The 144,179-nt window shown below is 34.7% G+C and overlaps 4 protein-coding genes and 1 long non-coding RNA gene across 5 annotated transcripts in view; 4 read left to right on the top strand and 1 right to left on the bottom strand.

The window, feature by feature from the left end:
• The first annotated feature begins 28,954 nt into the window (after positions 1-28,954).
• PRR27 (proline rich 27) lies at positions 28,955-54,200 on the top strand. Its single transcript, XM_078366072.1, has 4 exons — positions 28,955-29,011; positions 30,184-30,427; positions 30,608-30,747; positions 54,138-54,200. The coding sequence occupies exons 1-4, from the start codon at positions 28,955-28,957 to the stop codon at positions 54,198-54,200; spliced, it is 504 nt and encodes a 167-aa protein (XP_078222198.1).
• Positions 54,201-69,023: 14,823 nt separating this feature from the next.
• ODAM (odontogenic, ameloblast associated) lies at positions 69,024-75,422 on the top strand. The gene is given in 9 exon segments (XM_035292407.2): positions 69,024-69,074; positions 69,171-69,212; positions 69,754-69,801; positions 70,405-70,645; positions 71,078-71,118; positions 72,980-73,084; positions 73,920-73,967; positions 74,753-74,824; positions 75,249-75,422. Coding segments are annotated over 9 exon segments (822 nt in total).
• A 13,065-nt stretch (positions 75,423-88,487) lies between these two features.
• On the top strand, positions 88,488-96,699 carry LOC128931511 (follicular dendritic cell secreted peptide). The gene is made up of 5 exons (XM_078367779.1): positions 88,488-88,623; positions 92,765-92,821; positions 94,524-94,556; positions 95,544-95,749; positions 96,563-96,699. The coding sequence occupies exons 2-4, from the start codon at positions 92,765-92,767 to the stop codon at positions 95,727-95,729; spliced, it is 276 nt and encodes a 91-aa protein (XP_078223905.1). The 5' UTR covers positions 88,488-88,623; the 3' UTR covers positions 95,730-95,749; positions 96,563-96,699.
• Positions 96,700-105,115: 8,416 nt separating this feature from the next.
• On the top strand, positions 105,116-109,980 carry CSN3 (casein kappa). Its single transcript, XM_017970503.5, has 3 exons — positions 105,116-105,169; positions 108,317-108,349; positions 109,496-109,980. The coding sequence occupies exons 1-3, from the start codon at positions 105,116-105,118 to the stop codon at positions 109,949-109,951; spliced, it is 543 nt and encodes a 180-aa protein (XP_017825992.3). The 3' UTR covers positions 109,952-109,980.
• Positions 109,981-141,787: 31,807 nt separating this feature from the next.
• The window catches only part of LOC118152283 (uncharacterized), a 15,256-nt gene continuing 12,864 nt past the window's right edge, over positions 141,788-144,179 (bottom strand). The window contains exon 4 of the long non-coding RNA XR_013533450.1: positions 141,788-142,349. This is a non-coding gene — a long non-coding RNA (uncharacterized LOC118152283). The remainder of the gene's footprint in view (positions 142,350-144,179) is intronic.

Here is a 144,179-nt window from a genome sequence, read left to right as displayed (position 1 = left end):
AAAATGGCTATTTTAAGAAAGGTCAACAAACTTTAAGAAATACAGAGAAAAAATTCAACAAATGAGGAAAACAATAAGTGACCACATAAAAATTAACATATAGATTGAAATCATCAAAAAATAGAAATTTTGAAGCTAAAAGTTACAAAGAATTAAATGAGAAATACAGTAACAATAGAATCAGTCAAGAAAAAGAAAAAATACATGTACTTGAAGGCAGGGTATTTTTAATTATATAAGCAGAAAAACAAAAAAATAGAATAAATAAAGCTAATGGGATTTATGAAACAGCCAGAAAGGGCAAATTTTTTAGTCAATGTTATTCAAAAGAGAGTAGAGAAAGATAAAGGGATTAAGAGAGCATTTTCTAAAATAATAGCAAAAATCTTTTCTGGTGAACGATCTAAATATTCAGATACATGGAGGCCAAAAATCTCCAATCAAATTCAATCCATGTAAGATAACCCAAGATATAATATAATAAAATGGTCAAAAATCAAAGACAAACAGAGGATCCTGAAAGCAGCAAGAAAAAATAGCTAAGAAACATAAAAGAGAGTCATAGTATGCCTAGCAGCAGCTGTCTCAACAGAAATCTTACAGGCTAAAAGGAAGGCATAATATATTCAATTTGCTGAAAGAAAAAACCTACCAACCAATATTGTACCAAGCAAAGGTGTCCTCTAGAAATGAAAAGGAGATAAACACTTTCCCCGACAAAGAAAAGTTGAGGAAGTTCATTACCACCAGAACTGCTTAAAAAAATGCTGAAGTATTTTAACTGAAAAACAAAGGTGCTAATGAGTAACATACTAACATCTAAACGCATAATTCTCTCAAAGTATAATTTCAGGCTGAGTTTTTCTGGGAATGCTCCTTAGCAGTAGTTCTCACTAGTGTAAAGTAAGTATACTATCAAATTTAGAATACTTTAATACTGTGATGATGGTGTGTATATTACTTATATTAATATACCAAAATGTCTTGCTTTTGTTTTTTGTTTTTGCTTTTGCAATCAAAGTTAAGTTGTTATTACCTAAAATAACCTATTATTAGAGGTTTTTGAAAACCTCATGGTAGCCACAAAACCAAACCCACAAAAACCAAAACCTACAATAGGAACACAAAAAATAAAAAGTGAGAAATGAAAATGTACTAGCAGAGAAAGTCATTTATCCACAAAGGAAGATTCTATGAACGGAAGAATCTACAAAAATCACCAGAAAAAACAAGGTGGCAGTAGTAAGTCATACTTATTATAAATTACCTTGAATGTCAATGGATTAAATTATCCAATCAAAAGACAGTATGGCTGAATGAACAGAAATAAAACTTGACTATATGATATCAACAAGAGTCTCACTCCACTGATAAGGACACATATAGACTGAAAATGAAGGAATGAAAAAATACTTCGTGCAAATGGAAAGAAAAGAAAAACAATAGTTATATCAGATAAAACAGACTTTAAGTCAAAAACTGTGAAAAGAGCCAAAGAAAGAATATAATAAATGTCATAACAGATACAAAAGGAATAGAGACTAGGAAAACAATTCAAAATCAACAAAATGAAGAGTTGTTTTTTATAGAAGATAAAAAATACATCTCACACTAAAATTAACTCCAGATGGATTGTAGATTTAAACAAAAGACCTAACACCATAAAAACCCTAGAAGAAAACTAGGCAATACCATTCAGAACAAAGGCATAGGCAAGGATTTCATGACTAAAACACCAAAGCAATGGCAACAAAAGCCAAAATTGACAAATGGGATCTAATTAAACTTAAGAGTTTCTGCACAGCAAAAGAAACAATCATTAGAGTGAAACAGCAACCAAGAGGATGGGAAAATTTTTTTGCCATCTACCCATCTGACAAAGGGTTAATAACCAGAATCTATAAAGAACTAAAGCAGTTTTACAAGGAAAAAAAAAACCCCATTCAAAAGTGGACAAAGGATATGAACAGACATTTTTCAAAAAAAAAAAAAAGACATTTCTGCAGCCAACAAACGTGAAAAAATGCTCATCATCACTGGTCATTAGAGAGATGCAAATCAAAACCACATTGAGATAGCATCTCACAACAGTTAGAATGGCGATCATTAAAAAAATCTGGAGACAACAGATGCTGGAGAGGATGTGGAGAAATAGGAAGACTTTTACACTGTCAGTGGGAGTATAAATTAGTGCAACCATTATGAAAGAAAGCGTGGAGATTCCTCAAGGATTTAGAAATAGAAATATCATTTGACCCAGAAATCGCATTACTGGGTATATAGCCAAAGGATTATAAATCGTTCTATTATAAAGACACATGCACACGTATGTTCATTGTGGCACTGTTTACAATAGCAAAGACCTGGAACCAACCCAAATGCCCATCGATGATAGACTGGACAAGGAAAATGTGGCATAGATACACAATGGAATACTATGTAGCAATAAAAAGCAATGAGTTTGTGTCCTTTGTAGGGACATGGACGAATCTGGAAAGCATCATTCTCAGCGAACTGATACAAGAACAGAAAACCAGACACCACATGTTCTCGCTCATAAGCAGGTATTGAACAGTGAGAACATATGGACACAGGGAGGGGAGCATCACACACTGGTGTCTGTTGGGGGGACCAAAGGAGGGACAGCAGGGGAGTGGGGAGGTTGGGAAGGGATAACATGGGGAGAAATGCCAGATTTAGGTGACAGGGGGATGGAAGCAGCAAACTACATTGCCATATGTGTACCTCTGCAACAATCCTGCATGATCTGCACATGTACCCCAAAACCTAAAGTACAATTGAAAAAAAAAAAGAAATGTCAAGTTCCTATGCAGTGAAGGATGGGGGAGGGGAGGGGAGGATAAAGCTTTATATTAAAAGTGAAAATCTAAAAAAAAAAAAAAAAGATGGAGTATTCACATCCAGAAAAATAGAATTACACCTTTATCTCTCATCATATTCAATGATCACTCAAATTGGATTAAAGACTTAAATGTAAGACTTGAAACTATGAAACTTTTGGAAAAAAATATAGGGAAAATATCCATGACTTAGGTTTCTGCAATGATTTTTTTGGATATCACCTCAAAACCACAGGCAACAAAAGCAAAAACAGACACATTGGATCATATCAAACTAAAAAGCCCAATAGCAAAGATACAAATAACATGATTAAAAATGGGCCAAAGACCAGAATAGATATTCCTCAAAAGAAGACTACAAATAGCCAACAGACATATAAAAAAAGATCAAAATCACTAATTATCAGGGAAAGGCAAGTTGAAACCACAATGAGATACCAATCCACACCTGTTAGAATGACTATAATCAAAATGATAAAAGATAAAGATATTGGCAAAGATGTGGAGAAAAAAAACATTTGTACACTGTTAGTGGCAATGTAAACTGATACATACATTATGAAATACAATATGAAGGTTCTTCAAAAAACTAAAAATAGAACAGCCATATGATTCAGTAATCCCACTACTGGATGCATAGCCCAAGACAATTAAGAGTTTTATTTTTACCTACTAAGCAAGCCAGGCTTCTAGCCCAAGGAAATCAAATCAAGATGTTGAAGAGATAGCTGCACTTCCATGTTTACCCCAGCAATATTCCCAGTGGCCAAGATATGAAATCAGCCTAAGTATTCATCAACGGATACATAGATAAAGAAAATATAATATGTGTACTCAATAGAATACTGTTTAGATATAAAAAAGAAAATTCTGTAATTTGTGATAACATCAATGAACCTGGAGGACATTATGCTAAGTGAGGTAAGCCAGGCACAGAAAAACAAATACTTTCTGATCTCATACTGGAATCTCAAAAAGTTGATCTCATAAAAGTAGAGAGTAGAATGGTGGTTGCCAGAGACTGATGTTGGTCAAAGGATACATAATTAGACTTACATAAAAGAAATGTCTTCAAGAGATCTACTGTATAGTATGGTGACTATAGTTAACACATAGCTCTTTCTTGAGCATAGACATTAAGTGATCTTACCACAAAAAATAACAATGTGAGGTAATGTATTTGTTAATTAGCAACATTTAACCATTTGACAATATATATACCTCCAAACATTGAGTTACACATGACAAATACACACAATTTTATTTGTCAACTTAAAACATAAAATTGAAAAAAAGATATGACTGATTGAGATATTTTAAAAGCAGAAAGTAGGCAGAAATCTGTTAATAGAAAGATTGTATTATTACCATAAAAAACAAATAAAGAAAAATTAAAAATTATCTTGAGTCATGCAGTGCCTGGCAGAGCTAGGCTATACAAACTGGAAATAGGCAATCATTGTACATAATAATGCCCTCATTTCTGGTTATCAGGTTCTAGATCAACCTGACTGAAAGTGCTCCTTGGAATATCTATTACAAAAATAAATGGAAAAACATTTCTAATCATTATGACTTCTTAGAATTCAAATCTCTTGTAGATATTTCAAACCACTGAATGACCACATCATGCAAGAGCAAGATTTAAATAGTTCACAATAACCCACCGAAGGTCTCTCTCTGCTTAGACTTCTTACTGCCATTTAGGAAATAAGGTAATATTTTCATGTCTTCCTTTGTTATTCTACATGCCTAATAATTTTGTAAAACCCAATGATTTGAAAAATTTGTTTAAAGAAACGTGTGCCACTATACCATAGGACACTTTGAGGGGTTGTTTTATACTAACGTAAGTTACTGATGAATCTCCATTTGAATGCTGTGGATAAAAATAAGAAATAGACACTGAAAACTGTGAATTTTGTTGTTCCATCTTAGGATGTCAAAGCCTTATTTTAAGGGCAAGGTCAACATAATGAAGTTTTTAGAAATCTAGGCCATTATGTGTTTGATGCCTGACCTTCTGTATTACTTTTTTGAGTGGTATCCACATGGCAAAACATTTATCTGACACAGTTGTCCTGAAGACTAGAGGTAGTATTTAAAACATACCTACCACACTGTCTGGGATAGAGCAGGTACTTAGTTACTGCACCTATTTCTATATTTCTCAATTACCAACAAGTTAAAGTATTTCTTTAACTTTCAGTTAACATTTGTCCATGTTGTAATTTCCTTTCACATAAAAATATAATAATGCAAATTACAAACTGCAATAAATGCTAAGTGTATTTCAAATATTAAGAAAGAATAATGTAATTATGAACTTTCTATTTTAAAACATATTTTTTAAATGTTTTTAAAATAAATTATGTGCATAAACATCATTTTATCCTATAAAAGTAAACAAATATCTGAGGTTTTCTTAGAGTTGCTTCAATAGAGTAAGACATTAATAAAACCAGATAATTCCAATCTCTGTATATGACATAAAATAATGCCTATGTGTACACAGTCTTTATATTTGCATATTTATGGGTCACTGGCATATTTAAAAGTGTGAAGAAATTGTTCTTTAAAAATTATTCATTTAATATTTATAAGATACAATGAGCAAGATACTGAATAATGTAACTTTATTTTTCAGTTCTTCACAGGAAAAATTGAATTGATATTTGTTCAGAAAATCTGTGGATTTGTATGTATCATACCATTAGATGTTGATTTATGTCAAAGAGATATGTCAAGGCAATCATGTGAAGTCTTTCATTACCTAAGATGTCTGAAAGGAGAGGCAGTGATGTTCAGTGACTTGCTCAAGCTTCAGTAGCTAGTCCCAGGTCAAGCTAGGACTAGTAGGACACCAGATGCACCCACACATTATTATTTCTACCTGCTATTTCTTGCCACACTGCATTTTTGGCTCACCTGTAAACTGATCTACAAATGAATCCATGTCCTATTTTGCATTTCTGGTAAATGTTATCCACAATGTTGAACAAGAATTGTAAATAATAGGCCGGGCGCGGTGGCTCATGCCTGTAATCCCAGCACTTTGGGAGGCCGAGGCGGGTGGATCACGAAGTCAAGAAATCGAGACCATTCTGGTCAACATAGTGAAACCCCGTTTCTACTAAAGATACAGAAAAATTAGCTGGGCATGGTGGCGCGTGCCTGTAATCCCGGCTACTCAGGAGGCTGAGGCAGGAGAATTGCCTGAACCCAGGAGGCGGAGGTTGTGGTGAGCCGAGATCGCGCCATTGCACTCCAGCCTGAGTGAAAAGAGCGAAACTCCGTCTCAAAACAAACAAACAAACAAACAAAAAAGAATTGTAAATAATATGGCCTGGTAGATTGCACCTGTTGTGTGTATCAGTGTATGTTCAAGTCTAGAATAGTGCCTGGAATGTGGTAGCAAATATTTGTTGAATGAGTAAATTAATAAATAAATAAACCAATTCTACATAGGACCAATAATCCTACTAATTTATTATTCCTGAAAATACCTTTTATATTTTAGAAACCAACATTTTATATTATGTTCTATTAAATAAATTTTCTCTTTTAAAAAATATTGTCATATTCATACCCATGTTTCTTGAATGAATCTGCTTTTACCCATCATTTCTATTTCCAAATTGCCTGTGATGATAAATTAAAACATAGTTTATGATGAAATGTTTGATTTTATAGAATTAAATTATTATTGATTTGCTACATACCTATTTTATAGGACTCAGTAAACATGAAGTTCTTCATCTTTACTTGCCTTTTGGCTATTGCTCTTGCAAAGCATGTAAGTATAATGAAACATTTATAAGTATCTATTCTAATTTAAATATAAGGGTAAATATTTTATGCAAATGAAGGCAGGAGTGGGTAAGAAGGAAGAGAAATTAAGTGTGTGAATTTTAAACCTATAATCAAAGACAACATTGCCCTGCCTTATACAAGATATGAAAATGGACACACTTTTTCAATCTCCTTCACTGTATGTATTTTGAAATACACTTTTTGTGATGTATTCTTGTAGTTCTGTGGAAATGTTTTACTTCTAGGTTCAAAGGTCTATACTTCCTTCTCGGTCTGTTTGCATTCACCAGGGAACTGTTTTCACTCCCTCACATATCACTTTGAAAGGCAGAAAAGCCACAGATAAAATGTAGGTTCCAAAACCATCTATCTAATAAGTAATAGAGTTTCACCATTCTCGATTACATTAGTTAAGAATCTAGGAAGATTAGATAGGAAATTAGGGTAACTTTGTAAATTACTTGCAAAATAAACCAACACTTCAAAATCTCTCAACTTCTCAAAGCATCATATTTTTCTTGGGAGAATATAGTACTAATATTCATATCACAAAATGATAAGAATGGCAATATTACTTTGAGTGAAGTACTGTGAAAACACACACACACACACACACACACACTCTTACTCTATTCACTTCCTCAGAAGTAACTTGGGTTTTTTCCTTACCCTGCAGCTGGCACCATCCATCCATCCCATACCCAGTATCTTACTCCTCAGAAGCACACCAGTTCTTTAGGGGGATCAGAGTTCTTTGCTTCATCTGCGTCTCCATATCTCTCCCATAAATCTTGACAAGTTTTCATTATTTCTTAAATTTAGAACCAATTCAAGGGCAAAGCTAGGTCAGAATTCTTGTTAGGTAAATAAAATAATAATAATAATTATACTTTAGCAATCAATTTCCCACCCACTAAGCTTGATTGTTCTCCTTATGATCTACTGTTACTCACTTTGTTCCTGTTCTCTGTAATCAATATTTGCCTTTGATCTTTCATTTAAATAAACCAATATTATTCAATTAAGACTATGATTGTTTCACTAGCAAGTGATAGATCATGGATATTAAAAGCTAATTTTGTCACAATCTATTGAGAACATAAGTACAAAGTTGAGTTTGTATGGCAGCTTTTCATATTTTAAAAATTAATCCTCAAATTTTTTTGCCACTTGACAGAAACCATCACCTAATATTTTTAATTCTAACAGTATAAGTGAAGTAAAAGAAAATATTACACCATAGTCTAAAAACACTTTAAAATTTGGTGGTACATTTATGAATATCATTTATATTTTAAACTTTGAAACATTTAATACTTAAAAATTAAGAACCTACATACTTCCTAAAATAAATATATTAAGCCATGACAAGAATTCATTTGAAGTATAAAATGATTTGCTCATTAACATTATAGGAAACCAAGAGAATTTTGGAAAGAAACTTTATGCAACTAAAGTTTCCTGGAATCAGATGACGAAAATTCCGTTGCCACCAAGAAACAAAAGAAACAAAATGGAAATACAGCTTTACGTTTTAAATAAGCAATAAAAGTGGAACTTGTATTTGTTTTTTATACAGAATATGGAGCATCACTCCTCCAGCAAGATAAGACACTTTAATTCCTAAACTAATTCTTTATATATGTAAAGACCAAAAGTCTACACAAATTATCCATATTAAATGTGTGCATTTTTTCCTCTGAATAGTTCCCAATGTTAAAGATATTAGCTCAGAAATGATGATGAAAATTCTACATCTCGGGAGAAGACTGACAGGAATTCCTTCCACATTTCTGAAATAATAACTTATTCTCATCTGGGTCCATATTAAATGTTAATTTCCAAATGATTTTTCTGGTCAGGGGTGCATGAAAGACACACAAGGACATTTTGAGTGTTGCCCAAGGGTGGTTTTTTTTTTTTTTCTGCGATGTGTTTAACCCCTTTAAAAAAGACAGAATTTTTAAAAAGAAAATTAAAAATTATGTAGAAGTTTCTTTTCTTCTTTGTGGTTTATATTTAGGAAAGTTTTTGTTACAGTTATTAATAACCCAAAACACAATATCAAAATGAGTTAGTTACCTAAAATGTGATACACTAGTTGCATGGGGTGTGAAACTTTTGTCAACCTAATTCTGTAATTCAGACAAAGACAAATATATTATTTACCACTGGATGATGAATATAAATTGATACCTTATAGCTAGTAAAAATATAATTTAGGTAAATAATTATTTTTTTTCCTTTTCCAAGTAATCTATCAGTATCTTCTAGGAAGTAATTCCTAACCCTTAAATTAAATATATTTTAACTTTTTTATTTAATGAAGGTTATTAAAGAAATCTATTTAGTTTGTAGAAAATTAATCAGGTCAAGAATGTGATTATTATTACCAATGGGGTAAAATTTAATTATTTTAATCTACTAATCTTTGATAAGTTCTCTTTTTCCACCAAAACTTTTCTTAGCCAAAATGAGTATTTTAGCTATGATTGTTAAAATGGTGATATTTTCATTACTTTGCCAAAATGCAGTGAAGCAATAGGAAAAAGGTATTAGTAAAAGACTTGTTAGTTATATTATTGAAACAGTTATCCTTTGAAATAATTTCTTCTTAATGGTTCATCACCTTTACCTCTCCAACTCTGCATTCTTTTATTCACAATGTTGTATTTCCTTTGCTAATGATTTTTGTGAAATCAAGTTATACTGCATTTTAGTAAGTTATGTGTTCCCTCTTCATTTTCTTTTCTTTTCAGGAGGACATTTGTTCTACTTCCTGCAAGGTATATATTGATAGCACATCTATAGCAAAATATGAAGTAAAAATATTGTCATACTTTGAGCCAAATTGAACTTAATCTGGATTTGAAAAAATATTCCAAAGCAATCAAATTTGAAAACCAAAACTATTTATGAAGAATGAGACCAATGTTATCTTCTCTTTTTAAAATCTGTGAATGATTCAGCTGAAAAATATTTTTTGCATAAATCAACTAAATATACTTAATTCTAAGATCTCATGAGAAGTGGAGAACTGGTCACTTAGTGGTTTTCATTCCTAAAAATTTCCGTTTTCATTACCATTTTTGTAAAAAGAAATTTCCTATTAAGATTAATGTGTAATTTTTTTCTTAAAATTGAATCATTTAAATTTAAATAAATGTTTTCATGATAGAAACATTATGTATGCATTACCAAACACATCAGTTGGCCTGGAGATACATTTTTTTCTAATAAATCAGGATGAGTAAAATGAAGTTTATCAATGCAGTGCCTAAATTATTATAATAGTGCATGTTTATTCATTTATTTGACAAACATGTATTGGAGAAGACTATCTTAGACTCTGGGGATACTCTGAATACAGCAGGCAAAATCCAGCCTCATTGTTCTCACATTCCAGTTTACCACACGTTGTATGTTTATTATCAAATATGAAATTCTAATATAAGTTATACAAAACTTATATAAGGAATATGAATCTATTCTTATGATTCTCTTTATGGGAAAGAAAGTTTTCTTTTTATATTAAGGAGAAAATACCTTATAAGCAAAGCTGTGGAGAAAATAAGTCTAAGCATTTTTCTTCTTTACTTAAGGAAACCACAGAAAACATGAATGAAATGGTGAGAAATTTTTATTTTCTTGAAAAATGTTTATGTTTTTAATGTGTAATATTACAATATTACTGGCATAAGAAAATATCTGTAAATTTCCTCTTAGTATACTAAAAAGGGATGTATACATTTATTTAAAATAACAATTTCTTCCTTCCCTGATTAATAGTATCCACCTAAATTGCTATATATTCTCTTGAGACATTTCCATTCTATGATAAGGTGATTTTTATCTCTTTCACTTGTTTTCCAAAGGTAATCAATGATGAACATTTGAGAAAACTAATTGTGTTGTTTTTATTTCAATACTTTAATCTATCATACTAATGTTATACAGATAATTTGAGGCCTATCTAAAACAACCTCTATCATTAAAGAAATAATGCTGAGGATTTCCTGTGGTCACTTAATTTCAATTATTATTATTTTTCAAGCAACCTTCTAGCAGCTCTTCCAGTGAGGTAAGAGATTTTTTTTTTTAACATCAAAAAGCAATTTCACCAAGAACTGGCAGATTTTTTGCAATTAGATTGTTCATCAAATTGTAACCCAAACTTAACAGTATTTGAGGGACATTGAAATTGACTGTTTGAACGTTCGTTTTCTGTTTCATGCTCTTTGACAGTGTGTATCAAACATCTGATTCCAGAGGAAATTGCATTTTAAAGTAAGCCAGAGTTACCTCAAGAGGCTGCCATTTGCCTTCAACATAGTTTTATCCTGAAAAGCCCCTCAATAACTTTTAGAACAGTGGTTCCAAAAGTGTTGGCCCTCTGCTAGCAGCATCAACATTATATTCTCATGCATTTTAAAATTCGAGATTCTTTTGTTTAAAAATAAGAGGCTGAATAAGGAATTGGATTAGAAGTTGTGTGCATCACTGGTACAAGATACAACTGCCATGGTAGAAATATCCAAACAATAAACATGATGGGAAAAAGTATCTGGGAAAGGAAGAAGCAGGGTGGCACCATGAACCTTGTGGCCTTAGGTGCTGCTGCACTCTTCCTAGTCAGGGACTGGGAAACATACTTCACCCTTCTTCCAAGCTGCACATATCATCTTCAAGTGGAGAGTTAACAGTCACTTAAAGATAACATTCATGTCCTCTAAAAAGGGTATATAGGACTTGGTTTCCCATATACCTCACCAGGCCTGTGTCATCATATTTTATGTCACTTGTCACCTTCTCTAGGCTTTTGATACTGTATAAGTAATAAAAAAATTTATGAAAATTTAAAATAAAACACATTTTTATTCATGTACTATTTTGATAGTGCCTACTCTGATAACAAATGTTCTAATTTTTAAATTTCATTTATTAAATTTCTAATAAATGATATAATTTTTTAGTAGTAGTGGTTTGGACCCTGAGTATTTAATTAATTACTCCTAATATTCTAGCAGGACTCCAAAGCTTAATCATGCAAGTAATGTTAATTCTTCTTTCCTTCCCCTAAAAGGAATCTGCAGAAATTTCCACAGAGGTAAGTAATTTTCATTCAAATAAAATAAAATTAATACCATTCAGTAGTATTTTCTTTTTGTGTGTTTTTACAAAAATCATTTTTTTCTTACCAGGAAATTAAGCACACTGTGGACCAAAAGCACTATGTAAAACAACTGGTAAATTTCTCATAAATTATAATTTCAAGTAAAACATCTTATTTTGGCTGTTTCTTCTTTCAAATATTCACACAATTCATTCTATCTCATTAAGAAATTTATCCCCAATTTGTAGGAGTCCGGTTTTTTTTTTTTATTTTTGTTGCTCTAATTTCTGGCTATTATTTTGGATTTATATTTTTTTGTTTGGATTTATATTTTAAGAAAAATTAATATTGAGCAATTATCCACTGATTTTGGAGGAGTTACAAATTTCAAAGTTTGTTGCAAGTTTAAATGACCTTAGTTAGATACCAGTGCAGTTAAAGTATCACATTATTGATCACTCAACTACTCTTTGACGATGGGATCTCAGACGACTACCTGAAGTGTAAAGTTTTTAACTAACAGGAGGTCATGTAATCAAGGAGTCCCCAGACCATAGTGGGTACCAGTACCCTTCCAACGGTCTATAGCCTGGTAGGAACCAGGCAGCAGAGCAGGGAGTGAGCTGCAGGCAAGCCTGAGCTCCATCTTCTGTCAGTTCAGCTGTGTCTTTGTTAGATTCTCAGGAAAGCGAACTCCTATTGTGAACCGCGCCGGCGAGGGATCTAGGTTGTGTGCTCCTTATGAGAATCTAATCAATGCCTGATGATCTGAGGTAGAACAGTTTTATCCCGAAACTATATCCTCTCCCTCATCCGTTGAAAAATTGTCTTCCACAAAACCGGTCCTTGATGCCAAAAAGATGGGGACTCCTGATGTAATCCATCCTCTGCAGACTACAGAAGTTTGCTGCGTGTGTAGGAAAAGCACATAGGTTTGGAGTCAGGCAACTTGTAGTCCAACTCCAGCTCCACAAGTTGTTTTTTTTTGTTTTTTTTGGGTTTTTTTTTTTTTGAGACGGAGTTTTTGCTCTTGTTACCCAGGCTGGAGTGCAATGGCGCGATCTGTGCTCACTGCAACCTCCGCCTCCTGGGTTCAGGCCATTCTCCTGCCTCAGCCTCCTGAGTAGCTGGGATTACAGGCACGCGCCACCATGCCCAGCTAAATTTTTGTATTTTTAGTAGAGACGGGGTTTCACCACGTTGGCCAGGATAGTCTTGATCTCTTGATCTCGTGATCCACCTGCCTCGGCCTCCCAAAGTGCTGGGATTACAGGCGTGAGCCACCGCGCCCGGCCAAGCTCCACGAGTTATTATTACTTAACCTCTCCGAGGTCCAATTTTCTTAACTAAAAATACGGAGATCTGCATTAACCCTGCAGCATTGTATTAGATGATATATATTTAAGTAATATAAAAATTGCTTGGACCACAGTCGATAAATGCATCTAAAAAAAGTGACAATTATCATCCTATCTCTACACAGAAAAAGACATTCTAAAACATTTATAATAGAAACACTTGTTTTTGAACACTTAAAAATAGAATGCTTCAAATAAAACCTCTCTTTTTAGGAATTCAGATAGTTACTAACTTCTTTGTTGCTCTAAATATCTTTTTTATATTTTGACAAAATACTTCCAGTGGCATTCTCACTTTATACTTCTCTTAATGTAACCATGGATTCATCCAACAATTGTAAAGATCTGTTGACTCTACACACACTTAGTTTTCTCCCTCTATTAAATGAAAATTCTCCTAAGGAAAAAAATGCTATTGTGGTGTTACATTTAACCCCTAAAAATAATCTTTGTAAAATCAGTTCAAAGGCTCTGAAACTTACTAGAATACTTAGGTACTAGGAAAACTTCTTGTTATATTTTAACAGATATAATCCTACGTAGTAAGTAAGGCTCAGAGACTTTAAGCAATTTTATCATGGTCATGAATTCCAATGCCCCGGGTAAAGGGAATTAAAGTTCAGTTCTGACTCCAAAGACCAGACTAACTTCCAATACACATGGAAAAGGAATAATAATTTGAGACATATACCTTGTAATTGTTTCTATTTTTCTTTTTCTTTCTTAAACATACTTTTCCCCCACATATATAATTTTCTCCCATGATCTTATTTAATTTGATAATTTTTAAAATTCTGCAATTGACTATAAATGTAGACACAGTTAAGGTAAATTTTATGTATCTAAACTGTTCTTTTTCTAAGTAAATTTGCCACCACTTATAAATTTTCTAATTGAAGTACTAATTCATTCAGTTCTGCTAACATTTGCTTCAACTCATGAAGGATATAAAACATTGGAATAAATATTTATAATATTCTTTCTCTCTAGAACAGAATCAACCCATTTTATCAGAAGTGGAACTTCCTCCCATATGTTCAGGTTCCTTATCAACGACAGATGGTTATGAACCCAGAGGATCAGTTTAAGACAAGTGTCTACCCCTTTGTTCCCGCTCTGGTAAGTTCTGCATTTTAAAGGGGCGAGGGGTACAGCATAAAAATACATACAGTAACTAAATGCAAAATGCACCCAAAAATTCTAACTATAAAAGTAGAACAGTCCAAATACGATAACAAATAACAATAGTAGCAATAGTGACAAGTAAGTACTAATTTAATTTAACATATATGTCCTAAGTATTTACTCATATATCATTTCACTTGGTTCTTTAAACAATTCTTTAATTTAGGGGAGAAGGTAGAAACCAATATCTTCATTTAACAAAAAAATATATATAATATATGGAAATGTAAGGAAGTAGTTGCTCAAACTCTAAGTAGCCATTTCCACTTTGTTTCATAAAGTTGATTTGTCTCAAGGATTTTTTTCTAATGTAAGCAAGAAATGACAAAAGTGCTCAGCCTTTTGAGTAGATCATAAAATTAAAGCTTTTTTGTCTGGATACAGGCCCTATAAATATAGCCACCCAATAAAAGGTCTAGTTTGATTTCCCTTATTTAATCTTCAGGAATAATTAGAAGTCCAAAGAAAGGGGAAAATAAGCTTATAAGTAATTAAACATAATATTTATATTTTTAAGGGATCTGTCAGCACCTCTCATAAAGTAAGTGCAAACCACTTATATTAAATATATTTAAAGAATTATTTTTTTATTTTTCTATTATAACTTGCTATTTTTAACAACGTGTTTTTTATTTTGTGGAAATATAAGCAGAAAAAGGATGTAGTTATACATACAGTCAGGTAAAATATATTTATCTGTTTACTGGTTCATCAATGAGATACATCTTAGATGCATGTACATTATTTTTTACCAGTATTATTCCTTATAAGTATCTTTTTAAATATCTAAGTGTGAAAGAGGTGATGAATGGATGTCAAGAGAGTCTCAAAAAAAATACTTGTGTGCCATTTGTGAACCACATTGTCAAAGTTAGATATTCCTGAAAGGATTTTGTGTTAGTTTTCCATCACCTTTCTATCACCAGTTGGTTGCAAGTTTGTCATCAAATGCTAGACTGGCACTATATTCCTCTTGAATCAGTAGGCACATTTTTTTGTTGTTGTTCCATTCCAAGAACAAAACCCCTCACTCCAAAACCTAAAAGGTGAAACAATTTAATGACAGCGTATTTCAGGAAAAACCAATAGTCAAGCATATTTGGAAACAGTACATAACATTAAATCATGTAATAAATAACATGATTTTCTGTATACTTTAAATTTATTTACTATTTTAACCTAAATTTGTCATTGCTAATATGTTACTATTTCATTCTTAGAATACAAATTAAAAATAATCTGCATATTAAAATGACAGGTTTAGTTTGGCATAAAGCTTCTTTCATTTACATAGGGCAACCCTGCAGAGCTAATTGGTTAACAGACCTAGGACAGTGTTCCTATCCAATGAACAGACACCAAACTTGCTATCAGCTTACTGTACCTTCCTTCCTTTTTGCCCCATTGATATAGGAAAGCTAGTTTCTGTTTTCACATTAGCCTGTCATTTCTAAAGGAAACTAGTAGATCTTAATTTGAGACTAATGGACAGTTCGATAAATAAGAAATAGGAAAATTTTGCTGTCTTTATCTGCATTTTTCTGAAAGGAAGAATTATTGAATTTATCTAAGTTTTATAGGGATGTTTGAACATATCAAAATTTAAAAACACTTATCTGAAACGTATCCTCATTATCGGAATTAAGATACTTTGCACTTTTGCCACTATTACAGCAGCATAATGGATGATGTTTGTGAAAGTATATGCATGCATATGCATATTTATTTACCATTCTTAGAATACATATTTTTAACTGATTTTTCCCTTATGCTATAGTACCGATGATCAACAAAACATTGAAAACATAGATAACCAGTGATCATGAAAACAACTAACCACTTTTGTCATAATTTTATGAATAATCAATTAAACAAGGGTTTAACTTGCATGAATCAACTAATCAAACTAAGTTTGCCAGTTCCCATAAGAAATAAAAGCCTAACCAATTAGTGGTTTTCATTCTTTTTAAATTTTTTTTTTAGTGAATTCCACTGTATACATCTTCATTTATACATCTTTGTTAGTTTCCTATTGATAAATGATGTTTCTATTTTTCAAATTATAAAAACAACATATTAACATTATTATAACTTATTTTATACATATATGGATATATTAATAGGATACATTTTTTAAAGTGAAATTTCCGGGTTACAGGATATGTACATGAAATTTTTATAATATTTTAGTCACAAACTTTAATACCATTAATTAATATATAACACATGTGTAATAATAAATTGAGTATCATAATTAATAATTATAGTTTTATATTTCATGACAGTTTTATTTCATATATATGTGATCCTAAATACTATTTAGTTTTGCTTGCATTTATTTCTCTTTTCTGCACATGTATCCCAGAACTCAAAGTATAATTAAAAAAAACAAATATTGTATTTTGCAAATACTATGTCTCTTAACAACTTTCTAGATCTTAGAGATCAAAAAGTGATTAAAAGAAGCAATACAAATAAATTTATTTTTATTCATCTTTATAAAAGAGTAGTTTTTCTTTGTACATCCAAGAGGAAATTATGTATTATCAATACACTGAGAACAATGTGTCTAATTCTTGTTTTATTTCTTTAAGAAAGTACTAAAAAAGGTGATTAATATAGTAAAGTATTGTTTCTATATGAAGCTGTATTTGATTCATATTTCTAAAACTAAACATTAAAATATTAATACTCCTGAAATTCTTCTTTTTTAATAAAACTGAGTGATATTTTAAGTTACTTAAAAATCCTCTTTACTACTCAACTGTGATCTTCTTAATTGATCTAAGTTTTTTTAGTCAAGACCTTCCATTTAAGCAGGAGCCCTCCATATAACCTAAGTTTTCTATGTTTTTTGCTGCTTCTTTCCTTTTAAAAAACACAAACAGATTTCTACCATTTTTTGAACTGAGAATTATATTGCAGTTAGTCTTTTTTACCTGTAATAGTAATACCTTTGTTGTAATTTTAAAAAAAAGATATTTTGTCAACACATATTGAGAATATACTGCTAAGTAGTTAACTGCCCTGATTCTAAACTTTTAATTATTATATTTTATATTTCTTTTTTTTATTGCATTTTAGGTTTTGGGGTACATGTGCAGAACATGCAAGACATTTGCATAGGTACACACATGGCAGTGTGTTTTGCTGCCTACCTCCCCTTCACCCACATTTGGCATTTCTCCCCAGGCTATCCCTCCCCAGCTCCCCGCCCCCCACTGTCCCTCCCCTCTTCCCCCCAATAGACCCCAGTGTTTGGTACTCCCTTCCCTGTGTCCATGTATTCTCATTGTTCATCACCCACCTATGAGTGAGAATATGCAGTATTTCATTTTCTGTTCTTGTGTCAGTTTGCTGAGAATGATGTTCTCCAGATTCATCCATGTCCCTACAAACGACACGAACTCATCACTTTTGATTGCTGCATAATATTCCATAGTGTATATGTGCCACATTTTCCCAATCCAGTCTATCACCGATGGACATTTGGGTTGGTTCCAGGTCTTTGCTATTGTAAACAGTGCTGCAATGAAAATTCGCGTGCATGTGTCCTTACAGTAGAACGATTTATAGTCCTTTGGATATATACCCAGTAATGGGATTGCTGGGTCAATTGGAATTTCTATTTCTAAGACCTTGAGGAATCACCACACTGTCTTCCACAGTGGCTGAACTAGTTTACACTCGCACCAACAGTGTAAAAGTGTTCCTTTTTCTCCACATCCTCTCCAGCATCTGTTGTCTCCAGATTATTTAATGATCGCCATTCTAACTGGCGTGAGATGGTATCTCAATGTGGTTTTGATTTGCATCTCTCTAATGACCAGTGATGATGGGCATTTTTTCATATGTTTGTTGGCCTCATGTATGTCTTCTTTTGTAAAGTGTCTGTTCATATCCTTTGCCCATTTTTGAATAGGCTTGTTTGTTTTTCTCTTGTAAATCTGTTTGAGTTTTTTGTAAATTCTGGATATCAGCCCTTTGTCAGATGGTTAAACTGCAAAGATTTTTTCCCATTCTGTTGGTTGCCAATTCACTCTAGTGACTGTTTCTTTTGCCGTGCAGAAGCTGTGGAGTTTCATTAGGTCCCATTTATCTATTTTGGTATTCTGTGGAGTCTGTGGTGATTTCCCCTTAATCGTTTTTTATTGCATCTATTTGGTTGTTCTCTCTTTTCTTTTTTATCAGTCTGGCTAGTGGTCTGTCTATTTTGTTGATCTTTTCAAAAAACAAGCTCTTGGATTTATTGATTTTTTGAAGGGTTTTTTGTGTCTCTATCTCCTTCAGTTCTGCTCTGGTCTTAGTTATTTCTTGTCTTCTGCTGGGTTTTGAGTTTTTTTGATCTTGCTCCTCTAGCTCTTTCAATTTTGACGATAGGGTGTCAATTTTGGATCTCTCCATTCTTCTCATATGGGAACTTATTGCTATATACTTTCCTCTAGAGACTGCTTTAAATGTGTCCCAGAGATTCTGGCATGTTGTGTCTTCGTTCTCATTGGTTTCGAAGAACTTTATTTCTGCCTTCATTTCATTGTTTATCCAGTCAACATTCAAGAGCCAGTTGTTCAGTTTCCATGAAGCTGTGCAATTCTGGGTTAGTTTCTGAATTCTTAGTTCTAACTTGATTGCACTATGGTCTGAGACTGTTTGTTATAATTTCAGTTGTTTTGCATTTGCTGAGGAGTGCTTTACTTCCAATTATGTGGTCAATTTTAGAGTAGGTGTGATGAGGTGCTGAGAAGAATGTATATTCTGTGGATTTGGGGTGGAGAGTTCTGTAAATGTCTATCAGGTTTGCTTGTTCCAGGTCTGAGTTCAAGCCCTGGATATCCTTGTTAATTTCTGTCTGTTTGATCTGTCTAATATTGACAGTGGAGTGTTAAAGTCTCCCACTATTATTGTGTGGGAGTCTAAGTCTCTTTGTAAGGCATTAAGAACTTGCCTTATATATCTGGGTGCTCCTGTATTGGGTCCATATATTTTTAGGATCGTCAGCTCTTCTTGTTGTATCGATTCTTTTACCATTATGTAATGGCCTTCTTTGTCTCTTTTGATCTTTGTTGCTTTAAATTCCATTTTATCAGAGATGAGAATTGCAACTCCTGCTTTTTTTTTGCTCTCCATATGCTTGGTAAATCTTCCTCCATCCCTTTATTTTGAGCCTTTGTGTATCCTTGCATGTGAGATGGGTTTCCTGGATACAGCACACCGATGGGTTTTGATTTTTTATCCAATTTGCCAGTCTGTGTCTTTTGATTGGTGCATTTAGCCCATTTACATTTAGGGTTAATATTGTTGTGTGTGAATTTGATACTGCCATTTTGATGCTAGCTGGCTGTTTTGCCCATTAGTTGATAAAGATTCTTCATTATGTTGATGCTCTTTAGCATTTAGTGTGTTTTTGGAATGGCTGGTACTGGTTGTTCCTTTCTATGTGTAGTGCCTCTTTCAGGAGCTCTTGTAAAGCAGGCCTGGTGGTGACAAAATTTCTGAGTACTTGCTTGTTCACAAAGGCTTAAAGATGCTGAAGCTATTCAGAAATTCTTCCTTGAAGAAATACAGCTTGGTGAACAATTACTAGCTCAAGGTGAATATGAGAAGGGAGTAGACCATCTGATGAACGCAATTGCTGTGTGTGGACAGCTGCAGCAGTTACTGCAGCTCTTAAAGCAAACTCTTCCATCACTGCTGGGAATACCGTGGACCCCTCGGTGCTGACAAGCAACCCCAAGCTTCTGGAAGAATTGGCAAAACCCGAGCTATCTGTTGCTCTTCCTCCCCTGTATTCCAATAATTTTGTTTTCTTCACCATTAGACTCCTCTTTCCTCATTGTCACAACCTAGCTGGAACTATATTTGAAGTGTCTACAATTGGGCAGTGAATAAGGATTCTCTAAGCATAACCTTCTCTTATCAGTAACTGCCAGAGTTGCTAGCCTTTGCTTACCGGTAATAAACAGGATAAGCAGCCCAAGATAATTCCATCATGGCTCCTGCGACTCGTAATAAGTAACTCATATTTTATATTTCTTAGATAATGTTCTAGTAGGTTATCTCTAGTGAGGGAAATGATAATTTTAAAATCAAACCATCAACCAGTTCATTGAGAAATACTATCTTTCTTGCTGTTGACTATTTTAAGTAAATTACATGTTACCATCAATGTATCAAATGGAAACAAAGGAAAACTCTTGTAAAAATTACACAGATTCAAAGTCATTTTAGAGGTCTGAAATGAACTATCTACATGACCAAGAGTGGCTGTTGTATCTCACACTTTCAGATAATTTATGTCTGAATTCCGTTACATTGGAAAACTGAATTTTTAAAATAAGCCAGCCAAATCAGGATTCTGTCAGTTGCCTTCACTGTAGTTTAATATCATTTAGGAGTTGAATACTGGAGTGGGTTATAAGTTATGTAAATCACGCGTTCAGGGAACACTTGCTGTGGAAGAAAGTGCCAAGTCAAAGAGAATAATTAGAAAGGGTCTTGACAAGATGAAGTATAAATTGTGGCACAGAATTTGGTGGCCTGGGGCCCAGAGTAAGCAAGATTTTCCTTCTGAGTGCCTTAGTAAGCATGCTTTACCCTTTCTCTCCATCTCAAACTGTGGGCCCATGGACACTAATACAAAAAAACAACGTACTCCAAGAAAACACATGCAGTCTTTGCCATACACCTCAGTAGGCTTAATTAGTTTTCCCAACTCCTCTCTCTCTCTCTCTCTCTCTCTCTCTCTCTCTCTCTCTCTCTCTCTCTCTCTCTCTCACTCTCACTCTTGCTCTCTCTTGCATCTGCTAATATTACATAGAAATTTTACATTATAAGAACAATGTAGATAAGTGGGAAACATGAAATAAAATATCTTTTCAGTCAGGTACCATATGTTGACACAGGACTTGTCCTTTTAATGGATACTTAAATTCATTTAATTCAGAACAGATTTCTTTAAAGTAGGACTTTGTTTCTCGGTAGTAACACCTTGGCCTTAAATTACTCAAATAATTAACCCTGACTCTCTATTATTATGATATAGATGAAAATTACTGGTGGGTTATCCAAGTGAGGTTATTTTTTTATTTTCTTTTCCTAAGGAATCAACTGAAGTATTCACCGAGGTAAGAAATTTTTATTCAAACAAAGTTAATAAAATATAATCTCATAATATTCTCTTTTGTATCTTATGACCATTTATCTTTGTTATTAACAGAAAGCTGAGCTGACTGAAGAAGCAAAGAATTACCAAAAATATCTGGTAAATTTTTCATACAAACATAGCACAATTAGACTTTACTTGGAAACTGCGAAGTCGAAATCCTCTTGACAAAAAAAAAACAAAACAAAACAAAACAAAAAAAAACTATGTTTACTGAATTCTAATTTCTACAAAAGTCTTCTCTGTACTTTTAGAAATGGTTACAGAAGCACCCCCGCAACTGTACCAGTTATATTATCGCTAGGTATCCACCCAACAATTATTCCATAGTAATTCTAAAATCCCACCAATTTTCTACTTTTTAAAAATGAGAACTTAGCCTAGAGGAAGATGCCACTGTATTTAATTCCAGTGTAAATCTCGACAATAATCTGTAGCTAAATCCATATAGATAATTCAAAATACAACATAGAGGCAGGGAATATTACTCATAGTAAAATATATGGGAGTCATTATGCAAATAAACTACTCTCTCTATATTAATTCGTTTACATCTACAAGGTAAATAACACTTAGAAAGATTAACTGGCTCAGTGTCATGGAGTCAACTAAGTTATATCACACATTCTACATGACTATGAGGACCAGTATCTTCCTACCAGAAAAAGAAAATAACTCACAACTGGGGACATTTATCTTAGTCAAGAAATTATCTTCTTGCCTTCTTACATGTATATTTAATTTTATTGTTTCTTTGTTTTTTATTTCTTTCACACAAACACTGTGGCTTTGGGGTCTGAATTAACCAAAAAATTTTCTTAATTTTACAGTTAAATCTATGAATGTAAGCATACAGTTAATTTTGTATGACTAAATTTCCCTTTAATTAGATTCATTTATCCAAATAAAGTTTTGATTCATTTGGTTATGTTCAGGCTCTTTGATTCATAGGATATTGAGATAATTATGTATATATTTTTTCTAGAACAAAATCAACCAATATTATCAGTTCTCATTGCCCCAATATGTAAAAGCTGTTTATCAATATCACGAAATTATGAAACCATGGAAAATCATGAAGACAAATGCTTACCAAGTTGTCCCCCCTGTGGTGAGTGTTCTCTTTTTATTTTTAACTTCAGAATGTTATCTTTTCTGATAAAAGTAAGCTAGGAGAATGAAATTGACATAATCCCAATAAACTTTCAAGTAGAAGGTGAAACAAATAAAAATGTCTAAGCTAAAAATTAAATAATAAATCATATGATACAAATACAGCATAAAATATAAAAATAATGATAAAGTATATTTATGTTGAATTTAAATTTAACTATTTGCCTATAATATTTCAGTTGATTCTATAGCAATTCTTAGAGACAGGTCAAAGATAAGATTATTATTTATATGTTACAAAAGTATCTGAAATTGTAAAAAGTAGTGCAACCAAGTTCTAGTTAATATTTATTATTTATCTTATTTAAGAAAACAAAAGAGATTTGTTCTACACAACATTTCTTCTAACATGGAGAATGAATCAGAGAACAGGTCATTGAACCCAGAGAACTAAAATGTAATAAACAACATGGGATTTGGAATCAGGAGACCTAATATAATAAGCTTTTGAACTTACACAAGTCACATTATTTCTCTGGATATTTTTTAATATGACTTAACTTTTAGATATGCATGTAGCATTTAACAGTGTCCTCCAGATAATTTGAGAAAAAAAAAAAAAAAAAAACAGAACTCAGTACCTCTGATTTGCATATGAGATGGAGGTTTGTTTGTTTCTGTAAATTTTTTTTAATAAAATTCTTCATTTTTTTTCTCTATTTTCTCTTTAAAGGATTTTTAAGATTCTTGAATTAACTGCTTCTACTTTACTTTGGTAAGTGCCTTTAGGCTTAGAATTTAAGCAATAACTTAAATGGGATTTTTATGTGAAGAAAGTCATCTTAAATAAGATTGTTAAGTAACATGCTTTCAACGTTAATTAACTTATACTTTGTTTTATAAAGTTTTAAATTTTGCTTTCATCTTTTTGACTCACAAATGTAAGTTTTCTGTTCAATTTGTGTGTATGAGTGTTTTATAAATATTTTAAATATAAAATATAGTATATTTTCTCTATAGCTAATGGTACATTCAGCCAGTAGCAATGTCTCTGTGTGAAAACTGACACAGGCATGCTTCATACATAATTCAAGCCATTTAAAACAAATTTCCTGCATCATTTTCTCTGGAAAACTTAATGTTTTATGCAAAGAAACCTTTGCTTAGTTTTAAAATTTCTTTCTGACAATTCAATCAATAGATTTAGAAGCCATGATGGCAACTCAGGAAAACTGTAATGCCCTTTTTGTAGTCATGTTTTATTTTTCTTGTTTTGCTCATGCAGTGTTCAGGTTCATCTTCTATCCTAGAATTCTGTCTCATTTAATTTAAATGTTTTGTTCTTTTTATATGTCCTGAATGCAAACTTCTAACAGGCAAAGTAGGTTTCAAAACAATGACTAATAATAGTAATAATAAATTGTCGAGAACTTATGGTGCACCAAGTACAATTGTAAGCCCTCGTCTATATTGACTAATTTAATATTCACAAAAAAACGTAGGTCTTATTACCAGCTGATTTTTTTCCCATAAGTTATTGGAGTATGGTGGCATTTGGTTACATTAGTAAGTTCTCTAGTGGTGATTTGTGAGATCCTGGTTCACCCATCACCCGAGCAGTATACATTGCACCTTATTTGTTGTCTTTTATCCCTCACCCCCCTTCTCTCTTCCCCTCAAGTCCTCAAAGTCCATTGTGACCTCAGGTGATCTGCCCGTCTTGACCTCCCAAAGTGCTGAGATTACAGTCATGATCCACTGTTCTCGACCTTATTCTACATTTTTAAAAAAGCTTATCATGCATTTGCCAACGCAAATGCCCATCAATGATAGACTGGACAAAGAAAATATGGCACATATACACCGTGGAATACTATGCAGCCATAAAATATGACGAGTTTGTGTCCTTCATAGAGACATGGATGAATCTAGAAACCATCATTTTCAGCAAACTGACACAAGAACAGAAAACCAAACACTGCATGTTTTCACTCATAGGCAGGTGATGAACCATGAGAACACTTGGGCACAGGGAAGGGAACAACACCCACTGGGCTTGGTAGAGGGGTGGATGTCAGGGGAGAGGAGGAGAGGGACAGTGTGGGGTGGGGAGGATGGGAAGAGATAACAGTGGGAGAAATGCCTGATGTAGGCAAGTGTGGGGGATGGAGAAAGCGAACTACCATGGCATTTATGTACCTATGCAACAATCCTGTAGGATGCGGGATGAGCCCAAAGTACAATGAAAAAAAAAAAACAGCTTATCGCTTGTGAGAGATCCAAGAGATACAGAATTATGATACCAGATTTACCTACATTAAGCCCTGTTCTGACAAAGGCACGGAGATGACAATACAGTGTGCCAACTGCTAATTAGACACGGAAGGATATAATAATACAACAAGGTCAAGTGATGAATCAGAATAAATATATAAGACAGAAGGTATTGAATTGACAGAAAAATTACAAAAAAAACGGACAACCCAAAATAATATTTAATTGTAATTTGAAGAATTTAATTTTAAAATAATTTCTTGAAATATGACCCCAAAGTCATTGTATGTAACAAAAATTATTTCACCAAAATCTACATTCCAATTAGATCAAAAGACTTAAGTTATAGGAAGCAGTGATATCTTATATGCCTAATAAGCAACTTAGAAAATAAGAAAAATTAAAATGTTCCTTCAAAATTGACTGAAAATATAAATATGCATCTTTAATAAATAAAAATGCTATTTTTGCATGCTAGGTTTAATAAGCTTGCTATTAACTCTCATTCATTAACCTGTTTAACTTTATCTCACAAGAAAACAGTTTTCTCATCTACTTCACAGATTATATTGAGTCTGTCAAGCATAAACACAAATAGTTATTAAAAATATTACTATATGCCATGAATTATCTTAGGCATGAGAAAATATTAACTCATAATAGTTATAAATAACATTCTGCCAGACTAAGATGGATAGGTGTTCTACATATAAACAAAAGCTGTCGTCTGTAATATATAAGCTCAGTATTGATTTTTGCTTTTTTTTAGGTTTGCCTGGAAAATCTATCTTTTACAGTTCTCTACACTATTACTCCATATTACCAGCATGTTTGGACAGGCTTACTGAGAAGGCAGGAATATTAAGTCAAAGAAGACTGCAGAATGCTTCCTGAATTGCTTATACCCTTCCCACGAGTTCATATTGAATATGTTGGGTTTGCATTGTGGTTTCATTAGGTCGATGATTACTTAAGATGTTTTCACCACTGTTTCTGAGTTACAAAAACATATTTCTTTTCCCCTCAAAATAAAATTTCAAGTGATTCATTGGTTTGTCTTTGGCATTTTTATTGTTCATATTGACCACTGAGGCTACCAATGGTAATACAAGTAGTTATTTAACAATTAACTTTAAACTAGCTTGTCCACCACCAAAATGCATTGTATACACTTTCTGGACACTTTAATTTTATTTCTCATAACCAATAACCTAGAACACTACAAGTTTTATATTCTCCCAACACAAGTGGGCTCACAGTACTATTTAGCTATCATTCTACCATCTGTCTGATTTATTCATGCTTATAATTTGCCACAATTTTAATCTCAAACCTTCACCAGAACCCTCAGTCCTCCTCTCTCAGTCCACATTGTCAGACTGAAGTATGGAGTCAGCCACCAAGACCATAAACCTTTCAAGACTCCTCATTACTGGTGTCACCAAATGAAGAAAGAGCAAAATCAAACACATGGGTGCATACGTGGGTTATAAGGAACACTCTGAGGGAGTCAGCACATCTCGAGAAGATGGAGGGTTGGGAAAAGTGATAAGGAAAGCAGATCAGGAAGGAGAGGATAGGGATGAAAGTTATTTGTTAAGCATTCAGTTGTAATGGGAAGACATTACAGGAATTTCCATAGGAGAGTAACATTATATGATATATGTAATCGACAAGTGAAAAACTAAATTTTGAAGACTTTATCTTTGACTTCATAAAATATGTCAATCCTTTATAATTCCCATTGCATTCCAATCTATCCAATTCCTCTTAGCCTTACTTCCTTTCTTATTCAGCCTGAACATTTAAGTGACTTTCAGCAGTTGACATATAACATATTTTGAAAAGGTGGAACCAGTAAAAGCTAAGAGAATTTTTCTTTGTCTTCATAAAACCCATTCACCCAACTCCAATCAAGTAAAATTCTGATTACATGTTATTCTTTCTACTCTCTATTGGCCTCACTTACTTTCTTCCACGGCCCAGACTTCATGCTTGCTTATTGTAAATATTATCTTGATAGCTATATAACTCTTCTGCTTACACTTAGCCAACCCTACCTGGAAAGCACCCAACCATGTAAAACTCTGAGTTTGATTTCTACTGCCATTTCACCAAAACAGATTAATTTTAAAGTAAGTCAGTTTATTTATATATTTATTTATTTATTTATTTATTTTTATCGTACTTTGGGCTCTGGGGTACATGTGCACATCCTGCATCCTGCAGGATTGTTGCATAAGTACATATATGCCACATCCCCCGACCCTATCGCCTACATCAGGCATTTCTCCCAGTGTAATTCCTCCCCATCCTCCCCACTCCCCCGGTATCCCTCCCCTTCCCTCCCCTCCTCCCCACCTCCCCCCCCACACCAGTGAGTGTTGTTCCCTTCCCTGTGCCCAAGTGTTCTCATTGTTCATCACCCACCTGTGAGTGAAAACATGCGGTGTTTGGTTTTCTATTCTGGTGTCAGTTTGCTGAGAATGGTCTCCAGATTCGTCCATGTCTCTATGAACGACAGGAACTCATCATTTTTTATGGCTGCATAGTATTTTATGGTGTATATGTGCCACATTTTCCTTGTCCAGTCTATCATTGATGGGCATGTGGGTTGATTCCAGGTCTTTGCTATTGTAAACAGTGCTGCAACGAACATATGTGTGCATGTGTCTTTATAATAGAACAATTTATAATCCTTTGGGTATATACCCAGTAATGGGATTACTGGATCAAATGGAATTTCTATTTCTAGATCCTTGAGGAATCGCCACACTGTCTTCCATAATGGTTGAACTAATTTACACTCCCACCAACAGTGTAAAAGTGTTCCTATTTCTCCACATCCTCTCCAGCATCTGTTGTCTCCAGATTTTTTAATGATCGCCATTCTAACTGGCATGAGATGGTATCTCAGTGTGGTTTTGATTTCCATCTCTCTGATGACCAGTAATGATGAGCATTTTTCATGTTTGTTGGCTGCATAAATGTCTTCTTTTGAAAACTGTCTCTTCATAACCTTTTCCCACTTTTGAATGGGTTCATTTGTGTTTTTTTCTTGTAAATCTGCTTTAGTTCTTTGTAGATTCTAGGTATTATCCCTTTGTCAGATGGGAAGATTGAAAAAAAATTTTCCCATTCTGTTGGTTGCCAATTCACTCTAATGATTGTCTCTTTTGCTGTGCAGAAACTCTTAAGTTTAATTAGATCCCATTTGACTATTTTGGCTTTTGCTGCCAATGCTTTTGGTGTTTTAGTCATGAAGTCCTTGCCTGTGCCTATGTCCTGAATGGTGTTGCCTTGGTTTTCTTCTATGGTTTTTATGGTGTCCGTTTTTACATTTAAATCTTTAATCCATCTGGAGTTAATTTTTGTCTAAGGTGTAAGGAAGGGGTCCAGATTCAGCTTCTTGCAAACGGCTAGCCAGTTTTCCCAACACCATTTTTAAACTGTGTTGGTAACCAAAGACATCTAATCAAACTGTTTCTTGTTGATATTAGCATTAACTGCCTTCAACTCTCCTTAAACTTGAAATTTATCTCACCAGAAAACAATTATCCTTTCTACTTCATAGATAATACTGGGTCCATTGAGCATAAACACTATCCACTTCCTAGTAGGACACATCAATAATTATGTATAAATCCGAACGTAATTTTAATTCCCTCAAGTTTTAAAGGACATATGACTCATGAGAAAAATTTAACTCAGTAATTCAAGAAACCAACCTAAACTTGGAAAAAAAATTAAATGTTAATTAAGAAGCTTGACTGGCTGGGGAATATAGCATCTCAGACACAAGAAGAAAGAAATCTCGTCTCTTTTTCCACTATTTAGAATCCCAATACCTAGCACAGTGACAGCACAGAGAAGGTAGTCATTTAATACTTCTAAAAATAATCATAGAATTTCCATCAAGAAAACCTTCAAATATCTCATAGACACCAAGGAACAATCTACATATATTGAGAAACCTCTTGGTATTGTATGTTATTATATAAAATAATAATATTATATGCAATAACATTAACAACAACTACATTCAGTCTACTCACCCTCTTAATGAAAATTTGAGATGCACAGTGTTAAAGGAAGAGAAGCTTTGCTAAAGAGAGGAGGGAAATTGAGAAAGGTAAGTCTGGAATACGAGACACTGGGAAGAGGAATAATGAAGCAGAGGCTTCAGTGGACACATTAGAGACCCAGAGAGTGCTGAGAGCAGTGGGAAAGACAATGGAGGGTGCAGAGAAGAAGGCCTGGAGCTACTGAGCTCATAATTCTATGTCAATCCTAAAAGTGCGAGTGCTTTCCTTCTATTTCTGTCCTGGCCTAGGTTGGCATATTCTGTGGACTATAACATTCTCATTTGCTTAAACACAAAGTATTTCCTCTTCAATTGGCGTTTATTCAATTTTCTTAAAAGATTATTACTTCCTACATCAAAAATATGGAAGTACACTGACAGAGAAATGCAAATCAAAACCACATTGAGATACCACCTCATGCCAGTTAGAATGGTGATCATTAAAAAATCTGGAGACAACAGATGCTGGAGAGGATGTGGAGAAATAGGAGCACTTTTACACTGTTGGTGGGACTGCAAACTAGTTCAACCATTGTGGAAGACAGCGTGGCGATTCCTCAAGGACCTAGAAATAGAAATGCCATTTGACCCAGCAATCCCATTACTGGGTATATACCCAAAGGATTATAAATTGTTCTATTATAAAGACACATGCACACATATGTTTGTTGTGGCACTGTTTACAATAACGAAAACCTGGAACCAACCCAAATGTCCATCATCGATAGACTGGATAAAGAAATGTGGCACATATACACCATGGAATACTATGCAGTCATAAAAAACGATGAGTTCGTGTCCTTCATAGGGACATGAATGAATCTGGAAACCATCATTCTCAGCAAACTGACACAAGAACAGAAAACCAAACATTGCATGTTATCACTCATAGGCTAGTGTTGAACAATTAGAACACGTGGACAGAGGGAGGAGAGCATCACACACTGGGGTCTGTTGCAGGGGTGGGCAAGGGAGGGACAGCAGGGGAGAAATGCCAGATATAGGTGATGGGGGGATGAAGGCAGCAAACCACCTTGTCATGTATATACCTATGCAACAATCCTGCAAGATCTACACATGTACCCCAGAACCTAAAGCACAATTTTAAAAAATATACATCATTACTTATCATATATCATCACAGTTGTAACATAAGTAATATACAGACAGGACAAATACAATCAACTCAATCAACTTCGACTTCTTTGTTTCTCCTTTAGGATTACAGTGGCTATCGTCACCCACTTCATCCATCTCTGAATATTCCTTATGGCATACCGAATTTGCCACTTCCTCTTTACTATCCCTCAGTGAATACAGTCCCCAGTTACCCTGGGAATCCTTACACTGATACGGTTACCTCCTTATCCCTGGATCTGACTGCTCCTAGATTCCCCTTCATCTATCACATTCCTGGTTTTTCCTTAGCTACTCAATTGAACGTTTCTCCTCCTCCTCCTCCTCCTCCTCCTCCTCCTCCTCCTCCTCCTCCTCCTCCTCCTCCTCCTCCTCCCCCTCCTCCTCCCCCTCCCCCTCCTCCTCCTCCTCCTCCTCCTCCTCCTCCTCCTCCTCCTCCTCCTCCTCCTCCTCCTCCTTCTCCTCCTAGCAATTTCCCCCTTGTCTCTCCTTCACGGATTTTTTCAGCAGCTGCAGTACCTGCTGCTGAGCCTGCTTCTGTAGCACCACCTGCAGTCACACCTGTAGCAGCTGAGCCTGCTGCAGAGGCGCCATCACCAGCTGAGCCTGCTGCCCCAGAACATCAGCCTTCTCCCTCTTTTGATCAGGTGGGTTACTTATATCTTACCACTATAATTATGAGAAATGTAATTTGTAGAAGGGAAGACAACCTCTCCCCAAGCAAACCTACACCAACTTAAATATTTTGAACAGTTTTATTGAGATACAACTGAAATACAGCAAACTATACATATTGAAAGTATGTACTTTGATACGTTTTGACATATGTATACACTCATGAAAAGAATGAGCAGGATGAGGAATGTATCTACCATAGTCAAAAGTTTCCTCCTGTTCCTTTGTAATCCCACATTCCCCATTCTCTTATCCCTGGGCTTTTTTTTTTTTTTTTTTTTGTCACTGTAAATCGGTTTGCATTTTCTAAAATGTTATGTAAGTGGAATTAAATTCCATGTACTTTTGTGTCAGACATCATTCACTTTTAGAGATTTATCCATGAAGTTGTATCTACTAATAGTTCGGTTCTTTGCAGATTAATATTTTATTATACAGACACACTATAATTTATTTACTCATTTATCTGTTGATGAACATTTTAGCTTCCAAACTGGATGTATTTACTAACTTACTGCATGCTATACTGGCTTAAACATCCAGCAGAATGTCAAATAAAAGTGATTCGATGGGCATCCCTGCTCTGTTCCTAATATTAGGGGAAAGCATTAAGTTTTTTAATATATCTTTACACATATACATGCACATATATATACCTACATACCCTCCTCCTCCTGGGGCCATATAGACATTATACACACATATTATTATGTATAGAATGTACATAGCGGCCAGGCGCGGTGGCTCAAGCCTGTAATCCCAGCACTTTGGGAGGCCGAGGCGGGTGGATCACGAGGTCAAGAGATCGAGACCATCCTGGTCAACATGGTGAAACCCCGTTTCTACTAAAAATACAAAAAATTAGCTGGGCATGGTGGCGTGTGCCTGTAATCCCAGCTACTCAGGAGGCTGAGGCAGGAGAATTGCCTGAACCCAGGAGGCAGAGGTTGCGGTGAGCCGAGATCTCGCCATTGCACTCCAGCCTGGGTAACAAGAGCGAAACTCCGTCTCATAAAAAAAAAAAAAAAAAAAAAAAAAAAAAAAAAAGAAGAAAGAAAGAAAAAGAATGTACATAGCATGTACATAATGTATATATGTAGTACACACACATATAGTGTGTATATGCACATACATTTTCATGAGCTTTATTCTGGAATGCTATTAGGAGAATATGCTTTTACACTTTATTAAACAGGAACAGAGAAATATTTTTATATAAGACTAATTTTTCCTTTATTGAGATCAAACTACTCTGAGTGCTCAACTTAAGTCTTTGAATTTTGTGGTTTTTCACTCTGGCTGGTGGGATCAAGAACTTTTTCCTGCCCTATGTGAGCACCAATTATTGTTCTATTCTGTCCTTTCGGATAGTTCTCTAACTGACCTCAGGTAGTGTCTTTGAATAATTAATCAATAGCTGAAATGTGAGGGTATCCTCTTTTTAAAAACATTTCAACTTTTATTTTAGATACAGGGGTTACATGGGGTACCTGTGCAGATTTGTTACATGGGGATATAATGTGATGCTGAGGTTTAGAGTGTGGATCCCTTCACCCTTCACCACTTTACTAAGAGGTAGTTTTATCACCCAGCCCTAGCCACCACCCTCTAGTAGGCCACAGTGTTCATTGTTCCTATATTTATGTTCATGTGTGCTCAATGCTTAGCTACCATTTATAAGTGAGAACATACAATATTTAGATATTTGTATCTACATCTTTGTGCCCTGTTTCTATCAGATACTCTGCCTGTAAATTTCAGCTATCTTGGCCTTCCTGGACTCCCAGCTCTGTCTACTTAACTTGGAGCATCTGTTGGGGCTTGCTCTCTTTCTCTCTCTTGCACGTGTGTGTGTGTGTGTGTGTGTGTGTGTGTGTGTGTGTGTTTCCGTGCACCAAGCTGTATGTGCATGTGTTTTCCCATGCTCCTGTGCACCAAGCCCTGGAAACTCTTTCCAGGCAGTATGCTAGGACAATCATAGAGACTACCTACCTTGCTTCCTGTCTCTTAGTGATCACTGTTCTACACAGCTTGATATTTACATATTAAAAAATTGTTCCTTCTCATGTTGGCACATTATTTTTGTTTCAAGCAAGAGAGTAAATGCAGTTTCTATTACTCATCTTGACCTGAAGCAAAGTTTACTAAACTTTGAGGAAAACGATTATTTTCAGAAACAAAAATTAAGAAGCACTTAGTCCCTACGTTTTAGTACATATGACCCAACCAATTAGGCTATTTCACCAAAGGGAAAACAGGATTCTGAACTACATAGAAGATACTTCAAACCCTGGCAAGAGGCTAAAACAAATGGAAGTTTAAATCCACCAGTGAATTATTTATGTAGCACATTGCCACTACTTGGAAAGTTCTCGTAGTTTTTTCATAGAAGGAAATAAGAACTCTTTTAAGATATTCACCAAGGGGTTACATTAAATGGTGTTTGCAGCTTCTCTAGGGATCTGTGATGAGCCAGGCTTGTTCTCCAATGCTTCACACATCAAATACGTTCATTCAGTAAGTTTGACACAAGCACTTTCCATCTGCCAGCCTATTATGGATACTGCATATATGCCTGTAGCTCATGGTTCACATGAGGTAGAAGAAAATGATAGAAAGTAAAGATAAAAAGAAATAGACATGATAACAAGGGACCTTGAAAACACTGCTGAATACCTTGGACTTTGCAGTAGCCAAAGCAATTTATTAGGGACCTTCATTGAAATGAGTGTTTCACCAGTTCTGTTTCAGAAAGCTAAATATAGTAGCAGTATAAAATATTTTAAAAATGTTCAGAGGAGATCAGCAGAACACAACTTCTTAGAGAAGAAAAATTATTTAGAAAAGATTTGATTGTTTATGAAAAGATCTTTTTTTGATGTTTTCTAAGCAAATCTGTGAAATTCTCTAGAAGAATACCATGGGTTCATTTCTGTAAGTCATATCTGCTAATATAATTCAGAAATTACAGATAAAGAGGTTAAACCTCATAATCTGAAGCTACCTTTGAATGTGGTATATTTTTTACTACATGAAAGTGACAAAGTGGAGTTTAGAGAAGCGCTGGTAGTTTGTGCCTCAGAACCTCTCGAACTATGACGTCATGTCCTGTGTAAGGAACTCAGACTACTCCTGAACAACCAGAGAGTTCCTCCTTAGATTGACTCAAATTGATTATGACTTGAACATTCTAAATTAACAGTAGTTAAAATAGGGCAAAACCTTTCATATGGGAGAAGAGTGTTGGACTCTATACGGAAAGAGGCATTGTTAAGGTTCTCACAGATCATTCTGTATACTATCCCTTTAGCCACCATCCTACCCCACATCGAGAACTACTGTTTAGAAAACAAACAGTTTAGACATGAAGTCTCCCTGTCCCCACTGTGTACCACCCAAAGGTGCAAACAAACAGTTCAATTAGACTCACTGTGTCTTAGTCATCTGGTTAGAGGATAAGCAAGGAATTTGACCATCTCAATTTCCCGTTCTCATCCTTCATCTTTTCTCAAAGATGTTCCCATTTTAGTGTTTACTGGACAGGAAAATGACAAGGCTTTGACTGTCAGCCAAATCAAAATTATTTTCTGAGGTGACATTATTAGCTAAAGTAGAACTGAAAAGCAAATGTGATGGTAGTTATTATCGTTGGTGATGCCTCTTTACAGTAGCCATTGCCAAAGAAACTAAAAGATATCCATTTTTAGTTAATCCCTGACTATTGCTATATTCTTTTGGTTTTTATTTATTTTACTTCTCTGCAAAATGAACAGTGAATCACTTGGCTAGTGAATCAGTTCAAGATATTAGATACACATAACGATTTATATATTCTGTAGTCATTTGTACTTAGTTTTTTGCCATGTAAATCACCCAATTCACAACAGGTAAAGGAAAACAAATACTACTTCTTGGAAAAAGTCTATTAAGGCAGAGAAGGACCTTCACATCATTTGGTAGCAGGAGATAGTGTTGATCTAAAACCAATACCCACACAGAAAATATCCTATGTAATATATACATGCATGCAAATAAAGTATAACATTGAATTCACATTACATTTTTAAATGAACTGTTACAAGATTGCATTGTTACACGTACACATAACTGTTGCAAGAATCCATCATATTTACAAGAAGACAAAAGAAAACAAGATGAGTCTCTTAAAAGTGTATTTTATTGGTAGCGTGAATTTGTAGATAACCATTCAATATAGTCTTTTTAAAATAATATTAAAATCATAAATCAAGAAAAGTAATTTTGCTTTAAGTGTAAGTCACTTGGTCATTTTATTACACTAAACTAATATATTATTTTCTTCTTTCAGATAATGATGCAGAAATCAGTGAAATCTACAAAAATTTTCCAAAGATTATTTCACTCTGTTTTATTCAAAGTATTTGCCTCACCACATTGATTTGTTCGTGATGGTTTTTCTTTGGACTTAATTTATATTGAAATAATATTGATGATGTGCCTTTTTTCAATTCAAAATTTTAAAGCCTACATCATAAATATGTATATAATTGTCAAAGACTTAAGCATATGGTGGCAATAAGTTTCTTTCCTTTGAAAACTGTCTAAAAATACTCCTGAAACTGATAAGCAACTTCAGCAAAGTCTCAGGATATAAAATCAATGTGCAAAAATCACAAGCATTCCTATACACCAATAACAGGCTTAAAGATAGCCAAATCAAGAATGAACTACCATTCACATTGCTACAAAAACAATAAAATACCTAGGAATACAACTCGCAAGGAACGTAAGGGACCTCTTCAAGGAAAACTACAAACCACTGCTCAACGAAATAAGAGAGGACACAAACAGATGGGGAAACATTCCATGTTCATGGTTAGGAAGAACCAATATCGTGAAAATGGCTATACTGCCCAAAGTAATTTACAGAATCAACGCTATCCCCATCAAGCTACCATTGACTTTCTTCACAGAACTGGAAAAAACCACCATAAACTTCATATGGAACCAAAAGAGAGCCCGCATAGCCAAGTCAATTCTAAGCAAAAAGAACACAGTGGGGGGCATCACACTACTGGATTTCAAACTATACTACAATGCTACAGTAATCAAAATAGCATGGTACTGGTACGAAACAGAGATATAGACCAATGGAACAAAACAGTGGCATCGGAGGCAACACAACATATCTACAACCATACAATCTTTGATAAACCTGACAAAAACAAGCAATGGGGAAAGGATTCCCTGTTTAGTAAATGGTGTTGGGAAAACTGGCTAGCCATGGGCAGAAAACAGACACTGGACCACTTCCAGTTTTTTTGTGCAATATTTTTTAATATATATGCAACCAGTCACCTGATCAGAAGTGAAACTTACCAAATGTGTCCTCAAAGAGTTTAGCACTCAAAGAGTTTTGGATTTTCGAATACTTCAGATTTTGGATTTTTAGATATAGATGTTCAACCTGTACCTCCATTGCACTCTTCTTCACAAACATAGAGCAGTGTCACTTTCTTGCCAAGTAAGACAAAATTCAGGCTTCTGATTGTTCACCATAGTGAACTGTGAAATGACAACCAGACCTATAGAGATAATACGTGGTCCCATTCCTAGCCATTAGCACCTTCACAAGTACACGTATGTGCAACAAATTCTTACTGAGTATCGGCTTGAGTCCTGGCATGGTGCTAAGCCATAGGGAAATAAAGATGAATTAACTATAGGAACTGCCTTCAGGAATACCTGGGTGATATTTTAGAATATTTATTTTCTGATTTATTCTGAATCTGAAGTAGTTACTGTCCTTAAAAGACCACTAGTTAATAAACTGTTCTAAAAGCAGAAAGATTATATCCTTGGTCTGTGTCCTGGCTCTAACACCTGTTTGCTTCATGATGTTAGGTATATACTCTAACTTTTCTAAGACTTAGTCTTTCAGATTCTGATAAATAGGCATACTTCTACTTTTTCAAAAAGTGTTTAACATAAGGAAAAATATAATATATATAAAGTACTTGATACACTTAAACTATTACTTCTGCCCAGTTGCCCAGCCTCTAAATCACTCAGTAACAGAAACTGGCACAAATTGATAACTTTAAAACTGTTTTTTAAGTGAACAAATATTTAATACAAATAGATAACCTGTATTCAGCAGTACATAGCTTCCAAGTATCCACACAAACTACTCACCATAACAAAACAGGTGTGTGTTTATTCTTAAAAATCTTTATGTTGTCTTAAAAATCTTTATGTAAAAATGCTACGTTCAGGTCCCATCCAAAAATTCTAAGTCAGTTAAGAAGTACTGACTTACCCTTAAAGCATAGAAAAAGAAAGCATGACAATTTTATTGGATTAAATTTACTTCAAAATCCAATTTCATCAATTTTTGCACCCAAAGTAAAATATTCTAAATTCGATAAGAACACATACTAAAATTAAATCTGTATGTTTTAAAAGATTAAAAATGATTCCAAAGATTATTTCACTGTTTTAAAAATATTAGGCACAGACTAATTTTTTTTGATCAAGTAAAGATGAGTTATTTTTACATGATTGATATGGACACTGTGTGTTCTATGTTAGGAAGAGAAGCTGAAACTGAGGAAATCAGTGAAACAGTTTTTGACAGTACAAATAAAAAGATACAGTGAGAAAGATATTTCAGAGAGAAAGTAAATAGCATTTTATGACTAATTAGATAAGATAGAACAAGAGTGAAAAGGAAGAAAAGAAGAATCCAGGGTTTCTATGTGGTATTACCTAATAAAAGTGGGGAGAGAAGAAGAAATTCTTAAAAGAGAGGACAGTCAAGTACTTGCTGGTGGAGTTTTGCTTTATCTTTCTTGGAAGGGAAAAGTAAAGAAGACAGTTTTGTTAAGTTGATTTTAAAATGACAAAAGTGACAGAGAACATTCAATTAGCAATGGCAGGTAGAAAAAAAATGCAGAACAAAACCTTATGTGAGAATTTAAAACTGGAGATAAAGATTGGATAGATTTTATAAAGGTAACACCTAAATTCATGGAACTAAAGTCTAGAAGAGTTGAAAAACAATAATATAAATTTCTGTTCCAGTTGTCATTTTAGGCAATACTGAGACAATCAAAGCTTTTACTTTTCCCATTATTCATCTAATGGTGACTGAATATCTACTACCCATCAAATACATGATATACAGAGACTAAAAAGATCATTATCTCCAAGAGTTCGTGGACTAGTTTTACAGAAATATAGATGGGTAATCATACCATGATTTGATGAGCAGAAAAGTAACATGATTATATTTTATTAGTAATATAGCATATAGAACTGGTAGAAATGTTGAGGACAAACAGAAAAACTCAGAGAAGACATTTAGATAATTTAGACAAATGATGGCAAGGTCTGAATGAAAGCTGAGGTAGAAAGGACTGAAATGGCAATCATTCAGCCTAGTCTGAAGTCCAATTATGCAACTACTAAAGGATGTTAGTATTAGTTTTTAATGCAATAGGATTTTCCTAAACAAGCGTATTTTTTAGTCTAGGATCTTTTTGTCACAAAATGGTAAAACATCTGTGTTTAACTTACAGTAAACAACATGTTAATGAACTATGCTATCCATGACTTTAAAAAAAAAAAAAACTATTCCTCCGTTTCTGTTAAAGATAACAATAGCTAGAGTTGGCTAGGTGCAGTGAAGAAAGTTAGTAGTGTTAGGATTTGTTTCTCATTTGCCTATTTTATCCTTATAATTTAAGTTACTTTTAATAATGATCATTTTGAACACCTACTTTCAGAAGAAAATTCACTGAGTCCTCTGGCATATGACAGATCTTCATTTTTTACAACTTTTTAATAAACACAAGGTAACCTTAAAATTCACCTGTGAATGTAATGGATCACTTTGGAATAATTTTCTGATAAATATAATTATTAAAATCAGACAAAATAATTGTGAGAGGCAATAGAATTTTGTCAATGCAAAATGCTGGATGCTGGAGTCAGACCAAGTGGGCCCATACCCCAGGATCAACACGTAGTAGCAAAAATAGTGCAAGACAATTACTGACTTTCTGTATACCTTCATTTCTCCTCTGTAAAGTAGAGATGATATTAGTATAGACTAATAGAATTGTAAGTATCATATGAAATTAAGTAAAACAGTAAGAATGTGATAAATATAATTACTATTGTTCCAAGATTTTTAAAAAAATCAGTGAGCAGTTTCTCCTTTAATAAAACTCTTTGTTACATAAATAAAACAATAAAAATGATATTAAGAATGAAAGAATATTCATTTTTATCCTCACTCTTTAATGTAACACATAAATAAATATGAAATTCCAGATTCAGCATGCTTTCAGACACACATTAACATCAACTTACCTACCAGCAGAAATAAACTCTCAAAAGCAAATATTAATTTTATACTTTTTTCTAGACATTCTTATCTGAATTAACAAGATATAATTTTTACAAGAGTCATTAGTATCCTCCACCTCATTTTATTTATGAGATACAGAGGGCTAATTTGCCTGAAATCACATTGTTAGCAGGTGACAGAAACTGCTAAATGCTTGCAGTATCTGATGTAGTTGAGGTACCCACATTTTCTCTTTGTGCTACTAGATTATGAAAAATTGAGATAATATATTTGCAACAAATAAATAAGTAAATGTCTAGTTCATGAAAGTGCCTTGGTATTTTAAAAAAGTATATCAGCATTATGCTTACCTGGGATAACATGATTATTTGTCTTGGTATCCTATTTTAAGAATTCTGTGTATATGTGTTTGTCAAACATATCATTAGTCAAACATAAATCAATAATTATTCATATAGATTATTCATCCTATGGTAATAATCATCAAAATATTATTGTCATATACCATATAAGATTATTTCTTCTTCACATTGCTTCATATTCTAATCATGTGCTACCTCTTGAACACATCACCTCCAAAGTTCCATATCAGAATAAGAAAGAGAAAAAAAAATACCTATTTTTATTGAATTGCCATAGGCAAAAAAATGGCACACACAACTTCTCACAGCCCATTGGTCAGAACTAGACACATGTCTTCACACTACCTGCAAAGAAGTCTGGAAAATATAAAGGAGAAAGTGTAGTCCTTACTCTTTCAACCACAAGAGTATTGTGTCTATTAGTAACAGTGCGAGTATGTGGCGGGGTGGAGAGAATTTTGAGGGCAATCGAATCAAATTAATAAAATTTTTACTTTAAATTTTGAGTCACTATATTTTTATTATAATTATTCAAATATATTCAAACTTTCGCATACAGATCCCTGAAACGTCTCCCTACAAAATACTGGCTTGAATACTGCTAACAAATCAAAATCTCATTCAATATTCCTTACTCAGAAATTTGGTCCTACTATGATGGCATCTGTGAATTGTATAACGTACAGCAACAGAAATGAATAACAAATGCCTTTGGGATGTAAATTGCTTTGTTTTTACTAACAAGTTTCTCTTGCAAGCATATAATTTATTGCTACATTTTATTTCATTTTTCTAAGAAATAACAAGTCAAGTCTATTTTATATATATATATATATTATATAATTAATATATATATTAACAAGTCAAGGCTAAATTATATATATTTATTTATTATATTATTATAGAAATTATATATATATAAATTAGCCAGGCATGATAGCACATGCCTGCAGTCAGAGCTACTCAAGAGGCTGAGGCAGGAGGATGACTTGAGCCCAGGAGTTTGAGGTTGTAGCTATGATCATTCCACTGCACTCAGCCTGGACAATAGAACAGGACCTAGTCTCTAAAATAAATACATAAATAGAATTTAAAATAAAATAGTTCAAGAAAATTTCAAAATACTTTAATACAAATATAAGTGTCAGCTAATAGCATATGGCAAGTCCTCACTTAACGTCTTGGTTAGATTCTTGGAAACTATAACTTTGAACAAGAAGATGTATAACAAAACCAATTTTGCCATAGACTAATTGATAGAATAAAAAAACAGTAAAGTTCCTATGGCATATTTCTGATCATGAAAATATTACCAAACTTCTAAATAAAGACCAAAAATACTGTTAGTATTAAATATTGAAATAAATGTGAGCTCTACATACATTTAGGAAAGATTAATAAAAACAAATCAGAAAATTATTTACCCAATTTTGGTGAGTCAATGAACAATGACAGACATGGTGGTGATAGGTTAGATCAAGACATAAATGTTTGCAAAGCAAAAATTGTAAGGAGTACCTCCTACCACCATGCCGTTCAAAAACAAACAATAAATGTGATGGTCTTGCTGAGCTCTTTTGTACCACATTGTTTATTGTTTATTGTTGTTCATTTATATAATCTTTTACCATTTTATTTTGTATCCTTTATAATTTTTATTTTGCAATAATTTGCCTTCATTTATTTATTCATTCATCCATTTTCCAACCCACTTATCTCCGTTCCAGTGGTGAGAGCCTCCCCAAGCAGCTCAGGGTGTGAGACAGGAACAGCTGGATACAGGACTTCAACCCATCTCAGGGCACACTCACACTCATGCCCACACTCAGACTGGGACAACTTAGAGAAAAAAGTTCACCTGTCCTATTTATCTTTTAAATGTGGGAGGAAACTAGTTTTCTGGAGAAAACACACAGACTTAGAGAATGGAATGAATAAGCAATCTCCACACAGACCATAAAGTTACAAACAGACCAATAAAAACGGTATGATATGTGCACTGTCATTTCCCAAAGAACCTAACTAAATGGTCAACAAATGAGAAGTTCATTAACATCTTTGCTCATCATAAAAATGGGTATTAAAACCACAATGAATTACTTCTACACACTCATCACAATGACAAAAAAAAAATCTAATGGCATCAATGTTGATAAAGTTGTGGACTAACTGGAACTAAAACCCATAGATGCATAGATGTCATGATCACTTTAGAAAACTGACAGTGATCTTGGGGGGAAGGAATTGATTTATATCTTGGGCCTAGGCAAATGCATGAATATATAAAAATGTAATATTTTAACAAGTTGTACACTCATATTGTATATGTTGTACTGTATTTAAATTTTCCCTACATTTTTAAATGTTCCAAAATAACATTTCTGATGTTTCCTTTCATCAAAAATTATCAAGAATCTAGAGGTGGAGGATCCAACTGAAGAAATACATGACTTCCATGGGAAAGTTTATAAAAACTTTGGTAAAGCAGACCTAAATAAATGCAGAGCCCATGCTCATGGATTGGAAACTTTGATGATGTGGATACAATAATATGTTTTAAAAACTCAAAACAGTAACTGAAAGTTGACAATATGATTTTTACATTGACAGATAAAACCAAAGAACCTGGAAAAATCAATAAACTTAAACAAATGCATGTTTAAGGGGCCTATTCTAGAAGATAGAAAAAGTTGTTATAAATCTATGACTAATTAAAACTGTAGTGAAAAAGAACAATGCACAGAAGAACAAACGTTAAAACATTCTCATGCCTATGGACACAATTTATGATAGGGATGGTAATACTACAACCAATTATTTATAAATATGGAAGCAAATAAAATAGGATTTCTAGTCAATATGGAGTCAAAATTCAGTTCTATGGTTGTTACAGATCCAAATGTGAAAGACAAAACTAAAATCTTTTAGAATATGACATTGCAGAATATCTTCATGATATTTAAGTAGAGGAAAAGTTTTAACCTGAAGTAAACTCGTGATGATTTTGATTGTGTTGAAATTAAGAATATCTGTTCATCAGTATACCCTGTAAAGATAACGAAAAGACAAGCCACAAATAAACAATAAAATAATGACACCTTAAATATATATACACCCAAACATATATATGCATGTGTATGTCTCTGTATGTGTGTGGCTTCTATGAATAAACTGCACACATTTTATGAATTAATTTTAATATTTTAATATTTATCAAAAGAAGCAAGTTATAAAAAAAGAAAACATGCCATTATAACTTCCTTTATATCATATTCAAAACTAGGCAAAGCTAAAATATGTTCATCAGGGATGCAACAGAGGTGGTAAAGCTATAAAGAAAGCAAACAGTAATTACAGTTGTCTCTAGAGGTAAGGGAGAGTACAAGAAAGCATAGGCACACACGAAGGTGTTGGCAATGCTCTATGTTTAATGAAGTTCATCAGTGTTTGCTTGATAGTTACATTTAAGGTTCTCTTTGGTATTGGCATTATGTTTTATAATAAAAAATAATAATAAATAGTTGCACCTAGGAAAATTTTTAGCAATTGAATATAATATATTATAAGAGAAAGCCATGAGGGACTTCCAATTCTCTGCATTACATGACTGTACTCAAACCATCAAACCTAGTTTCTCCTTTACACAGAAATGGTTTTGAAGAAGAAACCATTCAACCACCAAATCACTGAATGTACCACTTTGCATATCCACACATACTCCTCTTTTCTCTTTTTCATGTAAGACTAATCCCTCTTTTTGAGGACAATCTCTGTTTACTATCCTCCATCTTCGACTTCCAGATCTCTACTCTATTCCACCTGTCATCACTTGAACATGCCAAACTCTATAAGGAAACATACCAAAGGCCTTCATATTCTTATTCTTGAATTGTATTTTTATTTTTGCCTTCACAGCCAAATTTTGTCAAGAAGTCTGCACTAGTAGTAATTATTTTTTCATTTAAAATTCACTCCTCAGTCCCTACAGTCTAATTTTTATCTTTTTCTTACTCTGAAACTATCTTATTAAGGTTACAGTGTCCCATTTTTGATAGATCCCCAGATATTCTAAAGGTTTTATCTTATTTTACATCTCATCATCATAATATAATCCTCAATCCTCTTCTTTTCTTACTAAAAACAGACTTACTGGAAATTTCAATTCCATGGCTACCCACATGCATTTCACACTGGTATAAAGGCTATAACCATAATAGTGATGTAAAAGCCCACAGTTATATGTCCTATAATTGAATTTATTTTCTTTCCTGAGTTCCTGGAGTAGAAAACTTAATCTAGTCAGTTCCAAGTAAATTTAGCCAAGCTGGGAAACACCTCGTTTACATGTAGCTTAAAATTCAGACTCATGAAGGATTTTCCTCCTCTCCTCCCTGAGTATCGTCTGTTTTTACTGGATACTGACGTAACATCCTGCTTGTGATAAGGTGTATATATTTTGGCCAAAGTCTCTCATTCTGGGTTTTACAAATGTGTAATTGTTCTCACCTAGCCCACAGGCCTAGTCATTTCACTCCATTGTGGTCAGTCTAAGAGTACCACATCCTTATCCGATTCCTGCAGTGTCCACTCCCTTTTTCTTTTTCTTTTCTCTTTTCCTTTTCCCTTCCTTCCTTCCTTCATTTCTTCTTTCTCTCTCACTTTCTTTCTCTCTTTCTTTCTCTCTTCTTTCTTCCTTCCTTTCTTTCTTTTCTTCTTTCTTTCTTTCTGCTCAAAACAGAGTTTCACTCTAGAGTGCAGTGGCACAATCGTGGCTCACTGCAGCCTCAACTTTCTGGACTCAAGTGTTCCCTCTGCCTCAGCCCCCCAACTAGCTGGGACTACAGGCACACACCACCTTGCTCAGTTAATTGTTGTTGTTGTTGTTGTTGTTTTAATTGCATTTTAGGTTTTCGGGTACATGTGAAGAACATGCAAGATAGTTGCATAGGTACACACGTGGCACTGTGATTTCCTACCTTCCACCCCTTTACCTATATCTGGCATTTCTCCCCATGCTATTTCTCCCCTACTCCCCAACACCCACTGTCCCTCCCCTATTCCCCCCAACAGACCCCAGTGTGTAGTGCTCCCCTCCCTGTGTCCATGTGTTCTCATTGTTCAACACCCACCTATGAGTGAGAACATGCGGTATTTCATTTTCTATTCTTGTGTCAGTTTGCTGAGAATGATGTTCTCCAGGTTCATCCATGTCCCTACAAAGGACACAAACTCATTGTTTTTGATTGCTGCATAATATTCCATGGTGTATATGTGCCACATTTTCCCTGTCCAGTCTATCATCGATGGGCATTTGGGTTGATTCCAGGTCTTTGCTATTGTAAACAGTGCTGCAATGAACATTTGTGTGCATGTGTCCTTATAGTAGAATGATTTATAATCCTTTGGATATATATCCAGTAATGGGATTGCTGGGTCAAATGGAATTTCTATTTCTAGGTCCTTGAGAAATCGCCACACTGTCTTCCACAATGGATGAACTAATTTACACTCCCACCAGCAGTGTAAAAGTGTTCCTGTTTCAACACATCCTCTCCAGCATCTGTCGTCTCCAGATTTTTTAATGATCACCATTCTAATTGGTGTGAGATGGTATCTCAATGTAGTTTTGGTTTGCATTTCTCTAATGTCCAGTGATGATGAGCATTTTTTCACTTGTTTGTTGGCCTCACGCACAACTTCTTTTGTAAAGTGTCTGTTCATATCCTTTGCCCACTTTTGAATGGGCTTGTTTTTTTCTTGTAAATCTGTTTTAGTTCTTTGTAAATTCTGGATATCAGTCCTTTGTCAGATGGGTAGACTGCAAAAATTTTTTCCCATTCTACTGGTTGCTGATTCACCCTAATGACTGTTTGTTTTGCTGTGAAGAAGCTGTGGAGTTTGATTAGGTCCCATTTGTCTATATTTGGCTTCTGTTGCCAATGCTTTTGGTGTTTTGGTCATGAAGTCCTTGCCTACTCCTATGTCCTGGATGGTTTTGCCTAGATTTTCTTCTAGAGTTTTTATGGTGTTCATCTTATGTGTAAGTCTTTAATCCATCTGGAGCTAATTTTAGTGTAAGGTGTCAGGTAGGGGTCCAGTTTCTGCTCTCTGCATATAGCTAGCCAGTTTTCCCAACACCATTTATTAAACAGGGAATCCTTTCCCCATTGCTTGTTTTTGTCAGGTTTATCAAAGATTGTATGGTTGTGGATGTGTTGTGTTGCCTCTGAGACCTCTGTTCTGTTCCATTGGTCTATATCTCTGTTTTGGTACCAGTACCATGCTGTTTTGATTACTGTAGCCTTGTAGTATAGTTTGAAGTCTGGTAGTGTGATGTCTCCTGCTGTGTTCTTTTTACTTAGAATTGACTTGGCTATGTGGGCTCTCTTTTAGTTCCATACGAAGTTTAAGGTAGTTTTTTCCAGTTCTGTGAAAAAGGTCATCAGTAGCTTGATGGGGATAGCATTGAATCTGTAAATTACTTTGGGCAGTATGGCCATTTTCACGATATTGATTATTCCTAACCATGAACATGGAATGTTTCTCCAACTGTTTGTGTCCTCTCTTATTTCATTGAGCAGTGGCTTGTAGTTCTCTTTGAAGAGGTCCTTTACATTCCTTGTTGTTATGTTCCTAGATATTGTATTCTGTTTGTAGCAATTATGAATGGCAGTTCATTCTTGATTTGGCTCTCTTTAAGTCTGTTATTGGTGTATAGGAATGCCTGTGATTTTTGCACATTGATTTTGTATGCTGAGACTTTGCTGAAGTTGCTTATCAGTTTCAGGAGATTTGGACTGAGATGATGGGGTCTTCTAGATATACTATCATGTCATCTGCAAATAGAGACAATTTGGCTTCTGCCTTTCCTATTTGAATACCCTTTATTTCTTTTCTTGCATGATTCCTCTGGCTAGAACTTCCAGTACTATATTGAATAGGAGTGGTGAGAGAGGGCATTCTTGTCTATTGCCAGAATTTAAAGGGAGCTGGTTTTTCGAAAAGATCAACAAAATAGACCACTAGCCAGATTAATTTAAAAAAAAGAGAGAGAGAAAGAGAATAACCAAATAGATGCAATAAATAATGATAAAGGGGAAATTGCCACAGATCCCTCAGAAATTCAAACCATCATCAGAGAGTATTACAAACAACTCTATGCACATAAACTAGTAAACCTGGAAGTATGGATAAATTCCTGGACACTTGCATCCTCCCAAGCCTAAACCAGGAAGAAGTCGAAACCATGAATAGACCAATAACAAGATCTGAAGTTGAGACAACAATTAAGAGCCTACCACACAAAAAAAAGCCCAGGTCCATGGGTTCACAGCCGAATTCTACCACACACACAAAGAGGAAATGTTACCATACCTCCTGAAACTTCCAAATAATCCAAAAAGAGGGAATCCTTCCCAAATCATTTTATGAGACCAACATTATCCTGATACCAAAACCCGGCAGAGACCCAACAAGAAAAGAAAACTTCAGGTCAATATCCATGATGAACATAGATGCAAAAATCTTCAATAAAATACTGGCAGGCCGATTGCAGCAGCATATCAAAAAACTTATCCACCGTGATCAAGTAGGTTTCATCCCGGGGATGCAAGTCTGGTTCAACATATGCAAGTCTATAAACGTAATTCACCACATCAACAGAACCAAAAACAAAAACCACATGATTATCTCAATTGAGGCAGAGAAGTCCTGTTAACAAAATACAACAGCCCTTTATGCTAAAAACCCTCAATAAACTCGGTATTGACGGAACTTATCTCAAAATAATAAAAGCTATTTACAACAAACCAACAGCCAATATTATACTGAATGGGCAAAAACTGGAATTGTTGTTGTTGTTTAAGTAGAGATGGAGTCTTACTATGCTGCCCATGCTGATCTCAAACTCTTGGGCTCAAGCAATCCTACTGTCTGGGCCTCCCAATGTGTGAGGCACTGTTCCTGACCACCAGTACTCTTTACATTAAATAATGCTTTTACCCTACTTTGGGCTGAAAATGATATGTGCAGAGGAAAATTTGAGTGCTCTCCCATACCCCACTTTGTCTGTGGAAGTATGAAGCCATGGCTCTTTCATGTCATATAGTTTAAACATAGATGATACACAAAGATACACAGGAAAGTTCTCTGCAGGGGCTCTCATCTCTCCAGTCTAGACCCAGAAAGAAATGCACTGGGATATCCCAACCTCAGTTGAGAAGGAAGGGGGTCATCTCCCACTAGGCTGGAGCTTGGCTCTGTTTGTGGGTAAGCAAGAGGGGCAGGATATAACATCAAAAACAAGTGTTATTATTATTACACTTTAAGTTATGGGATACATGTGTGGAAAGTTCAGGTTTATTACATAGGTATACATGTGCCATGGTGGTTTGCTGTACCCAAAAACCATGTTTGGTTTTTGGGTACATGTTCTCACTCATAAGTGGTTTTTAACTCTCTAGTATCATTTCTATCTCTTTCACCTTTCCCCACCTTAGGTCTGTTAATAGTCTCTATGATCTCATACACTTCATAAAGCTTTTTATTAATCTGAAAGCCTGACTTGGTTTAAAAGCTAAGATTTTGTTCCATTATTGTTTAAAACCAATAGATTGAATGAGGTATGACTGACATATAATACACAGAATTAAGTGTATATATTTTGACAGTTATGTGCAATATCTAAGGGCAATGAGATACTAACTCATAGCTCAAATTGAGAAGTTCCTGAAGGAAAAATGGGGAGAGAAAAGAAAAAGCCTTACTAATATTTCACATAAACTTGCCTTCACATATCATTGAGTCTCAAGTTCAGATTTCTTAGTGCTTGTGGGTGACCGTTACTATTTAGATATGTAACAACACCAGTGTTCAGTAGGCATGCATAGAAGTAAGAACCCAGTAAAGAGAGCAGGAAGAAATAGTAAAAGAAGTAGGACACTCTCAGAGTGCGATCATACCTTGGCAAGCTACATCTATAAGGTTAAAAGGGAGCCACTACTGTGTGCTTGAAAAGACTTCCTTTTGTCTTCAACTTTTCATCCACAAGAGTTAAGTGAGAGGCACACAATGCCATGTGCTCCTGGCAAACATGACTTCCTTCTAGCTTCTCTCTCTCCAGAACTCACAACCTGATCACCTTCCTCCTGCCAACCGTCAGGACTAAGCTTGTCATGTTTCTTATTTCCATTTTGTTGTTGTTGTTGCTGTTTTAGCCTTCACAAACAATACAGATTTCCCATTGTTTCCTCTTTTTCTGGACTCTAATCTTCATACCTATCTGTTGGGAAAAGCTGCAAAGGAGAAAGGACTTACAGAGTGCCTACGTAAATCAGTTATGAGTAACATATAAACAAGGAACAACAAACTGTGAAAGGTTACAGGAGGCCTCTGAGGAGGAAGACCTCTCCATGCCTCATTTTCCAGTGCAGGGTGACCTAGGCTCTCTTACTATAAACACTGTGCTCAAGGACATAAAACTCCTTCATGGCACTATGACGTAGCCAGACTTGTAGGTTCCTTGTAAGGCCCGAGTTCCATCAGCTGCACATAGATAATAGGCTAAAGACAACCACATATTCTTGTTTCGTGAAACTCCCAAACTGCCACTGTTATTAATCCTTAGGAAAACACACCAGTTCTGGCTCACTGATTCACTCCACCATCACCCTCTTCCCACCATTACTCCACTCCTACCCTGTAGATCAAAGTTATTGTAATCAATAAATAGTATGGATAATCAGAGCTCGGGGCCTTCACTGCCTCGAGTAATAAGTGATGGCCCTCTGGTCCCACTGTCTGTCTTAATCTGTCTTTTTCTCATTCCTTTGTTGCCACCAAACTCCTAGTACCCATGGGTGATGTAGGGCTGGCTTCCTGCACATATCCACATATTTCATTTTTCTGAACCATCTGACAGCACTTCCTATCTCCTGAGTCTTATGTTATATCCTATGACACTCATAAGTCACCAGTAAATATGTTATATTCTCAACTTCTCTAAACTTTCACTTTATCCTTTGATCTAAATTAAACCTGGAACATTGCTAAGAACATTGTTTGTAAAAGTTCTAAAAGATGTAAATAAATGAAAAAGTATGTCATGTTCATGGACCAGATGACTTAATATTTTAAGATGGCAATACTACACAAACTGAACTATAGATTTAATGTAATTCCTATCAAAAACCTCAACTCCTCTTTTTTGGCAAATTTGACAAGCTGTTTCTAAAATTCCTGTATAAATGCAAGCAGTATGGAATAGTCCAAACAGTCATACAGAAGCAAAACAAGGTTGGAGGACTTATACTTCTGACTTTCAAGTTTACTATATAGTCCCTGTAGTACTGTCATAAAGACAAACATATAGAACATTGGATTAGAATGGAAAGTCTAAAATAAGCCTTTACATTTATAGTCAACTGAATTTCAACAAGAATGCAAAAAAAATTCAATAAGGAAATAATATTTTTTCAAAAAATAGTACTATCATTGGACATCTACATGAAAAATAATTAAGCTGAACCCCTACCTATTAAATAAAAATGGATTATAGAACTAAATGTAAGCGTGAAAGTTATAAAAACTCTTGGAATAAAGCACAAAATTAAATCTTCACAACCATGAATTATGCAATTAGTTTTCAGATACTACACCAAAAAGCAAATGGCAAAACAAAAAATAGATAAATTAGAACTCTATGCATATTTAAGACGTTTGTGCATTTAAAAAAACACAACCAAGAAAATGAAAAGACAATACGCATATAATGAAAGAAAATATTTACAAATCATATATTGAATAAAGGACTTGTATTCAGAATATAAAGATCTCTTACAAATAACACAATTTAAAAATGGGCAAATATTTCAATGGACATTTCTCACAGCAAGATACACAAATCACCAAGAAGCACAAAAAGATACTTGACATCCTTACTCATCAGGAAAATGGAAATACAAATTATAGTGAGATATCTCATCACACCCACAAACACGGCTAGAATGAAATAGGCAGAAGACAAATGTTGATGAGGATCTGAAGACACCAGAACCCTCCTCATACATGGCTAGTGAGAATATATAATAGTACAGCTGCTTTGCTGTTTTGAAAAACAATTTGTCAGTTTGTCAAAACATTAAACATGAAATTATGACTATATTTACACCTTTTTATTTAGCTGTCCAGTAAACAACTTAAAAATGACGTTTGTCTGATATTCCAATACCGATTTCCTCCTCATCAGATCTCTCCCTATTGCTATCTTCCTCCTCTTAGTAACTCAACATTTCAGTCCTCCAGTTGGGCAAGCAAAACACTTTTAAAAGTGTTTCCTAATTATACTTCTTCTCTAACCCCCCACAGCTGACATGGCAATGTATTTTGGAAATGCCAACTTCAACACACATCTTGAATCCAAACGTTTCTTTGTTTTAATTTTTGTGGATACATACTAGGTGTATATATTTACAGAGTCCATGAGATGTTTTGATACAGGCATGCAATGTGAAATAAGCACATCATGGAGAATGGAGTAGGCATCTTCTCAAGCATTTACCCTTTGAATTATAAATAATCCAACTACATTCTTTATTTTTAAATATACACATTATTATTGACTATTGTGCTATTGAGTAGATCTTGTTCATTTTTTGCCATCCCACCCTATCACTACCATATACAAACCACTATAATCTCTAATTATCACAATCACCTCCTATTCTCTCCTTTCTTACATCCTCCACATCCCCCTAATGTGTCTTCTAAATAGCAGTAAAAGGGATCATGTCAGAGTCATCTCTGTCCTCCTGAAATTCTGCAAGTGAACCCCGGTGTCTCATGCACAAGTTTAACAAGGAGAATAAAGTATTTAAACAAGTGAATCATATATTTAAGACTTATTTTTTCAGTAAAAGTACAAAAGCAATTCTACTATTCTACAAAGGAATATTTGTATTTGACTGTTTTTATATTGACAAAGCATTGCTTTTTGGCAGTCTGCAATATCTCTTTTTTAAATTAAAGAGACAAGAAGACATCTGTAAAGAACGCTGCAAATCTGTCATGCTGTGATCCTTTTTTCTGGGAGATTAAACATTTCTCGGGATAACAAAGGATATAAAAGCCATTAATTCTTTGAGTAACCATATAAATTATTAGTGGTGCTTAGATGAAAAGACTGGTATGATTAAAGATAACGGACCCTGAATTTTTAAAAGGGTTTATATAGCTGTGAATCTGGGTTTCATATCCTTTCAGAAGGATTATGTGCTTATCATTAATCTTGGAAGTAAGGTAATTTTGTTAATAATAACTTTATTCCCTCTGATCTCTTTATATATGTGCAAGAGGAGAAGTAATTCAATAATGGCAGTGATGTTTTTTGTAGGAAGTTATGCTGATTATATCTTAAATAAATCATTGATTAATTAAAACTCAATGACTTGTGAAGGGGAAAATAGGTTAAGGAGTTATAGAAATAATACATAGCATAAGCACTGTGCATGGCAATGCTAATATTAAATATTATCTAAGATTTACTTACCATACTACAAAGAAAAATATGAAGTTCAAAAGCACAAAAGAAGTATCAACATTACATTGTCAATACATAATCATTCTTCACATTTATAGCAATGCTTAGTATAACATTTTGTTTAATGGCATGCAGTAAAAATGTATTGCTTGACTCAACAACATAATACTTTCTTTGCTTCTCTTTCATGATGCTATAGTAGCCATTATGTATACTCACGTCATTTTGATAAAAGGAGTAAAATGCTAATTTTCCATGTCAAGATTATCTTAAAATAAAAAAAATAAATTTATAATTAATTACAAGTACAATCAATCTCTCCCTGATGCACTACTTTACTCCTAATCTTGGTACTTTTTTATCATCATTGCCAGCAATATTTAATTGATTTCATGTATCTACTGGTCTTTTAGAAGTTTAGAATGTTTTTTGTAGACAAATAAAGAAACAAAAATCATCTTTAAGTGTCTTTCAAAAGTTGAGCAAATGAAGACAAGCATTTTTGAAGAAGTAAGCAGTGATATAAATTACCCTTTTTCATCTAATTTTAGTTGACATTATTTTAGATAGCACTAACAAAGAAAAACAAATTCCCCAATTAAGCAATGTCACCAGTTCTTGCTAAGAGTTTTATGTCTATGTAGGGTTGGGTCATATATGTCTCTTTTTTCCAAAACATTTCATAATTTTTATCACCTTCCTGTTTATTGCTTGCCAGGTGAAATAAAACTTCTCTATATATCTCAATCACAAAACAATGCAACTTCTTTTCTTATGGGTATTTATCTTTTCCATTGCATGAAATTGCAGCATGGCTCTCATGATTTGGACAATAAATGTATCCTCACTAAAATCAAAATTACATCCTGCCTCTCTCTTCCTGTGCTTTTCTTTTACATACCTCTTTTGTTTCAATGCAAAATCTTTTGTAACATTTTACAGGAAATTTAAATGTCAATTTAATTAAAAATATCCATATTTTTAAAACTTAATTTAAACATAACACAGTGAGAAAGCAGCTACTGTTAGATAGATCCTGAGCTGAGGATAATTAAATATAAAAAACATACATCTAAGGATCAAAGAAATGCAGCACCTTTGAGCCAATCATAATAGATTATAAAGTGGTCAAAGATTATACATGGAAGATGTCAGAGGAGTCATTAAAGGTTTAAAATGACTTAAACTTTTCTTACCTACAGCATGAATAACTAAAGTATGACTTCATAAACTATTTTAGATATACGAAGAACAGTGACATATCATTTATGAGAAATTAATCTCCATCTACATGGTGAGAGAGAGTAGAATTAGTCTTAATCCAAATAGAAGGACCAAATAAATATGCAAGTTGGAGGTTATGGATTGCTCTTCATAAGGGTCTTAATCCAAAGTTTCCCACATCCTAACACTCTGGCTAACTCCTCTGAGCCTCAGATTTCCTCATCTTCAAAAAAGAAGGTAACAACTTACAATCTTACAAATGTATATATAGAGTTGATGAAAGAATATTATAAAGAATTTGGCATAATTTAATCACTCAAAAATGTTTCTTTATGTTAAAATTCTTATTAAGTCATTTAACAGGAAATAAGCCACCACTTCTAAATAAATTGAAATAGAAGGTCATTTTCAAGCAGGCAGCCTTTATATACAAAATTTAATGCCTCCCACTCAGTTTCAACAGTTTCACATGAATTATTTTATGCATACATGACACATTCAAAATCCTGAAATAGTAATAGAAATATTTTGGGAAAATAATGAAAATAAAATGGCAATTAATTAATGAGGAAAATTAATTAATTACATTATTTTAATGATTAAATGGTATTTTTGTCATCTCCAAGTATCTAACGCTTTTGACTATGAGAAAGTGTAGCTATTTCTCTTGGAATAGTTCTATTAGCATTTCATTAGCAATCAATTAGTATTCAATATTTCACAGATGTATTGACTAGTTTTGCTTATAGTGTTTTATTGTTGTTTCTATTTCAAAATATAACTGGATTCTCATTTCTTTTAACTAGCAGGAAAAAATGTTTAATGAAAAGTTTTTATTAGTAGTAAAAAATGTATATTGATTAAAACTGTTTTTTTATTTCTTCTTAGCATTTAAATGACCACAAATATGATCAAGACAATGTTCATATTAAACACCTAAATATGGAATAAACTTCCTTGTTTTCTGGTGACCAATATACCTCTGTTTTGTGTACATCACTATGGATACAGGTAACTTATGATTTACCCTGAATGTAACAAATGAGCTCTAAATTGTTTTGTTATAAAACATTTCATAAGCTGAGACAAAAATATACATAAAAGATAGTAGAGTATATTGGTTTAGTAGTTAAATAATATGGATGTTGGAATCAGACAAAGTAGAACTAAAGCTAGAATAAGATAAAATAGGTTAAAATTTCAGGTTCAGTAACTAAAAAGAATGTAGCTTAACACAAATTGTTTCTTTGATGTTTTCTCAGAGAAACTGGGAAAAGGCTAGTACAGCAGGTCCTCACATAACATCCTTAGGTGAACATCATTTTGTTACAATGTTGATGAGAAAAAAAAAATGTATATAGAATCTTAGTTGGAGCCACTGTCTATGGGATTTGAATTTGCACATTCTCCCCCTTGTCTGCATGCATTTCTCCAGGTACTCCAATTTCCTCTCACATCCCAGAGATGGGCACTTTCTGGCCATCTGCAGCCCGAACTAGAATCATTGGGTTAAAAAAAAATCTTACTTGTTTTTATTAATCTTCCTAAATGTCTGTATGACTCACATTTATTTCAGTGTTTAATATTAGAAGTGTTTTGGGCTTTATTTAGAAATCTGGTGATGGTTTTCTAAGCAGAAATATACTTTTTCCCAACCACCACAACCTTCTAAATGTCTTTCTATTCTATTCCTATTTATACCTCATGTTGTTATTTATATTTAACAATATGAATGACCTTTCACAAAGCACTTCTTTCTAGGGGCAGCCTGCACTTTCATCTTCAACCTTTGGAAATTCTAAGTCCTTAGCACTTATTCATGTAAGTAAATGTTTAAGGATCTCTTCTCAAGAAAAGGAAGCACTTTATCAGAGTTCAAAGCTCTAATATAAAACAGCTGTGTTTGAACAGAGATCAAAAGCTCTCATGAAAATGACATCACTCTTTTCTGGGGAAAATCTTGGCATCACTGAGCAAGTGACAAGCAGAACACATGGATTAAAAAAAAACCTGGCCTTTGAAATTACTAAGCTACATAAACAATCGACAAAAATACAGTTCAATCATGCCTTTGGATATGTACACATTTGGCTGACCTGTGGTCTGTTTTTAAGCTCTAGTGTACCGGTAAAGCATTGACTTTGAGATACTTTGAGGTGAACTTAATTCTCCTGACTTATCCTCCTGTCTGTTTCCTGTGGCTTTTCTCTGATTGGCAAACAAAGTGTCTCTGTTCTTGTTTGTGAATGTCTGTATTGATTTTTGTCATCATACTTATCTTCCTTGTACTAAACCTTAATCCCTGGGACATGCCTTGGGTGAATTTATCCTTTGTGGTTATAAATGACCTGTTAGTCTATGCCCTTCTTAGCAGAATTCCTTATGGAAGCTGAATACACCTCTAATGTTGCCATGAGGTTTGGGGAATCATTTTGTAAGCTTCGGAGTTGGCACCAAATTTGTTAGTATCTAACATTAAAAAACTTGTACTTTCTTTTTAAATGCCTAGATTTTAATAGATTCCTGCTACGGATTCAACTTGTATTTCATAATGCATTGGCATTACTTAATAAACAATAAAAATCAAACAAATAGCACCCATCCATCACATATTAGATTGAATACATTTCAATAGATACAGAGCTCTTCTGGAAGAAGTACTTTAAATATTCTCTTATTTTTACACTTTGAAACTTTACTTACAGAGAAATTGTTTGAGATACATACACATTCGTGAATTTCAATAAGCATCATAAGTACAAATCTATCCAGCATAATTTGCCCCCTAGCCCTAGGATCTGAAGCCTTTCAGATTTCTTCAACAAATCTAGTAAGTTCAGATTAAGTTTATGTTATCTACAGTATTTGGAGATGTATTTTCTGTGGCATGAATCTAGGATTTCTGTAAAATTTAGGATGCTGCATGAAAGATACAGGATTTTTTTATTTTTTATTTTTATTTATTATTTTTTATTGCATTTTAGGTTTCGGGGTACATGTGCAGAACATGCAAGACAGTTGCATAGGTACACACATGGCAGTGTGTTTTGCTGCCTTTCTCCCCTTTACCCACATTTGGCATTTCTCCCCAGGCTATCCCTCCCCAGCTCCCCCCTACGCTGTCCCTCCCCTATTCCCCCCAATGGACCCCAGTGTGTAGTACTCCCTTCCCTTTGTCCAAGTGTTCTCATTTTTCTTCACCCGCCTATGAGTGAGAATATGTGGTATTTCATTTTCTGTTCTTGTGTCAGTTTGCTGAGAATGATGTTCTCCAGATTCGTCCATGTCCCTACAAAGGACACGAACTCCTCATTTTTGATTGCTGCATAATATTCCATGGTGTATATGTGCCACATTTTCCCAATCCAGTCTATCATCGATGGGCATTTTGGGTTGGTTCCAGGTCTTTGCTATTGTAAACAGTGCTGCAATGAACATTCGTGTGCATGTGTCCTTATAGTAGAACGATTTATAGTCCTTTGGATATATACCCAGTAATGGGATTGCTGGGTCAAATGTTATTCTTTTTTTTTTTTTTTAGAAAAAAGAATAACTAAAAAAAAACAATGTATGTAAAGCTGATGGAAAAAGCGCCCTCATGTGGTAATGCACAGGTGGAGCTGGATTGCATTGACAGACGTGCCTACTCCACGTTATTGCTGACAGTTATATCCAGTCATGGGGCCCCTCTTGTGCCCATTTCAGCCATTAAAATGGATTAGCCTTAAACATCCAACACACCACAACATTCTAAATAGCTACATACAATCAGTTATGACAGGTACTTAAGATAAAATTGTAGTTATTTTAATTAGCCACAGAAACATTTAGGGAAAATATCCAGAAGTAATTAGATTCAACTGTAGCTATTAAGATTCATTTTTTTCAAGTCTCATATTTTATATTTTAGTGGTTTTTTTCTTTAAGTTTTAATGTTTCCATGTGAAAGACTTCTTTGTCCAAAAACAGGGAGGTAAAATAAAAAACTTAATTCTGCCACAGTAGCACATCATCAACCATACATTCGCCCTTTCTTGTTCTCTCTCTCTCTCTCTCTCTCTCACACGCACACACAAACACACACACACACACACACACGAGCATCCTTGCATTTAGGGACTCTCTTGTCCTATTACCTGTCACTAATTCTTATCAAAACCATGTAATATTTATTCTATCATCACCTCTTCAAGCACATATATACAAATGAAGTTACACAATTTGTAAATTTGGCTCTGTACATTGTTCACAGAACAGATGATTTTGCATCCTAAAGTAAAATTATTGACACAATATATAGTAGAAACCCTCAAGTAGCTGTTACTATTTCAAGAGTAAAGTTGTAATTAAAAATTGTAAAGTCTTGACAGTACTTAGACTACCATTCAATCAGCATGGCTCAGATAAGTACTGAGACATCAACAGCCTTATGTCCAAGTTATTAAGATTATAACCTAATCAGAGTTATAAAACCTGAAGTTCAAAGAATGACTGGGATTAGTCACTGATTGACTATTCCAGAAATTAAGCCCCTTGCGTTACAAAGCACTGAGAGTGAGAGGTTGAGATGAATGAAGTGGGCATCTTAGCAATATTAAAAATAATGATAGATATAGCTACTATTTAATGAGTACCCACTATATGACAGACAGTATACAAAGTACTTCTTAGAATGCATTTTAATTCTCACGGTGGTCTCACAGGCACATGTTAGTCTAATTTTACAAATCAGAAAATTAGGACATGGAAAGGCTAGGTAGCTCTCTTGAAGTACTACAGCTAATATATCACAGAGACAGGACAATCTGATGCCAACATAATATACTGCTTTCTACTGGAAAGTAAGATGGAAAAATCCTAGGAAATAGCTTTAGCAGGATTCAGGGAGAAAAATAATTTGGATGGAGCAGAAAGAAGGGTTGTGGCAAGGGAAAAGCTGAAAGTAAAAATCAGTCAACTTACTGAGATCTTTTATTTATTTTTTTAGTTCTATATTGTCAGAATATATTTATTCTAGTTGTTCACAAATTCTAGTCTCCAATCTGTATAATTGAATATAAGAATTGGAAAAGTCAATCAATAAATCCCTCTTCTATGAAATCAATCATTTCCTCAAAGATGTCAACTGACTTCTAGGTCTCACAGGTAGTAAATTGCAAACTCAGGATGGGAACATGGTTGTGCTCCTGCCACAGCACCAATCAGGCTCATTTCACTGGTGTCCTGCCTTTTCACATTTGCCTTATTCAAGGCTGTCCATAGCACTGCTACCAGAGTGATCTTGCAAAAATACCAATCTGACAGTGTAATAATAAAGACATGCTAAACCACGCTTCAGTGACAAACAACCCCAAAATATCAACGGCTTGAAATTATGAGATTTATTTCTCCCTTACACTATATCTTCCCTGGGTCACTTCAAAGTTCTGCTCTACATTGTTCTTACGCAGGGATCCCAGTTGTAGAGCCTCAAGTTGATGGCAAAGCTACTACCTGGAACATTGCTAGTGGCCACAGCAAACAAGGAGAGTGGTGAATAATCTTAAATTTTCCAGCCAGAACTGGCATGTGCTATTTCTTCTTCATACTTAATTTGTCAAAGTAAGTCACTAAATTCAAGGGCTGGAAACTAGAACATTACGTGTGTCCAGAAGGAGGAATAGAAATATTTGGTAGGCATTACTAATGAGTAAACACCATAGATTCCCTTGCTTAATTGATAGATGTCAGCTGCTGACAGGATAAAATCCAGACACATTTATTTGTCTTAGAAAACCCACTGTGATATGACCTCTAACTACATGCCATACCTCATTTCCCACAGGTATCTTATGTACGAATTATCTTAATTAGTAATTATCCCACAAAATATCAAATGATGTCATGCCTCATGCATTTGCCCCTATGTCTGCCTGGTGAAATCCTATTTTCCTTCAGGATTCAGCTCAGGGGTTTTATGCTCTGTGCTTTTATCAGGTCGCTCCATCCCTCATCCAAACACATCATGGCCTTACCTCTTTCCTATCTTCGTCAAAGAGTGCCACACTCATTTGTTCATATGTAATCCTTATTTATTATACTGTATGTGCCCTGAATGCAATATCTCTGGGTTATTGCTAGTACTCAATAAATAGTGTCTGGTTGAAGAAATGAAGTCATCACGATTCTAATGGGAGATACCAAGGTTTAGCAAAATTACTATCTACAGTAAACCAGGGAAGCCTTGAAAAAACTGTGAGACAACAGATGGATAGGTACATATGAAACTTGGGATTGTGTCTCACCCTTTACTGATAAAGTTAACTTTTTTCCTAAGTAATTTTTTTAATGTAGGCTGGTGATTTTCATTTAGAGTGGAAAGTCACATATATGTGAATCCGTTTTGGAGACTTTTTCAGACTTCTTCTATCTTTTAGAGACTTCTCCCTACAGGATCAAGATGTGTCAAATTTCCCCTAGAATGTTTTATTCAGAATTGTTGCCAGGCTGAACAAATACATTTTCTCATTTAATGTCACTTACTTTCTGTAGGTACCCTGAAGATAAGTACATAATTTGCATCATTTTACAGGGACGGGAACAGATTCAGAGAAAATAGTTAACTTGCCCAAAGTTACATGGCTAACAAGGACCTGAAGTGAGATTTCAAATCTCAGACTTTCTGATGGTGACGCCATGCTATCAGCATGCCATCTACACAATAAATGCAGGTAGATGTAGAAAACTGTGTGAAAATGTATTATATTCGCCCGTTCATGGGAGTTGCTGTTCTGATGAATCACTCTGCCTTGTGTTTTATTGGGGCTCCTCACCTAACAATGTTTTTATTGAAAGAGCATTGATAAGTTACAAACTTCAGACTTTATCAGTTTGGTAGACAATAGAGTAACTCACAAATTTTACTGAAACCATTATTTCATGAGCTGCTGCTATTTTTGCTGGTCTCTGGTTTATGCTGGGCCTGGTGCTGTGTGGTGGTTATTCAAACAGAAAACTCATGCCTTAACGTACCTTCCAAAACCCACATGCATCATTGGGTAGAATGTGTCCTTGAATTCTTTGATATGTGTGACATTTAAAGGAAAAGAGTGATGCATTTGTTTTCTAGGAACTTCTACCAAGTATTTCCTGATATCACAATGAAACTGCCAGAGTTTTCTAAAACACATTCTTCTAAATTCTCACAATAATCCCTAGGGCAGATCTTCACAATTATTCCTTTGTGGACTCAATCTGTATCCCTCTATGCCAAAAGCATTTTTATCTTAAAGCTCATCTAATCTTAGAATCTAAAAGTCAATTCTCTGAAGTACTTATGAAATATACAACTAGGAACTTTATTCTTACAATGCAAGGTAAAGTGATTTGCGATTCCTTTACAGACATACTTGTATATGAAAGTATTAAAAAAGTGTCTTTAAAAATTCTACTTAGAGAGTTGACTTGTTTATTCCAAATTTGTCATATCATAGGCTTAGAATGTGTACGAAGGACCCAAGAAAATGTAAATTGCTTATTTTAACAATAAGAAAACCCAATGAGCATGCTTCATCAGAAAAAATAATTTACATGACTACTCATTAAATTTCATGTCCCAGAGAAATCAGATGACTGATTACTGAAGGAAGAGTGCCCAAGTAGTTAAACTGTTTCTGCTGTCCTTGCAACCCAACAGACCATGCTGTCTCAAAATTGTTTCCCACAAAATGTCTCACTCACCTTGGATTTTAACAGTCATTTCGAACCAACCTAACACTTACACAAAGTCTGGGCTTAGACAGATAATCCAATCTCAGACATCTTGCAAATCATTACATAATGTTGCTTCATGGACTATTTGAGGCTGGGTGCGGTGGTGCATGCCTCTAATCTCAGCACTTTGGAAGGCTGAGGTGGGCAGATCACTTGAAGTCAGGAGTTCAAGACCAGCCTGGCCAACATGGTAAAACACCATCTCGACTGAAAATATTTTAAAAAATTGGTCTGGCATGGTGGTGCATGCCTGTAATCCCAGCTACTAGGGAGGCTGAGGTAAGAGAATCACTTGAACCCAGGAGGCAGAGGTTGCAGTGAGCTGAGATTGTGCTACTGCACTCCAGCCTGGGCAACAGAGTGAAACCCTGTCTCAAAAAAAATGAATGAATTAAATTAAATTAAATTAGTTCATGGACTGTTTTAATTTTCATTACTGATACTAGTTGCCAATCTAATGAATGTTTCTTGGTAATTTTTTACATCCATTTGTAGTTTCTGAGTTACTATTTTGTAGCACTTTTAATTGATTTGTCTCCAACATACTATTTTGTTATCTTTGCCTGATGAATAAAAACATAAGAAAATGTTTTCCAGGATATTGAAAAGTAGGCATGATGGAGATATTTTAATAATAAAGTATGAATAATGATTAAATTTCTTCAAGTCTTATACATACACATTAAAATGGATACAAGAGAAGAAAAACATATTTATAGAAACATAGGTCCTTTTTTTTAACATCCATCAACCATGCTAGAGCACCATTTGACCCACAAAGTAAGTTTTTTTAAAGTGTCACTTTTTTTCAATGTAAACATGAAGGTTATGAAATAGGTCTTTTAAAATTACATGTTTCAGCATCATATGATTGTCAAGTAGAAGACTTCAGAGTTGAACACATCTCAGTTCAGATCCTGATCCTGGAATTCATTAACCATATAACCTTGGGAAGATGTGTTTATCTCAATAAGCCATATGTTATCACCTGTAAAATGAGAATATCAGTATCATATCTAAAACTCAAGACTGTGTTGAGGATTAATATAATTGCATTGACTTCTGAAAACACAGCACTTAGAGAATACCTGATACAATCTACATGTTAGATAAACAATATATTATTTCTATCCAAATTAACATTATCATTCAGAAAAAGGTGCTGAGTGTGATGATTTATATATATCTACATATGAAAAATGAGAGAATGTGAGAGTAAGGATATGCTTTGCAATAGTACATATATTTAAAAAATTGATGAGGCCTCCAATGTACTGATGAACTTCATGTTTTTTTAAAAGTAGAATTATTTCCAAGTAATAGTATCATTTATCAGATATCACAGAGAATTCTAATTTGATAAAAACAGAAATTGACATAATTTTAAAATGAATTCTAATTACTTACTCTAAAATATCCAATAAAACAGATACTTGATAAAAATACGTTATGGTATTTTCATAGTGTTCCTATATTTCTGAAAGCTGTCATGATGATGAAAGTTGTCTGCAGCATTGGTTTATTTGTTTTTGGCTTTTGTGGTTTTAAATGATTGTTTTTGTAATTGAAAAGTTCCTTGGAAAAGGAATAGAGAAAATAAAACTTCTTTCATTGAAATGTGACCTGAACAATAAGCACTATTCTTAGGTGACCTTCATGGTTGATAATGTCAGCTTAGAGCACTTAACCTGTAGATTTGAACAATCCTGGATATATTTCCTCATATCAGAATGAGTTTCTTAAGGCTTTTGGAAGAGCAGATATAGTGTAGCTCAGTACTTCTCTCTTTAAAAAGCCCCTAATAATCTAAGACAAACACCAGAAAATCCAGAAATTGGGAGATACTGATTATTGTAGAATATATGGTAGGGATTATAGTAGGTTGGTGCAAAAGTAGTTGCATTTATTGCAATTGAAAGTAATATTCAAGAAATATGGAAATCGTCAACAAATGATGAGAAAGAAGATTTAATCAAGACAGTCATAAAATTTATTTAATGTATCTTAAAAGTGCCTGGACAAAATTACCTGGTGTCTTGGTTACGTGTAAACCAATAGAGTATGGTGTTGAAACAGATATTTTTTTGGAAACAGATCCGTGTTCAAATCTGAATTCTATTACTACAGAACTGTGCTACCTCGGGAAAATTACTTATCCTCTCTGAGTCTCAGTTTCCTCAATGTATGATGACAATGATATTTTGCATATGCTTAGGATGAATTCAGAAAGTATGTTTAGAAAAGATAGCCAAGAATCTGATGTTCAGCAGTAAAAATGTGCTAGATTCACATATCTCTGAATACCTTCATCCTCCGGATAAATTATGTCTTCAGTATCATTACATTATGTAAGACACATCATGTGGCTCTGGTGGGAATATTTATGCTATCAAAAACTGGAAGATGCTATAAATCAGGGGCCTCTTTTTTGGCAGAGATCTGTTTTACCACACACCACTGCTTAGAGGATAGAGTCTGAGTATAGAGGTGTTGGAGAAAGCAAGGGGATTCTCCTGAATAATACTTTGAAATTAATTTTTCAGATTTTTTCAAGAATATTTTGAAATTATAATTTCAAAAAGAAAATGAATGAATATAGCAGCATGAAAGGGTGACACATGCTTTGCAAAGAACTTAAACAGGGTAATAAGATACAAATGGCTGCTCTAGGGCTCACACCTGTAATCCCAGCACTTGGGAGGTGGAGGTGGGCAGATCATGAGATCAAGAGATTGAGACCATCCTGGCCAACATGATGAATCCCAGTCTGTACTAAAAATGCAAATTAGCTGCACATGGTGGCCTGAGCCTGTAGTTCCAGCTACTCAGGAGGCTGAGGCAGGAGAATTGCTTAAACCCAAGAGACAGAGGTTGCAGTGAGCCGAGATCATGCCACTGCACTCCAGCCTGGTGACAGAGCAAGACTCTGTCTCAAAAAACAAACAAACACCAACACCAACAACAACAAAAAAACGTGGCTGCTCTAGATTGGGCAATGTGGGAACATTCTACTGCAGAGTTTACCGAAACTGAGATCTAAATTATGAGAAGCTACCAGCCCCTGGAGAGGCCACATTCCAGGCCTACAGAATAGCAGGTGAAAAATCCTTAAAAAGCAATGCACTAGTTCAACCATTGTGGAAGACAGCGTGGTGATTTCTCAAGGATCCAGAAATAGAAATGCCATTTGACCCAGGAATCCCATTACTGGGTATATACCCAAAGAACTATAAATCGTTCTACTATAAAGACACATGCACATATATGTTAATTGCAGCCCTGTGTACAATAACAAAGATCTGGAACCAACCAAATGCCCATCAATGATAGACTGGACAAAGAAATGTGGTACATATACACCATGGAATACTATGCAGCCATAAAACGATGAGTTCCTGTTCTTTGTAGGGACTTGGATGAATCGGGAAACAAGCATTCTCAGCAAACTGAAACAAGAACAAAAAGCCAAACACCGCATGTTCTCACTCACAGGTGTGTGTTGAACAATGAGAACATGTGGACTTAGGGAGAGGAGCATCACACACTGGGGGTAGTTGGGGGAGATAGGGGAGAGACAGTAGGGGGTGGGGAGGGTGGAGAGAGATAACACGGGGGGAAATGCCAGATATAGTATTCACCTCAAATAAAATAATTAATTAATTAATTAATTTTAAAAAGTAATGCATTTAACGTGTTCAAAACTCAGAATGAAAGCTAGTGGGGTTGAAGCTTAGTGAATAAGGAGAAGAGTGAGAAGTCATGAAGTGGAAGAATAAAGCGAAGGTCAGATCACTGAGGGCTTCATAAACCAGGTTTAAAACAAAAAAAAAGAAGAGGAAAATATTTGAAATAGGAGATAAGGGTTAAGAAAAGAAAAAAAAAGTGAATGGAAAAAGGGAAGGAGAACAGAGTAGAGAATATAAGAAAGGAAGACAAGATAGCAATTTTTTTGAAGAGTAGAATAAAACACATTGCTATCAGAAATCATAACATCTTAATAAGGAGATGCACTCTTAATGCAACACAATGGAAAAGGATTATCACCAGAATTCTGAGGGTGAACTAAGGCAGACTGGACAATGTATACTCCCCTTGACTGGGACACTCACAGGAGAGTCCCCTCGCCACAGCGTGGACTTTGCTAGATGTTTGGGAAGGAGGAGAAAGTATGAAATTGGCCAAACATTGTGGACTTCCTCCCTCATTACATCAATCATAGGCAAGTTACTAGAACCATGAGATTTTGTTTAATTGAGTTGTTTAATGGTATGTTTTGTTTCTACAAAACGTTGTAAACAAAAACTGGGTTAAGGCCAAACTGATTGCAGGCTCCAAAGAAACAGATGCAGGTGTCATTAAAATGGTGAAGCTGGAATACACAAAGCAAAAGTCAAAATAAATACTGTTGCGGTTTAGTAGAGAAAGAAGGAACTTTCAGGTAAAGGGATAAAAGAAATTACTTTCAGGGAAAGTGGATATCAATTTACACCCAGACCAGTACAAGCTGTATTTGAGACATCTCCCATTGCGTGCTCAACTTGCCACACTTGGGGGAATTGCAGAATGCTGATCATTTCCAACCCAAGCCTAGCTGTGTGCTGGCCTCTTTCAACTACTCTGAAACATATGAATCCTTCTTATAAAAGGAAGATGTCTATTCTTTTATTTTTCTTAACACCTTTATATTTAAAATAACACTCCTGGAAATGATAGTCATAATTCACAGCACATACCTACAAATCTTAAATATAATAAAATATACTCATCTAATCAAGCAAGAGTTACTAAGCTAGAATGCATTTTCATAGTGGACATATGATAATTAGTGTCCAGTAATGTACGATATCAACTAGAAGAGATTACTTTCATAAAGTTTCATGGGAGTTAAAAAACACCCAATGTAATAGAAGAGATTTAGTTGACAGCTTGCTGATTCTCTGTATTTAGTGTACATTACAAATTTTTTGTTATCTTTATTACAGTACTATGTCCTTCTCCTCTCTAGTTAGGCATCTGGGAGCCTTGAGAAAGGAATACTTAATTAAGAATCAAATACCTGAATTCTAGCCAGAAGTCTGGTACCTTTTGAAAGCGTGAAAGGCAAAAACAATTTGTATGATCACTAGCACCAAGTTCTGAATGCTGAGCAAGGACATGGACTATAGAAGCTGTGCAACAGCTATTACTTGTATAAATAAATGAATTAATAAATTAAGTCACCGAACCTTCTGTACTTCATTTTTTTCATTGAAACATGAGGGTGATATATACATATCTTGTCTACCTTGGTATATCATTAGAAATTCCAGATAAATTATAGCTCAGATGGAAGAAAATTATTTTAAGAAGTATAAAATTTCAATTCAATTGTCATGATCCATAGAACATTGCTCTATTTCTCAATGGCATTCTATAAGCCTTGACTGATTTTTCAGGACAGTTGAAGGAAAAGAAAGTAGGGAAAATGTTTTGAAAGCACTAACTTATAAGCCATTGTTGTTTACTATTCATCATCTATGTTACTGGAACAGAGCAAAGATATGGATAATTTCAATGGTACATAATTCAAAAGTCATGTGTTCTTGGCATTAGAGTATGTTTTTGTACTTTTATTTGAATGGAGAGTTGTCTGGTATTCTGGTAATTGAAGTAAAACAAAATAATAAAGTTATAGTGACAATATGAGGTTCCGGATTTCCTCGTCTTACGTCCATGAAACTTAATCCATACAGACTCACATTGCTTTGGAATTATGCCACCTTTTTTTCTCCCCTGAATGAAGGAACCATTTATTTAACAAAACTTAGTGGAATACCTACTTCGTGACTGACACAGGAATAGAAAATGAGTATCTTCAACACAGTTGAAAGGGAGAAACAGACTTATACAATATCCACACTACAATGTGATGAGAGCTAGAGTCCCTTGCTACTTCCCCTCCTACCTAGAGATAACTTTGCCTCCAAAGACACAGGTTCTTGAAAGCTATCAGAGAGTAAAGAATAGCCTGTTCTTTTTCACTTCAACTATTTAGCAACTGGAGAGTTTCAACTGCTTTTTTTAAGAATATTCAGGTAATAAAAAAATAAAAACAAAAAGAACACAATGACAGAAGTCTTCCAATTGTCTTCAGCTTTGAGGAATATAGTTAGATGAAACAATTCATCATCAGAATAATCATTAAACTAATTGTATTTTAGACTCTATAATGCAGTTGCTGACCTTTTCATTGCTTGGTCTTGACAATTTTCTGGCCCAGTAGTGGGGTTAGCTGGCTAAGATCCTGGAGCCTGCAAAAGAAAATAGTCTTTCAAGAGACTGAGGGTTTATGGTATATTTAATTTGACAATATTCAAAGTAGACCAAAATCATTTTTTATTTGACGGAGACTCGCTCTGTTACCCAGGCTGGAGTACAGTGACCCAGTCTCGGTTCACTGCAACCTCTGCCTCCCAGGTTCAAGTGATTCTTCTGCCTCAGCGTCCCAAGTAGCTGGGACTACAAACACATGCCACCACACCCGGCTAGTTTTTGTATTTTTTGTAGACACTGGGTTTCACCCTGTTGGCTAGGATTGTCTTGATCTCCTGACCTCATGATCCATCAGTCTCGGCCTCCCAAAGTGCTGGGATTACAGGTGTGAGCCACCATGCCTGGCCAATTTAGCAATTTTTTAAGGAATGTATTCAGTAAGTAGAGGGAGATCAACTGATGTTTTCAAGGTCAGACCTACAGGAAACTAGCTCATATTTACTTAGACCAGCATTGAAGAAGCAAAGAATCCTGCTAAGTAGGCTGTGAAGCTTTGTTTTTCAGATCTATGTTTTCTATCAATTCTTTATTTCGCCCTTGAGGTAAAAATAATCACCCATTTATCTTTGACTTTATTAAAGATATGAAGTTTCATTCAATTAGGGTATCTGTTTTATTCAACTAGGGTATCCAGTTTAAGAATTATAAAAAAAGAGTAGAATAGAATTATTGTAGAAGAATTTTCTAGAAAAGTTTGTGATAACAAAACCAGAAGCCAATAATGATCACAGGAAAACATTTCTCAAGGGATAATTTAATAACATTACTAAAAGTGTGGGAATCCACACACCACCTAAATGATTAGGAAAGAGGTTATTAGCTAAGCCATTGTCTGAAACCCACTGAATCACTGGTCCTTTTGAACAATGATTGGTCCTTTTTTTCTAAAGATGAGTTTTAAAATTTAAGAGAAGCACCAAGCAGCAGAGCAGGAGAGAAAAAGAACACAGATCTTGCATGGTTCAGATTTTTCATTATAGGTCCAGGAGTAAGGTAAGATACCAAATCTTTGCTTTTGTAATTTGAAGAACCAAAGTGAACCCTGAAGGATAGACTATCAAGTTCACCCTAAATACTTGATCAGGTCAGTGATGTGAGCCAGGGAAGGAAGTTTCACATCTGGAGGACAAGAGAAATATACTTAAACAGGCTATACCATAAGTAAATATCACAGTTTAGTTTTATAACCTTAGGAAAGCATTGACTCAGTTGTTTAGGTTTAGCATATTATTCTGTTACTAGCCTATTAAGTGGAAATTATCTGGTATTGTCAAATCTCTCTTGTAGTACTTTTCAACATAGACATTAAAATGTGTAATGATAAGGCCCTAGTTGATTAGCCATAGTCATAACTTCCCATGGTCCGAAGGGCCTGTTCCTTTCCTTGTAGGGCAGTACCAGGATGAGATTATCTTGCTCATTTACGCGTTCAAACACATCATATGTCTCCAAATGAGCCTTTTGGTCAAGCCAAAAAAACAAGCAAACAATTTTGGTTTTGGCTTGTCTGAGAGAAAATAACAAGTTGTGCTGTAAAAATTTACAAACATAACTTTTTATATTTTAAATTCTAAAATATAAGTAAATACTATAGAATTCACCCAACTTTTCCTTTGATTGAACAATACTAATTATTTTGTCAGGAATTTTAAGTAAAAAGTCTTTATAAAGCCAAGTTCACAACTTATTTTCTAGATATATCATATGAAAATGAAAATTATAATTCTTCTTGGATTCTTGGGAGCGACACTGTCAGCCCCAGTAAGTGATTTTATGGTACTACTGATATAATTTTGTTAAGCCTTCAACAATCCTTCTTTTTATTATTTCTGATGTTATTTTTTATTTTATTTTTAGCTTATCCCACAGCAACTTATGTCCGCCAGCAACAGCAATGAGGTTAGTTTAAATAATTAAAACAATCTCTTCCACGTTTTTAATGGAAACCAAGTGGGAAAAGATAAAAGTATTCGTTTGATTGATACTGTGTTCCTCTCCACTAGCTGTTATCTATATCCAAGCACATTTCTAATGCTTATGTTTGCTTGTATAACAGGTTACCTCTAAAATATTCTTCTGCTTCTTTTTTGTGACTGTTAATTCTTCAAAGGCAGATACAATCTTGTCTATATCTTTTTGCTCTAATAACACCTCATATAGGTGTGTAAAGGTGTTTAAAAGCACGAAATGAGTAAACCACTGGAATAAGCTAATGTTGTGCAATCTCATACCCAACAAGGGAGAGGCTGTTAAATCCCAACCTTGTTTTAAATTCTAACTTTGAATCACTGTAATTAAATGTAAGCCTAGTGAGAAAATGTCTCACTTCTAACAAGAAATTGAGCAACCAGCTGTGACTTGTGCAATCTTTGTAGTCAACAATGTTCTTACTCATTTTAATCCATAGTAATCTTGATTTCATATTATTTTTCTTTTCTAGTTACTTCTTAATCTTAATAATGGTCGACTTTTGCCACTACAACTTCAGGTACCTCCATTTCAATAATTACTTAAGGGGAACATGTTTCTATTGCTCATTTCAAATGTTACTTTGTATAAAACAAAATGTTTCTTGATCTTATTTCTGAAATTTTAATTTTTAATATTATAAATTTGTCTCATATATTCTAGTGACTATTTGAAGATTAAAGTGAAAACTGTAATTTGATTAACATTTATTTGTTGAGAACTTGGTATATGTCAGGCACTAATTCTGACAACTCTTAGATAGTTAAAATTAATTATTTTACACAAAGTCATGCCCAGCTAACCAGTAACAGCAGGTTGAGGGGGGTGGTTTAGGGGAAGGTAAAGGAAAATACACAAGGTTTAAAACCAGTCTGGCATATGCAGATGTTGCACTCTTTTATCAACCTTACCCTGGCCCATATTTCTCATGACTATCAGGAATTTAGCATTTGCTTCATATTATTTGCTTTGTTCAAAATGAATCAAGATCTTGTCCTTTTTTATATTGCAACACTGGAAATACAAAAATTGTTTCTATTTTGTCTCTTTCTTGCTCAAGACTGACTTTTAAATTCTTTTTGGCATGAAGGGAAAATGCTTTCTTTCCTTTGTGTCTTTTTAGGGCCCACTTAATTCATGGATTCCACCTTTCTCTGGAATTCTACAACAGCGGCAGCAGGGTCAAATTCCAGGACTCTCCCAATTCTCTTTATCAGCACTAGACCGGTTTGCTGGACTGTTCCCAAATCAGTTACCCTTACCAGGACAGGTCAGTCTTGCCCAAGGAGCCCAGGCAGGCCAAGCCGACCCCTCACAGCTTCAAACAACGCCTCAGACACAACCAGGCCCCAGTCACGTAAGTCAGGCCTCTTTCCTTTTGTTCTGAGGAGAGAGAACTGCATATTGAATTTGACAATGAATATGAATCAGCTTTGAAATAGACAGGGGGTTTTGAATAATATTTGTTTCTCATAATATGTTTCTACCATCACTGTACGCTTTCTTTTATTTTCTGATTTCTAACAAAAAAATATTTAAATCAGCTACTCTAGGATACAACCACAAACCAAGAAACTTAAACACAAGTCTAGGATAAGATAGAAAAACTTCACTGCATAAAAAGCAGTTTGTGTTAAACTGACAGCACATATAATAGATGACTTTTTGTCGTGGAAGCTTGCTAACACTACCAAAAGTCATGTTTATATGACTAGCTCTCTGAAAAGTGACTCAGGGATTTTAAATAACAAAGTCAAGCATACATTTTTATGTAATTTTTTTTTTGCACGTGATGTCCTATGTATTCTCTTTCAAAATGCCTCAAGAGCAAGGATAGGTAAATGGATATAACACTGCTCATAGAGAGGGCTACATACATTGTCCAGGATGCTTTCTGTTTCTAGCTCTGACTCCTATAGCAGAGCTATAAAAAACGGTGTAATGATATCACTGTCTAGATAACATCATTACTGGGCTCCTATCAGTTTGTTGATGTTGGGCTCACTTAACAACTCCTTAAGAACAGGCAGCTAAAGAGAGTCTCCAGGACCTCTGAATTTCCAAGGGCATCACTATGTTGAGAGTAAAAGAGCCCAATACGCCCCCAGGTCATGTCCTCTCTGCATCCAAAGTGCTGGAAGTTGTGAAAAACTCAAGAGAAGTTGGGTTGACTCTATCCAACTTTAAATTTTGCTTCAGAAGGAGATGCACTAAGCTGATAATATAGTATGTGATTAACAGATAAGAAACACTTGTTCATATTATTTAGCTGTTATGAAATTCTGCTCAAAACATTTGAAGCTTGTTGTACATTTCCAATTTGAATCCATGTTACAATCAAATGGTAATTATTTCCATTAAATAAGAGAATCTTTTAAAAATGAATGCAAGCTAATATAATCATCATATTAATTTGAAAAACCCTATCAATATTAAGATTATTAATTTTATAATATTCTCAATTCAAAGAAATAGGAATATAAATAAATTATATTATTATTCAGCAGAATATTGGCATTTTCATAAAGCTCTACTGTAATTATACCTGTATGATTTTGTCCCACTTCCACTCCCATTGCAAAACAAAAGTTACTTCTAGACATTATCTCATTCTGTGACATAAGCATTTACAGAATTAGACATATAACTAGAATTACTTCATCTTAAGAATCAGGAAACCTACTCTTAATGAGATAAAATTTCCAATCCCATTGAAAGTAAATGACTGTGTTGGAATATAATTCTCCACCCCTTCTGTCTCCTTCTTTAACCACTAAATCAGTCGCTCTCCACCCTGGCTTTACATTAGAATCTCTGGTGGTGATTTTGAAAATTACAAATGTCTGAACCCTACCCCAGTGCTAATGAATCAATACCCCATGAATAGATGCTAAATTTGGTCATTTTCTAAAGTGCTCAAATGTGATTCTGATTCTTAGTCAGGATTAAGAATGCTTGTCCAAAATATAATCCTTCTGAAACCATAGTTTTTTTTTAACTCTCATGTCTGATATAGTCTCTTACTTTATGCAAAGAAACAAAACAGCATACAAAAATCAAAGTAGCTACTAAGATTCTCATTTTCTATAAACACATACATATATAAACACATAGAGACATATAAGTAGAAGGCAATGATAATATAAAGGAAAGCCACGTGGTAATGTAGGTGGTAAAGTTGTAAGTGATTTTATTTGTTACTTGTCTACGTCTTGATTTGCCAAATATTCTAAAATACATATGATTATTTTAATAAAGTAGCAATTCTTAAAGGCAATACATTCATGGCATTTCATTCATTATGGCAGAGCTTCTAATACCACAACCTGCAGAATGATGATTGTAAAATCATAAGGAAAAAGCTACACAGGCTATCTTTCACTACGTATTTGCAAAGTAATTTGTATATAAAGTTTCCCGGATGCCCTTTGGAAAGAAAAAAGGGGTCTTTTGCTTAGGTCAACCCACTATTTTCTAAATGTGTTGACCAAGCAACCTTAAAAACAAAGTCCAGTATTAACCGGGATGCAAGTTGTTTCCAACATTTGGGAAGAGATGCTTCATCTATTTTCTTTGTAGTTAATCATATAAAGCTGCTAGACATAAAACAGCTTTTAAATAAAATGACATTAGAAGATAAAAAGTGTGTTCTATGCTGATTTAATGGAATCTCTTGTATCTTTCCCTTTTACAAGTAGATGTTTCAATACTATCCAGTTTACATGCTCCTACCCTGGGAACAACCTCAGCAAACAGTTCCAAGATCACTTCAACAAACAGGACAGCAGCAGTTTGAAGAGCAGGTACTGCAAATGTTTTAATCTTACTAGTTCCACTTCAAAATAGAGAAAATGGGGTGTATTACCATAGAAAAATATTTCTGAATATATTTAATCCAAACACCCAACAGCATGAAATAGGTAGGCATAAGAGGGCAGATACAGTGCTCTCTGCTGTATATCCTTTGTGTAAACTTACTTGGTAATATTCCAAGGCTGGATTTTTAGCCAGTGAAGTCAGTAAGTGGACTTCAATAGAATCAAGGCCAAAATGCTGAGTAACCTTTAAAAGCAAAGTATTCTCACATTTAAAATTTACTAGCATCTACCTTTCCACATATGTGTGTGTGGTTACTAATTAAAAATAATAAATGGTAAAATATTAGCTACCTTGATAAAAGATCTTTGATCACTGTATCTTGAGATACAATCAGATGCCATTATATTAAATTTTATGAAACGGCAATACATTTTTAGAATTCTAATATAAATGCAGGTGGCTCATATATAATTAACATTCTCCATGTTAAAATGAAAATGTCTTTTTTAAGTTCAATCATAACCCTAAAACCTGACATTACAAATTACAGAAACTTAGAATTATGCTTTAAAAAACTGATAGCATTAATTGTAATTGTCATGTTGCTTTAAAGGGAAAGAGTTTTATCCTAGAAATGATATGGTTATAAAGGATTCTTGCTAATTTAACAATAAATAATTTTTACTTACTGGAATGTATAAACTTTAAAAAATGCTTTTAATTAATATAAAAAGATATATGTTTAAGTAATCATTTATTGCAAACTTATGACAAGGATAATCACAGAAAACATAATAAAGATTTTTAAAAATCTGACAGATTCCATTCTATGCCCAATTTGGATACATACCACAACAAGCAGAGCCTGTAAGTAAATGCATATTTTTCATTAAAAAATCTTTTAAAACTACTTGATTCATTGTCTACTAAATCTGTAAATGCCCTTCAGTCAAAGGTGACCAGGAGAGCATCTCTAATTAAACAAAACTGGATGTATCCACTCATTACAAGGAGGAGAACACACACGTGGGGAGCTTTGGGTGTCTTAATAGTAAAGTATTAGAATGACTTCTCACAAGATTTGGGCTTGTTTTAGGTAATTTGGGGAAGATTTCAAAGAAGTGGTGGTTCACTCTGGAGTGATCTAAAAGTAGGGTAGTTCTATAATTATCTTTAGTTCTCAAAAAGTAGGGTAGCTCTATGAGTTTCTTAAAAGTTCATGTCCCTAAGGCAAGGATAAGGGAGCAAGGTGAAAGCTTTAATGGGTAAAGAAGCATCAGTTGCTCATACTAACCAAGATGTGAGGACGCCAGGTATTTTTGTGCCTTGTATGGTGACCTTACTTTAGACAATATTTTGAAGTTGTCTTGGTTTTTTTTCTATCTCTGTCTGATATTGGTGTTCTGTAGAATTGTTTGTGCTCAACAGGTGAAGAGTTGGTCCTAGTAGAGAATGTTAGAAAGCAGCACTCCCAGAATAAAAGCAGAATTGAGCTGTCAATCCAGTTCTCTAATAGCAGGAAATAAACTATTATTTCTGTTTTTAACAAAATAATTTAAGAAGTTTGGGAGTCTTTTACTACTCTGGGTGGCCAAAGAGCATATTTTCATAGATCACTAATTCAGACTTTTTAAAACATTTTATGTTTTTAGGGTATACCAGGAGGACGGCAGCAACTAGCTTTTGATCCCCAATTAGGCACAGCTCCTGAAATTGCTGTGATGGTAAGATTCCTTACAACATTTTGCAGCTACTGGAAATCAACAATTGACAACTTACTGCACTAATGTTCATTTTAATATCAACTCTATTATAATTCCATCAATATTATTGCCTCTTCCTCTTACAGTATTTTGCCAGTGAAGATTCAGTTTACTCTTACACAGTTCATCAGTATGTTTGATTATGCTATGGCAGGTACTTTTCACACACCTTTATTTAAAAGCAGATATTAAGAGACAGTTAGGTTTGCTGGTATATATTCATGATCTTTTTTATAGTTTATGATCTAAAATAACTAATAATAGCAACTTACTTTTTGAATATAATGTTAGTTTTGCATCTCAGTCCTTTTGCTTTACATTCTTTCCAATTTTAGCCTTCTCGTTGAACCTATGACAACTTTGTTTTCATTCTCATTCTCTATAGCCAACAGGAGAAAAGATAGAATATTTACAAAAAGAAGTAATAAACTTTAGACATGACAATGCAGGAGTTTTCATGTCCTCAACTTCACCAAAACCCAGAACAACCAATGTTTTCACTTCTGCTATAGACCTAACTATTACACCAGAGCTCCCAGAAGAGAAGGTAGAGTCATGAAAATTTCATTTTATGTAAGAAATTATTGTCTAATGAAAAAATACAAAGATAAATTAGTGCTTTAATTTATAAGACTTAGTCATGAAATTAAAAAGATAACTAAAGTAAAATATGTGGTATTAACTCTGAATAAAATGACCAATAATTGTTTTGACAATTAATTAGAATTTAATTTCAGTTTAATTAGAGCTTCTTATGAATGTCCTTTTCTCCCTAGGGCAAGACTGTTAGCCTAAGGGAGCCATAAGAAGTTGCCCTAATCATTCAAAGTTTTTGGTAGGTATTTGCCAAAGTCATGCATTAGGTGCCATGACAATTTCCATCTAAGAAGACAAAAGAAAAAGTTGTCAGAGAAGCTAATGGAGTTCTTAACAAAGTAGTTAAAAAAACAAGTTAGCTATATATGCACCTACAAATTAATAGTAATTATGGACTTCAGCAATTTTTTAAAACAAAATTAAGTTTTGAGAATCATGTCTTCCTATACTATAAGCTTGGAATACTCTCTGACACCACAAATACTAAATATGCCAGGTTCAATATAAAAGACATTCTATTGACACTTAATGCAGAATCATTTCTCCCAAATCATCATTTCATTTGCAAGCTAAACATTATAATAATTCCAATATATCTTTATTAGCTTGAAATAAAATAAAAATCTCAAAATGATAAAGAAATTGTATGATCAGAAGATAATTTCAAATTCTGTGACTTTTGTATCAGACAAAATCTTGACTAATTACCTGTTTTAATCTGCTTGGTTGGCTATGAGGCGGCAATAGGAGTTTGACAGAAGGGCTGGCTGGGAACAGCACCAAAAAGTTAAAACATACACTAAAAAGCAAACAATTTAACCTGAAGGGGAAACTAAAAGACAAAGTTTTTGAAATCTCCCTGCTACCTATGAGTCTGTTTCGATCTCTCCTTTCATAAAAATGAACACTCAGTATTCTTCAGATGAAAACGATTTACAAAAATACAAGTGAGTGAATAGTAATAACACCTCTTAAGGAAAACCTCCTCATTAATGTACTATATTGTACAAGGTGAATCAAGTTATTCAGTAAGAAATACTAAATAAATTTCAGTATTTTTATGATCTTTTTTCTATCTATATGAATGCCAGTGAAAGAACAGCTTTCTATTTCTTTAATAACCAATTTGTATGGTATTATAATATATAATGCAAAGAAGTCTAATGGTATTAAAATGGTTTTCTATTATATTTTTCAGGGAAACGATGTGGCCGTGCCTTGGATATAATTTTAGGCTATTAGCTTCCTCAATGCTAGTATTAGTTCTTTGGAATATCCAAAATATCTTGACTCTTCTAACTTTGTTTTTACTTATAAATGTTATCAAACTCTTTAAATATGTCACAGAAAATAATACAATCATGTAATGAGTCTTTTATATGAAATTGTATGTCTGTTCAAATATCCTATCATTGTATAATCTGAAATATAATAACAATGAGAATAAAGCTAGTATCATTAAATCAATTGAATAATTGCATTACTAAATGATACTTCTGGAAAATGAAAGTATCCATGAAAATAGGTGTACTGTCATTGGATGTATGATGAGTGTTGTGTTTGGAACTGATGAAGTAAAATATGTATCTAGATTTGACATATCATTCTTTATTTCCCTAAGGCCCATTCATTCAGCTTCCTTCTGAGACATTCTCATGAAAATCAAAATCATCTGGTGGCAGATATCATAAATTGCTTATTCCTAATATGACACAGTTACATAGCGAGGTGGCTGTCCTTACTCAAAAGGTAGGAAAGTGTGTGCTTGTTTAGGGGAGGCAGTATCCTGTAAGGTGTAGATTTTGGGTTTCATCAGATCTGGCTTTCAACCTAGCTTTGAACCTTCAGCAAGTCACTTCACCTGCATGAGTGTCACCTTTCTTAGGTATAAATTGAAGATAACAATACCTTTTACAATTTTTGAAAAAACTACATGAACTAACACATGAAGATGCCTGGCTCACAAAAATGTTAATTTTTTTCCTTTCACGTGTGAATATGAATGTACTTGTATGTTTACCTTATTTTTTCAGCTTTAGATGATCAGCTGAAATTTTTAGAAAATAGGAAAATTGGTATTCAATGTACTATAGATGTGTGTGAGTAGGTATATGTAAAAGGAAAAATGAATTAGTGAATGAATAAATGAATACATGATTATGCAGTAATTTATTTCCAATAAATTTGATGAATATTCTAGGCTTTAAAGTAGATTACATTTCCTAGAATCTTACCTGTTTCAGCATTTAGTAATATTATGACCCTAGAATCTACTAGCTTTTTGGAAGAGTAACCTGATCCTCATCAATTCTATTTTCATTTTACTCTGTATCCTTTTTCTCTAAATTTATGTACTGAACTAATGTAATTCTGGGTAATTGACTGATACCTTAATATTAGAAATGATGGAGAGATCCGAACAAAAATGTGTCTGGGAAAAAAAAATCAGGTATTCTGAAGCTATGAACCTTGTTCCCCAAATTCCAATAGTTTACAGGATCAAGGAAAAAATTACATCAGGTAATTCGTAATAAACTCTTAGAATAAATCCTGGAACATAGTGAGTACTTAGCTTTTGCCTTTAATGAGAAGGATAAAAGGAGTGACCAAAGACTATGGAGGAAATATAAGTGCAACATAATTATTCTGTTAAAAAGTGAACAGTGGAGAACTCTGAAAAAAACCATAAAACTAAGTAGCAAGTTATAAGCAACTCAAAATTTAGTGACATGAGAGGATACAATAATAAATACTTTGAAAAAGATGCTGTGATAGTTGATTTTATGTGTCTACTTGACTTGGCTAAAGGATGATCAGACAGCTGGTAAAACATTATTTTGGGGTCGGGCACGGTGGCTCACGCCTGTAATCCCAGAACTTTGGGAGGCCAAGGTGGGTGGATCACGAGGTCAAGAGATCAAGACCATCCTGGTCAACATGGTGAAACCCCGTCTCTACTAAAAACACAAAAAAATTAGCTGGGCATGGTGGCTCGTGCCTGTGATCCCAGCTACTCAGGAAGCTGAGGCAGGAGAATTGCCCGAACTCAGGAGGCGGAGGCTGCGGTGAGCGGAGATCACTCCAGCCTGGGTAACAAGAGCTAAACTCCGTCTTCAAAAAAAAAAACCATTATTTTGGTTTGTCTGTGAGGATGTTTCTGGAAGATAGCACTTCACCCTGAGAAAAGAAGATCATCTTCATCAATGTGGGTGGGAATCATTCTTCATCAATGTGGTTGGGAATCATCTAATCCACTGTGGACGTGAATAGAAGAAAAAGGTAGAGAAAAGGCAAATTTGCTCTCTCTGCTTGAGCTGGGACATCCATCTTCTGCCTCACATGTTGTAGCTCCTGGTCTCAGGATCAGGACCTAGAATTTACTTTGGATTTGGACTGGAGAACAATTTCACTGGTTTTCCTGGGCCTCCAGCTTGCATATGGCAGATCCTGGGACTTCTCAGCCTCCATAAACATATGTACAAATCTTTCATAGTAGATTTCTTTCTACATATCCACATAAAAGCATACCTCGGTGATATTGTGGGTTTGGTTTCAGAACACTGCAAAGTGAATATCACAATAAAGCAAATTATATGAATTTGTTGGCTTCCCAATGCCTATAAAGGTTGTGTTTATACTATATTATAGTCTATTAAGTATGAAATAGCATTATGTGTAAAAACACAATGCATATTCCTTAACTAAAATACTTTATTACTAGCAATGCTAATGAAGTGAGCACTTACTTGACCAGGGTTGCCACAAACTTTCAATACGTAAAAAGCACAAAATCTGGAGCCAGGCATTGCTGTTTGTACCCATAATGACAGCAACTCAGGAGAATGAGGCAGAAGGATTGCTTGAGGCCAGGATTTCAAGACCAGCCTGGGCCACAGATAGGGTGCAGATCCTATTTCTGAGGAATTTTGTTTAAAATGTCATAACTACTTCCCAAAGGCCCTACCTAATACCATTACACTGATGATTTGGTTTTAACATAAAAATTTGGAGAAAAATGAGCAGACTGAAGTGAATATAATGTTACAAATACTCACTTAGACATTCTTTGCTTTCCAGTTGTATGTTTTGGTGGTTCCTTTCCATTGGCATAAAATTTGCTTCATCTCAACCATACAAACACTTTTGCATCATATACATCCCTGTCACCACTGTGTGTGCTGAATATTAAACAGTGAAACACAGACCAGTAAAGCAAAGCTTTCTAAAGAGTAAGGGCAAGATCCATAGGCGCACAGAAAATGAGTACCTTACAGAGACATGATAGTGGATATGCTGGTGTTTTACATACGGTACATCATCACTTAACATCATTGATAGGTTTTGGAAATGTGCAACTTTAAGTATAAAAGTATCTTTTATTCCATAGAAACTTAGCATTTGTTTGTGTCTATTAGCCTGTGGCTAAACTGGTTTCATTATATGGTATATCATTATGATCAAAGTCAGTTTTTATGAACCTAATGATTACATTAAGTGATCACTTACTATGTATGTATACATATATTAGAGATATCTGTATATATTTGTGGCATGGTGGCTACTTTCTGTAATTCTAGCATTCTGGGAAGCTAAGGCAAAAGGATTACTTGAGCCCAAGCACTTAAGACCAGTGTGGGCAACAGAGTAAGATCTTGTCTCTGCAAAACAAAACAATTATGTATAAACACATTATATATATATGTTACTTGGCATAAAAATAATGACTATATGTGTGTGTGTGACATATATGTGTATAGTGTCTCACAAGGTGAAGCACTGTGTAAATAAATACATACAATGCTGAATAAGTACTTTCTAATAATTTATATTACATCGTAAGTGTTAACAATTGGGAGAAATAAAAATAATGATAGTTGTGATAATTTTTACTACAGAACAGCACTGATGATGCCTAAACGTTTTTTTCAGATATACAAACATATTTCCTCTTTACTACTACGATGTACATACTTACCATTTATGTTATTATTAAAAGCTGCTTTGTTTTACAAGTTGCTGTTGGAATCTCAGCCAATACTTTCCTCCTCCTCTTCTACATCTGCTCTCTCCTTTTGGATCATGGACTCAAACCACTGACTTGATGGCCTGTCACTTGACCTTCATCCACATAGTGAAGTTGGTGGCGGGGGTTGAGGAGGAACAGCGGGGGGTGGGAAGAGTAGGGAGGGATAACATGGAGAGAAATGCTAGATATAGTATGCACATATGCAACAACCCTTCATGACCTGCACATGTACCCCAGAACCTAAAGTAAAATAAAATAAAAATAAAAATGAAAAATAAAATAAAATATATGGTTGTTTTTTAAAGCACATAAAACTAAAAGATTTTGTTGTAAACTAGTCATTTTAAACATATTTGAATGAAGTCTCTCTTTTATTATAAAAATTGTTTGTAAAACAACGACTTATAGAACTATTTAAAATTTTTTCCATCCTACTATGATTCACTAAGTGGATTTTTCCCCAATTTATTTCATGTTCCGTGTGTTGTGGTTAGGAACTGACTAATTCTGAATTTCAGTTACATAGTTTATAGATCTGTAATCTTAGATACCTAGCTTTCTAAGCACATTTTCTTCACCTGCAAAATAGGGGTAATTTTACAGTTTATCCTATATATGTCTATGGTGAATGTGTGTACATGTACATATAAAATTGTTTGTGTATGGAGGTGTGTGTATATAAAAAAGTGCTCATCAGTTTCACAAACATTTTGCTAATGTTACCTTAAATAATGTATTGCCAACAGATCAATATCTAATTATATGGATCCCTAAGGATTTAGTATAATTAGAGTCTTCGTTAATGCAAAAAAAAAAAAATTCTTATATTTTGACAATTCAAAGACAAAAATAAGGGGACAAAAAACTTAAAATTTGGGACAATTAATGTGGTGAAGATAAGATATTTATCAAAAGACTAGCAGTTCAGGTTTGTACTTTTGATATCAACACACTGCCATACACAAAGCATCATTTTTGTTTAAGTTGTAAGAGCTATGTGGAAAATTGGAAAATATGTTATTTTCATTTTAATGTGGAAAAAGACTAAATGGTTGTAAAAGATTAAGAGAAGTGTCCAAGTTAAATCAACTAGTGAGTAGATGGGCATGATTCAGACCCATATGCATGACTCTGCAGGCCTTGTTCTTAAACTCGGCAAACCAAACTTGCAACTGGGAAAAATGTCTGTTCAGGAGAGTCACAGGAAGACTGTGCAATACACACATGGCACCAGTACAATGCACCATGTTTTATATCAAAATACTTATGTTCTAGTGAAACAATAAAGAAAAAATATATGATAGTGTATAGAAGGGGGTCTTTAATTTTTGGTGGTTTTATATTTAAAGCAATATTGGTTTCTGTTTTTGTTTTTGTTTTTGTTTTTGTTTTGTTTTGTTTTGTTTTTGAGACAAAGTCTTTCTCTGTTGCCCAGCCTGGAGTGCAGTGGCACAATCTCGGCTCACTGCAACCTCCATCTCCCAGGTTCAAGAGATTCTCCTGCCTCAGCCTCCCAAGTAGCTGGGACTACAGGTGTCCGCCACCACACCTGGCTAATTTTTGTATTTTTAGTAGAGACGGGATTTTATCATATTGACCAGGCTGTCTCGAACTCCTGACCTTGTGATTCACCTGCCTCGGCCTCCCAAAGTGCTGGGATTACAGGCGTGAGCCACCATGCTCGGCTGCAATATTAGTTTTAAATGGAGAAATTATATATTTTTCAAAGGGAAAGGGAAGTTTAGGAAAACTATGAACATATGTGTGCATGTGTCCTTATAATAGAATAATTTATAATGCTTTTGGTATATACCCAGTAATGGGATTGCTGGGTCAAATGAAATCTCTAATTTTTAATAAAACACTGCATGTTCTCGCTGCATGTTCTCACTCATAAGTGCATGTTCTCACTACATACAACACTGCATGTTCTCACTCATAAGTGGGTGTTGAGCAGTAGGAACACATGGACACAGGGAGGGGAACATCACACACTGGGGCCTGTTGGGGAGTTGGGGGACCAGGAGAGATAAAGCAGGATGTCGGGGGAATGGGGTAGGATAACATTAGAATAAATACCTAATGTAAGTGACTGTGGGATGGATGCAGCAAACCACCAAGGCATGTATATACCTACGTAACAATCCTGCACGATCTGCACATGTACCCCAGAACTTAAAGTATAATAATAAAAAAAAAACTTGATACACATTCAAATTATACTGGTAAAATCATATGTTATGAGTATGGAGGACAGTTAACAAGCATGATTTGTCAGCTGTTGCCCTTCAGGCTTCAAGCTATGGTATAAATGACAAAATTACCAAGAAATGTTCAAGGCAGGTCCTGAGGATCTTAAATCCTTCACTCAACATTTATGAAGCACATAGTTGGTGCCAGTGTAAGCCTGTAAGCAGGCCCATTTCAGTGAGCAATATGGTGGACATACGGCTGTCTGGCTGTGGCTCTGGCGCTTGTTAGTATGAAATATGGGCATGAGAACTCTGCAACTACTCCCTTTTTACAACCGGGGCCAAGTATGCCATCTGTAGAAACCTCTTCAGATTCTACAACATTGACACGCAGGGTTCTAATTATTTTGCAGGAATCCACAACAGACTTTTAATTCACTTTTAATTCAACACATAATTTTAGTAGAGGCTTTAATGAGAATTCATGGATTAATTTGTGTTTATTCTCTTAGACAGTCTCTCACAGACTTTTTAAAATTAAAAATTGCTCCTTAGTATTAACATATACGCAAGCCTGGTAAAGGTCAGATCATTTATCATGGTTTCCAATTCTTAACAGGGAATGATTGCCGAAAAGGTATACATGTGTTGAATTTTTGCAAACTCTGTAGGCCAAAAGATGTGAAACAAAATATTTCTGCTCTCTTATTGATGTAATAGTGAGTTAGTCCACTGCTAAGAGGCTTCCCACGGTGGGCATTTCCCTAGTACTAATGTCTAATCCTTTAATGATGATGGTGCCTTTGGATTTAGTAAGTTGCTTAACCTCTTCCAGTAGATAATTCTTTTCCTCATAACACCCAGTCTGAGAATATTATGGCTGAAAGGGTACAGAAAGTTCATCTAATAAATTTCAATGACTCCACAAAATCCCCTCTGCTATAATTCAGCCTGTGGACACCTATCCTCTCCTTGAATATCTGCATAGATGGATGTTCTCACTCTTTAAAAAGTTTTTTCTTTTTTCATATGTTTGTTGGCCTCATGTATGTCTTCTTTTGAAAAGTGTCTGTTCATATCCTTTGTCCACTTTTGAATGGGCTTATTTGTTTTTTTCTTGTAAATATGTTTTAGTTCTTTGTAAATTCTGGATATCAGCACTTTGTCAGATGGGTAAACTGCAAACATTTTTTCCCATTCTGTTGGTTGCCAATTCACTCTAATGACTGTTTCTTTTGCCGTGAAGAAGCTGTGGAGTTTCATTAGGTCCCATTTGTCTATTTTGGCTTTTGTTGCCAATGCTTTTGGTTTTTTGGTCATGAAGTCCTTGCCTACTCCTATGCCCTGAATGGTTTTGCCTAGATTTTCTTCTAGGGTTTTTATGGTGTTAGGTCTTACGTTTGAGTCTTTAATCCACCTGGAGTTAATTTTAGTGTAAGGTGTCAAGGACCTAGAAATAGAAATTCCATTTGACCCAGCAATCTCATTACTGGATATATATCCAAAGGACTATAAATCGTTCTATAAGGACACATGCACACGAATGTTCATTGTAGCACTGTTTACAATAGCAAAGACCTGGAATCAACCCAAATATCCATTGATGATAGACTGGACATCAATGTGGCACATATACACCATGGAATATTATGCAGCAATCAAAAATGATCAGTTTGTGTCCTTTGTAGGAACATGGATTAACCTGGAGAACATCATTCTCAGCAAACTGACACAAGAACAGAAAATGAAATACCGCATGCTCTCACTCATAGGAGGGTGTTGAACAATGAAACACATGGACACAGGGAGGGGAGGACTACACACTGGAGTCTGTTGGGGGAAACGGGAGGGACAGTGGGGAGTGGGGAGCTGGGGAGAGATAGCATGGGGAGAAATGCCAGATATAGCTGAAGGGGAGGAAGGCAGTAAATCACACTGCCATGTGTGTACCTAGGCAACTATCTTGCATGTTCTTCACATGTACCCCAAAACCTAAAATGCAATTTAAAAATAAGTTTTTTCTTATAGAGAGTATTTTAATACCTTAATATATTAGTTTTAATTTCTGCCATCTGATTACCCGCAAAATAAACCTATGAATTTTTTCATATGACATGTTCAACTTCTTTCCTATGGAACCACCCACAACTTTTCTTTCCAGTAAACATCCTGATTTCTGTTCCTTTGATTGCCCTTGCCCTTTTAAGAGCAACCATGTGCTGAAGTATTTGCAGAGGGGACTTTTGTAGCTATAGCTTTTATCCTGTTAGTCTTTTCCATATTTTGCATTCTTGCCATTTGAATTAACATTAACACAAGAAAGCAACAGCAGCTTCTACTGCATAATTCAGCTAGGACTACAGCTTGTTAGACAACACTTGGAGGTTATTTGGAGGTCACATTACCAGATCGCCAACCAGAAAGTATAATTACTCCCACCTGATACTGCTTGTATTCAATTACTACTTACAACTTAATATGTTAGTTAACTAACATATTTATTTATAATAAGATAGGGGCTATGCCTTCAGCTAAAAAATTTTAAATTTCAGTATGTTCCTCATGTAAACAAGGGAAAAAATATTTTATTAAACCCTTGTCTCAGTGTGTGTGTGTGTGTGTGTGTGTGTGTACTGAGTTTTGATACATAATGCCTTTTTTTACTGCAGCTTTAATTTTTAAATTTTTGAAAATCACTTTAAGGATCATTGTAGCATTACTGAGGAAGATAGATTGAAGAAAATAATACTAGAGACAGGGACTCTAATTAAGAGGCTACTGTGTGACACTATAGGAGAGAATGAGAACCTAAACTAAGGAAAACACAAAGAATGTGGAAGGGATTTGTTTCAGGGCATGACAAGAAGGAAAAAGTTAATGACCATTTGATGTGGAAGAGAAGACACAAGAAGAAAATAGATGAGTCTTAGATTTCTTGCTTGGATAAACGAGTGACTGATGATCATCAGCTGAGAGATTAAATAAAAGTGAGGATGATATTAAGAGGGAAAAATAGTAAGCTAGGTTTTCAATATGTTGGATTGATGTACCATCAAACTTCTAAATGGATTATTCAGTTGGATACAAGACTCGGAGTAATTAGAGAAGAGTTAGCTGAAGGCATAGCTTAAAGAGTCAGAAGTAGATTATAAGAGAGAGTGAAGACTAAAGAGAGAAATTGTCACATATAATAAATCAAGGAAAGTGAATCAGAAAATAAGACTATTGTTGCTACTAGAAAAAAAAAGAGCATGAAAAATTGGCTTAACAAAGCCAAGGAAGAGAAAACTAGATTTCTAAAAGGGAAGAGTCACAGTTAAATATTAAAAGAAGTGAAGTAACTCAAGGACAGAAAATCATTTATGGTTTTCAGAATTCAGTGGCAATTGACAATCTCCATTAGAGAAATTTAAGATAAAATAAATTGAAGTAGAATAAACTGAAAGACAGGCTTTAGGTAAGGCAGTGGATACTTCATGAACACACACACACACACACACGCACACACACACACTTGTCATCCCCAGCCCTGAGGAAATGTACTATGAGCCCAAATTGGTCAAAATAGAAACCAATATACAATAAATTTCCAGGTTTAATATATTAAGTTTCTTCAGGCTGTTTTCTTTAAATCACTGAAATAAGATTAAATGTTAAGTTATAGTTAAAGAAAGTTTGATGTTTCTCCTGCTTTGTGCTGATTTTTTTAACTTTATGTTACAGTGGCAGTATACGGCACTAGTTTAAAAGGTTGGTTTTACACCAAAAGCGATGGCAACAAAAGCCAAAACTGACAAATGGGATCTAATTAAACTAAAGAGTTTCTGAACAGAAAAAGAAACTATCATCAGAGTAAACAGGCAACCTACAGAATGGGAGAAAATTTTTGCCGTCTACCCATCTGACAAAGGGCTAATATCCAGAATCTACAAAGAACTTAAACATATTTACAAGAAATAAAACAAACAACTCCATCAAAGAGTGGGCAAAGGATATTGAACAGGCACTTCTCAAAATGAGACATTTATGTAGCCAACAAACACATGAAAAAAAGCTCATCTTCATCACTGGTCATTAGAGAAATGCAAATCAAAACCACAATGAGATGCCATCCAATGTCAGTTAGGATGGTGATCATTAAAAAGTCAGGAGATAACAGATGCTGGAGAGGATGTGGAGAAATAACAGTTGTACACTGTTGGTGGGAGTGTAAATTAGTTCAACCATTGTGGAAGACAGTGGTGATTCCTAAGGGAGCTAGAACTAGAATTACCAACTGACCCAGCGATTCCATTACTGGGATATACCCAAAGGATTATAAATCATTGTATTATAAAGACATATGCACACTCATGTTTATTGCAGCACTATTCACAAGAGCAAAGACTTGGAGATAACTCAAATGCCCATCAATAATAGACTGGATAAAGAAAACGTGGCACATATATACCATGGAATACCATGCAGCTGTAAAAAAGGATGCGCTTATGTTCTTGGCAGGAACATAGATGAAGCTGGAAGCCATCATTCTCAGAAAACTAACCCAAGAACAGAAAACCAAAAACTGCATTTTCTCACTCATTAGTGGGACTTGGACAACGAGAACACATGGACACAGGGAAGGGAACATCACACACTGTGGCCTGTCAGGAGATGGGAGGTTAGGGAGGGATAGCATTAGGAGAAATACCTAATGTAGATGACAGGGTGATGGATGCAGCAAACCACCATGGCACGTGTATAACTATGTAACAAATATGCACATTCTGCACTTGTACCCCAGAAATTAAAGTACAATAATAAAAAAAAATGTGGGTTTTAGAACCAACTGGTGCTGGTGCTCAATTCCAACTCTGCCAGAGACTAGTTATAATACCCACACTGATTACTAATATTCTCTGCTTCTCAGTCTCAAAATAAGATGGTGTTGCTCTTAGTACTTTCCTCATAAGGTGGTTGTTTGGGGGATTGTATTATATTATATATATAAAGCATTTAAATTTGTGCTTCAGTGCTTAAAATCCTCAAAAAAAAGCTTAGCTGAATTATTTTTCTGAGTTCCCTTAAGAACCAATTTCTAGAAAAAAATAAAAAGAAGAAAAGGGACTTTCACACACTACTCTTACAATCTGGACTATATAACGTCTTTTGAAGCAGAAATTTGAATTCAATAATACAATATTCTTGAAAGCTCTCAAACGAGTTAAAGCTCAAATTTTATGACTCCTTACAATGACATATACAATGTGCATGCATAGTTACGGTAATTCTTGAATGTCTGGGCTCTGGTTTAGAGTCCAGCACTTAATGATTATATTCTTTGTGTTGTAAGTGAATTTTCAGTTGGAAAACAGAGTACAGTGTTCTATAAGATAAACAAGATGCTGTAATGCTCCAAAAAGACAATTCACTCATCTATGAAGCTCTAATTCTAATAACTGAAATTAAGAAGCTGAAAGCAGAATCATGCAAAAGATTTTAATCTCATCTTTAACAATATTTAGATTTTTTTATTTTCTTAAAATTTCAGCACTACCAAATCTGCTTTTCAATAGATTATAATCAGTACCAGTAAGATGCTTGGAGGTATTTTAAATTATGGAAATCAAAGGAAAAAATTGTGACAGTAGAGAATGGAGCAGCAACATGTAAAGTGATAAGCTCAAATATACAAGACTCAAAATCTGGAGAAAATTAAAAAAAAAAAAGATTTTGGTATTTGGTTAAGTAGTTTCCATGAAACTAAACTTTGGTTATTTCCCAATTTCAACATATTGTGATAGCTGATGAGTAATAATTGATCCTAGGAGAGAGGCCTTCAAACCACAGATTTCTTCATTCCATTATACCTTTGAGTATATAAAACAGTTGTAATATTCCAGGGCCAGTCACTTGCCATTTCTCCTAACAGCCTCAGAGAGAAAGAACTGACTGAAAAGTTTGAGGTAAGAAAGGTCTTAAATATTATTGTAAACTAAGATTGCATATCTATTTTATAAATATAGATATATATAGATCTCTTCATATATTTTTCCATAAACTATAAAAAATTATTGAGATTATCATTTAATGGTTGCTTAAAGTTGTAGACTTAGAAAATCATTTTTAGTATTATGTTTGCAAAACATTTTTTAAACATCATCCTGCTGTAGTAAATATTTATTTTAGAGTGACCATAAATGAATCTTTGCAGGAGTAGAGCACTGGTGGGAGAGAGTGCGGACAGAATGAGAACAGAGCCTCAGGTTTATTTTAAACTTTGTGTTATCAGGTCAGCAAAGAGAGGGAACATGCACCGCCAGAGAGTCTCCAAAGTCTGAGATACGGCCAATTGCTTTGGCCTCCACTTTTATTTTTAAAATATATGCAGTATTTACATTCCATTCTATAACTTTTCATGTTGATTTTAATGTAAAAGTTATTTGCCTTTCCTGTAAATTCTTGAATAAAATTCTCCAGGAAGATGCATTTGATTTATCTGAAGTATTATACTACATCACACAGCAATAAACTGCTGTGGGTATCATGACTTGATAAGTATAAAAATAAAAGGACATAGCCGGTAATTATGCTATGTCCTGACTCCCAGATATGATCTGGAAGAGTCTGTGATGTGGTTTATTTACTTCTTTGCTTAATGTGTTTTTGAATACTTCTTAAAGCCAGCTGAAAGAAATTATATTGTAAACTCCCTCCTTGAATTCTATCCTTTCCAAAACTATCTCCTCCACCTGTCTCTCTTCTTCTAAATACTCTCAATGTTTTGCAATTTCTACATATGGTATACATCATGCTTTGTTTTACTGTACAGAAATAATTTATATCTGTCTTCCATATGGAAGTCTCATATGGAAGAAATTATGCTTTATCATTGCATTCTTGAAAACTCCCAGAACAATGCTTTGCACATAGAAACTAGACAATGTAGTATGTGTTCTGTGAGGGGTATGTGTGAGTGTATGCATGTGTATGTGTTTGTATAATTTTTACTGTTGATTTCCTACACTAACAATCTGCCTGTTGAAGGCAGAACTTGACTGGAATTTTACATTCCTGTCTTCTCAAAATTATTAGATTATCTGGTATTTAAAATAATCCTTTGCTGTCATTTCAAAAGTGTTCACAGCATCTTCACCAGGAGATTCCATTTCAAGAAACCACTTTCTTTGCTCATCCATAAGAAACAATTTTTCATTCATTCAAGTTTTACCATTAGATTGAAGCAATTAAGTCACATGTTCACACTCCACTTCTAATTCTAGTTCTCTTGTTATTTCCACCACATCTGCAAGTTACTTCCTCTACTTAAGCCTTGAATCCCTCAAAGAAATCTACAAGATCAGAATCAACTTCTCCCGAACTCCTATAATGTTGATATTTTGGTCTCCTATGAGTCATAAATGGTCTTAATGGCATCTAGAGTGGTGACTCTTTTACAGAACATTTTTAATTTACACTTTACCCATATTCATTAAAGAACTCACTATCTGTGCCAGCTATCAGCCTTGCAGAACGTATTCATTCAATAATAAAACCTGAAAGTCAAAATTACTCTTTGATCCACGGGCTACAGAATGGATGTTATGTTAGCAGGCATGAAAACAGCATTCATCTCTTTGTACACCTGCTTCAGAGTTCTTGGGAGTTCAGGTGCACTGTCAATGAACAGTAGTATTTTGCAAAAAAAAAAAAAAATCTTTTTTCCTAAGAAGAGAGCTGAAAAGATTCAGTAAACTATGCTGTATTACATGTACTGCCATCCAGGCTTTGTTGTTCCATCCACAGAGCACAGGCAGAATAGATTTAGTATAATTCTTAAGTGCATTACGATTTTTGAAATGATAAATGACCATTGGCTTCAATTTAAGAAACCAGCTATATCCCTTAAATAGAGTCAGCCTGTCCTTTGAAATTTTGATGCCAGGCATTGATTTCTTCTCTTTAGCTATGAAAGTTCTAGATGGCATCTTTTTCCAAAATAAGACTGTTTCATCCATATTAAAAATCTATTATTTATTGTAGACACCTTCATCAGTGTTCTTTGATTTTCTGGATAATGCTGCTCCCTCTATATCAATGTCTTTTGTTCATCTTGTGCTTTTGTGTTACAGAGAAGACTTCTTTGTTTAAAATATCATGAGCCAACCTCTGCTAGTTTCCAACTTTTCTTCTGCAGTTTCTTCACATCTCTCAGTCTTTATAGAATTAAAGGGCATTAAGGCCTTGCTCTATATTAGGCTCCTGCTTAAGAGAATGTGCTGGCTGGTTTGATCTATCCAGACAACTAAAACTTTTTCCATAATGGAAACAAGACTCTTTTGCTTTCTTGTCATTCCTGTGTTCATTGTAGTAGCACTTTTAATTTCCTTCAAAACTTTTCCTTTGCATTCACAACTTGACTAACTAGTCGTTGCAAGATCCTAGCTTTCAGCTTATCTTGGCTTTTGATATTCCTTCTTCACTAAATCGTTTTTACCTTTTAATATAAAGTAGGAGACATGCTACTATTCCTTTCACTAGAAAACTTAGAGGACATTGTAGGGTTATTAACTGGTCCAAGCTTAATTTTCTTGTATCTCAGGAAATAAAAAAGCCTTAGGAGAGAAAAAGAGAACGGGGGGAATGGCCAGTCAGTGGAGCAATCAAAACATATACAACATTTATCAAATAAGTGTGCCATTTATTTTTGCCATAACACCCCAAAATAATTAGATCAAAGTAATACCAAAGATCACTGATGACAGACCACCATAGAAGATATAATAAAATCTTATTATAGCTTTATAATAATATCTTGCAGATATTAAGGTATCTTATAATACTGAAAACTGTAAAATATTGCTAGGATTACCAAAATATGTCACAGAGACACGAAGTGAGCACATGCTGTTGGAAAAATGGTGCTGATAGACTTGCTGGATGCCAGATTGCCACAAATTGTCTCTCAATCAGTAAAATACAACTATCTATGAAGTACAATAAGAAGAGGTGCACCTGTGTATAGACAACACCTAGAAAAATGCCTCACAGTCAGTTATCAAGAAAAATGTTATAAACTAATAAATTAATGAATATAGGGAAACTTCAAGAAATTGGCCACTTTCAACCTGATTGTCTTTCCCAGATCCCCCCACATAGTCTTTAGTATATAATGCATTCACACCATGGCAAAGAGGACTAATGCCTAATGATGGCATTCCATACAGAAGATTTCCCACCATTATTTGAAATCAAGTAATATATACAAGCTTATTGTATTAATAATAAATATTTTTAAATGCAAAATTCTGTATTTTACTGTATACTCTATTGTATAATTTTGAATGAATCTTTAATTTAGCTCAGTTTTCTCAAATATAATATTAACAATATTGTAACTGATACATTTTAACACTGTGTGTGATATAAGAAATCTACAGTGAAAATTAAAATACAATAAAATGCTTTGGAAAAGTCCTTTATTATTCATTAAATAATACAACTTGCAAGTCAAAATGAAGTCTTTGATCCCTGGACTGCAGGATGGATTTTACGTTAGCAGGCATGAGAAAAGATCTTTCTTCACATTATGGATTTTTGGGGGTTGCCTAGAACCAGTGCAAATAGATCTGTCACCTACATTACTTTCATGTAGACTCTCGAAGACCACTAAGTAACTGCTTACTTCCAAACTAACACTATCTGTACACACCAAGGCATTATTTCTTCCAGAAACTTTACTTTCATTATCAAGTACATAGAAGTATTCTTCTATTTTTTATGCTAAGTTCAGGAATACACATATAGTTTTGTTACATGGGAATTATTATTCTTAATATGTGAATGTTTATTTTTAAACCAATTGGTGTAATATACTTGTGAAATTACAGAGCTCCTTAGATTTGACCTAAAAAAAGTTCTTTGTTAGCAAATAGATTGATGCTCTAAGACTGTAAGTGACTTACTCAAACTCAAAGAGCTATTGGTTAAAAAATTCGTACTGTAACTGGATCTTTTGAATTCATGGTCTTTTGCTGACTTCTAGGATATTTCTGAATAAAATGAAAGTTCTTATTTTTTATTTTATTTAATTGCTCCGTTTTGCAGATGAAGAAAGTTCTCCTTCTGATCACAGCCATCTTGGCAGTGGCTGTTGGTTTCCCAGTAAGTATCCATTTGTACATTCCAACATATTTATATAGAGACATGTACTGCATATTTCTGTCAACCAGGAACCACACATACAAGGATGGTCCCATAAGATTATGACAGAGCTACCAAGTGCAGTGGTTTATGCCTGTAATCCCTGTAATTCAGGTGGTCAAGGCAGGAGAATCACTTGAGCCCACAAGTTGAAGACCAGCCTGGGCAACATAGCAAGCCCCATCTCTTAAGAAAAAAAAAAGATTATAATGAAGCTGAAAAACTCCAACCACCTAATGACATTGTAGCCATCATAATGTCATAGGGCAGTGCACTAAGTCATGTGTTTCATGTGTTTGAGGTGATACTGGTAAGCAAACCTACTCTCTGCCCCTCATATAAGAGTAGAGCACAAAAATTATGCACAGTGCATAATATACTGATAATAAACAACTATGTTACTGGCTTGTGTATTTAATGTACTATGCTTTTATCATTATTATAGAGTTTATTCATTCTACTATGTTTTTACAGTTAACAGTAAAACAGCCTCAGGCAGGTTGTTCAGTATGTTCCATAAGAAAGCATTATTGTCATAGGAGATGATAGTTCCATGTGTGCTACTGCCCCTGAAGACCTCCCAGTAGGTCAAGATGTGAAAGTGGAAAACAGTGATATCAATGAGCCTGCCCCTGAGTAGGCCTAGGCTAATGTGTATGTTTGTGTCTCAGTTTTAAGCAAAGTAGTTTAAAAGTAAAAAAGAAAGAGTCAAAAGCATATAAAGAGTGAAAGTATTTTTGTACAGCTGTAAAATCAGTTTGTTTTAAGCTAAGTGTTATTACAAATGAGTTAAAGTAAAATAGTTATAGTAAGGATAAGGTTAATTTATTATCAAAGGAAGAAAAATAGGCTTTCATAAGTTTAGTGTAGCATAAGTGTACGGTGTTTACAAAGTCCACAGGAGTAAACATTAATGTCCTAGGCCTTCACATTCACTCACCACTCACTAACGCACACAGAGCAACTTCCAGTTCTAAAAGGTTTATTTATGGTAAGTAACCTATACATGTGTACCATTTTCCATATTTTCACTGTATTTTTTACCGTACCTTTTCTATGTTAGATTTTTTTTATATCCAAATACTTACCATTGTGTTACAACTGCTTACAGTACTCAGGAAAGTAATATGCCACACAATTTTGTAGTCTAGGAGCAAGAGACTATACTATATAGCCTAGGTATGTAGTAGGTATAACATCTAGGTTTGTGTAAGTGTACTCTGTGATGTTTGCATGATGGAATGGCTGAACTACACATTTCTCAAACTTATCTCTGTTGTCAGGCAATGCATGACTGTATATTTTGCCTTCATTCATGAATCTTAAGGGTTTTTTCTACTTCATGTATTGTGTTCTGTAAGAATACCTAACGACTGCCCTTTTATCATTATATTCCAGAAAATATTATAAGTCATATACTGTTTAGTGCATAATTCAGTTCCACATATCCTTGGTGTAGTGATGAGTTTCAGTCATTTAAGAATACATATTAAGGCTTTTCAGGAAAATTATTTCTACATTTTCTAGACTAAGTCTGGATATTTTTAATATGGAACAATATTAGGTATTACATTGTCAAATTATTTTCCTCATGTGTATATATATATTTACTTGTGTGTTTTCATAAACATGAGTTTAATTAATTTCACTATTTTACCTTTAGGTCTCTGAAGACCAGGACCGAGAAAAAAGAAGTGTAAGTTACTTTTTCTCTTTTTTACATGCAAGCTTTACATGTGAAATACTCATAACTGCTGTTAAAGATATTCATTTATCTACACCTTCCAAACAGTGGAGAGATTCCTATTAGCACTCAACTGAGGTTTAAACTTCAGGGATTTGAGCTGTGCTCATAGAAAGGGAATTATCTCCACATCTCGTGTCATGGTAAGAATTGGATTGAAATCTTAATTGCTCTGTGATTATTTGGGTTACAATATTTTTTACTGGATTTATCTAGACTAATAAAGGCTCGTAACTGCTCAGGCCTCCACTTTGCCTTAGCTCTATAAAACCCATTTCAAAGAAAGTAAAAAATGAAACCCGAGCATTAAGAGATGTAGGCCAGCTTTGATGATCCTCCCAGTGGCAAATTCACTCATGGATTATTTGGGTCTAAACAATTATCTAAAATTATTTAACAAAAAGAAAATAAAATTTGAAGAGGGAAAGCCTTGTTTAAAGATTTGTTTTTATTTATGGAGATTTTATTTAAGCATGATTTTATTACAAAAACTACAAACAGAGAGTTAAGAATATCAAAAGTAATAGAGATAGGAACAGATAATTGAGAGGGAAAGCAGGAAGAAAGAACTGAGATACTGAAAGAGAGAAGTTGTTTCCAACATGTGGTTTGGGTAAAGACCTTGTATGAAGGCAAAGGGAGACATTTTATGGCACCTCAACACCACATTTATCTTGGCCTTGTAGGTAAAAGAAGTGGTTGCCAGAAAATATTTAGCTTTAAGTGGAAAGATACAGGAACATGAGTATTTCTAAATAATTTTTAAATAATGCAAATTAATCAACTTTCTGTCCATAGTACACACAGAAAGAATAAAGAATTTTATAGCTTCTAAAACCTCTTCCTAAAAGTGAAGTCCCATTATTTAAAAAGCAAAACTGTTTTATTTCTCTTCTTTGTAAAAAGCAAACTAAACTCTTTAATTTTTTCTTACAACAGATCAGTGACAGCGATGATTTATCTTCAGAGTTTTTAGTGTTCCCTTACCCATTTCTCCCATTTCCATTTCGAGGATACCAAAGATATCCATGGCTTAGAAATAATTTTCCTATTCCAATAAGTGAGTCTCGTCTTACAACTCCCCTTCCTGACAAAAAATTAAACAAGAAGGAAAAGTCAGAATAAAATTGAAGATGAAATATGTGGTAAGTACACATAGTTACCATCATCGTTTAAGTTTACAGTTTGGAATTCATAATTTCAAGGGGAAAAAATGCTAGCAATGTCCCCAGTTGGCTCCTTTCAGTTTCAATTTGTTGTAATGTTTTTCTCTGTTAGATACTGTCGTGTGTGCCCACTAAGAGATACTTACGTGTCCTTCCAAGATCTAACCAGCATAGTGCTTTAAATACCTCCTTTGTTTTGATGTAACAGAAACAATCCCTATGTTATTAAAATGTTGTTTACAAAGTATTTGTAACACTTTATGCTATTGTCAATAACTGCATTTTGGACTGACTCAGAGTAACCAAGGTTGAGATCATAGTAGATGAAGTTGGTCTAGAGTTTAAAATAGATTTCAGCTTAGTCCTTAGAGAACCATGTAATTTTTCTAATACTAAAACTCCAAATTTAGCTTTCAAGCATCACATTATAGTAAAATTTTAAAGGCTTCATGCTTCAGCTATAACAGTGACCCCTATCATTTCATCATACCAAAAACAAAGTGGATGGCGTGTCAATTAATACACAAACTGAGGGGAGATAGTCTATACTGAAGATTAAACTGGATCCCAGAGGACTGTTCAAGGAAAAAAATATCCTTCAGCTAATACTTAGCACTAAAGACCTTTGCTTTCTTTTTAGATCTACTCAATGTTCTTGAGCAGATGGTTTCCCAGTCCTTGAACTAAATATATTTTTAAGCCAATATTTGCTATTAAAATGCAGAAAATGTACATGTTTTTGAGAAAATGACCCAATGCAATTCATAACCATATGTTTGTTATCTATTTCAGGTCACCTAAAATGAAATGTGAGCCACTTCCTTGAAGAATCAAAATTCCTATTAACAAAAGAAAAACAAATGTAATTGAAATAGCACACAGCATTCTCTAGTCAATATCTTTAGTGGTCTTGTTTAATAAACATGAAAGCAAATATCTTGGTTTCTTAATTTCCACAAATTCCATAATAAACACTCAACTGGTTTTCACTCTTCAGCAATCCCTGGAGAAGGAAGAGGTAGCAGGCGGTTATAAAAATAAACTGCCCTACAGCATATGATGAAAGTCATCCAACAAGATTCTACTTGCACAATAAGCCTTTCAGTGGGTCACAGTGACTGCCTTTGTCTCCACAAGTTAGTTATCAGGAAATTAGAAAAATTCTCTTTGAATAAAGATTATGTTTATCCACCATAAGTTTAAATTGTTCATAGCTTAGACCCTTAGCACCAATAATGGAAATTCTGCCACCATTCATCCATAGCTGGCTACAAATCAAGGTCTGCCTAATGAGCCACTTGGCACTTGAGCAGGGAAATGACTGTCTCCCTTGGTCACTTTTAGAGATTAAGGGTACCTCAAACATTTAAGTATTTATTGGTATTAAAGTCAGTAATCCCAAGTAAAATATGGGAAAGACAGCAAGAAAACCAAACAGTCATCAATATAATTTGGTAAATTAATTTTATAGGCATTGTTTCCTAACCTTACAGCTGACATATTGGAGGCTACTGCATGATGGGGGAGAATAAGAGACAGGGGCAGAGAGAACAAAGGCAATCAGAGCCCTAAAGAAGGGCCAAAGGCAAATGGCTGCTCTGAAATTTGGAAGAGCCAGCTGTGCAAATAATCTACTGTGCCACTAATCTACTATCTAATCTAATCTACCCCACTTTTTTGTTTCATTAAGAGTCTGACATCCTCCTTAACTCTCAGATTAGATCTTTTATCTGCTTCATGTGATGTCATTATAATTTTCTGAAGAAAAAAAAAAACTCTTGTCATTTACTTTTAACTACTAGATTCATTTCTATTAAAATTAATCAGCTATCTCCTTCACCCAGTGGATTTGGATATCATTCTAGAATACTATAGGCAATTATAAAACAACGGGAAGTATTTGTGCATTTACACATAGAAAATTCAGTAAAAATGTGGTATAAAAGATTTTTTAAATGGTGCAACTGTATAGGGTACTTACCATGAATGGAGCCTGGAGGCCTGGAAGTTGCTCTGAGTGGGTCAGTGAGTGGCGATTAAATGTGAAGGCCCAGGACATTACTGTACACTACTGTAAACCTTATAAATTCTCTACACTTAGGCTACACTAAATTTATGAAAATATATTTTTCTTTCTTCAATAATAAATAAAGATACAAAATTATCTTTAGAATATAAAGATACAAAAAAGATACAACTATCTTTTTTATGGTCTTATTCTATCAGTTTTTCTCTACTGTTAAATATATATACTTTTTTTACTTTTAAACTTTTTTGTTTAATACCAAGACACAAACGTATATATTAGCCTAGGCCTACAAGGGGCCAGGATCATCAAGACATTCCTAGCAATAGGAGTTTTCAGCTCCATTATAATCTTATGAGATCACCATCCTAGACAGTCAGGCATTGACCAAGACATTGTTAAACAGCGCATGACTATTCTTATTTTTTTGTCAACTGTTGTGCTAATTACTGGAGATTTGGAAAAAAGATTCTCGTTAATGATCTTACAAGTTAGATAAGGGAGATAAACATATACAAAATTTCAAGAAATGTAATAAATGCTCCAAAAAATTACAGAGCTTTTTGTTTCAAAGCAGCGGAGAAACCAGCTGCCTACACAAATTAGGAAAGGTCCCACAGGTGACTTTGAGTTGAATATTAATGCATAAATAGATTATTGACAGGGAAACAGGCACAAGTTAGATGCCCGACAGATATTTACTAGATAAGCTCTATACTCAAATTGGTATTTTGTTTGTTACATTTTTTTTTAATTTTGTTTAAAATTGGTATTTTGAATGATGTTTATTTTCACTGGACAAAGATAAAAGAGCAAAAGATGAGAGGAATATATTTCTAACAAATATATAAAATTCTATTAATTTTAGGAACAACCTCTAACTGAGAAGCAAAAGATAAAATAAACATCTTAATAATATTCTTGTTCACTAAATAACATTTCAATCAACTTTTCATGCAGATACAGAGTGAATATAACCTGATGAGTTATTTTCTTATGAAACCAGCTAATATATCTAGGAGACAGTATTTATTTAGAGTTCTATGTCAATTCAGTAATGCCCAGGCAGAGTTGAAACTCTGGCCAAAGCTGTGGGCATCAAACCAAGAGAGCTGAAGACAACTAACAACAATAGAGCAAGGTGAATAGCAAGGCATGGATCACCTATTAAATCCTCCCCATGGTCACTTAAGAAAGCTTCTAGTTTTTCCTCAAGGATCCAAGACTTGAGCATGGGAATCAAATAAGAGCAGAGGGACACACTGAATTCTAATTGCGGTCACTCTAAATGAGAGCCCAGCTAGAGACCAGCCTCCCCAGCATTCAGGGGAAGGTCAGTTCTAATACACTCACAGGAAAACAGAGCCCCAGAAAATCTATCCCTCATCCATATATTCTAGCTCTTCTATGAAGTAAGTTAGAATTCAAGGGGAAACAGATAATATGCCTGCACACTTTAGAAGTTCTTCTTGACTAGGTTCTGGCCACATCTAGAGGAAAGTAGTAATTCCAAAACTTTGAGCTGCATAAAAATATTATTTAGTTGCTTATCTGTTATTTACATTTCTAGGAACATTCTGCTTTGACAATGTTGACTCTATTGTCGGGTTAGGCAGGAATTTGCAACTTAAACAAGTAGCACAGATAGTTAATCATTTGCTCAACAAATTGTTCTCTAATATGTGCTAGGCATAGGTTTAGAAACTGGGACCATTATTTTCTAGTAGAAAAAGACAGAAAATAGCAAATAACACATAAAAGTTTTTTTAATTTATATTGTAATATATTGTGACGAAAATAAAAGGTTAAATAATAAAGTGATGAAGAAGAAGTGACTGTTTAGACAAAGTAACAAGGAAAGCTTCTCTGAAATGAAGACATTAGAGGTGAATCCCGAATAATAAAGGGGACATTACTAAGAATTGAGGTAAGAACATTCCAGGCAGCATGAATATAAGTGGAAGTTCCTGATATAGGAAAGAGTACGGCACATTCTAGGAACGGGAAGGTCATCGAAACCAGCATACAGTGAGAGAAAAGGTGGTAGAAGTTAAGGTAAGATGAATAAAGAGAAACCAAATTATTTAGAAACAGTCCCTAGTAAAAAGTTTGAATGTATTCTAAGTGCACAGGAATCCACTGAGAATGTAAGCAGAAGAATAATCATGTCAGATAAATGTTAAAAGTAACATTTTTATAACTGTGTAAAAAATGATTATAGGGTGATAAGAGTGAACGTAGAGATCAAAAAGGGAAATACTAGGACAATTCCAGGTAAAACATGCCAGTGGCTGAGACTAAAGCAACAAAGTTCAGATTAGGAAATGGTGTATTTGCTAAGATAGAATTAATGATTCTTCTAACACGTTGTTGTGTGGAGGAGAGAAAAGATAGCCTCTAGGAGTCACTAGATGGCCCTTGAGCCACTAGTAGTATCATAGTACTGTTTACTAAAGGATAAGAGACTAATGGAGAACTAGTTGAGAAACAGGGTATGTTTGGATATAAAATATTCTGTTTTGTTCATGATCTTTTGGAGATGTCTATTTTACATGCAAATAGAGATGTTAAAATAGCTGTTGGATACTTGAATCTAGAGTTCGGTGAAGGCAATTGCCTATTGATGATACTTAGGATTACAGGAATTTAGTACATCAACTAGAAAGACATTAAAGATAGAGGGAGAAAAGATAGAGGGGTAGTGGATGCTGGAAGAATTTTTAAATGTTCTCCTAAATTTACAGTTTGAGAAAAATAAGAAGAACCAAAACGGAAACTAAGAGCAGCTTTAAGTGACTCAAGGGAAGAAAAAAAAGAAGAAAAAGTCAAAAAGTTTTACCAGTCAGGAAAACTAATCACCATGCCAAGAGTTGCTAAAATGTAGAGTGGGAAGAGTATCTAGCAGCTACCATTGGATTTGGCTACACAGAGATCATGGTTGATCTGGCTGTTTATTTTGAATGGTAACAAGAATGACAAGAATGAAATAAACATAGGACAGGATTATAGGGGGTCTTGGGATCATGTTGGAGAAATAAGACTTTACATAAATTTATTATCCCTTGTATTTTTAAATCTGTGTATTTTTAATGGTTTCAGAAATCCTTGGAAACTAAAACTTAATGAGGAATAAATTTATGTGTGTACTAGTGCTAAAGTCATAATGACACTCACTGTAGGCTCCAGATGACATCAAATGTCTCCTCACAATCTCAAAACAGTCTTTTTATAAGTGTTCAGGAGAAAGCACTCTCTTCTTAAATAATCTCTACAAACAGGGGTTGTGGCTGTCTACCGTACTACCAAAAGAGCTTTGTTTCTAATGCAAACAGTTTGTATGTGTATTGCTTAATAGAATTGGTCATAGGAGAGTAAAATTTTGATATTCCAGTTGCTATAGTTTGTTGACTATTTTTAAGAGCATTTTATGGTATTTTTTCAATGGTTCTCACATATGGCAAAGACTTTTGAAGCATACAAATTTTTACTTTAAAATGTCAATTTTCTGATACCATAATAATCCTATGGACCATGGACCCTGACAATCAAAGGAAAACACTGTGACTAAATAGTTCAGATAGAATGGCTGGTATTATTACCTTAAGAATTTTAAAATCTGTCATCTCTTTTTGATCCACAGAAACCAACTATTCGGAGAAACAGAGAATCTCATTTTACTCTGTCCAATCCAAATAAGTATTCTCGGGTTTAGAATATTGTTTCTAACTTTCTAAGACATGCAATAGTTCTAAGAAACAGACAGGAGCACAGACATTACTACAATGCTGATATTATTTCTTGTTTGTGCTCTGGTCATTCTACATTGATTCCTGTAAATTCCTCAATCTGGTCAGGCTTTCACAACCAAAATGAACTCACAGTTAACATTATTTCTTGAGAAAAGCAAGTAAAAGAAAATATTCTTTCCTGAATTATCTAAGCTAAATTTGTGTTGAGCTATTTTTGCCAAAATATTTACAATGTCAGTGGGTTTGTGATTTATGCTCTAAGTCAAAATGACTTTCCTTAAAACAGAACAATTATCTCCAATTCAATAATTTAATATTATTTATTCAAATTGGTTCACTTACATTGTTGAAATTTAAAAGTCTTTTAATAAGCTTATTCATAAAAGGATAATAAATCAATAAGTATTTAGTCAATGCATATGGGAGAAAATACTCTGCCGCTCAATGCAAATGTTTCCCCACTTTATATTGATCAAAATGTTTCACATAGGGGTTTAACTTATAAGGAGGTGCTCTTGAGTATGTGTGAGATGACCAATTTTCTAATTTTTAAAAATCAATAATTGTAATTCTGTAAGGAGGAAGACCAATCACAGTCCACACCAGATGTAGTGTCACTTGAAATCTAGGTTCTTAAACCAAAAGAAATAATTAAAATGTGAAAGTATTGTAGCTAGCTATTTTTCATTTCAACAGCAGTTTTCAGTTCAAATAGATAGGATTAGTTGATTAACAATGCGATTAATATTTTAAAAATTATTCCATATTTCTTTATAAGACACAAAAAGATCCATTCTTTAAAAAGATATGAATAATCTTTCTGCAAGCTTTATGAGTGATGACTCTACATCCTCCTCTGCATTTCATTAACTAAGATTGGCCCAAAGGTGACCCTGCTGTCATCAAATCTTTCCTTTCTCTCATCATCCTATTGGCTAAAAAGTGGGAGGGAAACAAAATAATGTGACTCAAGGAACTAATACCCTTTAACTGGCCTTCAGTTGTTTATCTTGGTCTTCTCAACAGCTGACAGGCCAACTCAACCTACTGCCAAGCAAGACCTGACTGGCACGAGGAAAGGTAATTGCTGATGAAACATCTGGAGAAAGTGATCCTTTTCACAGTGGTTACTGGGGACATCACCACAATTATTTCAGAATCACATTTTCTTCTTTTTAGTCTTTATTGTTAAGCTCGAATATGACCTAGGATCACTTTAAAGCTAATTTCTACCCTAAACCTAAGTTCTGGATGGCGTTATGATCAAATTTATTTTTAACTTTACTTTGGGTTTCAGTCAAGTTCTGATACCAGCTAAATCACAGTAGACATTGTGATTTCTAAAGAAGAAGGTGTTTAATGCATTCCTACAGACAAATGTTGAGAGTTAACTCCTCAGCAAGTTGGACTCATGATAATCGCAATTGACCCCTTAATTACTTTTAAATTTTATTTCTATAAAAGTCATTATTGATTTATTATGGAATAATTATTTTTTTAAAATATGTCTTTCAACTATTCATGAAAGCTGGAGGATTCTACCATTTCATAAATTATTTCTTTTTGCCAAAGTAATGAGAGCAAATGCAAGTACTTATTGATATAAGTACCTGATATAAAGTATGGTCTTATCTCTGCGATTTTTGTTTCTGCCAAAAAGAAATTATGGTAATTTTATAGAATATTTTCTTTTGTTTACATATCATTTCACTGTGTGAAGTGATAAGGGGTCTGTAATTCATTATACCAACATATTTAGTCTATAATCCTAAAAGATCACTAGCAAGAGAGGCATTAATAATAAACTCCATCCCACTCAGAGAAATATGACTGCTTGGATTGTTCAAAATGAATCCAAACGAGTTCCATCTAATGGAAATTCAGTGACATCATACAGGCAGTTTTGAAGTCACTTTAGTAGACAGCTTTCTTAATAATTATTGTTGCCTGAGAGTCAGATGCTAATGGAGTCTGATGTACTTTCTATCCCCTACCTGAGGATTTAATTCTGTAAATCTCTTTTGTAAAGCTCAAGTTCAGTGATTCAAGTTTATATGAGTATGCGAATGATAATAGCTGCGACAAGCTGAAGTTAGTAATTACTTCCTAAATATAATATATACTTAATATATAAAAAGTTGGGGGTATCACATATTATTGTCTGAAATGATGCTTCATTAAAAATCAAATAAGCAGGTATGACACTGTATATACTCTTAGAAAAATAAGGCTAATTTATTTCTTTAAATATTTTAGTCAAAGCCACCATATTGTCATCACTATACTTCTTATTAAAACAATAAAGTTAATTATATCAGTTCTGATTTCTGGAGAAATATAAAGAGAACAGTTTCATAACCTTCCACTTGCCATTCCATCCTACATACTTCTATTGTATTGATCACAGAATTATCGAATTTTAGAAATCTCTAAGTTTCTTACATTTTTTACAAGTAAGAAAATGTAAAGCCCAGGAAAGGGAAATCACTTAATCAAAGTTACACAGGTAGAGATAAGGCCTGGTCTAGAACTCAGCCCTCCAAAAAATATATGGTCATATCACTTTCTAGTCTGAAAACACTGAATTGTCTTCTGTTGCTTATAAAGCCATGCCTAGCTTTTCAACCAGTCATTAACTTAAAGATGTCTACTTTTTCTGCTCTTAACTTTCCTTCTAATCTTATATTCTTCTTCTCATACAAGATTCCAATCAAAACGTTCATGGCTGTTCTCAAGACTTTCTCCTCTACTTGAAATATTTCCCTCCCTATTAAACCCTGCATAGGCAAGCCTCACCTATATGTCATTTTTCCATGCAAAGGCTGCTGCTTCTCTCGACTGAAACTCTCTATTAAAAGAAAACTACTTTTGTGGCATCTTCCACTATTATTCTTCTTACAGTTATTTGTATATGTTTCAACACTCCTCTAAAATTAATGCTACTTATTGTCAAGGCCTGTATCACCTTGATAATCTCAACATTTGATGTAGTAATAATTTGATAATTCCATTAATATTGTCAAAAATAAAATTCAAACAATTTATTTATTTATTTATTTTTAATTATACTTTTAGTTTTGGGGCACATGTGCAGAATATGCAGGTTTGTTACATAGGTATACATGTGCCTTGATGGTTTGCTGCATCCATCCCCCCGTCATTTACATTATATATTTCTCCTAATGTTATCCCTCCCCAGTTCCCTCAGCCCCTGCTATCCCCACCTCCCCTTCCCACCCCCTACAGAGCCCTGTGTGTGATGTTCCTCTCCCTGTGTCCATGTGTTCTCATTGTTCAACAGCCATTTGTGAGTGAGAACATGTGGTGTTTGGTTTTCTGTTCTTGTGTCAGTTTGCTGAGAATGATGGTTTTCAGCTTCATCCATGTCCCTGCTCCAAGTCTGGGTTTTTACACTGTTTGTTAAAATAAATTTTCCACTTCAGCTAAATCTATCTGTAAATCTGGCATTTTTTCTTAATCAAAGCAAATACGGCATTCAAGTCACTCCCAAATTTCTAGTAACAAATTCTTTGAAATTAATTTTTTAAAAATTTATCTTTAGGTGCAATAATGAAGAGTTTTCTTCTAGTTGTGAATGCCCTGGCATTATCCCTACCTTTTTTGGTAAGTTAATTTCATCTAACCAGTTTTATTGACTTTAAGAAAATTTTATTTAAGGGCTCTAACTATACAATTTCTAAATACAGTTATACTTCATAGAATAAAAATCTACATATTTGTTACATTTTTAAGGTTTTTTTTTTAACATTTATTTCTATTATGAAATCCAAATCATTATTCTTTTGGATATCCATTTTGTTCTGTGAATTAAGAAATCACACTTAATCATATATAGGAAACTTTTTAAATTCTCATACTATAGAGAAAATACTTTCTGAGGGAAAAACAATACTGAAAACATTTTAAAACTGTAAATGCATTAAAGATAATCCAGAAAGAATAAATATGGAAATCATAGTCTGGGATCAGAAATTATTTTAATTAAGTTCCTATCTCACCCAGACTCCAATGTCTTTAGGAAACAAAATTTTTCAAAGTTCAACTTTGGTAAAGCTTTTTCACAAGTTCCAAAGACTTTGATAGTTCTGTCTTTAATATTCAAATAATATATTTTGTTATACTCTTCCTCAATATGTCATTTGACTGATCCCTTTCCAGGGATCCCTGGCATTATCTTGAATTATATGTAAAGTTTTAAGGCTACTGGACCTAGAAAATTTCTGCTTCTTTTCTTTTTAATTTCTTGACTTGTTTTTATTGTTGTTACAGCTATTGCCTCTTTATATTTTCATGTTCATCTGGGGATTCTAGGTACTGACAAAGGAGGCAAGCATAAATAATAGTATATGTCCTCCTCCTAGATTACCAAATATTGGAGCACACCAATTCTTGTTCTGTGAATATCTATAATATTTATTTATTATAAGTTTAGACTTGCTTTTAAGTTAACATCTGTTAATTAAATCTATTATCTGCATGTTGTGTTTGTGTATAACATGTCTATAAATTTAATTCTTGGAATCAAAATTACCTTTTAAAACTTTGAGTTCTGGCCGGGCACCATGCCTCACGCCTGTAATCCCAGTTTTGGGAGGCCGAGGCAAGCAGACCACAAGGTCAAGAGATCAAGACCGTCCTGGCCAACATGGTGAAACCCTATCTCTCCTAAAAATACAAAAAAAATTAGCTGGGTGTAGTAGTGTGTGCCTGTAGTCACAGCTATCAGGAGTCTGAGGCAGGAGAATCACTTGAACCCAGGAGGCAGAGGTTGCAGAGAGCCAAGATCATGCCACTGCACTCCAGCCTGGCAACAGAGTGAAACTCTGTCTCAAAAAACAACTTTGAATGCTGTAACTCAAATACTTTGTGGCCACCTGAACATTTACAAATTAGGTTTTCTCTTTGAGTAACAGGCTTGAAGTTTAAATCATAAAATGATCTACAACCCCCTGCTGCAAGCTACCTCTTTCCTGAGCTCCTGAGCCAGATTTGTGCCTCAAACATTCCTTCCCATTTTCCCAAAGGCTGCAGGCCTCAAAGACAGGAACAAATAATACAGAAAAAAAAAATAAAGTTCATAGATTTTATTATTCTATCTTATGAGTAGTCAAAATTATACAAATTTAAACATCATTGTGATACCATGTTGTATGTGCTCTTTTACCCCTTCCCCAGAATAAAAATAGTCAGATAAAATTTTTACTAGCAATTATGCACTGAACTGCATAAACATGAAGCCTACTGGTGGCATAATTTGGCAGTATTCTGTACCATGATTTGATGATTTCTATTCAAGAATCCCTGAAAAAATCTCATTTGTGAAAAATCATTTTATGGAAGCAATGAAAATTATTTAAAAAGGCTACTTGTATACAGATGTCATTCAACTCTCTCTTTATAATTAAAATTTTATCTTAAATAGATAAGAAATAAACATTTCATGACATAATCATTGATTATTTAGTTATCAACTATAAAAACCTAAGTATGAAACCTATGACAGAAATGAAAAAATAATATGAAATATCACACTTTTATAAAAATGAAGGATACTTTTTAGACAAGCATATATAAGGAATACCTGACATAGGTTGATATTACATTAATATATCTAGATTGTCAGAATTTTTGAAGTAAACATTTTGTAATGTTCATATTACTTCTTTTTTAGGCAGAGGGGAGAGTCTTGCTCTGTCACCCAGGCTGGGGTGCAGTGATGCGCTCTCTTGTCACTGCAACCGCCACCTCCCAGGTTCAAGCAATTCTCCTGCCTCAGTCTCCTGAGCAGCTGGGATTACAGGCGTGCACCACCATGCCCAGCTAATTTTTGTATTTTTAATATAGGCAGGGTTTCACCAAGTTGACCAGGCTGGTCTGGGACCCATGACCTCAGATGATCCGCCCACCTCTACCTCTCAAAAGTGCTGGGATTATAGGGTGAGCCACTGAGCCCAGCCTCATATTACTTCTTTTTATTTTAAACTAATGGTTTAATATATTTAGAGAAAAGCAAGACTTTGTCTCAAAGCAAAAAAATTTATTGCCTTCTTAATTTCTGATTTTCTGTGCTCACACTTTCCAAAAGGTTTCTAGAGTCATTTTATACCCAAGAAATAGATGTGAAATATCCTAAACCTCTTTTCAAGAGTTTCTAAAAGCTTTGGAGTTTTTAGAGTTTTATAAATACTTGTCCATAAAAATTGTTTTCTCACTCCTGATTCTCTAAATATGTTACCATCCAAAACTAAGAAAAGCACTATAAAAAAAAAACAAAAGAAAGATGGTTTTAAAAACACTATTATTTGTATGTTAAGGTTATGCAAGAGGCAATATTTTAAATCTTCTAAGTAAACCTTAGGAATCATCTTAGTATGAAAGCAGAGAAAGAAAAAAAGGCTCAATGCTCCTCTAACTTTTAACAATGTATATTTAATAAAAACTGAATAGAAACTGTTCATATTTAAGCAAATTGTGTATTTGTTGGCAAGGGGGTCAGATGACTAGATTTTTCCAACAGAGACTTTTTCATTCTAGGTGGTGATATTTAAAGACAATCTAAATATGACATTTTTATTACTGATCACTTAGATTACTGTTGCTTCATGAGTGGTCCATAGGCCTCATAGATCAATTATGAAAAATGTTTTAAAAAATAAAAATAAAATATATTTTATCTCTAACACAAAAAGATAAAATATATTTTCTTTTTTGTTTTGTTTTTTCATTATTTCTTCTTCTGAAACTCCCCAGGCTGCAGAGATTCAAAACCAGGAACAACAAGCAGTAAGTCTATTTTAATTATTTCTATTAGAGGCATGAACTACAATATATTCTGCAAAGGTCAATCCTATTAAAAATGCCTCTGTCTAAAACCTAAGTATTTCATCTCCATAAAATAACCTAATAATATTTGCAAAAAAATGATTTCAGCAAGAGGAGATATGAATCAACATTGATGTTTATCTGAAAGTTTTGTTTTCTTATGTAAACCAAGCCATGTATCTTTGGTTTTCATGTATATTTAGCAATATAAGAAAAATTATTTTAGCATTTCATATTGGGAGAAAATGAAAACATAAGTTAAAGCTTAATATTTCCCCTTTCCACTTTTTAAGACAAGAAAGAATCCTTCTCTGACCCCTCTTTGAATACTTCTCATACATCCATATTTACTTCCCCTTTTGTTTCCCAGATATGTTTGAATACATTTAAATATGTCTCCTTTTAGGAGAAATCTTTGCTTTGTAGTATAATTTTGTTGATTTATTTCTATTCATATGGAAAGGTCTACTGACAAATTGTTAAACAGTAACAGACACATAGAGATGGAAAATTATTTATCTAATCTCTTGTGAAGAAAATTAAACCAAAAAAAATCTGAAATCTAAATCCAGGAATCTCTCCACATCACATTATACTACCGTTCTGCTACAATTAGTTTAGAAAAAAAAAATGTGCTCTTGGGCTAATTTTTAAATGAATAAAATGTGTGATTAATTACAAATATGTGGTAAGAATACATATGTGTGCACACCATTTTGTGTGTGTCTGCATATAGCACTTGTGCATAACATGTCAAAGTCCTCAATGAGATTTTTCTATGTGTTGTACCTATAATATCCAACATATAGAATCACTTTCCATATATGCCAAGCTCAGGGCAATATGGTTTACATTAATTCATCTAATTTCTTTGAAACAAATATTATATTTATGTTATCAAAATAATATTTTATAATATTGAAAATCATAAAGTTCAAAGGCAATGTACAAATCAACATCTTATAAAATAATATTGTTGCTGGGTTCCCTACTTCTAATATCCTACTCAATGGCAAATACTATATTATTTCAAATAATGTGGATTTTAGATATTTCCACATTTGTGTCTATAATAATAATATTCTGCATAATTTATTCTTTTTGCAGTGCCGTGAGAATGATGAAAGACAGTTATATCAGAAAATAGTTCCATATATCCCAATATATTATGTGCCGAATAGCTATCCATATTATAGAACCAATTGGTACCAAAATAGACCAGCTATAGCAATTAATAGTCCATATGTGTCTCGCCCATATTATCCAAACCCAGTTAGGCCACATGCCCAAGTTCCTCAGTGGCAATACTTGCCAAATACTCACCCAGCCACCATGGTACGTCACCCAAAACAACATCCATCATTTATTGCCATCCCCCCAAAGAAAATTCAGGATAAAATAATCATCCCTACCATCAATACCATCACTACTGTTGAGCCTACACCAACTCCTACCACGGTAACAGTGGTGAAGAGGGTAATCACTCCAGAAGCCTCCTCAGAGTCCATCATCACAAGCACCCCTGAGACAACCACAGTCTCAGTTACTACACCTACGGCATAAAGACACTAAGGAAATATCAAAGAAGACAACACAGGTAAATGAACAATAGATAAAATGAGTAATTCTGACAAGAAGCATGGATTGATTAATACAACCATAAATTCAAAAATAGTGCAAATGAATAAACTGAGTGTGTTACAGAACCAGGCAAAACAGGGTATTTACAATTTTACCTTGGTAAAACCATAGCATTGATACTCCAGAGTCTGTTCCAAATAGAAATTTAAAGAAATTTTATTTGACAAAATGAAAATAATGGCAACTTTATTAAGAAACATTTTTCTCACAATTGGGACACTCCTAGAATGTAATAGTTTTATTTCATCCTTATTCACACATGAACTATGACAGTAGAGCAAAACAGTAACACTTTCATGATTTTTATTTCAAAAAAAATTTTTAGAAAAAGTTATATAGAATATGAGTTTAAGTAAATTTTAATTCTGTAACAATTCTCTTGCACTCTCACTGTAGTATGAACAGAGTCAAAGGAAATGATATATTTTCTATGCATTCCTTTATTTCAGACATCATTTCTGAAATAATTCCTGAAGTTAAGCCTCTCAAATTTCTCCTATTTAAGATAAACCCATGGAAGAATTATAATGCTTAACTTGAAAAAAACATAAATATTAAAAGGATGCTTTCAGAACACTGAATGTGGTGCTAAATGTTACTATTTATTACTTAGACCAATGGATCATGGCAGAGTCTAAAATAATCTGAAACTTATGAGAAGATTTTAAATAAAGAGAAGGATTAATAGAGTAGAAAATATCCAAAGAGTGTAAAACAATTTAAGGAGAAAGTTACAAAATTTTGAGTTTCTTTGCAACAAATATTTTTAATCCATAAGATGTCCACATGTTTTATGACTTAAAGTACCAGACAATGGTCTGTGATATGATGGGACTATCATTAGCCCAGAGAAGGTTGTTCTTTCCTCTTGTTGCTTAAAGACTGTAGGCTGGTCATTACTTTCTCTGAACTTTCATTTTCTCATAATTCTGGTTGCTATGAGACTCAAGTGAGAATGCATATGTGAAAGAATATTTTTTGAAACTGATCAATCTGTAAAATGTCATGTATTAGAAAAGATAAAATAAAATTAATAAATATTAACATTTATTTTTAACCAGTATCCTAAGTCTTCACTAAGTAAGGACCATACATAATTATGTCTATTGATTCCCGTAGTAACCATATGATATTGTTCCTCTCTCAAAATTAGGAATTAAAAACCAGTAAGACTGAAGATGTTAAGTCAATTATCACAGCTAGAAAGTGCAAAATGAGAGGCAAACCAAACTTGTTTAATTTCAGGTAGTGGGGCTTAATTACTATGTCATCCATTTTTATGTGGCTTATCTAACTTGCCAAAAAACAGGGAAAATACCCTGTGATTTCCTTAGACTAGCATATGTGTAAATTGTGTTATTTAGTTGCTGTTCAACAGTGTCTGTTAAGAAAAAGATAATAAGAGCTGGTTAAACAGTTGGCTTATTATATTTTGGAGAACAAAATAAGAAAATTAATAAAGACAATAGGAAAGCAAGTTATTTTCATAAATATTACATGTCTATTATTTTGAGTTTACTATATGCCTATCTTAAATATTTAATCTGATTAACTTCTTGGATACAGACATAAAAGCAAAATTATGAACACTAAATAAATATATATCATGAGAACTGTTAACATACTATGAAGAAACTTCTAAAATCTCCTTATTTTTGTAGGACTTGCTGAAACCAAATGACTACTTCACACTCTCCTTCAGCCATCTGTCTGCCTTCAGTCAACAGAAAACGTGATGTTCGCAGATTCCGCTCTTCTCTCCTTATATTTTACATTTTGCCACATTCAATATTTTGATTCTTGCACAATAAAACCAACTGATTGCAACTTATTCTTTGAGCAGAGTTTGTAAAGTAGCTTAGGGATCTCTGAAACCTTGAAATTCTTTGGCAAATTTAGTGTGAGTTAGAGTACACAAATTTACCTGAAGGCAGAGTTCATAGTTTCATCAGCTCCTCAAACTGGTTCATGGTCTGACACTAAAGATTTCTCCTCTAGGATGACAGTGGGACCAGAGGAGAGCCAAGCCATAGTGTTCCAATCCAGGGGACCACAGAGTGACTCTTGAGAACCATGGGAACTCTAGATTTAGCATTAAATTTAAGTGCCTAAATGTATTGCTAACGTTAGTCTAAATTATTCCTATGAGCTAATTCTGGGCACAAGCAAGCTACAAATGTCCACAACTACAAACACAGATACATTGCGAAACTATAGATGTTGGCAGAGACTCTAGACATGCATGACCAGATTTCTCCATACTGGAAGCCACAGTTTCAAATCTGTTCAAACACACACACACACACACACACACAAATATACACGCACACATATCACACACCAGAAAGCTTCTAGAATTCAGGTATTTCAGTCTGAAAAAAACTAATGATATTTAAAGTCCAAGGATATGACAGAATTGTTTTCTTAAATATTGCAAAGAAAATCAGGTCACTTTCATGTTTCATCTATATTTAACACATCATGCGAGAAAATAATAAAAATCACTCAGCCCTTACAAAATGTTTACTGGTCACCTATCTAATCTTTTGCTGTAATGCCCAACAGATGTGCTATTATTAGGAGTGATTTACAGTTTTTTACCTACTCTCTCACTCAAATGGAGAATCTGGAATAGAGACATGGAAGGAATATGACATGGCTAGCCCTCATTTGCTATGATCAGTAATGATATTAATTTCTTGAAAAACAAAGTAAATATGTGGAAGAGGCAAAATTTACATCATTAATTTAAAATTTTATCACCTATTATATAAGGTATTATAAGAATTGTTGTGATGATACAAACAGTAATAATATCTGATAACAATAAGCAATCAGCAGTTATAAAGTACATATTATTTGCCAGTCAATCTTCTATTTGATTAAATGTATTTACTCATTTAATATGTAGTCATGAACTACATATAATTATTCTTGTTGTTATTAGAAAACAAAGAGAAATGATGTAATTTTCCCCATGTGAGGCTGAGATTTGAACTCAAAGTTTTGCTTTGAAGTCCATGCTCTTTAAAAACTGACACACGGACTAATAAAAAAACCATACATAAAACTGAACATCTGCAATCAACTAATTTTCAGCAAGGACACAAAGAAGCACAATAGTAAAATTATAGTTTTCTTAACAAATGGAGCTGGGAAAACCGGATATCACATGCAAAAGAATGATATTAGACCCATATCTTACACTATACACACAAACCCACTCAAAATACACATAAAAGGCATCAATGTAAGACTGGAAACTGGCCGGGTGTGGTGGTTCACATCTGTAATCCCAGCACTTTGGGAGGCTGAGGCGGGTGGATCATGAGTTCAGGAGTTCGAGACCAACCTGACCAACATGGTGAAACCTCCTCTCTACTAAAAATACAAAACTTAGCTGGGCATAGTGGTACACACCTGTAATCCCAGCTACTCAGGAGACTGAGGCAGGAGAACTGCCTGAACCTGGGACGTGAAGGTTTCAGTGAGTCAAGATTACGCCACTCCACTCCAGCCTGGGCGACAGAGTGATACTTGCCTCAAAAAAAAAAAAAAAAAAGAGACCTGAAACTTTAAAATTACTAGAAGAATATATAGGGAGAAAGCTCCTTGACATTGGCCTTGACAAAAATTGTTTTGGAGATCACACTAAAAGCTCTGGCTACAAAATCAAAAATAAGTAAGTGGACTACATCAAACTAAAAAGCTTCTGCCCAGCAAAGAAAATAATCAACAAAAAGACAGCCTATAAATAGGTATAAAATATTTGCAAACCAATTATCTAATAAGCGGTTAATATCCAAAATATATAAAGAACTCACAAAACTCAATCGCAGAAAAAAACAAATAATCTGATTTTTTAAATGGGCAGAAGACATAAATACACATTTCTCCAAAGAAAACAAAAAAATGATTAATAAGTATGTGAAAGGATAATCATCATCACTATCAGGAAAATGCAAATCAAAACCACAATAAGATATCACATCACACCTGTTAGGATAACTATTTCAAAAAGACAAGAGATAACAAGTGTTGACAAGGATGTGGACAAAAGGGGGTCTTTGTGCATTGTTGGTGGGAATGCAGACAGGTGCAGCCAACTGTGAAAAACAGTATAAAGATTCCTATAGAAATTAAAAATAGAATTACTACATGACCCAAAAAGTCCTTTTCTGGATGGATACTTAAAGGAAATAAAAGCACCCACCGTAATGATATCTGCACTCTCATGTTCATTGTGGTGATAACAGCACAATGTGGAAACAACCTAAGTGTATATCAAGGGATGGATAAAAAATGTTGAAACACACATACACATAAACGCACAGGGATATTATTCATCCTTAAAAAAAAAAAGAGAGATTGTGCTATTTGCCACAACATGGATGAACTTTGAACTCGTAGGACAGAAAGCTAATTAAAACAAGCCAGATACAGAACAAAGAATACTGAATAATTTTACTTCCATTCTGGTCAGATGTCTTCTTCTCTTAACCAAGCTGGTTCTTCTATGATTGTAATTGTTTCCAAATGAGTTAGCACTCTTTTAATAAATAAACCCTTCATTTTTTTTCAATATTTTATTTTTTATTAATAAATAATTTTACATATTCATGGGGTACATATTTTGATATATACAGAGGGACACTGGAAACCATCATTCTCAGCAAACTGACACAAGAACAGAAAATCAAACAGCACATGTTCTCACTCATAGGCTGGTGTTGAACAATGACAACACGTGGACACAGAGAAGGGAGCATCACACACTGGGGTCCATGGCGGGGGGCTAGGGGACAGATAGTGGGAGAGAGGATGGGGAGGGATAACGTGGGGAGAAATGTCGGGTGTAGGTGATGGGGAATGGAGGCAGCAAACCACCTTGCCATGAATGTACCTATGTAACAATCTTGCATGATCTGCACATGTACCCCAGAATCTAAAGTACAATAAAAAATAATCATATATGATAATGAGGGATGGGGGATTGAACTTCTAGAGTTCAAAGCTAAGTTCTACTACTCAGCTTTTTTTTATCTTAGCCAAATTAATCCCTCTGAGACCCAGTTTCCTCATTTGTAAATAACTATAATAATAGTACCTCCCTAGAGAATACAATATTAAGAATGGTTTCCTTATTTTAAAGTATTTTGCTTCACGTTTTATTTCACCTGCTATATTGAAAATAATTTTATAGTACCTTTTACATGATTAAGGGCATAGAAACCCCCCGCCTAAGGTATCTATTTGGGTAAGAATTTGAGACATAGAATTTTCTTTTAGGATCTGAGATTTCCACCATTTTGACAAAACAGTAATAGCTAGATTAATAACTGGAATTTAAATCTACTGATTTAGGCAAGTTAAACTTGTTTCTAACACTGTTTCATTAACTACTCATGGAAAATGGTCATACATACTCACTAAAAGATTTCCATTCACTTTCACTAACTCTACGGTTAAAGCTTATTCTTATGAATTACTCAGGTTTTATGTTGCATAGCAACTATTGATAAGATGGTATTTAGGTTTAAAAGAATCATAAAGCAAACCTGTCTTTGTTGAGAAAAATTTCTTTTTTTTTCTTATTTTTTTATTGCATTTTAGGTTTTGGGGTACATGTGCAGAGCATGCAATACAGTTGCATAGGTACACACATGGCAGTGTGTTCTGTTTGCTTTCACCCCTTCACCCACATTTGGCATTTCTCCCCAGGCTATCCCTCCCCACCTCCCCCTCCCACTGGCCCTCCCTTTTTCCCCCCAATAGACCCCAGTGTTTAGTACTCCCCTCTCTGTGTCCATGTGTTCTCATTCTTCATCACCCGCCTATGAGTGAGAATATGCGGTGTTTCATTTTCTGTTCTTGTGTCAGTTTGCTGAGAATGATGTTCTCCAGATTCATCCATGTCCCTACAAACGACACGAACTCATCATTTCTGATTGCTGGATAATATTCCATGGTGTATATGTGCCACATTTTCCCAATCCAGTCTATCATCAATGGGCATTTGGGTTGATTCCAGGTCTTTGCTATTGTAAACAGTGCTGCAATGAACATTCGTGTGCATGTGTCCTTATAGTAGAAAAATTTATAGTCCTTTGGGTATATACCCAGTAATGGGATTGCTGGGTCAAATGGAATTTCTATTTCTAACGCCTTGAGGAATCACCACACTGTCTTCCACAATGGTTGGACTAATTTACACTCCCACCAACAGTGTAAAAGTGTTCCTTTTTCTCCACATCCTCTCCAGCATCTGTTGTCTCCAGATTTCTTAATGATCTCCATTCTAACTGGCGTGAGATGGTATCTCAATGTGGTTTTGATTTGCATCTCTCTGATGACCGGTGATGATGAGCATTTTTTCATATGATTGTTGGCCTCATATATGTCTTCTTTCGTAAAGTGTCTGTTCATATCCTTTGCCCAATTTTGAATGGGCTTGTTTTTTTCTTGTAAATCTGTTTGAGTTCTTTGTAAATTCTGGATATCAGCCCTTTGTCAGATGGGTAAACTGCAAACATTTTTTCCCATTCTGTTGGTTGCTGATTCACTCTAGTGACTGTTTCTTTTGCCGTGCAGAAGCTGTGGAGTTTGATTAGGTCCCATTTGTCTATTTTGGCTTTTGTTGCCAATGCTTTTGGTGTTTTGTTCATGAAGTCCTTGCCTACTCCTATGTCCTGGATAGTTTTGCCTAGATTTCCTTCTAGGGTTTTTATGGTGCCAGGTCTTATGTTTAAGTCTTTAATCCATCTGGAGTTAATTTTAGTGTAAGGTGTTAGGAAGGGGTCCAGTTTCTGCTTTCTGCACATGGCTAGCCAGTTTTCCCAACACCATTTGTTAAATAGGGAATCCTTTCCCCATTGCTTGTTTTTGTCAGGTTTATCAAAGATTGTATAGTTGTAGATATGTTGTGTTGCCTCCAGTGCCTCTGTTTTGTTCCATTGGTCTATATCTCTGTTTTGGTACCAGTACTATGCTGTTTTGATTACTGTAGCCTTGTAGTATAGTTTGAAATCCGGTAGTGTGATGCCCCCTGCTGTGTTCTTTTTGCTTAGAATTGATTTGGCTATGCGGGCTCTCTTTTGGTTCCATATAAACTTTAAGGTGTTTTTTTCCAGTTCTGTGAAGAAAGTCAATGGTAGCTTGATGGGGATAGCATTGATTCTGTAAATTACTTTGGGCAGTCTAGCCATTTTCATGATATTAATTCTTCCTAACCATGAACATGGAATGTTTCTCCATCTGTTTGTGTCCTCTCTGATTTCGTTGAGCAGTGGCTTGTAGTTCTCCTTGAAGAGGTCTCTTACGTTCCTTGTGAGTTGTATTCCAAGGTATTTTATTCTTTTTGTAGCAATTGTGAATGGCAGTTCATTCTTTATTTGGCTTTCTTTATGTCTGTTATTGGTGTAGATGAACGCTTGTGATTTTTGCACATTGATTTTATATCCTGAGACTTTGCTGAAGTTGCTTATCAGTTTCAGGAGGTTTTGGGCTGAGGCGATGGGGTCTTCTAGGTATACTATCATGTCATCTGCAAATAGAGACAATTTGGCTTCCACCTTTCCTATTTGAATACCCTTTATTTCTTTTTCTTGCCTGATTGCTCTGGGTAGGACTTCCAGTACTATATTGAATAGGAATGGTGAGAGAGGGCATCCTTGTCTAGTGCCGGATTTCAAAGGGAATGCTTCCAGTTTTTGCCCATTCAGTATGATATTGGCTGTTGGTTTGTCATAAATAGCTTTTATTACTTTGAGATACGTTCCACCGATACCGAGTTTATTGAGGGTTTTTAGCATAAAGGGCTGTTGAATTTTGTCAAATGCCTTCTCTGCATCAATTGAGATAATCATGTGGTTTTTGTTTTTGGTTCTGTTTATGTGGTGAATTACTTTTATAGACTTGTGTATGTTGAACCAGCCTTGCATCCCCAGGATGAATCCTCCTTGATCATGATGGATAAGTTTTTTGATTTGTTGTTGCAATCGGCTTGCCAATATTTTATTGAAGATTTTTGCATCTATGTTCATCATGGATATTGGCCTGAAGTTTTCTTTTCTTGTTGGGACTCTGCCGGGTTTTGGTATCAGGATGATGTTGGTCTCATAAAATGATTTGGGAAGGATTCCCTCTTTTTGGATTATTTGGAATAGTTTTAGAAGGAATAGTACCAGCTCCTCTTTGTGTGTCTGGTAGAATTCGGCTGTGAACCCGTCTGGACCTGGGCTTTGTTTGTGTGGTAGGCTCTTAATTGCTGCCTCGACTTCTGACCTTGTTATTGGTCTCTTCATAGTTTCAGCTTCCTCCTGGTTTAGGCTTGGGAGGACACAGGAGTCCAGGAATTTATCCATTTCTTCCAGGTTTACTAGTTTATGTGCATAGAGTTGTTTGTAATATTCTCTGATGATGGTTTGAATTTCTGTGGAGTCTGTGGTGATTTCCCCTTTATCATTTTTTATTGCATCTATTTGGTTGTTCTCTCTTTTCTTTTTAACCAATCTGGCTAGTGGTCTATTTTGTTCATCTTTTCAAAAAACCAGCTCTTGGATTTATTGATTTTTTGAAGGGTTTTTTGTGTCTCAATCTCCTTCAGTTCAGCTCTGATCTTAGTTATTTCTTGTCTTCTGCTTGGTTTTGAGTTTTTTTGATCTTGCTCCTCTAGCTCTTTCAATTTTGACTATAGGGTGTCAATTTTGGATCTCTCCATTCTCTTCACATGGGCACTTATTGCTATATACTTTCCTCTAGAGACTGCTTTAAATGTGTCCCAGAGATTCTGGCATGTTGTGTCTTCATTCTCATTGGTTTCGAAGAACTTCTTTATTTCTGACTTCATTTCGTTGTTTACCCAGTCAACATTCAAGAGCCAGTTGTTCAGTTTCCATGAAGCTGTGCGGTTCTGGGTCAGTTTCTGAATTCTGAGTTCTAACTTGATTGCACTATGGTCTGAGAGGCTGTTTGTTATGATTTCAGTTGCTTTGCATTTGCTGAGGAGTGCTTTACTTCCAATTATGTGGTCAATTTTAGAGTAGGTGTGATGTGGTGCTGAGAAGAATGTGTATTCTGTGGATTTGGGGTGGAGAGTTCTGTAAATGTCTATCAGGTTTGCTTGCTCCAGGTCTGAGTTCAAGCCCTGGATATCCTTGTTGATTTTCTGTCTGGTTGATCTGTCTAATATTGACAGTGGAGTGTTAAAGTCTCCCACTATTATTGTGTGAGAGTCTAAGTCTCTTTGTAAGTCCTTAAGATCTTGCCTTATGTATCTGGGTACTCCTGTATTGGGTCCATATATGTTTAGGATCGTTAGATCTTCTTGTTGTATTGATCCTTTTACCATTATGTAATGGCCTTCTTTGTCTCTTTTGATCTTTGTTGCTTTAAAGTCTATTTTATCAGAGATGAGAATTGCAACTCCTGCTTTTTTTTGCTTTCCATTAGCTTGGTAAATCTTCCTCCATCCCTTTATTTTGAGCCTTTGTGTATCCTTGCATGTGAGATGGGTTTCCTGGATACAGCACACTGATGGGTTTTGGCTTTTTATCCAATTTGCCAGTCTGTGTCTTTTGATTGGTGCATTTAGTCCATTTACATTTAGGGTTAATATTGTTATGTGTGAATTTGATACTGCCATTTTGATGCTAAGTGGCAGTTTTGCCTGTTAGTTGTTGTAGATTCTTCATTATGTTGATGCTTTTTAGCATTTAGTGTGATTTTGGAATGGCTAGTACTGGTTGTTCCTTTCTATGTGTAGTGCCTCTTTCAGGAGCTCTTGTAAAGCAGGCCTGGTGGTGACAAAATCTCTGAGTACTTGCTTGTTCGCAAAGGATTTTATTTTTCCTTCACTTCTGAAGCTCAGTTTGGCTGGATATGAAATTCTGGGTTGAAAGTTCTTTTCTTTAAGAATGTTGAATATTGGCCCCCACTCTCTTCTGGCTTGTAGTGTTTCTGCCGAGAGATCTGCTGTGAGTCTGATGGGCTTCCCTTTGTGGGTGACCCGACCTTTCTCTCTGGCTGCCCTTAGTATTTTCTCCTTCATTTCAACCTTGTTGAATCTGATGATTATGTGCCTTGGGGTTGCTCTTCTTGTGGAATATCTTTGTGGTGTTCTCTGTATTTCCTGCATTTGAGTGTTGACCTGTCTTGCTAGGTGGGGGAAATTTTCCTGGATGATGTCCTGAAGAGTATTTTCCAGCTTGGATTCATTCTGTTCGTTCCCTTCTGGTACACCTATCAAACGTAGGTTAGGTCTTTTCACATAGTCCCACATTTCTTGGAGACTTTGTTCATTCCTTTTTGCACTTTTTTCTCTCATCTTGGTTTTTCGTTTTATTTCATTGAGTTGATCTTCGACTTCAGATATTCTTTCTTCTGCTTGGTCAATTCGGCTATTGAAACTTGTGCATGCTTCGCGAAGTTCTCGTATTGTGTTTTTCAGCTCCTTTAGTTCATTCATATTCCTCTCTAAGTTATCCATTCTTGTCATCAATTCCTCAAATCTTTTTTCATATCTTTTTTCAAGGTTCTTAGTTTCTTTGCATTGATTTAATGCATGTCCTTTTAGCTCACAAAAGTTTCTCATTATCCATCTTCTGAAGTCTAATTCTGTCATTTCATCACAGTCATTCTCTGTCCAGCTTTGTTCCCTTGCTGGTGAGGAGTTTTGGTCCTTTCTAGGAGGCGAGGTGTTCTGGTTTTGGGTGTTTTACTCCTTTTTGCGCCGGTTTCTTCCCATCTTTGTGGATTTATCCACTTGTCGTCTGCGTAGTTGCTGACTTTTCGATTGGGTCTCTTGGACACCCAGATTGTTGGTGATGAAGTATTTCTGTTACTTGGTTTTCCTTCTACCAGTCTAGCCCCTTCGCTGTACGACTGCTGAGGTCCACTCCAGGCCCTGCTTTTCTGGGGTACACCTATAGCAGCTGCGGAACAGTGAGGGATGCTACCAGTTTCTTTTTCTGCTATCTTTGTCCCAGGATGATGCCTGCCAAATGTCAGTCTTTTGGATATAGAGGGGTCAGGGAGCTGCTTGAGGAGACAGTCTGTACTTTATAGGAGCTCAATTGCTGAGCTGTGAGCTCTGTTGTTCATTCAGGGCTGTTAGGCTGCTATGTTTGATTCTGCTGCAACAGAGCTCATTAAAAAACCCCTTTTTTTCTCAAATGCTCTGTCTTGGGGGGTTGGGGTTTTGTTTTTGGATGTCTGTTGAGGTGTCCTGCCCAGCTAGGGCAGGACAATAATCACTATTTGACTGCCGAGGCTCCGCCCTGCTGTTGTGAGGCTCGCCCTGTTGCTGCATGCTCTTGCTCTTCTGCTGCATTCTCCACCACGGGCTACGCCCTGCAGTGGAGTCTCTCTGTTGTAGTGGGTTGCCTCGGCAATGGCAGGCTGGGTCAGCAGTGGGCGTGTATCTCAGTAGGGGCGGGTTGCCTCGGTAATGGTGGACGCCCCTCCCCCACGGGGCGCCTCAGGGATGGTCTCCACAGCGAGCGTTTGGAATCGCTTTTTTGTCTGTCCCACTGCGCTATCCCACACGCTGTGTCCCTGCAATCTCCTGGGCTGGCCCACTGCCCAAGTCCCTTTCAGTCTCGAGTTCAGCCCCCTCAAGTCTCAGGTTGCCATTTCAACAGGGTACCCGGACAAGCGCACCCTGCCGCCGCCACCCCGGCTGCCGGCTTCTCCAGGCAGAGCCTCTGCCTGGTGTCCCGCGTCTCCTTTATACTTGGGAATTTCCCCGTTCTGTGGGCTACAAAGATCAGTCTGAAAATGCAGCTTTGACTCACCTCTCTGCGGATTAACTGAGAGCTTAAATCTCTATACCAGAAATGCTTCACTCTGCCTAAGATATGTCCTGATATTAAAGTGTATACTGAATTCAATACCTACCTCAACATTTTGAGACCTGACTATACTATTGTCCTAACATCTTAAAAGCAGGAACTGATATGTTTTTAAAGCTAAAAACTTCTGTAAAATAAATTTTCATTTAAATTATGGGTTTATTCTTATATTTAAAGAAGCACTAAGCTCCTAACCCTAATTACCCTAATTACTCTTCTATTATCAGATCTTTATTAAGGGCACAGAAAGCTCTCTAGTAACCAGAAAATTATTTCGTGATGGCACTGCTGCCTGAGAAGATTTAATTCCATAATATACTAAAATAAAGGTGGATTTCAATAATGTATTCATCACTACAATATAAAGTATGGATTCTCTTTATTCTTCTTAAAAAATGTCTTGCTAAAGTCCATTAAGAAAAAATGAAGGCCTTTATCTTGACTATGATCATCCTGAACATTACTATATTCTTCTTAGTAAGTTTTAAATTATCTTAAATGGGTAATTTTGTTGTCATTTAGAAAAAGATAAAGGAGCCCATATCAATCATATGCCACAAAAATATCTTATACTCAATCATCATTGTGTTTGTAACCCAAATGATATATGCTTTGTTGCCTTAAAAATTTTTGCCTGAACTTTATTATATCTTTGTATATATTTTCATACAATGGGATTTGTATGAAAAAAATCAGAACTTTATGTCCACGCAAAAACCACACAGACATTCCTAGCAACTCTAATTTATAATTGTCAAAACTTGAAAGCAACCACCCTTCCATTCATCCTACAGTAGGTGAATGAATAAATAAACTGTGGTACAACCAGACAATGAAATATTATTCTTCATTAAAAAGAATTGAGCTATCCATCCATGAAACAACATGGAAGATCCATAAGTCAAAATTACTAAGTGAAATAAGCCAATCTAAAGAGGCTACATACTGTACGATTCCACTATATGACATTCTGATCAAGGTAATACGATGGAGACAGTAAAACGATCAGTCATTGCCATGGATTTGATGAGAGGGAGGAATAAGTATGTGAAACAGAAGATTTTACAGCAGTGAAAACTATTCTGTAAGACACTATGATGGATATATGTCATTATACATTTCTTAAAATACCCATAGAATGTAAAACACAACAAATGAACCTTAATATAAACTATAAACTTTGGGTGATCATGATGCATCAATGTAAGTTAATCTACTGTAACGAATGTACCACTCTAGTACAGAATATTAATAATAAAGGAGGCTGGGATGGGGACTGGGATAAGGGGTATAGGGAACTCTCTGTACTTCCCACTCAATTTTTCTGTGAACCTAAAAGTGCTTTTGAAAAGTAGTTTGTTTTGTTTTGTTTTGTTTTGTTTTGTTTTGTTTTGTTTTGTTTTGAGACGGAGTTTCTCTCTTGTTACCCAGGCTGGAGTGCAATGGCGCTATGTCACCTCACCACAACCTCTGCCTGGGTTAAGGCAATTCTCCTGCCTCAGCCTCCTGAGTAGCTGGGATTACAGGTACGCACCACCATGCCCAGATAATTTTTTTTTTTTGTATTTTTAGTAGAGATGGGGTTTCACCATGTTGACCAGGATGGTCTCGATCTCTTGACCTCGTGATCCACCCCTCTTGGCCTCCCAAAGTGCTGGGATTACAGGCTTGAGCCACCGTGCCTGGCCCCTTGAAAAGTAGTTTTAAGAAAAAGAAATGAAAATCAACATATATATATTATATTAAATTAAATATATATATATATATAATTTAGACAAACAAGAGTCTTAAAACTCATGATCTGTCAAGACAAATGCCATGAAGGTTAAGTTCATCTTTCAAAACCCGAAAAACAAAGTCCTCATATATCCAGGCTTCACTAAGATAAGCCCACATCCAGACATCAAAGCAGTCATCAGCCCAGGTTTCACTTACTGTGACTCAACCAAAATCGCCTGTACCAGTTTTATCAAACTAATCTCTAACAACCAATTCTTTTAAATCTTCCACATCCAAGTCTATATCCGAACATTCATTATCTTCTCAAAATCCAGCAAAGGGGTCTAACTCTACCAAAAAGCAATTTCTGGCTAAAAAGACTGAAAAAAATTCAACTAAAACAACTTCATAAAAAAATGGAAAGTCATCCACAAGTTTACACACAAAATGACTTTACCTCACAAGTCTATACCCAGTCAGGCATCTCTCACCAAAACTGTTATAAAAAGGAAGACAACTGCTAAGCCTAAACAGAAACAGACTAAAGCTACCAGATCTATACCCAAGATGAGATCATCTTCTCACAAAATAGACGAAAGGTCATCATTTGCCAGTGCTACACAGAAATCACTTTTAAAGACAGAAAAAAAAAAAAAAACCCACAGCTGCCAAAGCTGCACTTTGGCAGACATCATTTTTCCTGGGGTAGTGAGGAGCGATCTAGTTCCTGCAGGTAAGACAAGGAGGGTTATTCTAAGACGGCTCCACCAAAGAATTTCCCAGGCTCCAGATCTACTTCAAAAACAGTTGCAAAGTTCGCAGCCAAAAAGTCTCAAAGATGCAGTTCTGCTGGAAACCAGTGTCTAGCTTCCAAAAACAAACCAAAGAAGGTGTGACCTTTATGTCCTGGTCTCCAACTTACTTGACTTTATTAAATGCTCCCAAGCACAAAGTGCACAAACCTCATCCACCATCCTCATGTTCAATAAAAGTTCATCCATCCCGATTTCAAACTCCCAAATCTAAACCTCATAGGCCCGTACCTTGTCCACATCTACAAAACAAATGTATCCATCTCAGAATTCTGTAGAAGCAGCTACTTGATCACACACAGCGCCAATTCCTGTCCTTGCAGAGATGACTATGGCAGCCATTGGAGATAATAATGATACCACTACTGGCATGTCTTGAATTCCACCTACCTCAGAGGCCTTTTTGCTACCATCTTACTGACCACAGCTCTCTCTATATTTCAAATCATCACCCACTCTGCAGATTACACTACCACCAGGCAAAGTATTGCTACATTTTTGAAAGTGGCACTATTGTGCTAAGACTTCTGCTGTCACAATAGGTAAAAACCACATTTGAAGTTGAAGCAACTACTGCTAAAATTGACACAACTATTAAAGAGACTGCTGTAACTGCTTCTGTGACCAACATCACAGCCACTGTAGTTAGCACTTAACAGGGAAACTGACACTAAACCACTATGGAGGCTCTAGAAATGATGACAGCTGCTCTAAGAGTGACTTTTACCCTTGGCATGGCTCTGCCTGGAACCAATAACACTTCCACTGCTGCCACTAATTCCACCACTGCCCTAGATGATGCCACCAGTGCCACCAATACAACTGTTGACATTGAGCCTGAAAGAAATCTCACTGTCCCTGAAGAGTATACCTAAGACATTGAAGACTATGATCCAGCCTCTGAGTATTAGTATAACCCAGAGGTTGCTGAAAATTCCACCATAATTACAGAATCTAATGTCACAAGTGCTGTTATTTCTTCATCTCCAGGGGCCACTGCTCCTATACAAAATCCTGAGAACCTACAACTGACAACACTACTAAGAATTTATAGGTAACAGCTGCTCCACATAGCCCTTGAAATGTTGATTGGATACCCCAACCAATGATCAAAAGCATTTGAGAAAATACTGAAAACATTTAGCAGTAAAAACATAGCAATGCTGTAAACATACTATAATGCCGTTTTCAGTCTTTTTTCCTTATATGCTAACATGTTATATCACATCTTTGAATCACCACAAAGAGAATTGTCATTGCATTTTTAAATGATGATTCAAAAAGTTCACAGTTCTCAAAACTTGACATGAGTGGAATTTGCCTTTTATTCTCATTTCACTCTAAAGTGTCTTCAATTTCCTAAGAGCAACATTCTTAAATCCTCTTAACTCCCCTCTCTTGAGCACTGAAATCTCCCATTCACTGACTTGATTAAATTATCCAACAAAAACTTGTCTCTTATAGTTTAAAGGGATAATTTTTTGACTTGGTGAATATCACTCATATGAAAGGAAAGACTTAAATTTGTTTCCTATAGAAAAATATAAATCACTTATTGTAGGCTATGAAATTTCTAGGATGCTATAAAACAAGAGACAGATTTATTCAGATAATCGAAATTTCTTCTTGGCCTGAAAAAAAATTTGGCCTAGAAGAGTCCCAGAAATCTCTACATACCTCCCCTTATAGAAAGACTATTTAAATTATTCCTGAGTTATAAAGCAGTGAAAGAAGGACACATGAGCTTCTCAGATTCAACAAGACTTTCTTGAATGAATGATGTCAGTGGCAGCTTTGGGACTTCTCCCTACCGCTATAATCACATACTCGTAGATTGGATCCCAAGGGTAATTGAACTGAGCAATCCTACACCTGGTTCTTTTCTCCAAGACTATCACTATTGCTTCAAACACCTACATTCTCTAAGAAATAAGTAAGATATTAATCTATTTGTATAGGGTGTGTGTTTGTGTGTGTGAGGGGGGTGATAGAGAGAGAGAGAGAATCATTTTATAGCTCACCAAAAGGGCCGTACTCATAAACTTAGATTTCCCATCACAAATTTCTTCTGCCCGTTTGCAACATGGAGTCAATAGGATACATACATCATAATCTACTATTTAAAAAGAAGAATTAAAAACAAATTTTTCCCTTCGGCCACAAGTTTCAGATTTATCAGTTTTTATCTTAAAATACTAATTAACAAGACTATTCCACAGATTTTTAAATCAATGTATCCATGATATATAATTCTTATGTATCATGAGTACATATCATACTTTCATAATCTAGATTCATATTATAAGCTCAACCCAAATTAGTAGATAAAGTTTCTCTTCTTTGTATAGCCTTTGAAGATATTTTAACTGCAGATGAGAAATATAAGAATCTGCTAAGCATATGCATACATTTTCATCTGCTCTCTAGTGTCACACCTGTTAATGTCTAATAATTTTCTGCCAACTGCTCTGTTTTTTCTCATACATTTAAATGTTTATACACCTAAAGTATTAACCAAGGCTCTATTTTGTATAAAAAAGTAATTTAAGATAAGTGGATATATTTATTTAACAAGTTCACTTAAACATACTTTTTGAATATCTACTCATAGGAAGTCCCTCTGCTAAGTGCTATGAGACAGTACAAAACAATCCAGACAATTATTATGGACCAATGGAGTTCAAAATAAAAGAGGAACTGTATCATATGTATATAATTAATGATGGCACAATTCAAAATAAAAAAAGGAGCTTTCTTACAGACTGAGAGATCATGGCAGGGATCAGGGTACAAAAAGTGTTGTGGTGGTGTGCACTTGTAGTCCTAGCTACTTGGAATATTTGAGTTGCAAGATTGCTTCAGCCCTGGAATTCATAGCTGCAGAAAGCTATGATTGTGCCACTATACTCCAAAGTGAGATTCTGATTCTAAAATATATATATATAGTTATGGAAAAGATGGCACTTGCTATGTTTTTACTGCTAAATGTTTTCAGTATTTTCTCAAATGCTTTTGATCATTGGTTGGGGTATCCAATCAACATTTCAAGGGCTATGTGGAGCAGCTAGCTGCTGGACCATAAACTGTTTACCACTCAGTTATGAGTGAGTGGTATAATAACATAAATCACTTTTTGTTATTAAGCACACATACTATTTATTTCAGCTTCATTTTAGCTATTGATTCATGCATTTACTCATTCAATCATTCAGTAGCAAGACTTTCTTGATGACAAAAGCAATGTGTTCTGATGCAAGCTCCTTATCTCATTCCTGACCAATAATTTGAGTATACCTAAAGTAGAACTAGGTAGAGGGTACCCCCTGCTCTTATAACTGGGGAATGCTCTCCCCATTTCGCCTGTTTCCACCCATTCTCTCTTGAGTAGCTTCTCATGAGTTTAGGCATTTAAACTTGTAATCCTTGCTAATAACAATGAAAAACTTAAGATTTGTGTAAAAGAAGGTAAATTCTTTTAACTAATCTAAGATGAAGGTGAGAGTTAGTAAAGGCCTAATAATGAAATTGGAGGAAAACTTTTGAGGTATATTAAGGAAGAAATATAGTAAGAAATGATAATTTGTATACTGGATGATAAGATGGTGTTAAAGAAAAAGCTATTTTGTGAATTGGATAACTGGTTAAAAGATAAACTCTCCATAAGAAAACTATTAAAACTGATAAACAAATTCAGCAAAATTTCAGGATACGAAAATCAACAAACAAAAATCAGTACCAGTTCTATATGCCAACAGTGAACAATCTGAAAAAGAAAAAAAAAGTAATTCCATTTACTATAGCCACACATAAAATTAAATACTTGGGAATTAACTGAAGAAGTGAAGTTAATAAAAACTATGAAAGACTGATAAAAGAAATTGAAGAGGACATCAAAAATGGAAAAATGTTCTATACTTATGTATTGAAAGAATCGGTATTGTTCAACTGTCCATAGAACCCAAAGCAATCTACAGTTTCAATGCAATCCCTATCAAAATACCAATGACATTCTTCACAGAAATAGAAAAAAAGAATCTAAATTTTACATGGAACCACAGAAGACCCTGAATAGCCAGAGCTATCCTAAGCAAAAAAACAAAACTAGAGGAATCACATTACCTGACTTCTAATTGTACTACAGAGCTATATAACCAAAACAGCATGATCCTGGCATAAAAGCAGACACACAAACCAATGGAACAAAATAGGTAACTCAGAAACAAATCCAGTGAACTCATTTTTGACAAAGGTACCAAGAACATATGCTGCAGAAAAGGCAGTCTTTTCAATAAATGGCTCTGCAAAAACTGGATATTCATATGCAGAAAAATAAAACTAGGCTCCTTTGTCTCAGCATATACAAAAAGCAAATCAAAATGGATTAAAGACTTAAAATTGAAGACCCAAACTATAAAATCACTGTACAAAAACACTGGAAAAGTCTCCAGGACATTGGTCTGGGCAATAATCTCTTGAGAAATACCACAGAAGCACTGGCAACCAAAGAAAAAAATGGACAGATACAATCATATCAAGTTTAAAAACTTCTGCACAGCAAAGGATAGAATCAACAAACTGAAGAGACAACCTTTAGAATGGGAGAAAATATCTGCAAACTATTCATCTGACAAGGGATTAATAACTAAAATATATAAGGAGCTCAAATGACCCTATAGAAAAAGCCAGTCCTCTGGGTTTTAAAATGGGCAAAAGGCAAGGTGTGGTATGCACCTGTGGTCCAAGCTACCTAGGAGGCTGGGGTGGGAGAATCACCTGGGGGTGGGAGGCAGAGTTTGCAATGAGCCAAGATTGTGCCACTGCACTACAGTCTGGGTAATGCAGCCAGACCCTGTCAAAAAAAATAATAAAGTGAATAGACATATCTCAAGAGAATACATACAAATGGCAGGCAAATATATGAAAAGATGCTCAATGCAAATCAAAACTACAATGAGATATCACCTCAGCCCAGTTAAAATGGCTTATATCCAAAAGGCAATAACAGGTGCTGGTGAGGATGTGGAGAAAAGGGAACTCTTGTACACTGTTCATGGGAAGGTAAATTAGTGCAACCACTATGGGAAACCATTTGGAAGTTCCTCAAAGAACTAAAAATTGAGTACCATATGATCCAACAATCTTACTGCTAGGTATATGCCCAAAAGAAAGGAAATCGGTTTATCAGAGAGATATCTGCACTCCCATGTTTGTTGCAGCACTTTTTACGATACTTAAGATTTGGAAGCAAAGTAAGTGTCCATGAACAGATGAATGGATAAAGAAAATGTAGTACATATACACAATGGAGTACCATTCAGCCATAAAAAAGGAATGAGATCCAGCCATCTGTAACAACATGTATGGAAGTGGAGATAATTATGTTAATTGAAATAAGCCAGGCACAGAAAGACACATCACATGTTCTCACTTATTTGTGGAATCTAAAACTAAAAACAACTGAACTCATGAACAAAGAGAGTAAAAACATGGTTACCAGAGGCTGGGAAGGTAGTGGGGGGATGGGAGGGAATATGGGGATGGCTAAGGGGTATAAAAAATAGAATGAATAAGACCTACTGTCAGATAGCACATTAGGGTGATTATAGTTAATAATAATTAATTACACACTTTAAAATAACTTAAAGAGGGTAATTGGATTGTTTGTAACTCACAGGATAAATATTTTAGGAAATGGATACCCCATTCTCTATGATGTGCTTATTTCACATTGCATGCCTGTATCAAAACATCTCATGAATCTGATAAATGTATACACCTTCTATGTACTCACAATTTTTTCTACAAAAGATATGACAAAACAAGATTTATAAATCAGTTTGTAGGCAAAAGGAAGCATTTACTTTGAGATGGGCTGCATCTATTCCAACTTCTAACTTAAAAACTGAGCACATCATTATTTTTATTACCCATGGTACATTACAAAACTGGATCACAGATTAGGCAACAAAGATAACTTCCCCAAATGTTAAAAACTTAGAAATTGTATCACCAGAGGCCTCTCTTGGTAGACTGCAACAAACCTAAAAACTATGAAATATTGAAAAGTTTACTTTTTCAAAGGAACAAAACTGTGGTGAAACCGGCACTAATAAGAGATTTAAAAAATAAAACTGTGTGCAAACTCATGGGGCACAGAGTGATAGGAAGAGGTAAAGTGCTGCATTCATTTATAGTATCATGGGGACATTAGAGTAGATTTATCAAAACGCTATACTTCTATTTCTGCATCTCAGAAACTAACAAAATGGATTCCTAAAATAGTAGGGTAAATATAAAAATATATTAATTTAAATATATCAGGTATTTTCCCTAATAATGTGAATAAAAGGGGAATTCCTGTAACTATAGTTTATAACTGAGAAAGAAGAATGTTTGCAGTACTCTCAACTTTACCTTTGAAACAGTATACTACTGCTTCTTAGGAAATCTCAAATTCATAGAGGTAAAACATGTAAACAGTTATACTTAAGGAAAGAAATTAAAGTATCATTACTAATTAATAGATAACTTGAAAAAATCTTTGTGTTTATAAAAATACACATAAAAATAAGATTGAATGTCACAATAATAATATACAGATATATAACATAATAATTATGCATTGGTCTCCACTGTCATCTTCTTTATGCAATAGAATTATTCTGAAATGACACATCATGCGGTACATGAACACTGGGCAATAGTCAGTATGCATTTTGAGTACAGATTTTAAAAACCAGAGCTCATATATACAGTATATGTAGAGACTAAGAGATTTCTACTTCTAAAAAACTCAAAAAATGTAGAACATATCTTTGAAATAAATTCCATTAAAACGCTTTATGTAGTCTTAATCTCAATTATTCACACCAAATTTCAAAATTTATTCTATTCAAAAGTTAATAAACTTCTAAGGGAACTAGACGATTGAAACAAGAGAAATCAAATTTCTAACGGAGTATAAAGAATGAATTTTTAGTGTTAAAATGCGTTATTAAGAATAACTGATGCTTATCAAAGAATTATCACTTTATTTTTCCTTCAAGAAATATTTACAATTAAAACACAAGTAATCACATAACTGTTCATTTTTTTCCCTCCTTCCTCAGGAAATAAAAGTGGGAGGAACAGAACATATTCGTGGTTAACTCACTAATTTAAGATCCAGCTAAGAAATTCTCGTGGTGGCTCACACCTGCAATTACAGCAATTGGGAGGCCGAGGCTGGTGGATCATTCGAGCTCAGGAATTCGAACCCAGCCTGGGTAACATAGTGAAACCCTGTCTCTAAAAAAAATTAAAGTTTAGCCAGGCTAAATTAGTGCAACCACTATGGGAAACCATTTGGAAGTTCCTCAAAGAACTAAAAATTGAGTACCATATGATCCAACAATCTTACTGCTAGGTATATGCCCAAAAGAAAGGAAATCGGTCTCGGGAGTCTCGGGAGGCTGAGGTGGGAGGATCCCTTAAGCCTGAAAGTTTGAGACGGCCGCGAGCTACGATCGTGCTGCTGCAATCCGCCCCTGTCTCTAAATAAATAAATAAGTGTGATTCTCAGTAAAATCAATAACCATTGATTTATTCCTAGAAATTTGAAGATCCCAAACACTTTGTGTAGGTAACGCTAGTCTTTGGAAATGGCTTCTTGTAGGAGGTTCATGTTTTTTCTCTTTCAGTCATGCATTAAAATATTGTGGTATGTATTTCATATAAAGTTCAGTCACTTTGGTTGCACAAACTAGGTATGTGAAGAAAAGTTAAAAGATAATATTTGAAATTTTTGGTTCAAGAATAAAATAATTATGATTTCTTAAAGTAAGCATTCTCTTTAATTAAGGATGTTTTCCCCCTTTGAATCAGCAACTTCAATGAAATTGTATTTACCAGCAAAATCATTATAAAAAATAAAATTTGTCTTGATGAAAATTAAGGTTTGATTATCATCAGAATAGTTATTTAAAATTAAATATTATTTACTTATAATAAAACCTAAGAATTTAACTCTGGGGACACTCAGGATTATCTTGCTTATTAAAAATTTCTCAGCCTAAATTGTTATGTTCTCAACCATGTGTGTATTAGTAAGTTTTGTATTTTTCCCCTTCTTGTTTTGATATCAAAGCATGATTCTGTAGAAATATTCTCAGAGTAGAATCAGGAGTGGCTATTGGAATATCTAAATATGTATATGTATATGTATTTTCACACACAGAGAGATACATACATATGCATGCAAACATTTATTGACACTCAATATATAAAAACAAACAAGTCAGTCCATAAAATCTCTTTCACTTGAATTATTACAAAAATTGAATAGTTTTCATAGAATTTAAGCCTACTGAATGCTTTGGCACCATTTCCTGCAATACCTGATTCTATGGGCAAAGGTACTTTTATATCACTTTTGCTTTCTTTTGGCTTCTGATACTTTTCGTCCCATTATATGTTTGTTAGATTTATTCTTTAGGATCCTAGACTTCTCTCTGGAGAGATGTGGTATAAATTGTTTTGCCTGTAAATATAACCTAGAGTCATTCTAGGAATTTTTGCTAATTCACAGGAAAAATACCTTCTAAAATACCTTCTAAACATATTTGCCTGTAAATATAACCTAGAGTCATTCCACGAATTTTTGCTAATTCACAGGAAAAATACCTTCTAAAATATCTTTTTGCTGATTCACAGGAAAAATCCCTTCTAAAATACCTTCTAAAAATATTTGCCTGTAAATATAACCTAGAGTCATTCTAGGAATTTTTGCTGATTCACAGGAAAAATTACCATGGACCAATTGTGAACATTTGAAACAGAGATGATCTGATAGTATAATATCACTAGCTTATATGTAGCCTTGTTTAGTTGTCTTTAGCACATTTATTCCAAAATAGAGTCAGATACATATACGCCAGGGCTCCTATAAGAAGACAACTGGAGAACAGAAAGAGCTAAACCTTAAACATTTTTTTATTCCACACTCTATAAACTTCTCTGTTTGTTATATTTTAGGTATATATAATATATCTGATATAACACATGTGCATAATTTATATATAATTTATTTTTTAAATTTATTTTTTTAATCAGCAGGGATGAATAATGAGAAAGGTTTAGAGCCTTCAGAGCATGAATTTCTCCAACTTAGTGATCCTTGTCTTCAATTTTAACAGACTCATCATTTGCTCTTTCCTGTCTTCTCAGAAATCATATATCCTCAGTGCAATAGGTAAGAAAAGTTACATTTCAAATTCTCATTTTAAAAAATTAAATATACTTTGTTTCCTTTTCACTAGACATAAGAAAACTCATCAAACCCACAGCTCCCTCTTTAGGTGATTTTAAATGTAAACAGATGGTTGCCTGATTCTGAAGCTCTCAGGTTACCTCAAAGGTTTTAAATCTTTGCATGGTGGAAATTCACCTTAGGCACAATTAGTCAGCAAAGAAACAAAAGCAATAGAAAAAATATAGTAACATTATAAACTAATATATCACAATCATGAATAAGAACTGCAATAAAATTAATTATAAGTAAATAGAAAATATACCTATTTAAATGTATAAATATTATTAAGTAAGAAAAATAAGAGAAAGCTTTAAGAATATATTCATCTCAAATTATTTATAGTAATGATAAATTGAAAACAACATCAATTAAAGAATGGATTAGAACCTGTCGTGTAGAATATCCACATGAATTGACCATAAGTCATTAAATTTATATTTATAAAAAGTTTATAATAGAATTCTATGCTTATATAATATTTGGGGTATAAAAATATAATAATACATAATTTTAATACATACTAAAATAATATATAATATATATTTTATATAATCACAACTATTAAAAGTCAAATATAAAAAAGTTACAGATTTTTCAAGGAAATTATCAAGGTAATCAGATTAAAGGCGATTATTTTTATTTTTATTACAGTTTTTTGAGTTTCCAATTCTACCATGAGTCTCAATTACTTTGAAAACCAATCTTTAAAATATTTAATATTTCTTAAAATTTATTAATGAAATTATTAATTAAAAATAACTAGAAATAGGTTTTCAAATGTGTAAAAATTGACACTTAAAGCACTTGTATTTTTTTTAATTATGTTCCACCAATTACAATAAATACATTAACTGGGAGCTGCTTAGAAGGTCTTGCTATAATAAGTAAGAAATTATTTTATGAAAGTGGTAAACTAAAAAAGCCATTTAAACCATGTTGAGCTTATAAATTATTTTTAACTGTAAGCCACAGCATATCTTGAAACCAGGTTATGAAGCTGGTAATTACATTATAAAGGAAAAATCATGTGAGTTAATATTTTCAACAAGCAACTGAGCACCAATGAATTTATATGACAAAAAAAAGCCAGAATAAATCTATAGCTCAAAAAGTTACACAAAGATTGTCAAAGGATAACTTCAAGACATGCAATTATTTGCATGCACATGAAGGCAAATGCTGTCAATGAGCAAAGAGAAAACATGAGGTTTGTGATGAGGAAGAAAGAAGAGAAAAAAATGCAAGCAGCCTGGAAATAATAAACCATGTTTTACATTTTAGGGGTAAAACAGCAACTAGCAAAGGGAATAGCCTAGATAGGCACCACTTGAGCAGATCGGCAAAAATCATCAAAAATAATTAAATTGTTATTATTTTTGGGTTATCTAAAAACCACAAGAAGTTGACTATGAAGTTAAACATAACTGTTCTATTATGTAAAATCTCCCACCATCTTTCTGGTCTACACTTCAAGGTTACTTACACAGGTCTGTACTTTACCATTTATATGAATATCTCAAGACTATAATTTTTTTAGGAATGTTTTATTTAATTATAATTATTATTATACTTTAAGTTGTGAGGTACATGTGTAGATCTTGCAGGATTGTTACATAGGTATACACATACTGTGGTGGTTTGCTGCCTCCATCCCCCGGTCACCTATATTAGGTATTTCTCCTAATGGTATCCCTCTCCAACCTCCCCACCCCTGTTGTTCCTCTCCTAGCTCCCCACTTCCCAGCAGACCCCAGTGTGTAACATTCCCCTTCCTGCATCCATTTTTCTCATTGTTCAAAATCCACTTATGAGTGAGAACATGTGGTGTTTGGTGTTCTGTTCTTGCGTCAGTTTGCTGAGAATTATGGTTTCCAGCTTCATCTATGTCCCTGCAAAGGACATGAACTCATCCTTTTTTGTGGCTATATAGTATTCCATGGTGTATATGTGCCACATTTTCTTTATTTAGTCTAGTATTGATGGGCATTTGGGTTGGTTGCAAGTCTTTGCTATTGTAAATAGTGCTGCAATAAACATACATGTGCATGTGTCTTTAAAACAGAATGATTTATAATCCTTTGGATATATACCCAGTAATGGGATTGCTGGGTCAAAGGAATTTCTATTTCTACATCCTTAAAGAATCACCACACCATCTTCCACAACAATTGCACTAATTTACACTCCTACCAACAGTGTAAAAGTGTTCCTATTTCTCCACATCCTCTCCAGCATCTGTTGTCTCCAGATTTTTTAATGATCACCATTCTAACTGGCATGAGATGGTATCTCAATGTGGTTTTGATTTGCATTTCTCTAATGACCAGTGATAATGAACATTTTTTCATATGTTTGTTGGTGACATAAATGTTTTCTTTTGAAAAGTGCCTGTTCATATCCTTCACCCACTTTTTGATGGGATTATTTGTTTTTTTCTTATAAATGTGTTTTAGTTCTATGTAGTTTCTGGATATTAGCCCTTTTTCAGATGTAAATATTTTTTCCCATTCTGTTGGTTGCCGTTTTACTCTAATGATTGTTTCTTTTGCTGTGCAGAAGCTCCTAAGTTTAATTAGATCCCATTTGTCTATTTTGGCTTTTGTTGTCATTGTTTTTGATGTTTTAGTCATGAAGTCCTTGCCTATGCCTATATCCTGAATAGTATTGCTCAGGTTTTCCTCTAGGATATTTATGGTGTTCGGTCTTATGTTTAACTCTTTAATCCATCTGGAGTTAATTTTTTATAAGGTGTAAGGAAGGGGTCCAGTTTCTGCTTTCTGCACATGGCTAGCCAGTTTTCCCAACACCATTTATTAAACAGGGAATCCTTTCCTCATTGCTTGTTTTTGTCAGGTTTGTCAAAAATCAGATGGTTGTAGATGTGTGGCATTACTTCTGAGGAGTCTGCTCTGTTCCATGGGTCTATAACTCTGTTTTGGTACCAGTACCATGCTGTTTTGATTACTGTACCCTTGTAGTATAGTTTGAAGTCAGGTAGTGTGGTGCCTCCAGTTTGGGTCTTTTTGCTTAGAATTATCTTGGCTATGCAGGCCCTTTTTTGGTTCCATATGAAGTTTAAGGTGGTGTTTTCCAGTTCCGTGAAGGTCATTGGTAGCTTGATGGGGATAGCATTGAATCTATAAATTGCTTTGGGCAGTATGGCCATTTTCATGATATTGATTCTTCCTAACTATGAGCATGGAATATTTTTCCATCTGTTTGTGTCCTCTCTTATTTCCTTGAGCAGGGGTTTGTAGTATTCCTTGAAGAAGTCCTTCACGTCCTTTGTTAGTTGTATTCCTAGGTATTTTATTCTCTCTGCCGCAATTGCAAATGGGAGTTCGCTCATGATTTGGCTCTCTGTTTGTCTGTTATTGGTGTATAGGAATGCTTGTGATTTTTGCACATTGATATTGTTTCCTGAGACTGCTAAAGTTGTTTACATCTTAAGGATTTGGGCTGAGATGATGGGGTCTTCTAAATATACAATCATGTCATCCTCAAATAGAGACAGTTTGACTTCCTATTTTCCTAATTGAAAACCTTTATTTCTTTTGCATGCCTGATTGCTCTGGCCAGTACTTCCAATACTATGTTGAATAGGGATGGTGAGAGAGGGCACCCTTATATAGTGCCTATTTTCAAGGGAATGCTTCCAGTTTTTGCCCATTCAGTATTATATTTGCTGTGGTTTTGTCATAAGTAGTTTTTATTATTTTGGGATACTTTCCATCAATATCTAGATTATTGAGAGTTTTTAGCATAAAGCACTGTTGAATTTTGTTGAAGGCCTTCTCTGCATCTATTGAGATAATTATGTGGTTTTTGTTTTTGGTTCTGTTTATGTGATGGATTCTGTTTATAGATTTGTTTATGTTGAACCAGACTTGCATCCCCAGGACGAAGCATACTTGATCATGATGGATAAGCTTTTTGATGTGCTGTTGCATTAAATTTGCCAGTATTTAATTAAAGATTTTTGCATCAATGTTCATCATGGATATTGGCCTGAAATTTTCTTTTTCAGTTGTGTCTCTGCCAGGATTTGGTATCAAGATGATGTTGATCTCATAAATGAGTTAGGATTCCCTCTTTTTTGTATTATTTGGAATAGTTTTAGAAGGAATGGTACCAGCTCCTCTTTGTATATCTGGTAGAAATCAGTTGTGAACCTGTCTGGATCTGGACTTTTTTTCGTTGGTAGGCTCTTAATTGCTGCCTCAACTTCAGACTTTGTTATTGGCCTATTCAGGGATTCAACTTCTTCCTGGTTTAGTCTTGGGAGGGTGTAAGTGTCCAGGAATTTATCCATTTCTTCTAGATTACTGGTTTATGTGCATAGAGTTGTTAGTAATAATCTCTTATGGTAGTCTGTATTTCTGTGGAATCAGTGGTTATATCCCTTTATCATTTTAATTGTATCTATTCAATTCTTCTGTTTTCTTTTTTATTAGTCTGGCTAGCATTCTATATATTTTGTTGATCTTTTCAGCTTTGTTTTTGGTTTTGCTGGATTTGTTGATTTTTTGAAGGGTTTTTTTGTGTCTCTATCTCCTTCAGTTTTGCTCTCGTCTTGGTTATTTTCTGTCTTCTGCTAGCTTTTGAATTTGTTTGATCTTGCTTCTCTAGTTCTTTTAATTGTGAAGTTAGGGTATCAATTTTAGACCTTTCCTTGCTTCTCATTTGGGCATTCAGTGCTACATATTTCCTTCTAGACACTGCTTTAAATGTGTTCCAGAGATTCTGGGACATTGCGTCCTTGTTCTCTTTGGTTTCAAAGAACATCTTTATTTCTGCCTTCATTTCCTTATTTATCCAATAGTCATTCAGGAGCAGCTTGTTCAATTTCCACATAGTGTGTGATTTTGAGTGAGTTCTTATTCCTGAGTTCTAATTTGATTGCACTGTGGTCTGAGAGGCTCATTGTTATGATTCCTGTTCTTTTGCATTTGCTGATAATTTACTTCTAATTATGTGGTCAATTTTAGAGTAGGTGTTATGTGGTGCTGAGAAGGATGTATATTCTGTGGATTTGGGGTGGAGAGTTTTGTAGATGTCTATTAGGTCCACTTGGCCCAGATCTGAGTTCAAGTCCTGGATATCCTTGTTAATTTCTGTCTCATTGAGCGGTCTAATATTGAAAGTGGAGTGTTAAGGTATCCCACTATTATTGTGTGGGTGTCTAAGTCTCTTTGTAGGTCCTTAAGAACTTGCTTTATGTATGTGGGTGCTCCTGTATTGGGTGTGTATATAGTTAAGATAGCTCTTCTTGTTGCATTGATCCCTTTCCTATTTACATTATGTAATTCCCTTCTTTGTCTCTTTTGATCTTTGTTGGTTTAAAGTCCATTTTATCAAAGACTAGGATTGAAACCCCTTCTTTTTTTGCTTCCTATTTCCTTGGTAAATCTTCCTCCATCCCTTTATTTTGAGTCTATGTGTGTCTTTGCACATGAGATGGGTTTCCTGAATACCACACATTGATGGGTCTTGACTTTTTATCCAGTTTACCATTTTGTGTCTTTTGATTGGATAATTTAGCCCATTTACATTTAAGGTTAATATTGTTATGTGTGAATTTGATCCTGCCATTTTGATGCTGGTTGGTTGTTTTGCCCATTAATTGATGCAGTTTCTTCATTGTGTCAATGGTCTTTACCATTTTGTACATTTTTGCAGTGGCTGGTACTGGTTGTTCCTTTCCATGTTTAGTGCTTCTTTCAGGAGCTCTCATAAGGCAGGCCTGGTGGTGATGAAATCTCTCAGCAGTTGCTTGTAAATAAAAAATTTTATTTCTCCTTCACTTGTGAAGCTTAGTTCGGCTGGATATGAAATTTTGGATTGAAAGTTCTTTTTTTTAAGATGTTGAATATTAGCCCACACTTTCTTCAGGCTTATAGGGTTTCTGCTGAGAGATCCACTGTTAGTCTGACGTGCTTCCCTTTGTGGGTAACCTAACCTTTCTCTCTGGCTGCCCTTAGCGTTTTTTCCTTCATTTCAACCCTTGTATATCTGAAACTTATGTGCATTGGGGTTGCTCATCTTGAGGAATACCATTGTGGTGTTCTCTGTATTTCCTTGATTTGAATGCTGGCCTGTCTTGCTATGTTGGGGAAGTTCTCCTGGATAATATCCTGAAGAGTGTTTTCCAGTTTGGATTCATTCTCGTCACCTTGAGGTACACTGATCAAACGTAGATTAGGTTTTTTCACATAATCCCATATTTCTTGTAGGCTTTTTTCATTTCTTTTTATTATTTTTTCTCTAATTTGGCCTTCTAATTTTATTTTATTGAGTTGATCTTCAATCTCTGATATACTTTTTCTGCTTGATTGATTCAGCTATTGAAACTTGTGTAGGCTTCACAAAGTTCTCGTGCTGTGTTTTTCAGCTCCATCAAGTTGGTTTATGTTCATCTCTAAGCTGGTCATTATAGTTAGCAATTAGTGTAACCTTTTTTCAAGGCTCTTAGTTTATTTGCATTGGGTTAGAACATGTACCTTTAGCTCAGAGAAGTTTGTTATTACCCACCTTCTGAAACCTGCTTCTGTCAATTTGTCAGACTCATTCTCCATCCAGTTTTGTTCTCTTGTTGGTGAGGAGTTGTGATCTCTTAGAGGAAGAGAGGCATTCTGGTTTTTTGATGATTTCATCCTTTTTGCACTGGTTTCTTCCCATCATCTCAGTTTTATCTATCTTTGGTCTTTCAAGTTGGTGACTTTCAGATGGATTCTCCAAGTGGACATCCTTTCTGTTGATGTTGAAGCTATTTCTTTCTGTTGTTTACTTTTCCTTCTAACAGTCATACCCCTTTGCTGCAGGACAGCTGGAGGTCCACTCCAGACCTGGCTTGTGTGGGAATCACCCATGGGGGCTGCAGAACAGCAAGTATTGCTCCCTGTTCCTTCCTTTGGTACCTTTGTCACAGAAGGGTACCTGCCAGATGTCAGCCAGAGCTCTCCTGTTTGAGGTGTCTCTTTGGATATACAGGGGTCAGGGTGCCACTTGCGGAGGCAGTATATCCCTCCTCAGAGCTCAAGTGCTGTGCTGGGAGCTCCATTGCTCCCTTCAGAGCTGCTGGGCAGGGACATTTAATTCTGCTGCAGTGTAACTCACAACCACCCAACCCTTTTCCCAGGTGCTCTGTCCTGGGAAGGTGGGGCTTTATTTATAATTCTCTGATGCCCTGCTGCCTTTTTGTCAATGATGCTCTGCCCAGGAAGGAATCAGTCTAGTCACAGTTGGCCTGCAGAGGCATTGCTGAGCTGGTGGGCTCCACCCAGCTGCTGTGTAAACTTACTTGTGCTTTTGTTTATACAAGTAAGGTTAGAACTGCCTCAGTAATGGTGGACTGCCTCAGTAATGGCAGGCTGTCTCAGTAGTGGTGGATTTCCTCCATAGTGGCAGACTGCCTTGGTAACGGCAGACACCCTTCCCCCACCACCAAGCTCAACCATCTCAGGTCAAGCTCAAATTACTGTGCTGGCTACAAAAATCCCAAGCTAGTGGGATTCAATTTGCTGGTCTCCATGGGAGTGGGACCCACTGAGACAGATCATCTGGCTCCTTGCCTTCAGTCCCCTTTCTCTCAGGGGTATGTGTGACTCTGTCTCACAGGTGATCCAGGAGCCAGCCAAAACAGCTGCTCAAATTTGCACTGGAAACCCGTGGTGCCTGTCAGCCAGCAGGAATCTCCTGGTCTATGGGCTGCAAAGACCACAGGAGAAGCAGAGCATCCGAACTGGCATACTGGAGTGACTGGAAAAGTCCCTGATGGTCTCCATTGGGTTGGGGGGTGTCTTCTGGCCATTGCACTTCCTGGGTGAAACAGCACCCCACCCTGCCTCAGTTTGTCCTCCTTGGGCTACACCCACTGTCCAACTAGTCCCATTGAGATGAGCCTAGTACTTCAGTTGGAAATGAGAAGATCACTCATATTCTGAATTGCTCTCACTGAGAACTGTGCTCCAGAGTTGTTCCTATTCCTATAATTTGTAATAAACATTTTTAAAAATCAAAATAGGATTGTTAAACACATTGATTATGCAAGGATCCCAATTGTGGCTTAGAGATTTTTAAAGCACACATAATATAACATTATTGAACCAATATTTGATACAAAATTGTCATAAACATTAAAAATTATGTAATTAATAATTTGGTTGGTTTTATTCGAATTTTAAAGGGAAGCTTTAAGATAAATTTGAAGCTCCAGGTTCCATGAAAAGGCAAATACTGCCCAATGAGATATGACCTACTGTATTGATTCTCTAAAAAAAAAACCAAATCATATAAAAGCATTCCAGAAACTTTATTGTGGTTAGTTTTTACAAGTTCAAAATCACTCTAATCAAAAATATATATCACAGCATCTAAGTAGGTAACTCCACAAAGAATTCAAATTGGAAAGGTATTAAGGAAAGGCTCACAAATTTGATCTCATTTATTTTCAGAACCCCAAAACAACTATTAACATTTAGAGTTGGAAAAGACAGTCAATCACATACCTTTTCATTCTTGAAGTTCAGACAATGGGTGAAGAAAAATAAACTAGGAGAATATTTCTCATGTTCAGAATGAGCCTCATGTCATTTTCAGAGTTACTGGAAAAGCCACTGTCAGTCATAGACTATCCATTGACCACACAGAGCCTAATTTCAAAAGGATTTTAAAAGGTAACTTTAAGAGTGCAAATTAGTGATAGTGTAAAGGAGATGCTACAGAAAGTTATTCCACATATGTGAATGCTTTTATAGTTCTTGAAACCTTTTTTCTTATAAAGGTCAAAGAATTGTGTTTACTTTGCGATTTTGTTTCAATTATTTATTTTAGATCATTATTTTAACACTTAATATGAAAGTAAAGTAGCCTATCCCTTGTGCAAATTCCCACATTCTGTATTTGAGTCTAAATGTTTTATACAAATTATAAAATTTTAAATTCTAAATTGGATAGATTTTTATATTTCTATAAAATACTTCTAAAACTTAAATGTTCTATAATTAATTAAGATTTATTTTATGTTAGTGGTTACTTCTTTATACTCCTAATCTGTTATATAGCCAATGGTGCCTCATGTTCGACATTTTAAAATTTAAAAAAATCTGATTATCACAACAATTCATTATTTTTACCATACAGAAATGGAAAAATGCAAAGATACTAAGAAACTTTTCAAGATTGCAAGGCTGAGAGGTGCTTGATCAGGATTTGAATTCAGGTCTCTCTGATTCCAAAGCCCTCACACTTTCTACTATGTCAACTGGCCTCTGTCATGTGACAGAGGATAATGTTTTTTGCTATACTGTTAGTATTAACACTAATGGTAGTAAAAATAAAACTGAGAGTGTATTATATACCTTGCAATATTCTAAATGCTTTATACATATTTTTAATTATCAAAATGACCTTGTGAAGAGAATATTATTATAATATCCTTTTGCATATAGGTAATGTAAGTGAAGCACAAGAACATTTTTATATGTTGCATTTTTTTAATAATAGCAGCATAATTCCTTATTTATCTTTATTTAAATTTTTAGTTATTTTTTATAATTTTTTAGTTATAGTAGTGAATAGAAAAACCTCTGTAAACATGATTTGCTGTTAACACTAAGGTAAGTATATTACCTGTGTTTGATTTTAATGAACTTCAAGTACATTTGTTAATTTTTTTTTAATTTGCCAAGTATCAAGAAATATCTGATCAACCAAGTGGAGCCTTTCATCATAAACTGGACCTACCTGGGTTGTACCCTATTGGCCTTCATCTCACCCACATGCATCTACTCATCTGTACCACAATCATTTAACCAGATCGATTATTACCTTTTCAAACTTCAGAAAACACTTTATTTCCTTGTCTGTTTGCATCAATTCAAACTCCACCACACCCATCACAAACTCTAAACTCTCTAAACTAGGCACAGATCATCCTTGCTCAACTCAATTTAGGGAAAACCAGCACGCTCAATTTCAAGCAAGAATAGACCTAGTACACCTACCAATATAGCTAAATATTAAAATGACTGGTTTCCACCCAATATATGTCTTACAAACCTACCATATTGGAATCCTTACTCACAACAACACATTCTTAAAGCAATGTCAACAACTTCTTCTCTGTTAGCCTCTATTGTTACCATGTCTATAAATCCAACTCCTTATACCATTACTAAGTATCTTATTGCTATTGTCTTCACAACCACTCAAACCTACCCTACTAGAGCCTACTATAATTGATGCCCTCTCTAATACCAGCAAGTATGCTGCAATTCCTATTCAATACTCAGATATCATTGTTGTTTATGCCTGGGGCTATATGGCTATATTGAAGAGAGAGAGAGAGAGAGAGAGAGAGAGAGAGAGAGAGAGAGAGAGAGAGAGAGAGAAAGTGTCTGTGTGTGTGTTGATAGAGCAGGATGAAAAATTATAAAACATCTCTCTCCCATCACAAAATTAAAACTCTATTTAAGGAAAGA

The sequence above is a fragment of the Callithrix jacchus genome, chromosome 3 (assembly GCF_049354715.1).
Source record: "Callithrix jacchus isolate 240 chromosome 3, calJac240_pri, whole genome shotgun sequence".
Taxonomy (NCBI): domain Eukaryota; kingdom Metazoa; phylum Chordata; class Mammalia; order Primates; family Cebidae; genus Callithrix; species Callithrix jacchus.
The sequence above is the reverse complement of the archived record's forward strand: the minus strand, read 5'-3'. Positions and strand labels throughout refer to the sequence as shown.

Bases quoted from the DNA above. Each gene is read 5' to 3' on its own strand.
- PRR27 (XM_078366072.1), top strand. From the start codon at position 28,955: ATGCACAGTGTTAAAGGAAGAGAAGCTTTGCTAAAGAGAGGAGGGAAA. The intron at 30,428-30,607 runs CTCCTCCTCCTC...GGATTTTTTCAG, and splicing joins TTCTCCTCCTCCTCCTCCTC to CAGCTGCAGTACCTGCTGCT. The intron at 30,748-54,137 runs GTGGGTTACTTA...ATTTCTTCTTAG, and splicing joins CTTCTCCCTCTTTTGATCAG to CATTTAAATGACCACAAATA.
- LOC128931511 (XM_078367779.1), top strand. From the start codon at position 92,765: ATGAAGAAAGTTCTCCTTCTGATCACAGCCATCTTGGCAGTGGCTGTT. The intron at 92,822-94,523 runs GTAAGTATCCAT...TTTTACCTTTAG, and splicing joins CAGTGGCTGTTGGTTTCCCA to GTCTCTGAAGACCAGGACCG. The intron at 94,557-95,543 runs GTAAGTTACTTT...TTCTTACAACAG, and splicing joins AGGACCGAGAAAAAAGAAGT to ATCAGTGACAGCGATGATTT.
- CSN3 (XM_017970503.5), top strand. From the start codon at position 105,116: ATGAAGAGTTTTCTTCTAGTTGTGAATGCCCTGGCATTATCCCTACCT. The intron at 105,170-108,316 runs GTAAGTTAATTT...GAAACTCCCCAG, and splicing joins CATTATCCCTACCTTTTTTG to GCTGCAGAGATTCAAAACCA. The intron at 108,350-109,495 runs GTAAGTCTATTT...TTCTTTTTGCAG, and splicing joins AAAACCAGGAACAACAAGCA to TGCCGTGAGAATGATGAAAG.